Genomic DNA, 121,896 nt, shown 5'->3' on the forward strand with positions numbered 1-121,896 from the left:
CAAGGTTGAATTCGCGGTCGCGGCAAATTGCAAACGAGAAATTGCATGAGCGGAGGGTGCATACGCATGATTGGAAACCAGGCGATAAGGCCTGGCTGCATTGTCCACATGCACCGTTGGCTACGTCCCCCAAGTTGTTGAGACCTTGGAGGGGACCGGTGGAAATTGTGCGGGTTGCACGGCCCCAGAGTATACAGATTAAATGGGGGAAACGCCGTTGGTATGTGCACCCCTCCCGACTGAAGCCCTATGCGGCACCGTGTGACCCCGTTCTGTGCCGTGACGACCGGGCGTGTGATGTGACCGTCGACTCGGGAGGGAGGTGTCGCAGGCTGATCCTCACATGTCTCCACCTGACCCACCCCCAGGTGCCTCGGGCTTGACGGCTGCTGACCGTCGAGAGCCTGAACCCCGGGGCACGCACGAGTCCTCGATGCCTGGCCGATGTCTTCCTGAACCGCCGGCACCACCGGACGTTCAACCGCGTCTGGTGCCGTACGACGGACCGGCAAGGCGGACTCGGGCTAGGTCTCAACAATTTTCATGAGGACGGTTTTTTTTTGTGCTCTACACCGAGCTCGCCCGGTGTTCCCCTCTGCCGGGGTAATGTCCCGTTGTAGGGACGCTCGGAAGAAAAGGGGACACTGCACGAGTCGAAAGAAAAAAAAAAAAATTCCATTTATTTTATTTTTGTATACACATTGCTATTGTCACTCGCCGGTTTGTATATATTGTTCTATTGTCGCGGTGGCATTGGTTGAGGGTTGCGGATGGTGGTGTTCGCGTCGTGTTGTGTTGTTAGCTTAGTTGTTGTTCTTGTTGTTGTGTTGTGTTACGGGGCACACAGGGAGGGTTTGTATATTTTTGTAGCAGCCGGGGCGGCTGCGAGCTATGTGGTAGGGGGTGATGTAGTGGTGGTATTGACGTGCGCCGACTGTGACAGTGATGGATCACGGGGCGGCGCGGGGTGCGGGGTTGGGCACGCGCAGTGGGCGTGGTGTGGACGCGCGCGCCGGGAGTGACAGATGACGAGGCGGCGCGGAGTGAGTGGTGAGGCACGATGAGATGTGGGAAAAGAGGATCGTAGCCAGCGCCCGGCGATTGGTCGAATAAGTGGGTGCTCGCAGCGACGTCCGCAGGTGGGGTATAAAGGGGGACGCGCGAGAGCACTCGGGGAGAGTTACCCAGTTGAAGACCCGAAGACGGAGCTGAAGACCTAGTGAAGCCGAGTAGCTCAGTGGCGTTAGTCGCCGAGTAGCTAAGTGGATGTTGGTCATCCGAGTAGCTCAGTGGCGTTAGTCGCCGAGTAGCTAAGTGGATGTTGGTCATCCGAGTAGCTCAGTGGGCGTTAGTCGCCAAGTAGCTAAGTGGGTGTTTGTCACCCGAGTACTAAGTGGATGTTGGTCATCCGAGTAGCTCAGTGGCGTTAGTCGCCAAGTAGCTAAGAGGATGTTGGTCATCCGAGTAGCTCAGTGGGCGTTAGTCGCCAAGTAGCTAAGTGGGTGTTTGTCACCCGAGTACTAAGTGGATGTTGGTCATCCGAGTAACTCAGTGGGCGTTAGTCGCCAAGTAGCTAAGTGGGTGTTTGTCACCCGAGTACTAAGTGGATGTTGGTCATCCGAGTAGCTCAGTGGGCGTTAGTCGCCAAGTAGCTAAGTGGGTGTTTGTCACCCGAGATACAAAGTAGGTGTTAGTCACCTGTAACCAAGTTTGATAAAATAAAGAGTGTGTTACCCGTGAAGTCGTCTCCCGTGGAGTTACTACATTACACAACCATAAGAAATCATTGAATGTCATAAAATCCATTGAGGGTAGCCAAGTCTTGTTTGCTACCTACTACAAAAGCCTCAATGCCAAACAAGGTAAAATATAATCAATGGGCTTAAGACACACTTTGTTTCAGCATGATCATTTGGTACAACAAAACATTCCCAATATTGGTACGACCAATTCGCTTGATATTGGCATGACTGCTATGCCCGCAGATAGCGAGGTTCACTTTTCATTTGGTGGAATCTCTGAATTGGATATTCGCTAAGAAATCCATAGCCTTAAAGAGCCCTCATCTCCTGGAACTGATAACATTCCCCATTTTTGCTCTCAGTATGGCAGCCCAATTCATCTGCCAAACTTTAACTCACATATTCAACATTTTCAACCTTTTCCTACTAAAAGCAAAGGTTTCTGGAGGTTGAAAAACGGTATCCATCAGGCCCTTTGATAATGGTAGTCCCGTTGATCCAAATAATTATAGACTGATATCCATACTCTCTGTTCTTCCTAAAATTATTTAAAAATGTGTGAACGACCACATTATCAAGTTCATAAATGAAGATAATCTTTTTAATTTCTATAAGTCTGGTTTCTGGTCCAATCACCGAACATCCACGACAGTTATTTATACACTACTAGCGGAAGTACCCGGCTTTGCCCGGGTGAAAAATATATTTCTTAAAAACCTTACATATATATACACAGATACTAAGGTATTGTCAAAGCCCGGTGGGCTGTTTGTACATTTCTCCACCAACAAATATATAAGAGGCTTTCACAAGTCAAAAAAGTTGTAGAAAGTGTGGGGTAAATAGTTGATGTCAAAATGTTTCAGAAAATTGCGGTCTCCCCCCCCCCTCAAAAAATATCTTTACCCCTCGTAGGTATATATACTAACAACACCTTACATACAACAGAGTAAGTGGTATCTATTGGCTCTGTAGTAGTATCTACTGACTTTACCGTAGTATCTACTGAGCCAGTAGTAGCTACTGACTGTGTAGTAGTATTTAGTGACTGTAATAACTACTGACCATAGTAGTATTTACTGGGCCTACAGTAGTATCTACCGACTATATACTCGTAACGACTAACTGTATAGTATCTGCTGACTCTATAGTTGTATTAGTAGTAACTACAAAATCTATAGCAGTATCTACTCACTCTATAATAGTATCTACTGACTCTAGTAGCTACTCACCGTGGTAGTATGTACTGACTGTATAGTAGTATATACTGACTGTAGCAGTATTGACTGACTGTAGCGGTATATACTGACTGTTTTAGTATTTACTATAGCGGTATCTACCAACTCGATAGCAGTATCTACTATCGCTACAGCAGTGTATACCGACTGAGGTCGTACCTGCTATCACTACAGCAGTGTATACTGCTGTGTTGGTACCTGCTATGATTACAGCAGTGCATACTGCTGTGATGGTAACTGCTATGATTACAGCAGTGCATACTGCTGTGGTGGTATCTGCTATGATGAGAGGAGTACAGATTGTGGTGGTGGTACCTGGTATGATAACAGCAGTGCATATTGACTGTACTCATCATTCACCCTCACCACTCACAACTCACCCTTACCACTCATCCTCACCACTCACCACTCCCACTCACTATTCACCATTCACCCTCACAACTCACCACTCACCAAACTCCCTCACCAATCTCCCTCACCACTCACCCTCACCACTCACCCTCACCACTCACCTTCACCACTCACCAATCACCACTCACCCTCACCACTCACTCTCACCACTAACCCTCACCACTAACCCTCACCACTCTCACTCACCACTCTCTCTCACCACTCACCACTCACTCTCACCATTCACCCTCACCATTCAGCCTCACCACTCACCCTCACCACTCACCCTCACCACTCACCGTCACAACCACCACTCACCCTCACCACTCAACTTCACCCTCACACCTCACCATTCATCCTCACCAATCACCACTGACCAATCACCACTCACCACTCTCCACTAACCCTCACCACTCAACCTCACCACTCACCCTCAAAACTAACCACTCTCTCACCACTCACCCTCACCACTCAGCACTCACCCTCACCACTCACCCTCACCACTCACCCTCACCACTCACCCCTCACCGCTCACCACTCACCCATCACCACTCACAACCGCCACTCACTCTCACCACTCATCCTCACCACTCACCCTCACAACAACCACTCACCCTCACCACTCACCCTGACCACTCACCACTCATCCTCACCAATCACACCCTCACCAATCACCACTCACCCGCACTGCTCACCCTCACCACTCACGCTCACCCTCACCACTCACCCCTCACTAATCACCACTCATAACCGCCACTCACCGTCACCACTCACCACTCACCCTCAACACTCACCCTCACCACTCACCGTCACCACTCACACTCACTACTCACCACTCATCCTCACCAATCACACCCTCAACAATCACCACTCACCCTCACAACTCACCCTCACCACTCACTCTCACCACTCACCACTCACCCTCACAACAACCACTCACCCTCACCGCTCAGCACTCACCCTCACTACTCACCCTCACCACTCACCACTAATCCTCACCAATCACACCCTCACCAATCACCACTCACCCTCACCACTTGCCACTCACCCTCACCACTCACCACTCACCCTCACCATTCACCCTCACCACTCTCCCTCACCACTCTCCCTCACCACTCACCAGTCACGCTCACCACTCACCCTCACTACTCACCACTCACCCTCAACACTCACCCTCACCTCTCACCACTCACCCTCACCACTCACCCTCACCACTCACCCTGACCACTCACCACTCATCCTCACCAATCACACCCTCAACAATCACCACTCACCCTCACCACTCACGCTCAACACTCACCCTCACCCATCATGCTCACCACTAACCCTCACCACTCACCCTCACCACTCACTAATCACCTCTCACAACCGTCACTCACCCTCACCACTCACCCTTACCACTCACCCTCATCACTCACCCTCACCACTCACCCTCACAACAACCACTCACCCTCACTACTCATCCTCACCAATCGCACCCTCACCAATCACCACTCACCCTCACTGCTCACCCTCACCGCTCACCACTCAACCTCACCCTCACCACTCACGCTCACCCTCACCACTCACCTCTCACTAATCACCACTCACAACTGCCACTCACCCTCCCCACTCACCTACACCACTCACCCTCATCAATCACCACTCACCCTCACCACTCACCCTCACCATTCACCCTCACCACTCACCCTCACCATTCACCCTCACCACTTTCCCTCACCACTCTCCCTCACCACTCACCCTCACCACTCACCAGTCACGCTCACCACTCACCCTCACTACTCACCACTCACCCTCAACACTCACCCTCACCGCTCACCACTCACCCTCAACACTCACCCTCACCGCTCACCACTCACCCTGACCACTCACCACTCATCCTCACCAATTACATCCTCACCAATCACCACTCACCCTCACTGCTCACCCTCACCGCTCACCCTCACCACTCACCCTCACCACTCACGCTCACCCTCACCACTCACCCCTCACTAATCACCACTCACAACCGCCACTCACCCTCACCACTAACCCTCACCACTCACCCTCACCACTCACTAATCACCTCTCACAACCGTCACTCACCCTCACCACTCACTCTTACCACTCACCCTCACCACGCACCCTCACAACAACCACTCACCCTCACAACAACCACTCACCCTCACTACTCACCCTCACCACTCATCCTCACCAATCACACCCTCACCAATCACCACTCACCCTCACTGCTCACCACTCAACCTCACCACTCACGCTCACCCTCACCACTCACCCCTCACTAATCACCACTAACAACCGCCACTCACCCTCCCCACTCACCCTCACCACTCACCCTCACCAATCACCACTCTCCCTCACCACTCTCCCTCACCACTCTCCCTCACCACTCTCCCTCACCACTCTCCCTCACCAGTCACGCTCACCACTCACCACTCACGCTCACCACTCACCCTCACTACTCACCATAACCACTCACCACTCACCCTCAACACTCACCCTCACCGCTCACCACTCACCCTCACCACTCACCCTGACCACTCACCACTCATCCTCACCAATCACACCCTCACCAATCACCACTCACCCTCACTGCTCACCCTCACTGCTCACCCTCACCACTCACCCTAACCACTCATGCTCACCCTCACCACTCACCCCTCACTAATCACCACTCACAACCGCCACTCACCCTCACCACTCACCACTCACCCTCACCACTCACCCTCACTACTCACCACTCACCCTCACCACTCACCCTCACCACTCAACCTCACCCTCACCACTCAACCTCACCCTCACCACTCAACCTCACCCTCACCACTCAACCTCACCCTCACCACTCAACCTCACCCTCACCACTCAACCTCACCACTCAACCTCACCCTCACCACTCTCACCCTCACCACTCTCCCCCTCACCACTCTCCCCCTCACCACATGTTAAGGGCGATCCTAAAGGAATCTACAACCTTCGATGATTCCTTTGCGCGATTCAAAGAATCGATTCCTGGCGCATAGGAGGTTTCCATTTTTAATTACAGAGTTTTATTTTCATTGTTATGTTATGTTTTAAAGTTTTCAGGAGTTTTTAATTATATTTTAGCCCCGGTCAACGCCGGATATTTCCCATTCGTAGCAGTTTATATCAACTCTATAACCAACTAATATTAAACGGAAATAAGGCGATTCTAAATGAATCTACAACCTTCGATTCGTTTTCGCGATTCAGAGAATCGATTCTTGGCGCGGTCGGGTTTAGAGTTTTAATTACACAGTTGTATTTTCATTGGGATGTTATGTTTTAAAGTTTTCAGAAGATTTTAAATGTATTTTTCCCCCGGGCAACGCTGGGTATATCGAGTTTATACCACAAAGTCGACGCCTGACAGACTTGCGTGTCGAGGCCTAGTACCGTGCAGAGCCTCCGGCCTCGCCTAGATTGCCCACCCGGCTGAGGCTGGGTACTGGGGCCGTTAACCCCCCCCCCCCGCGCTACAATAATACTGTCTAATCGCTATAATTTTATTATCTACCGACCCTATAATAGTAATTGCACACATTGGGGTGGGGGGAGTGAAGAGGACGTGAAACTTTGATGAATTTACCTCAGAGTCGCGTGTTAATGCGTGCGCATATTTTTAACGGGAATTAAAAATGGCGTCCACCCCGCAGCGAAGTTGTTGCTACCCGTTGCCAGGGGCAACCGCCGTGGTCCGCGCCGGTCGGCGATATTAAATAAATAAATAACGCTTTAAATAACTAAATAAAGAAAAATCGCACTAAATCGATAATCGGGCCGATTTAAAGTTTAGAGACGAAAAATCGGAAATGCCTAAGTTTACCGCGGGGCCGGGGGCGTGCCCACCTGCAAAATTTAATCTCGGCGAACCCCACGGTCCGAGAGCTACATCCCCCGCAAGGGAGCGTATGCAGACGGACGGACAGACATATAGACAGACAGAGAGATAGACAGACAGACAAAAAATGAATTATATAGGTTAGATTTCATAACGATGCTCCTGTGACCGTGGTGTCTAAGCTAAGTCCAGTGTTTCATTCTGCATTGAGATTCGTCTTAGATGTACCATTTAGAGCACATCAATGTGTAGTGAGTCCAACTGAGTCGCAGACGTTGTTCCTTTTAGAGGCAACACTTTTATTTGTAACACTGTAACACAAAGGGGTAACTGCCCCTTTACCAGATACAACCTAGGGTGGTGACCACCCAGCTAACTACGCTATACAGAGGAGTTACTGCCACGAAGGGTCGGACCCTCACTCGGGTCTCCGACCACGTGGTCCCTCGTAGGACGAGGCGCTTCCAGCATGAGACGCCGAGCTTCCAGCTTGTAGAACGAAGAGAGACCCCGTCCCTCTCAGGGACCCGCCTTATATCCCTCTACGGTCGGGGCCGCTCCACCCTCGGCCCCGCCCGCCTTCCTGAACATTCTTGTTCCCTCCCGATCCCTCTCAAGAGCTCTCCCCGGACACGTGATCACCCCCTAGTCCCCGAACCTGGAGCCCCCTGTGTGGACACTCGGGATCACGTGTCTACAGGGTCAACCAGAGTGCCACGGCCCGGGGCCGTGGCACTCTGGGAGCCCCCACCACACGCTGTGCGTGGTGCACGCACTATCCCAGTGCTCGCCAATCCCCGCTAGGGCTGGTGTTACACACAGCCACCCACACGGCGCTGTCTACGATGTAGGAACATCGAACAGCACGACCCTTCTGGGCCGGCACTATAGTGACATTCCCGATGTCACTACAAATGTACCACTCAGCTGACCTCCCTCCCCTGACTATCGACAGAGATGATCATTGGGCCATGTTCATATACCTATAAAGCAATCATGAGCATATCTACTTGTGAGTCATAAACTTTGCTGCCAAGCCCCAGGAACCTGCGCTGTGCCTCCAACCTGACTACTACATGTACCCAGATGCAGAACTCAATATGGTTACAAAATCTTTCGCATGCAACACCTGTAAGAGCCATTTTGTGTTCAACACAATGTACAATGCACTATTTAGTAGAATATGTACATTTTATTTTGAACATTACAAGGGTAAAGTTTTAAACAAATGCATAATTGGCTGCCATGACGTAGACTACAAACGTGGATACTGACAAAGGAAATGCAACAAAAGAAGTCTGGAGAGGTGCATGCTTTAAATAACAATGACACATAGGAAGGGAAGCACATGTATCTGAAAACAAATGGAATATAGAGACACCATACTGACTTTTAAGTGCGTAGCCAGCCGATTAACAAGGTTGGCTATGTGCAGTGTGAAAAAAGTTTAACATGTGGGCAAAATCAGAGTAGTGGTGGAACGGCAACCAAAAACGGGCCCCCAAGAGGATGACCGCCACAGATGTGATTGAAAGAGATTATCTCGTGAATTATTATATTGTAAGGCAATGAGAGCTGGCGACAATGTCAAGCAGTGGATTTACTTTGCAGGATGGTGATGATGATGACAGAGGCTGTGTTGGTATAGGCATGGCCATATTGAAAATGTAAATACGGTGAGAACTTTGTGGTGTAATCATGCAAGCTGCAAACATGTATTATTTAAGTTTGTTATAATGGTAATTGGGATTTAATATTATTATGGTAACGTATTTAAAGAGTGGGATTTAATTACCATCAAGAAAGACAACATGCTATTTGTTGAATACAATAAAAATGAATAATTGGTAGCACCTCCAATAAAAGTACATCTCATTATCGAAACGAAATTTCACCACCATGAGCCATGGATGAAGGTCTCCCAAAGTCATTCCTTCCCTCACGTTCTCACAATGCCACAATCCTTCGAGCTCTTGTACTTGGGCCGATCTCATCGCTTCACCTCTGAAAGTGGACGACCCTTTGCACATTTCTTCGCTCCTTTGGCTGCCATTCTGTCACCAGTCACGTCTATTGGCCATTATCCCTTCAAATTATGTATCCTGCCCATGGCCATTTACTTTTATTTACATTCAATATGATGCTTCTAGTTTGTGTTAGTTCTCCGATCCATGTGTGTCACTATTTGTCCCTCGGCGTAATTGCTGTCATACGTGTGTCTGTGGTGTATATTGCGGTCTTTGTTCCATTATCATTGTCAATGTCCAGGTTTACAATCCATGTGTCATAGCAGCCAATTTCCACTGATAATGCACTGTTTGAAAATGTCTCTCTTGTCATTCCCAAGAAGCTATTTTACAGTTTCTGCCAAATATGACACCGACTTTAATTTGTACAAAAGTAAAACGCCTGCACTAAAAATACATTTTATATTAAAATGTTTTTATTACATGTAAAGTTTGTGTCATGAGCAAGTGGAAAAGACTGCATAGAATTTGTTAAGAGCAGATAAAGCCTAGACATAAATCCATACCTCCATATACTAAAACATCCAACCCAATATTGAATTAAATTGGGCTAACATAGTTTAAATGCATTTTTCGTGCAAAAACCCATAATTCACGTCAGTTGTTAGTTTGCACAGATCCAAGTTATTTCGTGTAACCTGAGGCAATCTCTGTCACCCTTAGGGTACATACATCAAATTACCTGTCTATATTGACCAGGCCCCTTTGGCACTATATTGACCAAGTCCATATGTAATCCCTCAACTACTTTAACCTTTGCCACTAATCAATATTGCAAGCTTTTCATATGTAATGTAAGTACTGTAGCAACGTTTAGGGTTCCGATTTTTTTTTTGGTACGGAAAGATAACCGTTACAATATTTGAACAAAACAGTTTTCTCAAATCTAAATACCATATTTGGTTGAATATTCAATTAGCTAAGTCAATATTGAAATTAACAATGCAGTTGTATACTTAGCTGGTTAGTTTCTCAGAAGTATTGTGCTTGCATGATCCATAGCACTCACGTTAATTTTACATTTTATCATGGTGTTACAATAGTTGAGAAAATATGCCTACATGCGTATGGATGCCAGAAACTTTTTCCCACGAAAGTTGATTCTGTTTGACTGATAAATGCCACCAAATCTACGGAATGCAACATTACATTGTTGCCAAGAAAAAAAATCACCATACACATTGCGCAGCACCACAGCTGCCTCGTTTTCTCTTTGAAGAAACAAAAAAATCCTGCGAGAGGAGATGATGCTCGGGGCGCAGAATATGTGCATGACTAATGCTCAAATGGATCGCTGGCTGGCCTCGTTTGTGGGAGCGTTGTCATTACATTGTTAGCGAGCCACGTGTGTATTGGCTTCTACGCACGCCTTGCTTGTGCTGGGCACAAAGTATAGGCAATCGTAGCTGTTGAGATCCTCTTTTATTTGTGTATGTAGATTCTGCTACAAAGCATGCAATTGTCAATCGCTTACACCACCAAACATACATCCAATGAAATGTCAAGTGGTGGTCGTAGTAAATATTAGCTAAATATATTTTACATTGCATCATCATAAGACATGACGTATCCACTGCGGGATGAAGGCCGCCTCCCAGACCATCGCAAACGCAAATGCGCTTGCGATGCATCAAGGGCTCTCTACCTCTTGCAGACAACTCATCTTATCGCTCAATCTCTGCAGTGGACATCGTCTTCGGCGAACCCACTTGCTTTTCTTAATATACAATGTAATGTCTCTAGATTGTGTTCCAAGCATTCTCTTTTCTGTCCATCAGTGCAATAATTGGCAGCATGCATATCTCTATGCTTCCTTTTGGCACTTTGCAGTTTTTATTCCATTCCATGTTAAAGCCACATACCTGTGTTTCTAAAGAAGTAGGTTTCCATTCAGTGCATATTGCCGGCGATGCCCGTGGACACATGGACACTGGACAATTGTAGATTAATTACAAATTATAACACAACCATGAACATAGATGGAGAGATTTTAAAAGATCAAAAGTAGTCTGCTGTATTGATGCTATTCTTCTGAATTAAAAAAAACTAAGACTATACATGTTTGAGCATGAAATCTATTTTACAATTGCATTCTATATTAACACCTAAAAAACTATATAAGCATCTGAAAATGAAATAAAGAATTATGATGTCATTTTCATTTATTCAAATAACAATGCAATTTTAACTTTTTTCTTTAGTCTTCCGCCCCTTTGCTTTGTCCCAGCATGATGCCCCCTGGCTGAAGAGACAAGGCATTAGGTTCATTTCACTGAGCACTGACCCAACTCTTGACAGGGCATGCTCAGACCCTATGGACTGAGTGCAGCCAAGCAAGATTCAGCACATCTGTGAAGCTCAATGCCTCCGAGCTGTTTTTGCTATTGCCATGCACTGGAATGGCTCCACTCCAACTGCTCAACATTATTCACGTGAAAGACTGAAATCAGGTCACGCGAAAAGCAGGTGCTCAGCTTTTCAGCAGATATTTAAAGAGTGCATAATACTTTTGAAGATGTATCGTTATAATTGTCACGCTGCCCTTGAACAGGAATATGAAGGATTGTGCATTTGCGAGCTGCTGTTTTAATTTCCCATTGCATAAAAATTAATGTTCATATGTTATTTTACACTGTAAAATAAGATATTTTTTCCTGTAAAATATTATTTAAAATGCTATTCATTCACAAAATTACAACAGGTTAATGGTCAGGATAATGTACCGCTAAATTGGCTCATTTCATACAAGCCCAGTTAATTTCCTTAACACTCAACATAATCTCTCTAATTTGCACTATGGGTAAAGAGTGGTTCAGTGTTTTGTGTGCCGCACTATGAACCCGATGACCTGGGTTCGATTTCAGGTCACCGTTATAATCAGTGACGGGGGTGATATCTGATCTGGTCATGGCCCCACACAATCAACTCGTATTGACCCAGCAATGGCAGTGGCAACATCTCTGCCTCAGAGCAGGAAGAACCTGCGTTCGACGATATAGAGTTGTATGTTCTCCCCCTGTTCTGATTTGGTTTCCTCCAGCGTGTCCGGTTTCCTCCCATACCTAAACTGGTATTGACCAAACATCCCAATGCTAATATATTGCATGCAAATTGCTAAATTTCAGAATACCCATAGCAATGCTGCAAAAAATCTGGACTCGCCCAAAAAAAGAGTCCAAACTCTGAGGCTTTCTTGCGTAAATAGCCGTAATAATAATTACTATGTATAAGGCTACCTAAAACAATATATCTCAGGGTGCCATTCATACAGAGGAGGAAAATAAGGGAGAAGTAACTGGGGAGAGAAAGACGAAAGAGACCAAATGGAGAAGTAGAGAGAAAAAGAGGCATTTTTAAAAGGTTGGTGGGGTCTTAAGCCGGCTGTGAGTTCCTAATAATAAAATAAAAAGCGTGGTGAAGTATGGTCAGACAACATCCATGACTTACTCGGAATGGCGAGACCTTTGTCCGCAATGGACGCAAATATTAGTATTATTATCGAAAAGTTTTTTGTGTTCAATATGAATTTTCCATAAACAATTCCTCCACTCATTTTATGATTCCATCTCATGCATTCTTATTTTAGCATATATCATAATTCACATCATGGAATTGGTGGTGATATACCAATCACAAACTTTCTTTTTTCTGTTTTCATGCTGCTATTTTCTCGTTAGGATATCCTAAATCATACTCTTTTGTTCTTTCGGTAAGTCACGTAGGTAGAAATAAAACCAAATAAATCACGACGTTTCGATTGCAACACAAGCCATCGTCTTCAGGTGAAAATCGCGACAGCCGCGATGTCTGCTGTGAGCAGCACGATGTCTGCTGCCTTGTGAAGAGAAGCTGTTACCAGCAAAAGTTGATATACGTTTTTGAGAACAAAGGTAGCCGAAGTAGTGTTAACGGGGTATTATAGTGTAAAGGTAATAAATAGCGTGGCATGTTATAGGAAATGAAATATAGTGCAAAGTTAATGACTTTCCGTAACGCATAAGAGCTTAGATTAGCATGTAGGATTAGCATATGTATTTTGATGAGAGAAGCATGTAAAAGTTAATGTTAATATCCTAAATAATTTTAGTTGTCTGGTCACTTATTTACGTCCAGTCTTTTCATGAACATTTCACACTTTCTACGTATGCGATTTTTTTTCAATTTTCATCCCTATTCCTATCTCTCCTTTTATTTAACATGCTTTTTGTTTCATCTTCTTGGTTCTTTCAGTAAAGTCACGTAGAATGGAAATAATAAAATAATACAAATGAAACATAATAAAATAATTCTCACGACGTTTCGGCCACAACGTCTTATCCGTCGATAAGACTCTGTCTTAAGACTCTGTCTTATCGACGGACCTGTTCTTCACCTGAGGACGGCTGCTTGCGTTGTGGCCGAAACGTCGTGAGAATTATTTTATTATGTTTTATTTTTATTATTTTATTATTTACATTCTACGTGACTTTACCGAAAGAACCAAGAAGATGAATCCCTGCAGTCACGAAAGCTTCCAATCGAAAAATGCTTTTTGTTTGTTTCATATAATGGTAATGACTTGTGGATAGAGCATAGCTGATTATGATGATGATGCAACTTTTCACGTCAGCAAACTGTTTTAAGGATAAACTGTATCAAATGGATACATTGCAGCAGTGCTATATTCTCTGTAGAGTAAAATTTCAATTAAATGTAACCATTTTCTCATTATGTATTTCATGAAAGAAAAATTTAAAACCAAATTACCGATATGTTTAAATCATCAGTTTCATATTTTAAAGCTTTGGACCCAAAGAGTTACTTACATTTTTTATTGGCATAGCCGTTAAATATAAAGGTTTCTGAAGATGTTGCTCATCTCATTAAGCTGTCTAAAATCTTAGAATGAGGAGATACATATAAACATAATTACGAGTGTAAATTTAAATGGGTGTCTGGGTGAAATATTTAAATTCCTCGTGGCAACCAGATGCAAATCAGGCCAAATAATGATTTATAATGAACTGCATTAATATGATTACATTACAATATTAAGATTTATAAAATTTTAAAATTTCAGTGACTTTTTACATGTTTCAAAATGACTTTGACATTTGCAAAGTCGCTTAATGATTAATCTGATTATGATTTATTGCACTTTAGATGATAGTAAAATGAAAATATAGCCTATGTAAAGACACACTTATATTTTAAGAGCTTGTGTTTTAGTTCAACACTAACTTTTTTTGCTATCTTAATTTGTAATGCCATCATTTGACGGAATGTCTGCCATACTTTACATGTACACCTCTGTGATTATAGAAACCATTTATCTCAATTTAAATTTGTTTCTTACATGACGATGGTCAAAGTGTGGGAGGTTCAATAGAAGTTAAATTGGAGTATATCTAAATCCGTGTTTTAAATACTTGCATTTATTTTAGCGTATTTAATCATGGACAAAATGTTTCACGTTATTGGTGGTACTCGCTCAGACTTACATGAATATTGTAAAATACCCAATGATTTGTCATCTTACCTGCATGAGTCGAGGCAACTACGGCTTATGATACATCACTGTTATGAACCCACTCTGAAGTCACCTATATTTTTTCAATATCTGGAGAGTTCATCTGGAAAACCTTGCACAGATCGCTGAGTTGGTCAGAAATTACCTCTAAATCGAGCACAGCATGGGGGATGAACACAGTCCACCCAATGCACACCCACTCTTAACTCGTAATCAAAGAGGACCGACCCATTGCTTTTATCTTATAATGGCATCCCTGCTGACTCAAGACTGATAGAAATCTCAGGCAGGTAAAGTACACATCCAACCCATATTTATCCAACTGAGAACACGTGAATTTAACCCGCGCATTGGAATTAAATGGAAAACCATACGGCCAAATAGTAACATAGCCCAGTAAAACTGTCAATGTTCTTCAGACTAGTATTTGTACTAATCTATTCAAAACAATCATACAATGTAATATCGATGCTGTATTTACAGAACACCGATGCACATTTATAAAACAGAAAAAAATCGATAAATTGTTGGTGTTTATGGAATATTTTTCAGGTAGCATTGTGAACAATTTAAAAGCATGTGATATGAGGATATATTTTACTAGTCTCTTCGTGCAATGTCAGTGTTACTGCTCTATTATTTTACATGGATCAAGAAGTATTTGCATCAGTTTGTCTTCCTTTTTTACATAATTATTCAGGCATCATATCATGACTGAAGCACGGTGTTTCATTTACGTGCAAAATTTTTGTGAATAGGTCCACTGATATTGATCCAATGCTTCTTTGATGATTTCCAGTTTATTCATCGAGTCCAGGAGTTTTCTCTTTTTTAATACCATAAAGGGCACTCCTTACCAATTCGGATGTGACATGGAAAATCCTCCTCCTTACCTGAAACATTTCTTTTTACCGAGCATATACCGTTTTTTGGCGAGAAAATCGTCGTATAATTATTCCACTTGTCCATGATTATCTCTATGATGGGTTGGCATAGAGGTAACACGTGTGCCTCACAGCAAGGAGGTATTTAATTCGATTCCTGACTCATACACCTATCTGTGTCGGGTTTGTATTTTCTCCCCCTGCTCCGATGGCTATAGAATATATACAATGGAAGAGGTATTCGCGAAAAACATCGCAATGATGAAAAATCTACATGTAATTTATTTGATCGTGATTACACGTACACGTAGTAGCTGCAACATTTTGGCAAGAACCTCCTGAAATATAGTCTTCAGACTCACCGAGGCTTTCCTGGGTAAACAAGCGAAATACTACAATATTTAATTGTCATCTTGCTATGGTTCCATCTTCCCATCAAAAGGCCATCACGTAAGAGTGTTTCCATTCACTTTATTTTATTTTCTTGTTATTTTTTTCTATCTACCATTACTTTACCGAAAGAACCATGGAATAAGAGTGTTTCCACTTTACCAATACAATATCTTTGCTTATTTTAGGCTCCCCTTTATAACATTTTCGGCCATAATTATTGTGTATTTTCATTATTTTCCAATGATATCATTATTGATTCGAGAACAACATTAAGCCTACTTTGCAATCGCAGTAAGTTGTATTATTAGTGTAATGCAGGTAGGTTGGCCTATAGCGCCATCTGCTGGTGATGTTATTTATTATGTTATACTCTTAGGTTTTTCGGTAAAGTCACGTAGGTAAAAAATAAATAATAATAAATATAATTGAAATAATAATAGAAATAAAATTGAAATAATAATATTTATTTCTTTTATATTTTATTTTATTTCTATTATTATTTCAATTATATTTATCATTATTTATTTATATTTGTAGTAAGTTATGTATTTAACTTTCCTATACTTTGCACGCCTATCATATTTTTGTATTCTTGTTGTTGTCACGTTCTGTCCCGCGCCTCCTGGACATTTTTTTTTAAAAAAGCTTTAAAGCTCATTGGATTCCTCCAACAAAAACATAAATGTTTAGATTCTGTTCCCCCACAATCTGGAGGGAGAAACCTTTAACGAGGGAGAGAGGGAAAACCTCTGCACTAACATCCACGTGATCTAGAGGGAGGGAGAGAGGGAAAACCTCTGCACTGCCACCCACGTGATCTAGAGGGAGAGAGGGAAAACCTCTGCACTGACACCCACGTGGTCTAGAGAGAGGGAGAGAGGGAAAACCTCTGCACTGACACCCACGTGGTGTAGAGGGAGGGAGAGAGGGAAAACCTCTGCACTGACACCCACGCGATCTAGAGGGAGGGAGAGAGGGAAAACCTCTGCACTGACACCCACGTGATCTAGAGGGGGAGAGGGAAAACCTCTGCACTGACATCTACGTGGTCTAGAGGGAGAGAGAGAAGGAAAACCTCTGCACTGACACCAACGCGATCTAGAGGGAGGGAGAGAGAGGGAAAACCTCTGCACTGACACCCACGCGATCTAGAGGGAGGGAGAGAGGGAAAACCTCTGCGCTGACACCCACGTGGTCTAGAGGGAGAGGGAAAACCTCTGCACTGACACCCACGTGATCTAGGAGGGAGAGAGGGAAAACCTCTGCACTGACACCCACGCGATCTAGAGGGATAGAGGGAGAGAGGGAAAACCTCTGCACTGACATCTCACCCCCTTGCCTCATCGTCGTCCCCCTCCCCTCCGCCCCGGAAGCGGCGTGTCGCGGTGTGCTCTGGGTTAGGAGGAGGCGGTCCTTCCCCGGCGTGCACCGCGCGTCCCCCCCCACCCCACCCCCCTCCGCCGCCGCCACCTCGCCCGGCCATGCCGCCCAAGAAGGTGTCCGCGCCGGCGGCTCCGGGGAAGAAGGCGGATCAGAAGAAGAAGGAGAAAGTGATCGAGGTGAGTCTTGGCGGCGACGGCGGCGGCGGCTGCGGAGCCTCAGTGGAGGCCAACCCGTAGGGGGAGCGCGGGAGGAGGGGGAGGAGGACGGACGACCCCCGGAGCGGAGCGGCTCCTCGGGCCTGGCCATTGTGGACGCGTGGCCCAGCGGCGGCGGCGGCGGCGGCGGCCTCGTCCAGAGGAGTTGTCGTCGTGTGTCTGACAGTGCGACCTGTGGGAGTGTAGAGTCTAGAGTCTATGCTGTGTAGAGTGGCGAGTGTAGGCTCTGCTGTGTAGAGTCTCCAGTGTAGAGTCTACTATGTACAGTAGGCTCCTGTGTAGGCTCCTGTATGGAGTATCTTGTGTAGAGTAGTCTCCTATGTAGAGTCTATGTCCTGTGTAGAGTATGTCCTGTGTAGAGTGTGTCCTGTGTAGAGTCTATGTCCTGTGTAGAGTGTGTCCTGTGTAGAGTGTGTCCTGTGTAGAGTATGTCCTGTGTAGAATCTCCTATGTAAAGTATTCTCCTGTATGGAGTCTCCTATGTAAAGTCTATGTCCTGTGTAGAGTATGTCCTGTGTAGAATCTCCTATGTAAAGTAGTCTTCTATGTAATCTTCTATGTAGAGTCTTTGTCCTATGTAGAGTATGTCCTATGTAGAGTATGTCCTATGTAGAGTATGTCCTATGTAGAGTATGTCCTGTGTAGAGTATGTTCTGTGTCGAGTATGTCCTGTGTAGAATCTCCTATGTAAAGTAGTCTCCTATGTAGAGTCTTTGTCATATGTAGAGTATGTTCTGTGTCGAGTATGTCCTGTGTAGAATCTCCTATGTAAAGTAGTCTCCTATGTAGAGTCTCATGTATAGAGTCTCGTGCCGTCCACAATCCTGTTTAGCGGCTCCTTTAGAGTAGCCTGTCCATGGTCTATGCTCTATAGAGGCTTCTGTAAATGTTCTCAGCAGTGTAAAACGTGGAAAGTAGAAAACTTAGTGCAATGTCCCAATTCGTATCTTGTATCGTCTCTTGGCTAGATTCGCATGTCTTTGCTTCTGTGCTTATGTCAGTCTCCAGTCTCGATTCCACTGTCTAAAGGCAGTCCTTAGTCTATAGTGGTTAAGCAGTCTAAATTGTCGTCTCCTGTCAAGAGTTTACCTCCCTTATAGAGTAGCCTGTGTGAGTCTTTTAAAGGGGTCACCAGTCCAGGATCTGGAATGTAGAGGCTGTAGGCTAGGCTCTAGGCCTGCAGTTTAGGATCTTTATTTTGCATTCTAAAGTCTTCCATTATAAGATTTAGATGTATCAACTCAGGAGTGTGCAGGGTGTGATGCTGCTGAGCTCCCCGTATGGCGAGCATGTCTCTGGGTGACGTGATAACCTTGAATGTCATAACCCCGGTTGTGTGATGAGGCTCTCGGGTTAATGTGTTTGTTACTGAGCCAAGTGGAACACCAACACCAGGGAACTCTGGCCATCTTGACATGTTCTGTCACCTGCCTGTCATTTGTTATGAGGTTTGTGTTGTTGAATTGTAGGTTCGTCACGAACCGTGTGCAGTTTTCTGAGAATAGTGGAATTTCACCATCCAATATAATCTCAAATTATAAAGTGATCAAATTAATTATCCTGTTTTTTTTATCAATTGTGGCTTTGACTATGACATATATAACTTATAATCCCTGTATTCTTTTGGTCTTTCGGTAAAGTCACGTAGATAGGTTGAAAGAACATTTTTTTTATTTTCTTTGAACCTTTCTACATGACTTTACCGAAAGACCCAAAGAATATGAATTCCTGAAGTCACGAAAGCTTTAAGTCAAGATTTATAATCCCTGTCTTGGAAATATTGACTGAAATGTGTCTATCCTCTTACCCCCTAGGACAAAACCTTTGGTCTTAAGAATAAAAAAGGAGCCAAACAACAAAAGTTCATCAAGCAAGTTGTTACTCAAGTGAAAAATCCAGGAACCAAAGTGGTATGGTATCTGTTTCTAAATATGTATGTATAACATGTTTCAATTATATGCACTCCGCCAATTACAAATGTTTGCTGTACTGTATTCGATATATTAAAAATAGCCAACCTTGTGCAGTGGAACATTTAAGTAATCTTCCAATTAAAGTAATCTTCCAATTAAATAATGTGAAATTAAAATGAGCGAGGGTAAAATTGTGCAAAACGCGCTCATTGTGTCAGTCGGAAACACATCTGATTATTCCAGGTACCAGCAGCAGATGACAAGAAGGGTAAAAAAGATGACAAGCTGAAAGAAATCGAGGAACTGAATGCACTTTTCAAGCCAGTAGTTGCTGCTCAGAAAGTAAGCAAAGGTAATAACAAGCCTTAAATGTTTCATGCGTTTTTTTATTATGTCTCAATATTCATTTACTAAAAAAATAAATGGAACTTTTCTGTTGTTGATTTGGTCTGATGACATTTTATTCAGCATTCTGGAGAATTGAGACTGAACCTTAACTGTTTCTTTACAGGTGTGGACCCAAAATCAGTTGTCTGTGCCTTCTACAAACAAGGACAGTGTAAAAAGGGAGATAAATGTAAGTTCTCGCACGACCTGTCGTTGGAAAGGAAGGCAGAGAAGCGCAGCATGTATGTGGATGCACGAGATGATGATCTTGAAAAAGGTAAGTGGCCTCCGACTCATTCATCCACTTCAGTGAAAGTTGGATTATACTTTGCATTTTGTGAATGAACACAATTGAAATGCAACGTTGTAATGGCACTTTTATTTAACAGATGACATGGAGAACTGGGATGAGGCAAAGTTGGAAGAGGTCATCAATAAGAAGCATGGTGAAGATGAGCTGCAGAAAACCAAAACAGAAATTGTATGAGCTTCAGTAATTAATAGAAAGCAGTTGAGTTTTACGGTGTTAAAATGTGTGCTATTTGAAGATAGGATTATTCTTATTTCTTACATGACTTACAATGTTTTACTGTAAAAGACAAATAAGTCTGATTAACTCTAATCTGCATGTAATTTTTTTCCTGCAGGTTTGCAAATTCTTCCTGGATGCCATTGAGAGCCAGAAGTATGGCTGGTTCTGGAGTTGCCCCAATGGCCCAAGCTGCATGTACCGACATGCCTTGCCTCCTGGATTTGTTCTCAAGAAAGAAAATAAAAAAGATGAGAAAGAGGAGGAAATCTCACTGGAGGACCTCATAGAAAAAGAGGCAAGGCAGACATGAGTCAGAAGTAGAGATTTGAAAACCTACAATATTCATACTGAACACTTGTAACCTCAAGATGCAAAATTTGCATTGCTGTTACCATTGCCAAGGAGTTTTTTGTTACATTAAACTTAGCTTTACAAACTGTCCAAGTAATCTTTCGTGAGTTGGTCCACTTGGATTTTCTTTTTTACTATTTTTGTGGTGTATATGTATGATATTGTCTACTTGTACCACGTGTTTTGAGTTGTAAAACAAGCTCTACAACCGGAAACCCCACCAGAGAGTGTTGTTTGAACATTTAGAAGCAAGCTCTTAACATTTAAAGACCTTCACATGATTGTATGACTTTGTGATAACAGAACTGCTGTCTTTTATTTTCCATCACATCATTACAAACAAAATGGTATATCTAAAATGGTTTGGATGTTTTTGTGTTTTCTCAGAGAAATGCGCTCGGTCCAAATGTGACAAAGATCACATTGGAAACCTTCTTGGAGTGGAAAATGAAAAAGAGAGAGGAGAAAGTCGTGAAATTTCAAAAAGCTATGGAGAAGAGAAAAGCAGATTACAAAGCTGGAAAAACACTTGGGGTGTGTATAGATAGACATGAGATGGTATTTAAATCTACAATTTGTATTACAGTGATTACGAGTGTTTTAATGCTCTTGTTATGCGTGTGCAGATTAGTGGACGAGAGGTGTTTGAGTTTCATCCAGATCTGGTCAATGCTGATGATGAAGAGGCAGATGAGACAGAATATGCACCACAGTCAGATGAAGAGGTATGTCGAGTTAAATTTTAGTCACAAATACACACTTTAAAAAGCACATGGTGTTATACGTCAACAAAATGTTTCTTTTTTTTCAAACGTTCCATTGAAAGTTATAAGCTTTGCTGATTTTTTGTTTTTTACAGATGGAGGATGAGGGGGATGTGAATGAGATAGACGAGAGCAGGTTTGTGGAGAAGGAGGTGGACATTTCAGGAATATCGGTCTCTCGGAAAGAGGACAGGTTCAACAACGTGCCATCCCGAAATGCAGTATCTGCTGATCAGGGTGCGTTAAGAGTGCAATATACACACACACACATCCACACACATCTATTTTATATGTTTTTGGATTTTGCAAGTGCATAAATTGCAGTAGAGTTTAGCTTTGAAGAGTTATTGGATGGTGAGGTGACTTCCCATATTCCCAAACACTCTATTGGTGCTCTATCTAACAATCTTTCCATGGCAATATAGCACTCAGTCGAGTAGCTCCACATTAAATTTCGATTTAAAGCTTTCGTGACTGCAGGGATTCATCTTCTTGGTTCTTTCGGTAAAGTCACGTAGAAGGGAAGTAATAAAATAATAAAAATAAAACATTATAAAATAATTCTCACGACGTTTCGGCCACAACGCAAGCAGCCGTCCTCAGGTGAAGACCAGGTCTGTCGGGGAGGCAGACCTGGTCTTCACCTGAGGACAGCTGTCGGGGAGACAGACCTGGTCTTCACCTGAGGACGGCTGCTTGCGTTGTGGCCGAAACGTCGTGAGAATTATTTTATTATGTTTTATTATTATTATTTTATTACTTACCTTCTACGTGACTTTACCGAAAGAACCAAGAAGATAGCTCCACATTACCTTTCCAAACTCGCCATTATCTTCCCAATGTAATAGTTATGCAAGTGAATACGATATGTTTTTTGTGTCATTCTGAGTGCCTTTTTCAATATTTACCGATTAGCGGTATTCATTGAGATACTTTTTGACGCAAAACAAATTGAAGTCTTATTCCAGCATTGGCACGTGAAAATGTTCTCATTAAACACAAAAGGGCCACATTGTATCCCGCAGAAAATATTATTTGACACGTCATGTAGGATACAAAATAACTGTCCTCTTAAGTCATTGTATCGTGCTCGGCTTGGGGTTGTCTTATTAACTATTCATGTGTGGTTCCGATACAGAAAGCCACAAACTTGCAGAGGCATGTGGTGGCTCTGAGGATCATGCCAGCAATGGAGAGCACCTGGAGCCATCACTGGACAGCGGTCAGATTGATGGTGTGCCTGTGGACGAGAATCTCTTCACTGGAGATGACCTGGAGGACTTGGATGAGGAACTTGAAGACCTTGATGTTGACGATTAGAAATTAAAGAAGAAGAAGACATTTACCTTTTTGAAAAAGCAAAACAGTGCTAAATTTTCATTTATTTACTGCATTGATAATTAGATTCCGTTGACCACAATTGAAGCCACAGATGCCCAAATGCTACAGCTAGGACTGGATGGTATGAAACCTGTTCATCAATGATGGTATTAAATAGATGTCAATCAAATGTAAATATGGTGGGTAAGAGCCATTGCATTATTTTTCCTTCAGCAATTAGCCAGCATTGACAACGTTTATTTTAATCGGTAAATAATACAGAGCCTTGAGTTTATTTTAAGCTCCTCTTATGCCGTTTTGATTGGATTTAAGCCACTGAATATGTTTTCTTCACGAGTGAAGCATGAGTGTTTTAAATTTGAATAAAGTTCAACCATAAGTGATTCCATATAAACAGACTGGCTATTACATGTACATTCTACCATATGTACACTGGTATGTGATGGATTTAGGTATCACCCATTACAGGTCTGTTAAAGATTCTGAATAAAGCGATGCAACAACATTCATGCTTTTGGTGGTGCACCGTACAATTATCTAAGCCATGTATTTCACAACTTGTTATACATTTAAATGAAGTAGGCTGTCGTGTATATATGTATGTTGAACTTTCGCACCGTACGTGGCCAACCATCTTAATCGAATGTGCGATCAAACTTTTACATTAATAAAATTTGTACTGTACGTAAAATTATGGCCAGTTAATGGAAAGTTGCTGATTCATTATCTATCCATAGTACTAACATGTAAATATTGATCAATTAAGAGTGTGGCTCATGTATATTACATTGAAGCACGCAGTTTTACAGTGCTGATATAACCAAAACTACTTTATGCGCCTTATGACCAAATCATCTGGAATTAACCCGAACTCCATCGCTCCTGGATAGAGCTTTGACCACCATGCATAAAACTACCAAGAAAACCCTCCCCCTTTGTCAATAACACTGCCTTAAAATTATAAATGTACAGGACAATAGATGTTTGGGGCAATGGATTTTCATGGCACATTGGTGATGCGTACACACAAAGGGCCATACAACGTTTCCTATGTTTACATTCAAAGCAGTGCTAACGAATGTGTGGTTTTTAGTGATGTGCTTGAGTACCACTGCCAACACAACATATACATGAAAGTCGAGCTCTTTAACGACCACCGGTAACCGTTTTCAGAATCGATTACGGATTTAAAAATGTATTTTTTAAGTAATTTAACTAATGCCTCTTGGCATGCACGAACATACAAATAGCACGGTGTTACATTAGTCCTGCTTTCTCAGTGATCAAGTTAAAGGTACATTCGCTCATGCTACTGCTGGCGGAGAACCCTCCACTAGATGGAGCTACAGGAGGTAATTATTCTACTTTCCCACTGATTAGACGTGTTGGGAGAGGTGGGTGTACCCACACCACACGCGACCTACCAAACAACTGTTGACCCCAATTATACTGCTAGAGAGACGGCCAGGGGAAGGGATATGGGATTTCGGAACCTTGATTGCTTCAACTAACGCGCTGGAAGATGGAATCGAACCGGTGACGTCTGAATGACAAGTGAAGCGTCTGGAAGCTTCCTTCGTTTCACACACTACAGGCAGACCTCACTGAACGCGGGGGTTACGTTCTTGGAAAATGCCGTGTTGGGGAAAACCGGGTTCGACAAATAATAGACCTTAAGGGAAAACTAGGGTTGTGTTCTTGGGTCCAAAATTATCACCCCATCTCTAACTCATTCTACATGATTGCCACTTTTGTTATTGTCTAAACTCTAAAGGATGCCGAGTCGCTCTGCATTCCTTCTGTGTGTGTACCCTCTGTATTTTTCAAGTTCACAACACAAAACTGCCGTCTCCATCCCTCTTCCCGCACTTGAACGTGTTGATGATTCACCATCGAGGTGTCCGTCTGGCTGACGTCCTCAATGAGTGGACGGCTACATGCATGCTGTAATGTGTGAACATTTGCGTTGTGCGTCTTGGAGCGAATTACATTATCACACAAAACACACGCACATGGTAAATGAATTGTTCTCTCGGTCGATGTAGCACTCACAGGGTACTGCTTTTCGACGACGAAATAAGAATCTGTGCGGGCGCCAAGTCACGTACAGCCGAAACATCAACCCCCGCGTTCGGGGAAAACGGCGTATAAGCGACACGTGTTTGATAACGCCGCGTTGGACAACGTTTTTGTTATTGTTGTTACATAGAGTCCTGTTTAACAAAAAGTTATGTTTGCTGGCGTGCGGGCTGGACAAGTGCACGTTGGTGCCAGCACCGTTTAAAAAAAAGGTTTTAAGGAATGTCATGTTTATTGCTCGACATTTCTAAATGTCCAGCAATAATTCTGTTACCGATAACGAAAACAATAATGATGTCGACGACCCTGCAATAACAGCATAACTCAAAATAAGCAGCGTTCGCGTGGAGACTATCCACAATATAATTAGGCAAAGTCACCTTATTTATTTTGTGATGCATATTTGCTATGAATGTTCTCCAAAAGGACGCCAATGGTTATTTTAAGTTAATATTTTATTGCAAGCTTGTTGACATCGTTTGTGATGGGTCGAAGCGCGCGACCCCCCAAAGCACGGGGCCCGGGGCGATCGCCCTGATCCGCCGTACCCTAGGGACGGCTCTGTTGATACATAAAAACTGGTGTTAAGTGATGACTTCACTTTCAACTAACTCGTTGGTATCATCCCTGTACTAACCAGAGTGGTGAAGTATGAAGACGGAAGCTTGTGTTTCCTCCGAAACGTCGTGATTTTATTTAGTTGTTTTTCATTTATTTATTTTTTACCTACGTGACTTTACCGAAAAAACCAAAGAGTATGGTCAAATAACCATGATTTGTAATAGCATGGGGGGTGAGGCTTTCATCCGTCAGTGGATCGTCAAGCTGACATTTACATGGTGGTCCAGCTGTCTTGTGACCTCAATTAATTGACCCCCAAATGTTATTTCCTTTGCATATTTATTTACGTTTTAAATAAACCTTACTTTAAATATTTCCTGTATTATGTTATAGAGAATACACAATGGGGGGCATAAGACATTGACCACCCTGTAAGATGGGATGTTCTGCAGTTGTCGGGAAATCCTGTTTAGTCTGTGAGAAATATTTACCACCAGAGGTCGCCACCTCCCTTGCGTGTCCTGCATGTGGACCACTGGAGTGTATGTACCGTACTTGAGCCCCCTTTTAGCTAATTACGCATCGGCCCAGGGAACAATTCTTGGCCGGCTCAAAGCTCCATTCTGAACTTAAGCTGGCTTTGAGTTTATGCTTCCAGGATTTTCCATGAGCCCCAGCCATGGCTGAGCCAACTTTTATTTTACCAGGTAAAGCCCACTGAACTGTGTCGCGCTTTTTCAGAAGCGACCTGGCCACAAATGATAATAGCTCAGAGAAATGGCTTATCATGTGGAAATGTATAGCAGCCAAATAATCGAATGTATGCTTCTAAATGTGGAGGGGAAAACCGGAGGACCCGAAGACTCGACCACGGGGAGAGAGACACTGCAAGCTTCAACTAAACATCGAACCCACGACTCTTGCATAGCAGGCGAGGAAGTTAACATCTTGCCACGCTCAAGCCAGAGCCCAGCCGTCACTTAAGAATGAATACGAACCACCCAAGACATGGGAAGAGAGAGACAACTCGTCTGCGTATTTATGTTATACTTCTCCACAACGACGCGGATTATTGTGTTACTTCGTTACGTTGTTACCTTAAAACAAATACCGTATGTACATATTTTATGTATTGGTCCACTGCGTATCTTTACTGTGGAGAGTTTCGCTGGGTCTCATTACTTTTTCTGGAGCGGCCTGACAAACGTTTGCAGTAGGGGGCGATTATTGTTCTGTACGGTACAGAGTATAGCATTACAATTGAGTAATTTGCGGGTAATGTTTACAATTTGAACCATGATGCCGACACACAATGGTGTACTCTTGCGGATGGCACAGGATCTTTAACATCCACAGTGCAGCAGACGGCACGTATCTTGTTGTTTAGTACACTTGCAGTATTAACCAGAGCAGCCGCTGAATTCGAACCGTGAACCTCTGCAACAAGCAGCAATCGCGCTATCACTTGTCCATGTCACCACCGCCTTTATAAATACTGTAGAACACCAATACTGTACCACCCCCATACCCGAAAGCATGTTATTTCAACAATTATAATGGTTTAATCGGGCCTGAAACACGATGCATAGTAGCTTGTATGAATCCGAATTTGTTATGGTTGAGATAGCATTATTTCCCAGCCTTCACATGGGAAGCCTACTGTTTTGGATAATAATGCATCAACAACATTGGCCGAATTTTGATTAACGTGGAATTAAAGGGTAAATAATAACCCCGCACGAAAATGTCACGAGAGAAGCTTTGATCACCTCGATTGATGAGTTTAAACACATGTTGAGAGCGATCACCTTCAGCTCTGATGCTCTAAACTCAAGATGATCAACCCCAGATGTCTCCCGCCTGCAGATATTTGTATTCAAAGTGATACTTTTTTGCCGAACGGAAAGATTAGGGAGGAATGCTCATTCTGCCAAGCCCCACAGCAGCAGCATCACAGATTCAGATGAAAATACTTGGAAATAGTTTTGTAGGTTTGGTTTAACAATACAGATGTCCAAGGGTTGAAGTACCATCCAAGTGGTTGGTTTTCTGGGCGAGCAATCTAAGCACTGAACTGAGATAGCGGAGGTTTGGTTGAGTGTGTTTTGGGGACAAGTTGTTGGGCCAAGCTGTATTGAAATCGAGTGCCCGCCTACCAAGGTTATAAAAGTCCTGGGCTGGGAAACACTGCTTAAAGGATCATAGGTATCAAGGGTTCGTGTATTACGGCCCCCGTGTATCATCCCAAGGCATCTGTACTGTATTTGTTTCTCAGGGTTCGAAGTACTAAAGTAGCAATGTATTTGGTCCTGGTGTATTGGTGTCAAGGTACTGGTGTATCAGGTTCTTGGAGTCCATGATATCGGATATATGGTCCCAGTATCCTATTTTATTAAGGTCCACGTGTCTCCGGCTATGAAGATCTTTGGATCCCAGGTCTCGGGGCCCCACTGTGTCAGTGTTTCTGTTTCCCAGGTCCTAGGTCATGGGGCATAAGTGTGTCAGTTTCTGGGTCCTATTGTCCTTGGGTTCCATGTACTATACCTGGCTTTTCGTTCTCAAAGCATTTCTCTTTGTTCTGTTGTCAGGGTCCCAGGTCCAAGTGCCTAAGTCTCAGGGCCTAGTTCCCAGGATCTCAGGTTTGCTCTCAAGTTCTAGAGTTTGAGCCAAATGGCTGAAATCCCTGGCCCAAGGGTCCAAAGTCCCAATTCCAGTGCTCAACGTGTCAGGATTCCAGCCATGCAGCAATCTCTGGGCCCCGCGGTTACAGTTTCAACGGATTCTAGGGTCCCAGGTTCCTATGTTCCAGGTACAACATTTTCAGTCACCAGGATCCCAGGTCGAAGCGTCTCAAACTCCTGGCCTCAGGTGCCAAAGGTTCCACATTCTAAAGTTCCAGCCATGCAGCAGTCCCTTGAGGTCTGGGGTTCAAATTCCAAGGTTCAGAGACCTGCTGTAGTATCAGAGACCCGCTGTAGTATCAAAGACCCGCTGTAGTATCAGAGAGACCCGCTTTAGTATCAGAGAGACCCGCTGTAGTATCAGAGTCCCGCTGTAGTATCAGAGAGACCCGCTGTAGTATCAGAGAGACCCGCTGTAGTATCAGAGACCCCGCTGTAGTATCAGAGACCCGCTGTAGTATCAGAGAGACCCCGCTGTAGTATCAGAGAGACCCGCTGTAGTATCAGAGACCCGCTGTAGTATCAGAGACCCGCTGTAGTATCAGAGAGACCCGCTGTAGTATCAGAGACCCGCTGTAGTATCAGAGAGACCGCTGTAGTATCAGAGAGACCCGCTGTAGTATCAGAGAGACTCCGCTGTAGTATCAGAGACCCGCTGTAGTATCAGAGAGACCGCTGTAGTATCAGAGAGACCCGCTGTAGTATCAGAGAGACCCGCTGTAGTATCAGAGACCCGCTGTAGTATCAGAGAGACCCCGCTGTAGTATCAGAGAGACCCGCTGTAGTATCAGAGAGACCCGCTGTAGTATCAGAGACCCGCTGTAGTATCAGAGAGACCGCTGTAGTATCAGAGTCCCGCTGTAGTATCAGAGACCCGCTGTAGTATCAGAGACCCCGCTGTAGTATCAGAGAGACCCGCTGTAGTATCAGAGACCCGCTGTAGTATCAGAGAGACCCCGCTGTAGTATTAGAGAGACCCGCTGTAGTATCAGAGAGACCCCGCTGTAGTATCAGAGAGACCGCTGTAGTATCAGAGACCCCGCTGTAGTATCAGAGACCCCACTGTAGTATCAGAGAGACCCGCTGTAGTATCAGAGAGACCGCTGTAGTATCAGAGTCCCGCTGTAGTATCAGAGACCCCGCTGTAGTATCAGACCGCTGTAGTATCAGAGAGACCCGCTGTAGTATCAGAGACATGCTGTAGTATCAGAGAGACCGCTGTAGTATCAGAGACCCCGCTGTAGTATCAGAGACCCTGCTGTAGTATCAGAGAGACCCGCTGTAGTATCAGAGAGACCGCTGTAGTATCAGAGTCCCGCTGTAGTATCAGAGACCCCGCTGTAGTATCAGACCACTGTAGTATCAGAGTGACCCGCTGTAGTATCAGAGACATGCTGTAGTATCAGAGAGACCGCTGTAGTATCAGAGACCCGCTGTAGTATCGGACCCGCTGTAGTATCAGAGAGACCCGCTGTAGTATCAGAGAAACCCGCTGTAGTATCAGAGAGACCCGCTGTAGTATCAGAGAGACCCACTGTAGTATCAAAGACCCGCTGTAGTATCAGAGTCCCGCTGTAGTATCAGAGAGACCGCTGTAGTATCAGAGAGACCGCTGTAGTATCAGAGACCCTCTGTAGTATCAGAGAGACCCGCAGTAGTATCAGAGAGACCCGCTGTAGTATCAGAGACCCCGCTGTAGTATCAGAGAGACCCGCTGTAGTATCGGAGAGACCCGCTGTAGTATCAGAGAGACCCGCTGTAGTATCAGAAAGACCCGCTGTAGTATCAGAGAGACCCGCTGTAGTATCAGAGAGACCCGCTGTAGTATCAGAGACCCGCTGTAGTATCAGAGACCCCGCTGTAGTATCATAGAGACCGCTGTAGTATCAGAGACCCGCTGTAGTATCAGAGAGACCCGCTGTAGTATCAGAGAGACCCGCTGTCGTAACGGGGTCCCTCTAAGACCCCGGGCGGGGCTGCGGGGTGGTGAGGCTGGTGGGGAGGGGGGTGGGGGGGTGAGGGTGAGGGAGGGGAGGAGTGAGGGGGGAGTGAGGGGGTAGGGGAGTGAGGCGGTTGGGGGTAGGGGAGGGGGGTGAGGGGTGAGGGGGGTAGGGGAGGGGGTGAGGGGAGGGGGTGAGGGGGGGTAGGGGAGGGGGATAGGGGAGGGGGGTGCGGGGGATAGGGCAGGGGGGTGAGGGGGATAGGAGAGGGGGGTGAGGGGGATAGGGGAGGGGGGTGAGGGGGATAGGGGAGGGGGGTGAGGGGGATAGGGGAGGGGGGTGAGGGGGATAGGGGAGGGGGGTGAGGGGGATAGGGGAGGGGGGTGAGGGGGATAGGGGAGGGGGGTGAGGGGGATAGGGGAGGGGGGTGAGGGGGGTAGGGGAGGGGGGTGAGGGGGGGTAGGGGAGGGGGATGAGGGGGTGGGGGCTGCTGTCGCCATCTCCCCTCTCGGCTCCGCCATCACCCCACCCACCACCCACCCCGCCGCTGCCTCACAGCGGCGTCTCGCGTCTCGCCGTTCACGCAACCAAAACAACACCCGCCTCGTCATCAACACCACCACCATCACAACAGCAGCAGCATCATCACCAACACGAGCTCAGGCGGACATCTCATCGCTGCTTGGACAGGGGAGCGAGCGAAGAGAAGCAATGGCCGGGGACGCGGCGCGGCTGTGCGCCCCGGGCTGCGGGTCCACCTTGAGCGAGAAGCGCCGCTGTGGCGTCGAGGTGTGACGAGGTGTGAGCTCTCCCACACGAGCTAGTGGAGGAGAAGACGACGACGACGAGGAAGGAGGAGGAGGAGACAAGGCGAGCGGACATGGCCGTGGCCGCGTTGCTGCTGCTGGTGGTGGCGCTCGCCGGCCTCGGGTCGCCTCCACCCGGTGAGGAACACGGCCGACTCGTCTCGTCTATGGGTGTCTGTGTCTGTCTCTCTCTGTGTCTCTCTCTCCGCCTGTGTCTGTCTGTGTCTCTCTGCTTGCTGCGTGTTGCATGGCCGCGGCCATCTGTTCGCCCTTGCGGAGGCGCTTGGGCCAGGAATGCGTTGGATGAGATGAAGCGACGGAGAAGCCCTCCACCATCATCATCACCACCATCATGACCATCACCACCACCATCATCACCACCATCACCTCCATCATCACCATCACCACCATCACCTCCATCATCACCATCACCACCATCACCTCCATCATCACCATTATCACCACCACCTCCATCATCACCATTATCACCACCACCTCCATCATCACCATTATCACCACCACCTCCATCATCACCATCATCACCACCATCATCATCATCACCACCATCACCACCTCCATCATCATCACCACCTCCTCCATCATCATCACCACCTCCATCATCATCACCACCTCCATCATCATCACCACCTCCATCATCATCACCACCTCCATCATCATCACCACCTCCATCATCATCACCACCTCCATCATCATCACCACCTCCATCATCATCACCACCTCCTCCATCATCATCACCATCATCACCATCATCATCACCATCATCATCACCATCATCATCATCATCACCTCCATCATCATCACCTCCATCACCATCACCACCATCATCACCACCATCATCACCATCATCATCACCACCATCATCACCATCACCACCATCTCCATCACCACCACCATCATCACCATCATCACCATCACCACCTCCATCATCATCACCACCTCCTCCATCATCATCACCACCTCCATCATCATCACCACCTCCATCATCATCACCACCTCCTCCATCATCATCACCACCACCACCATCATCACCATCATCACCATCATCATCATCACCTCCATCATCATCACCTCCATCATCATCACCTCCATCACCATCACCACCATCATCACCACCATCATCACCACCATCATCACCATCACCACCATCTCCATCACCACCACCATCATCACCACCATCATCACCACCATCATCATCGTCATCACCACCATCATCGTCATCATCACCGCCATCATCACCACCATCATCATCGCCATCATCACCACCATCATCATCGCCATCATCACCACCATCATCATCATCGTCAACACCATCATCATTACCATCATCACCATCATTACCATCATCACCACCATCATCATCATCACCATCATCACCACCACCATCATCACCACCACCACCACCATCATCACCACCACCATCATCACCATCATCACCACCATCATCATCACCATCATCACCACCACCATCATCATCACCACCACCATCACCACCAGCTCCACCATCATCTTCCTCGCACCAAAACGCAGTCGTGGTGGTCACTCTCAGACGTCGCCTCTCTCGCTCTGCGTTGTGAATTCAGAGTCGTTTGGTAGAAGCTTGCAGCTCGGCAATGCACGCGGTGCATATCCTCGTGGGCACGCGTCCCTCCGAGCCTTGTTGTCCTTGCTTCTCTCTCGAAGACATTGCTGGTGTGCAGACGTGTCCGTGGGGAAGAGTGCTTCAACCCCGGGCAATGGTTGAGTGCACTTGAGCTATGTATGTGTATATATGTCTGTGTGTGTGTACGATGTGACGCACACTGATGCTGGGATTTTTTTTTGCACGTCATGGTCGGCGGCACACTTTTGTGTGTCGGAGCAATTGGGGGGTTTTTAAGAGTTCACGGGAGATAGTGATGATGGTGGACTTCTGTTTGACTTTCAATACTAGCAATAACAAAATGTCCACGATCATAATCGCATGTTTGTACGTTGAACTTCCTTTGCACCGTACGTAGCCGACCGTGGTAATCGGAGGTGCGGGGGAGGGAAGGGGACACTGAACGATTTGAAGCAGCAGTCCAGATGGTTTAAAGTGCAGAGCTCCCAGTTGCTTAACGGGACATCCTGCACCATAGGTAACAATTCTACAATGAAGAACTCAAGCAATATAATATACAAAAACTGTTAGGAGCACACAAAGCCCGTCAATACAGTGGGCTTTGGAATATGCGGAGGTACTTTACATTATAAGACCGATGTGCATTGATTTACTGTGAACGTGTGGTGCATTCAGTGATGTATAGTGTTATTAGTGAAATTCCAAGGTTTTGAGTGGCAGCAGATTTTGCCACGTATAAGCAAAGTACATCGAATGCAAAATATTTACGAAAATTGACACTCATTTTTGCAGTAAGGGGTTGAGGCCAAAACCATTCTTCAAATACAGGAAATACTATACCGAGGGTATGAGTAATTGTAAGAGAAAGTCATGTTTATTAGAATCGTATGAATATTTTCAGTGCAATATTTTCAGGAGTATAAATCACAATTAACATTTAGAACACGATGTAAAACATACAGAAGTATCATCTGTCGGGAAAATCGTACCAGTGATTTTAATAAACCCCTTCAAAAGCACACTAGTGATTTTTAAAGGGGTTTATTTTAAGTCTTTGAATATACAGTGTTGTCCACAACAATTGTTAAAATGAATCTGAAGCTATGACACGTTTGAGATGTTCATTACATGCATGTTAGTCCATTGCGAAAATTGCCAATACCTTTTGAGATCTTGGTTTCTGACAGAGGTGTGGACTCGAGTCATGCGACTTGGACTCGAGTCAGACTCGAGTCATGATTTTGATGACTTCAGACTCGACTTGGACTTGCCTCATCTTTGACTCGACTTGACTCGGGACTCGAGAGCAAAGACTTGAGACTTACTTGTGACTTGCATAACATTGACTTTGTCCCACCTCTGGTTTCTGATATCAAGTTACCAGCGAGAGTGAAAAATGTCTCCCACGTACAGCTAAATGGATATCTTCAATCCTGCCACCGCAGGCTGTAAATATTGCTGCAACTGCATCCAGCTCGACCATCTTTACATTGGGTTAGCTATTGAATAAAACCTACAATCTCCCCCTCAGCATGAGAGCACCTTCTGGAGGTCAGTTAAGAGAAGGCCATTGAGTATGCACCAGATTCCCTGTGGTGTCTCATTATGAAGAGAATTCTCAAAAGAATAAGAAACCAGATTTTTTGAGAATGCTTGTCAGTTTGCCATAATTAGGATTTTTTTTTCGTGATGGAATAAGCTGCATGCGGGACTTGATGACATTCGAACTGGCAAACACTGAACAAGGCAGAAAATGGTGGCTTATAAGAAATCTTTAAATGCAGGTCAAAATGTCTCAACACTCGTACTGTTAGTACTGTCCCACTGTCTGGGGAGATAAACAGCAGCAGCAGCTTCCATATCACGCTGCCTTGCAGCTGTTTGAATTATTGCATTTTGGTATTTTCAAATCATAACGTTTCTACCCATGATCCAAAGACCAGGAGTTTGAGGTTTCATCTTTAGATAATTATTGCACGTCGGAAAACGATACGTTTCAGTGGGTCACATTTGCTCATTATATTTGATTGTGACTTAAGATAAGATGATGACTGCAGTTGTTCAGGGTCTTATGATGATTATTAAGAATATGAATTCCTGCAGTCACGAAAGCTTTAAGTCAAGACTTGTAATGTTTTTTTGCATAATGTACAAATGCAGAGTGATTTTTTTACACATTTAACTATTATCAAGTCCTGAATTTTGGTATTAAGTTTCAGCGAACTAACTATACATAGTTATACTCTTTGGTTCTTTTGGTAAAGTCACGCTGGTAGAAAAAATAATAGATCACGACGTTTCGATCGCAACACAAGCATTCGTCACCAGGTGGGACAACCACAGCAAGAAAAAACTGCTGTGGTTGTCCCACGAAACGTCGTGATCTATTATTTTTCTACCTGCGTGACTTTACCGAAAGAACCAAAGAGTATGGATTCCTGCAGTCACGGAAGCTTCAAATCAAGATTATACGTAGTTATTCCTGTGCAAAATTATATTTTATTAAAGTAATTTCTGTGCTCATTCATAACGTCGTGAACAATATTTACAAATCACTGTTAAATACACTGACCAAAACAATGACATGAATTTGTGTTTATTGATTTACATTTTAAAGCCATTCGGTGATATTTACAACAACAAACATTTTTTCGATGAACATCCATACATTGCATTTCGAAAGTATCAGCAGGAAACAATCGCTTATATTCAATATGTAAATGTCAGACCTTTTTGTGCTTTCTAACGGTGATACAATCTGTACGTGTTTATACATTTATGGACTCAGGAAATTTGCTTCATAGTGGATCTCTTCCATGTCAACATCTGCTGTATAATAATGAGACCACAGTTGTGAAAACCATGGGTTTCCATGGCGTTCTCAAATGAGGTAGAGCATGCTCTCGATTGACTGGTGACAATTTTGCAATCCTGGCCTGGATCATTTGATCCTAACACCACCTGGAGTGCTTTTGCTACCCCATTATGGGCACCTGCTTCACTTTAAATGTATGGTTTATTGAAGCCATTGTCTAGACATCCTGTTTGAGATACATTAACGTTGATTTAAATTGCAAAAGTAATATTGGTTAACAGGTAAAAGGGTGGTTTGTCAGGATATGAGGTCCAAGTGTTTAGCCCTAAGGCATCTTAATCTAACCTATATAATTCATTTTTTGTCTGTCTATCTGTCTATCTGTCTGTCTATCTGTCTGTCCGTCTGTCTGCGTACCCTCCCTTGCGGGGGATGAAGCTCTCGGACCGTGGGGTTAACCGAGATTAAATTTTGCAGGTGGGCACGCCCCCGGCCCCGCGGTAAACTTAGGCATTTCCGATTTTTCGTCTCTAAACCTTAAATCGGCCCGATTATCGATCTAGTGCGATTTCTATTTATTTATTTAAAGCTTTATTTAATTATTTAGTATCGCCGACCGGCGCGGACCACGGCGGTTGCCCCTGGCAACGGGTAGCAACAGCTTCGCTGCGGGGTGGACGCCATTTTTAATTCCCGTAAAAAATATGCGCACGCATTAACACGCGACTCTGAGGTAAATTCATCAAAGTTTCACGTCCTCTTCACTCCCCCCCACCCCAATGTGTGCAATTACTATTATAGGGTCGGTAGATATTATTGTAGCGCGGGGGGGGGGGGTTAACGGCCCCAGTACCCAGCCTCAGCCGGATGGGCAATCTAGGCGAGGCCGGAGGCTCTGCACGGTACTAGGCCTCGACACGCAAGTCTGTCAGGCGTCGACTTTGTGGTATAAACTCGATATACCCAGCGTTGCCCGGGGGAAAAATACATTTAAAATCTTCTGAAAACTTTAAAACATAACATCCCAATGAAAATATAACTGTGTAATTAAAACTCTAAACCCGACCGCGCCAAGAATCGATTCTCTGAATCGCGAAAAGCAATCGAAGGTTGTAGATTCATTTAGAATCGCCTTATTTCCGTTTAATATTAGTTGGTTATAGAGTTGATATAAACTGCTACGAATGGGAAATATCCGGCGTTGACCGGGGCTAAAATATAATTAAAAACTCCTGAAAACTTTAAAACATAACATAACGATGAAAATAAAACTCTGTAATTAAAAATGGAAACCTCCTATGCGCCAAGAATCGATTCTTTGAATCGCGAAAAGGAATCATCGAAGGTTGTAGATTCCTTTAGGATCGCCCTTAACATGTGGTGAGGGGGGAGAGTGGTGAGGGGGAGAGTGGTGAGGGGGAGAGTGGTGAGGGGGAGAGTGGTGAGGGGGAGAGTGGTGAGGGGGAGAGTGGTGAGGGGGAGAGTGGTGAGGGGGAGAGTGGTGAGGGGGGAGAGTGGTGAGGGGGGAGAGAGTGGTGAGGGGGGGAGAGTGGTGAGAGGGGGAGAGTGGTGAGGGGGGGAGAGTGGTGAGGGGGGGAGAGTGGTGAGGGGGGGAGAGTGGTGAGGGGGGGAGAGTGGTGAGGGGGGGAGAGTGGTGAGGGGGGGAGAGTGGTGAGGGGGGGAGAGTGGTGAGGGGGGGAGAGTGGTGAGGGGGGGAGAGTGGTGAGGGGGGGAGAGTGGTGAGGGGGGGAGAGTGGTGAGGGGGGGAGAGTGGTGAGGGGGGGAGAGTGGTGAGGGGGGGAGAGTGGTGAGGGGGGGAGAGTGGTGAGGGGGGGAGAGTGGTGAGGGGGGGAGAGTGGTGAGGGGGGGAGAGTGGTGAGGGGGGGAGAGTGGTGAGGGGGGGAGAGTGGTGAGGGGGGGAGAGTGGTGAGGGGGGGAGAGTGGTGAGGGGGGGAGAGTGGTGAGGGGGGGAGAGTGGTGAGGGGGGGAGAGTGGTGAGGGGGGGAGAGTGGTGAGGGGGGGAGAGTGGTGAGGGGGGGAGAGTGGTGAGGGGGGGAGAGTGGTGAGGGGGGGAGAGTGGTGAGGGGGGGAGAGTGGTGAGGGGGGGGAGAGTGGTGAGGGGGGGAGAGTGGTGAGGGGGGGAGAGTGGTGAGGGGGGGAGAGTGGTGAGGGGGGGAGAGTGGTGAGGGGGGGAGAGTGGTGAGGGGGGGAGAGTGGTGAGGGGGGGAGAGTGGTGAGGGGGGGAGAGTGGTGAGGGGGGGAGAGTGGTGAGGGGGGGAGAGTGGTGAGGGGGGGAGAGTGGTGAGGGGGGGAGAGTGGTGAGGGGGGGAGAGTGGTGAGGGGGGGAGAGTGGTGAGGGGGGGAGAGTGGTGAGGGGGGGAGAGTGGTGAGGGGGGGAGAGTGGTGAGGGGGGGAGAGTGGTGAGGGGGGGAGAGTGGTGAGGGGGGGAGAGTGGTGAGGGGGGGAGAGTGGTGAGGGGGGGAGAGTGGTGAGGGGGGGAGAGTGGTGAGGGGGGGAGAGTGGTGAGGGGGGGAGAGTGGTGAGGGGGGGAGAGTGGTGAGGGGGGGAGAGTGGTGAGGGGGGGAGAGTGGTGAGGGGGGGAGAGTGGTGAGGGGGGGAGAGTGGTGAGGGGGGGAGAGTGGTGAGGGGGGGAGAGTGGTGAGGGGGGGAGAGTGGTGAGGGGGGGAGAGTGGTGAGGGGGGGAGAGTGGTGAGGGGGGGAGAGTGGTGAGGGGGGGAGAGTGGTGAGGGGGGGAGAGTGGTGAGGGGGGGAGAGTGGTGAGGGGGGGAGAGTGGTGAGGGGGGGAGAGTGGTGAGGGGGGGAGAGTGGTGAGGGGGGGAGAGTGGTGAGGGGGGGAGAGTGGTGAGGGGGGGAGAGTGGTGAGGGGGGGAGAGTGGTGAGGGGGGGAGAGTGGTGAGGGGGGGAGAGTGGTGAGGGGGGGAGAGTGGTGAGGGGGGGAGAGTGGTGAGGGGGGGAGAGTGGTGAGGGGGGGAGAGTGGTGAGGGGGGGAGAGTGGTGAGGGGGGGAGAGTGGTGAGGGGGGGAGAGTGGTGAGGGGGGGAGAGTGGTGAGGGGGGGAGAGTGGTGAGGGGGGGAGAGTGGTGAGGGGGGGAGAGTGGTGAGGGGGGGAGAGTGGTGAGGGGGGGAGAGTGGTGAGGGGGGGAGAGTGGTGAGGGGGGGAGAGTGGTGAGGGGGGGAGAGTGGTGAGGGGGGGAGAGTGGTGAGGGGGGGAGAGTGGTGAGGGGGGGAGAGTGGTGAGGGGGGGAGAGTGGTGAGGGGGGGAGAGTGGTGAGGGGGGGAGAGTGGTGAGGGGGGGAGAGTGGTGAGGGGGGGAGAGTGGTGAGGGGGGGAGAGTGGTGAGGGGGGGAGAGTGGTGAGGGGGGGAGAGTGGTGAGGGGGGGAGAGTGGTGAGGGGGGGAGAGTGGTGAGGGGGGGAGAGTGGTGAGGGGGGGAGAGTGGTGAGGGGGGGAGAGTGGTGAGGGGGGGAGAGTGGTGAGGGGGGGAGAGTGGTGAGGGGGGGAGAGTGGTGAGGGGGGGAGAGTGGTGAGGGGGGGAGAGTGGTGAGGGGGGGAGAGTGGTGAGGGGGGGAGAGTGGTGAGGGGGGGAGAGTGGTGAGGGGGGGAGAGTGGTGAGGGGGGGAGAGTGGTGAGGGGGGGAGAGTGGTGAGGGGGGGAGAGTGGTGAGGGGGGGAGAGTGGTGAGGGGGGGAGAGTGGTGAGGGGGGGAGAGTGGTGAGGGGGGGAGAGTGGTGAGGGGGGGAGAGTGGTGAGGGGGGGAGAGTGGTGAGGGGGGGAGAGTGGTGAGGGGGGGAGAGTGGTGAGGGGGGGAGAGTGGTGAGGGGGGGAGAGTGGTGAGGGGGGGAGAGTGGTGAGGGGGGGAGAGTGGTGAGGGGGGGAGAGTGGTGAGGGGGGGAGAGTGGTGAGGGGGGGAGAGTGGTGAGGGGGGGAGAGTGGTGAGGGGGGGAGAGTGGTGAGGGGGGGAGAGTGGTGAGGGGGGGAGAGTGGTGAGGGGGGGAGAGTGGTGAGGGGGGGAGAGTGGTGAGGGGGGGAGAGTGGTGAGGGGGGGAGAGTGGTGAGGGGGGGAGAGTGGTGAGGGGGGGAGAGTGGTGAGGGGGGGAGAGTGGTGAGGGGGGGAGAGTGGTGAGGGGGGGAGAGTGGTGAGGGGGGGAGAGTGGTGAGGGGGGGAGAGTGGTGAGGGGGGGAGAGTGGTGAGGGGGGGAGAGTGGTGAGGGGGGGAGAGTGGTGAGGGGGGGGAGAGTGGTGGTGGTGTGGGTGAGTGGTGGTGGTGTGGGTGAGTGGTGAGGGTGAGTGGTGAGGGTGAGGGTGAGTGGTGAGGGTGAGTGGTGAGGGTGAGTGGTGAGGGTGAGTGGTGAGGGTGAGTGGTGAGGGTGAGTGGTGATTGGTGAGGGTGAGTGGGGAGGGTGAGTGGCGGTTGTTAGTGGTGATTAGTGAGGGGTGAGTGGTGAGGGTTAGTGGTGAGCATGAGTGGTGAGGGTGAGTGTTGAGCGTGAGTGGTGATTGTTGAGGGTGTGATTGGTGAGGATGAGTGGTGAGTAGTGAGGGTGAGTGGTGAGGGTGAGTGGTGAGGGTGAGTGGCGGTTGTGAGTGGTGATTAGTGAGGGGTGAGGGTGAGCGTGAGTGGTTAGGGTGAGTGGTGAGGGTGAGCAGTGAGGGTGAGTGGTGATTGGTGAGGGTGTGATTGGTGAGGATCAGTGGTGAGTGGTTAGGGTGAGTAGTGAGGGTGAGTGGTGAGCGTGAGTGGTGAGCGTGACTGGTGAGGGAGAGTGGTGAGGGAGAGTGGTGAGGGAGAGTGGTGAGGGAGAGTGGTGAGGGAGAGTGGTGAGGGAGAGTGGTGAGGGAGAGTGGTGAGGGAGAGTGGTGAGGGAGAGTGGTGAGGGAGAGTGGTGAGGGTGAGTAGTGAGTGGTGAGTAGTGAGTGGTGAGGGTGAGTGGTGAGGGTGAGTGGTGAGGGTGAGTGGTGATTGGTGAGGGTGAGTGGTGAGGGTGAGTGGGGAGGGTGAGTGGCGGTTGTTAGTGGTGATTAGTGACGGGTGAGTGTGAGTGGTGAGGTTGAGTGGTGAGCAGTAAGGGTGAGTGGTGATTGGTGAGGGTGTGATTGGTGAGGATGAGTGGTGGGGGTGAGTAGTGAGGGTGAGTGGTTGTTGTGAGGGTGAGTGGTTGTTGTGAGGGTGCGTGGTGAGGGTGCGTGGTGAGGGTGAGTGGTAAGAGTGAGTGGTGAGGGTGAGTGACGGTTGTGAGAGGTGATTAGTGAGTTGTGAGGGTGAGTGGTGAGGGCTAGTGGTGAGGGTGAGTGGCGGTTGTGAGTGGTGATTAGTGAGGGGTGAGTGGTGAGGGTGAGCGTGAGTGGTGAGGGTGAGTGGTGAGGGTGAGCAGTGAGGGTGAGTGGTGATTGGTGAGGATGTGATTGGTGAGGATGAGTGGTGAGTGGTCAGGGTGAGTGGTGAGCGGTGAGGGTGAGTTGTGAGGGAGAGTGGTGAAAGAAAGTGGTGAGGGTGAATGGTGAGGGTGAGTGGTGAGGGTGAATGGTGAGGGTGAGTGGGGAGGGTGAGTGGCAGTTGTGAGTGGTGATTAGTGAGTGGTGAGGGTGAGCGTGAGTGGTGAGGGTGAGGTTGAGTGGTGAGGGTGAGGTTGAGTGGTGAGCGGTGAGGGTGAGCAGTGAGGGTGAGTGGTGATTAGTGAGGATGAGTAGTGAGGGTGAGTGGTTGTTGTGAGGGTGAGTGGTGAGGGTGAGTGGTAAGAGTGAGTGGTGAGGGTGAGTGACGGTTGTGAGAGGTGATTAGTGAGTGGTGAGGGTGAGTGGTGAGGGTTAGTGGTGAGCATGAGTGGTGAGGGTGAGTGTTGAGCGTGAGTGGTGAGGGTGAGTGGTGATTGTTGAGGGTGTGATTGGTGAGGATGAGTGGTGAGTGGTGAGGGTGAGTGGCAAGTGGTGAGGGTGAGTGGTGATTGGTGAGGGTGTGATTGGTGAGGATTAGTGGTGAGTGGTGAGGGTGAGTGCTGAGCGGTGAGGGTGAGTGGTTGTTGTGAGGGTGAGTGGTGAGAGTGAGTGGTGAGGGTGAGTTGTGAGGGTGAGTGGTGATTGTTGAGGGTGTGATTGGTGAGGATGAGTGGTGAGTAGTGAGGGTGAGTGTTGAGGGTGAGTGTTGAGGGTGAGTGGTGAGGGTGAGTGGCGGTTATGAGTGGTGATTAGTGAGGGGTGAGTGGTGAGGGTGAGCGTGAGTGGTGAGGGTGAGCAGTGCGGGTGAGTGGTGATTGGTGAGGGTGTGATTGGTGAGGGTGAGTGGTGAGTGGTCAGGGTGAGTGGTTGTTGTGAGGGTGAGTGGTGAGGATGAGTGGTGAGGGTGAGTGGCGGTTGTGAGTGGTGATGGGTGAGTGGTGAGCGGTGAGAGGTGAGTGGTGAGGGTGAGTGGTGAGGGTGAGTGGTGAGGGTGAGTGGTGAGGGTGAGTGGTGAGTGGTGAGTGGTGAGGGTGAGTGGTGAGAGAGTGGTTAGTTTTGAGGGTGAGTGGTGAGGTTGAGTGGTGAGGGTTAGTGGAGAGTGGTGATTGGTCAGTGGTGATTGGTGAGGATGAATGGTGAGTAGTGAGGGTGAAGTTGAGTGGTGAGGGTGAGTGGTGGTTGTGACGGTGAGTGGTGAGGCTGAATGGTGAGGGTGAGTGGTGAGGGAGAGTGGTGAGTGAGAGTGGTGAGGGTTAGTGGTGAGGGTGAGTGGTGAGGGTGAGGGTGAGTGGTGAGGGTGAGTGGTGAGGGTGAGTGGTGAGGGTGAGTGGTGAGGGAGATTGGTGAGGGAGGTTGGTGAGTGGTGAGTTGTGAGGGTGAATGGTGAATAGTGAGTGGGAGTGGTGAGTGGTGAGGATGAGTGGTGAGGATGAGTGGTAAGGGTGAGTTGTGAGTGGTGAATGATGAGTACAGTCAATATGCACTGCTGTTATCATACCAGGTACCACCACCACAATATGTACTCCTCTCATCATAGCAGATACCACCACAGCAGTATGCACTGCTGTAATCATAGCAGGTTCCACCACAATATGCACTGCTGTCATCATAACAGGTACCAACACAGCAGTATGCACTGCTGTAGTGATAGCAGGTACGACCTCAGTCGGTATACACTGCTGTAGCGATAGTAGATACTGCTATCGAGTTGGTAGATACCGCTATAGTAAATACTAAAACAGTCAGTATATACCGCTACAGTCAGTCAATACTGCTACAGTCAGTATATACTACTATACAGTCAGTACATACTACCACGGTGAGTAGCTACTAGAGTCAGTAGATACTATTATAGAGTGAGTAGATACTGCTATAGATTTTGTAGTTACTACTATAGTCAGTGGATACAACTATAGAGTCAGCAGATACTATACAGTTAGTCGTTACAAGTATATAGTCGGTAGATACTACTGTAGTCCCAGTAAATACTACTATGGTCAGTAGTTATTACAGTCACTAAATACTACTACACAGTCAGTAGCTACTACTGGCTCAGTAGATACTACGGTACAGTCAGTAGATACTACTACAGAGTCAATAGATACCACTTCCTCTGTTGTATGTAAGGTGTTGTTAGTATATATACCTACGAGGGGTAAAGATATTTTTTGAGGGGGGGGGGGGGAGACCGCAATTTTCGGAAACCTTTTGACATCAACTATTTACCCCACACTTTCTACAACTTTTTGGACTTGTGAAAGCCTCTTATATATTTGTTGGTGGAGAAATGTACAAACAGCCCACCGGGCTTTGACAATACGTTAGTATCTGTGTATATATATGTAAGGTTTTTAAGAAATATATTTTTCACCCGGGCAAAGCCGGGTACTTCCGCTAGTGTAATATATATGAATTGAGGATGGTAGTATTGCAAAAATCACAGGTTTGGTGGATACTTAAATTAAATGTGCATGCTAGTGTCATGGTCACATGGCGACTCAATTTCTGTTACATTTGGCCATTGATGAAATGTAGGCCACCTATGAAAAATGTTTGATCTGTGTTGTAGATGACTAAAGAAACAGCTTTCATTTAAATATTGTAATATTTTACTATAGGATGGTGACGGTAAAATTCGGCAGTGCCTGATGGTTGCTTGCTGGATTGTATTTTTAATGACTGCTAACGGTGGCTTGGTAAATGGCTGTATAAAAAGTATCTACTTCATTTGGCAGCAATCTTCAGTACAATATCGAATTTTAATGTTGAGTACTTCAGGAGGTTGTTCGTATCTTGTAAAGTTTTGCTTTAATTTAGCCAACAAAAAATCTACAGTTTTGGAGGGCTGCTGGTAATTTCACTGGATTTGCACTTAATCATATACTATACAGTATACACTCGTTTGACCCATAGCTGTTGAATTTCACAGATGTGGTGCTGGAATAGCAGTTGCCATTATTCAGGCCAATTACCTTCCTGGGGATATGTGTTTACTTGCCTAGGATTGGCTATACCATATCCTTACCGCACATTATGCATTTCCGCCCGCATGAAATGACTGTTGATAATAATTGGGTATATTTATGTGTGCATAATTTGTTCGGCACTGAATGAACCTGTTCAACTAAATGTGGATGACCTGCTCTTTTAAATGTGAAAATTGTTTAAAATCTCAATGTGTTGGAATTATTTTGTTCCTGTGTACTGTACTAGATTATGATCAAATAGGAATAGGAAATACACGTTATTTTGTTCGTAAAAGTACTCCAGACTATACCAAACACTGTCTTCTGACGTAGTAAAATCGTGGCTTTGTATTTATAACATTTATTGATTTAATATTATGATTATAATTTGTTTCGTTTCATATCTTTGTAAATAATCACCATGTTATTGTTGTTTTATTTGGAACTTGACCAAGAAGGCATCTTCAAAAAATATATTTCCATTCATGAGAGGCATTGCTTTTCTATGCAAAGTTGCCTCTCCATTAAACCTTTTGATTTAATGATGGTACAAAATGTCATACATTTACAAATTACAATGATATGTGATTCATGATAGGATACCAGTGCAAAGTGGATGCTCACAATACTCAGGCTATGTTTAAATTAAATGTTTTGAGAACTACTGCTCGTATCAATAAAACATAGATCATTATATTCAAGTAAGAAACGCTGATACTTTTGCATTGAAAACCATTAACTTTTGGGGGATTTGATGTTGCTTTGGGTTTTAGCTGCTCTACGTGAATAATGTGACTGCTCAAGACGGAGAAGATTATTGATAATTATTTGTTAGCTTGGTTAAAATGTTTGAGATGGTTTGAAATGAAAGTGATCAAGACACATCGTGTCCCCATAACTGCGGGGGTCTGTAAATAACAAAACGAAACGCACGTTTTAAATACTCATGGCATCGCGGTAAAACATCTCCTGTAGCATTATATTAGCCAATAGATTTAAATTTAAAAGCAACTGACTTGGCTCTGTTTTGCCACACGATCAAATACATGAAAACACAGGCGGGCATGTGCTGAATTCTTGCCGCAAATGCCCAGGTGTTTAGCTTCAGGGTTGATTACTTTCTCTTTGCTGTCGCCAGAAGGGGACATCGCATGAGGAATGCTTGATGATAGATGTTTTTTGACAGCACTCCGCATAATATACATAGATCATACAAGAAAGTCAAACAAGTGAACATTTAAATGCTTCACTTTAGGGACAACCCTTAAATCATGATATATGTACGCTTATAACTTCATAGCTAAGTAATTTTCTTAAAAATATAAAATTTTTCCAACTTAATGAGTTTAAACTTTTTTGATATTGTTCGTACTTTTAGGAAAAATATCGTAATAAGACCATTGATTTATATTGTTCACTGTCTTATTACCTTGGTTATGACTTTATCAAACAAATTTCCAAGTGACACCTACCTCTCTGATGAACACGACTAAGCATTGAACTCTTTACACGTTTTGTACTTAAATGGCTTTGGCAAGGATATGTCTGGTTTCCGCTTTCATGGGGTGCTTCTATGATTTTTCCATCACGTTTGATGGCAGGTTTGTCAATGTAGATTATCTAGTAATAGAATTATAATGGCGGAAAGGGAATCTTGCTGCTGTCAGAATGGAGGACAGAGCGGCTTGATGCGCTCAGCATTAGAATAATTAATCTTTGCGTAGGCATTGGTCCAGAAGAATTGTGGGAAGGGCTTGGGAATAGCCAAAGGAATGCTGCAGTGCTGCAGTTTTCTAAAACCGTTGGCAACCAGTGATTAAAGCAGGCACTAGCCCAGCTTGCTTGTTGGAAGGCGGCCAACATGGGGTTCTTTCAGGGGACGGTTGGTTGCCGATGCTGTTTTGCAGTCTCTCCACACAGTGCCACAAACAAAACCTGATGGCTACGCTTTTGTATTGTTTCAGAGTGTGCTTGTGATAAAAAAAAAGTGTGTGTATACATTTAGAGGTTTATGGAAACAAACATGCAATGTCACTTGTGATTATTTCAATTAAAATATGTTTAGTGTATGTACAACACATTTTTACAAATGCTGAACTATAATGCTCTTGTAACAAGAAAGGGAAATCATTCATGGGTTATATAATGCTTTCCAATATTCGTATTCCTCTGGCTATGTATGAATTTATACTACCTGAAATGACACGACTGATATATGGGCATTATCTGACAACATTGAACACAATCTGGAAAGTGTGCAAATAAACATGCAGAGGAGCACATTTGGAATGACATTGAGAGACGCAGAGAAACAAGAGGATTAGGAACATATGCAGGTTAAATATATAATGACCGTTGAGAAAAGTAAGAGGGCCTTGGGCGTAGGACACGTTGCTCGAAGGCTTGGTTTGTCGGTGGTCAAGAAATACGATGATTGGCAGCCAAGGAAGGGAAACTTGCTCAAAAGTACGTTCATCAACAAAGATGGAGCGATGAAATCATCTCTTGTGCATGTGAACTTTTATATCATGGGATCGTGGGGGGATGGTGACAGCATGGGGTCTTCAACCATCAGTAAATTGATCATGGCTGTTGACAAGATGATGTCACACAGCACATGATCTGACGTCGGGAGCAAAGATGCTCGCTTCTCGATGCTTTTGACAGATAACGACGTGGGGAGGCACGTGCGTGGCAATGTGGCATCATCGCCTTGGCCGAAAAGGCTTTTTTACCTTCAGTGCAGTTTTTCGCTCACTGACTTTTTGGCAACCCTTTGATCAATATAGCTGGTTTTCAATAGCATAAGTCCCCAATAGCAACCCAAAGTTTTACAGAAATGTTGTTATAATGGGATCATTTTTTACGAGAGTTTTTCACTGCCTTGCCAGACAGATGGAATGAGTTAAAATGCATGTTTTATGGCATGGGATAAACAGTATTTAAAAATACATGTTACTGTAATGCATGCATGTATTGTTTAAGATATCAGCTCTAATAACGAATAAGATTTATATATTTGTATTGGTAAAACCAATCATATGGTTGAATGCACATTCAAGGGCAAGTATTGGCCCTTTTTGAAACACACATAGCACAGAAACATAAATATATTGTTGGTGTTGGACAAGTTAATCCAACTGTTATAAATTGAATTTGTTTATTGAATCAGTTCGATGTGGTTGTGCAACAGAAGAGGACAGGCATTTATATGAAAATAAGGTAAGGTTCACAGACTAATGTTATTAGCAGTTAAATGTCAAGGTTATGCATTGATGTCAGACAGTGATAAATGAAGTGTCTGCCGCATGTCCCCTACTGTATGTGAGAATCGCAAGCAGGGATATGTGTATACAAGGTGTTTTAAGTCATTTTAGCTGCATAACATACCCGGTGCTTCACAGGTGAAATTAACTAAACTAAGATATATTAACACTATAAAATAATATTGAAAAAAATATATAGGTTCGATGTGTGAACTCCATTGTTTAAAATTTGTGGTTAAAACAATTGCGTTCAAATGACTGTCCTTTACAATGTAGGACGTGATCCTTAACTACAACTTTGTAGAACACACATTAATTTTTTTTTACCATATGCGGTGTGTCTTCCAAGATGTATACATATTTAAATGCTATCTGTGTATACAGTGAGTGCAAATGTATTTAACAGTGTTAAAATCTTCGCCAAGATGAAAGGGAAATGTAAAATTTGTTAAAAAGATTGCCCTAAGGCTAAATATGCATTCATTAAAAATCATGTAATAACTGGCTCAGGCATATTCTTGGTTCTTTCGGTAAAGTCACGTAGAAGGGAAACAATAACATAATACAAATATAAAACAATAAAATTCTCACGACGTTTCGACTGCAACACAAGCAATCATCATCAGGTGTGAAAAACGCACCGAAAGAACCAAGAATATGAATCCCTGCAGTCACGAAAGCTTTAAATCAAAATTTGGCTTGGGCATGTTTTTTATATTTTCGTGGGGTTCGTTTGACCATACTTTCCCACACTGGTCAGTGCAGGGTCGTTGAAGGGAACACCTCGGTTATGTGCACAATCGGCAATCCACAGTGCCACTGCTTCATTCCCATCCTACCACATCCATTTTTGTATTCTGATTTCCATGATGTTTGCATTTTTTTATTCTGACTGCAAATGTTTATTTTATCCATAACAGAGTTTTTTTTGTTTTGTTTTTTTACTAAAGCAAAACTCCTCTGGTTTAGGCTAGTGGCACATTTATCAGCTGTATAAAATATATAAATGTATCTATCCAACACTGAATATATTATGATGTATTGGCTTGCATATTGTAAAAATAAGAGTGTATTTTGACTCTGCTATGCATCTGTTGTTCTTTCCTCGTGCAGTGCTGTGCGGGGCTTTGGAGACGGTGTGCGCATGGTCCGACTCCATTCCCAGCCAGAACCCTATTAGCCTGGGTAAAGACGATGACCTCATTCTCCCTGAGAACGGCACGGTTCTGTGCAAGGGCACCAGCAACTGCTTTGGGCTGTGGGCCAAGGAAGAGAATGGAGAGAGCAGAGTCCTCAAACAAGGTACAGCTCCTCCTACCTGCGTTGTTGGCGATTGCAAGCCAACTATGTAATCCCATCGTTCAATTTTTTTCTAACGGTAATAGTGTACAGAATTTTGGCTTTGTCAAGCCGCTGCTAGATAGATGATGGTCTTCCCACACCGTTTGGGTGTTGTTTGATTATGGTCAAACCACACTGCTCCGTGTCGGTTGACGAGGATGGCCAGGAGAAGTTCAGATATATCGCACGCCACCGGTATTGTCCATAGCTGGCAATCTTACACAGATCACAGTTCATGAACATTTCTGCCATCTCTGCCCTGGTACTCTTTTATATGGTCTAAAATCCAATTATCATTCGCTCTCAATAGAATTAATTTTGGAAGTGCAGTTTTGAATTTCTATGTTATGTTGATTAGATTTGTTATTTCAGTATTGGAATTGCTCTGTGCTTTACATTAGCTGAAGAGCACGGTGATTTATGTTGCATAAAAGTACATTTAGAAAATGCATGCCATATTTTACAGTCTCCTTCCCAACCATGTGTCTTTTGCCTGTCTGGGAATGGTCGGAATGCTCCAGGCTGCTGGTATCACACGGGCGAGTCAAAAGAGTGCACACAAGATGCGTGCAGGGTCACCTCGCCTCCAGCCTTTGTGCGCAATGGGACCACACGCTTCTGCTGCTGCCATGCACACATGTGTAACACCAACTTCACAGAGGACTTTGCCGACTTGCCATATCTACCCACAGACCCCAGCCAGCTAGGTATCATGCGTTTGTGTGTCTGCGTGTGGGGCTCTTAATGCTTGCAACTCCACACTGGCTCCTTTGAGAATTGATTCTCATTTGCATCTGAATTACTGCGGTGGTCATTTCAATAAAATAGTTAATGTTGATGAAAACATGTGTCTGGGATTTCTTCAGTGACAGGTTGTGAATTTACCTTATTCTCAGGTTTTTTCGGTAAAGTCACGTAGGTAAAACATTAAAAGTAATGAAAGTAAAATAAAACAAAACAAAAAATAAAAATAAAATTCACGACGTTTCGGAGGCAACACAAGTCTCCGTCATCAGGTGGGACCGTCACAGCCAGATCAGCTGCATCAAGTGAAGCAATGATTCAAAATGTAATCCCTTATAAGCAAGTTGAAGGGGGGGAGGAGAGGGGGGGGGGAGTTCATCAGAATGTGGTAGCCAATGAATGGAACGTATCGGGAGGGAGGGGGGTGGGAGGGGGAGGGAGCCAACAAAACATTGTTGGGTGGGAGGGGGAGGGAGCCAACAAAACATTGTTGGCTCCCTCCCCCTCCCACCCCCCTCCCTCCCGATACGTTCCATTCATTGGCTACCACATTCTGATGAACTCCCCCCCCCCTCTCCTCCCCCCCTTCAACTTGCTTATAAGGGATTACATTTTGAATCATTGCTTCACTTGATGCAGCTAATCTGGCTGTGACGGTCCCACCTGATGACGGAGACTTGTGTTGCCTCCGAAACGTCGTGAATTTTATTTTTATTTTTGTTTTGTTTTATTTTACTTTCATTACTTTTAATGTTTTACCTACGTGACTTTACCGAAAAAACCTGAGAATATGAATCATTGCAGTCACGAAAGCTTCAAATCTAGAATTGTGAATTTACCGTTTATTCCATATCCCTGAATAACTGCCCATGTAACTTCACTGACAAAATATATGTGATAAAATTGCGAAGCACATTTTTACAGTTTCTATATAATTTAGTTTTTTTACATCAATGTGGGGGATAAAAACATATCGGATAAAAATACTAACAGGCATGAAGTGTTCCTCTGGAAGTGTGTGTTTCTGTAATGCCTGGGCATGGCTCTCAGTGCATTTAGCGATTGACTACAGGTGGCCACATGCCTGCCCTGCGGCTCACAGAGGCTCAGGTGTTTCCCTCCTGGTATCTCAAAGGAATGCTTATTTGGCTGCTCTTAATCGTGCTCTGTTCAACCACTGTGTGCTCAAGTGAGCTTTCCTGATCTGTAAGCCCAGAGGGGTTTTAATGGCTAGGAGTGGTCATTACTACACCCTGTTATGAACCGTTGCTTTTTAAAAGTTATGCTGCAGTGTTTCTGTATGTACACTGAATTGATAAACAAGCTTTTCATTTCAACTACTGTAGTTATTTAATGTGGTAGTATAAAAGTATAAGTGAAGAGAGGTACACTTTTCAATTATTGGAATATATTTTCTTTAATGTAACTTATGCTTGGGCAATGTGACCACTTATGCTTGGGCAATGTGACCACTTACACTTAAGGAAATGCAATGTGTGTTATTCGAAACATATAGCTTTCCTCCTTATCTCCAGTGATTACTACTGTGTGCATAATGATCATACTTAACTAGAATATCAAAAGTTCCTGTTGTATATATTAAACAGTTGCTTTACCGTTTATCCTGGTAAGTTTTTGTGATCCGCTAAGAACAGCTATTAATTTCATCATCAACAAGCATTATCTATTCACTGGTGGATGAAGGCCTTCGCAAGCCATCACCATTTATCATCATCTTGGAGTGCAACAATCCATCTAGTAACTGCGCAAGAGCTGACTTCATTGCTTAATCTCTATGCACCCGAGTATGATTCCCGGCCATGGAAAACATCTGAATCGATTTTGCCCCCCCATCCCTCTCACAAACCCACATAGAACAGTGTGGTGAAGTGTCGTCAAATTTTACTAGTATCAACAATTCATAACATTTAGTATCAATTAATCCTCAATACACTAACATCTTACACATGAAATTTCAAGTAATTCTAATCGAAACATCTTGCTTTAACCTCTGTTTAAAATAGTATAACTTATAAAGCTTGCTTTATGTGTGACGTTTATTTCATAATGAAGTACTTTCTGGAATTTCCTCCTTTGCTTGGGTAGTGTTGTTTTGCAGTGTGCCTGCACTGTTTCATTGTCTGTGAGAAACGGCACTGTGTAAAGGCCCAAGCTTTCAGCCAGCTTCTGCGTCAGGCACACTAGCCCCAAGGTCATGTTCCTGCACAATGATGTGTGCTGTGTTTGCTTACTAGATTAGCTAAATTGTGGACATTTCATAGATGCCACACAAGGCCACTTCTAATGATTTTGGTTCAAGGGCATTTTAAATTCTGCTACTGCTATTTAGCACAATTTAGGGAATGAAAACATTGTGTTGTATGAGGCAGGCTAAAATGTTTCTACCCTTATACCAAAAAAATGACATGGTAATTTTCCACAACTCGTCAACAAGAATACAATTTGGAATACAGTACTCTTGACTATTTTTTGGGAGGTGGGGTTGGAGTCGTGGCACGGTGATTAGCGCGCTACACCTTGAACCCAGAAAACTAAGTTCAATTCTCAGCCATGGTTAACATAAGGGTTGAGTGATATGTGAACCAGTCCTGCCACCCCCCACCCTCCTTTCTCCAACCTACACTGACGAACATGGTGAAGTATGGCAAAAACAATCCCATGACAACACTGCTTGGAAAGACTTTCATTCAGCAGTGCATTCATAAAAGGTCTAAGATATTATATTATTATTATATAACTTATTATATAACTTAAACCAACTTGCTGTGCTGCAATAAGCCACTGTGATGATATTAGAGAACCATATTTAGTTGCCATGCAAAAAGTAAGTGCAAATGGTTTATATTCCATCTCTGTCTATTCCAATGTGTAACATAGCAACCAGTTATTAGATACATTACAATATAATTATGACATTCTCCATTGAGACGAATTTGTGTGTGTCTTAACAGTGTCTCAAAGCAAGGAAGAGATGGTGATATTTACATTGGCTGCCATCTGTTTTGTGGCCGTCCTTACAGCGGCTGCCTTCCTGTTCTTTAGGTTGTTTACAGGTATGATGCACTATTTATTATATTATTTCAATAACGAATTATTTATTGAGCATCATTCATAAGTAAAGTAACTCTACAGCATTACCTTGCAGTGAAGGCTTTTCTCCCTCTTGTAATTACTCGTGTATGTAATGTAGTTAACAACATTTTAACTCCATACTATAGACCTCGCCATGTAACACCAAAATATGAGTGCAATTGAAAACATTTCAGAGCAAGAATATGAACTGCAGTCCAATGTTATAAAACTGACATTCTGATTTAATGATACCTCTTAACTTAAAGCTTTCGTGACTGCAGGAATTCATATTCTTTGGGTCTTTCGGTAAAGCCACGTAGATAGAAAAATAATAAAAATATCACGACGTTTCGATCACAACACAACCAATCGTCATCGGGTGAAAATATACAGCGGGAGAGCTACTGCCTCATTTACTGCCTCGGTGTATTTTTCACCTGATGACGATTGCTTGTGTTGCGTGATATTTTTATTATTTTTCTATATACGTGGCTTTACTGAAAGACCCAAATAATATTAATGATACCTGTCAAGGTATATTGCCAACTGATATAATAGTGTCCTGCTCACAAACAGTCGATTCTACATTATAATTCCTTTTGTAGCAAGAATCATAACACGTACATAAACATTGAATATCCCAAATATTGGATAAGTATCAAAACGGCAGTATACAGAAGGGTATTTTGACAAACATGTTTTGACAGTTCTCTTTAAATAATGAAAAGAATAATTGTGGTTACTATCAAAAACGTTTTAGAGCAGGAGACTGCAATTGTTTGTCACTCAAATATGGTATTACAGCCGTGTTGTTTCTTCCTCAAACCTCATGAGTTTGGTAGGGCAGACCTCAGAATCCTCGGTATCTAGCCTGCCGCAAGATATGCTACTGTCACGTTGGGACTGCAGTATTCCAGCCAGTGTTTCCTTTCGATTCTCTGTCAATTGGTAAATTAAGGGAGGACAAGAGCTGACATGAGGGCAGGCCAAGTGTTTAGGTTGGTCTGGTGACTCATCTGCCTGTCTAATGAGGTTTGGGGATGAAACATCTCTTGAGTTATGATGCACGCAAATTTAGACTTGTTGTGACATTCTCTGTAATTGTTTATTCAAAATGCTGTATTTGCATAGTTTGGTATTGCAACTGATGTTAATGATTGCATGGTTCATATAGCATTTGTACTGGTTTAGTTGAGTTAACATTTTAGGGTTGATAATTTTTTCGCTTTTGCAATATAATGGCACGAATGTAAATGTACTAAGCCTGTATGATAAACTAATTTTCAACTGAAACAAATGTGATTTGTCTGGAAATGTTCACAGGAAACAGAAAAGGAGGGTTTCATAACATTGGTCTAATCGAGGCCCCACAGCCAGAGTCTACATTTGACTTGGACAGCCTCAAGCTCCTGCAGGTGTGTATTGTCTGTAAAGCAGAGGTCGCAAACGGGTTTTTATTCCTTACCCGTATCCGGCCGCACCAGAGTCACAAACGGGTACGGGTATCGGGTACCTGATTGTGACCTCTGGGATGATGCCATGTTGCAGGCGCGGGTGGGTTGATTCTAGGAACTTGAATTGTGAGAAGAGACAAGACGTTGGGAAATGAGTGACAAACAGTAACTCACCAGTGACTCACGGTCTACCCGTACACCCGTACCCGGCCGGGTACGGGTAGCCGGGTACGGGTAGCCGGGTATCGGGTAGGGTACGGGTATCGGGTACCCGATTGCGACCTCTGCTGTAAAGTTAAACACATTATTGAGAGTGGAGGAATTTTCCACTCAGATCCAGTATCTTAGACCAGAATAAACCCCACAATTTGTTTGTCCCAAATTTTCAGATGTTTTTTTGTCAGAGTTGCAGCGATAGGCTACCAGTGGTGATGGCTGGTACTAATTTAAAAACGCTTTCCTGCTGTAACTTTTACTGACCTTTTTTTCTTTCTGTTACAACATATGTTTTGCAAGCATGCATTAGGAAATGTGTGTGCGTGTGTATATTTTGTGAGATGCAACTTGTATACAGTTAATTCGTTTAACATTTAGGGCAACACCTCCATGACTGCTTGCTGTGAGGGCTGCAAAGTGGCTGATAGAGGCTCTGCCCTCAACAAGCACTCTTTGGAATTGTTTGGTAGTCATAAGATCCTCTTCCAAATGTATGACTAATGTCATGTGTTAACCTTCCAAAAAATGGTGTTTATTCTTCTTAATTTGAATGATTCTATTGGGCGTGCAAATGAAAATTGTTACGTGACAGTACATTGTCATTTGCACATGTCTGAAAAATGAGATGCATTAAGTGTGTGTATTATATTTAATGAATGACATAGACGAATTTTTTTTTTTAGTAAGTCCCTGTTTGTAGTTCATTGTCATTTAATTGTGACTATTGACATTCACAGCATTTTTTATGAAGGGTTAGATTTCAATATAATAAATACAAAACATTGTATTATTAATTTTCTACATAGTTGTATAATTTCGTGGCAATTTAAATTCCCATTTTACTAAATGTACTTTTTTTATGTAATGCTGTTTTTGTCACAGGATTAAAGTAATGAATGTGTATAACATGAACTTCATATTGCTCCTTGAATTCTGGAACAAATATTTTTGCTCCATTGCAGCTATTTATTCAAGTTTTTGTATCGTTTAAGATAACGGAACATTGCGATGCATTTTCTATATATCAATGAAGGTCATTAAGAGTGCCCCTGTTGACATGCTGAGCTCCGTATACTCTGTGCTGTTAATATTTGTGGCCTGTAACAAAATAATAATGAATTTGGAAGGTTTAGATTGTTGCTGTCCTATAAGGGCTGCTGACCTAAAGATTGGGATGAACCGCATTAAATCAACTGGCTGCAGTCGTGTTCTTCCGTTGCACAATAATTCATGGGAGCTGCAAACCAAATTGCCAATCAGTCCCCAAGGGAGAAATGAGGAGCACTTAGAACATGGGGACATACTAGCAGTGTAATGTTCTTCCCTTACCTTTTTTAAATGTAAAGTGGTTATTGTTGCAGATATATACACTGTGAGTTGAAAAATAATTGGCTATTGAACATCAAATGTCTTTCTGACCGGACTGATGTTTACATGCAAAGCATTTTATAGGATCTATATTTTACTGAGAAAAACCTCTGCTTACGCAGCAGATATCGAGCATGAATGTTTAAACATTAGAACATCACACGTTCATGCAGCTGTATTGTTGCAAGTATTCTTGGAATGCTCGTACATGTGCATTTAGAAATGTATTTTCATTCAACTGTGCCAACATTTTTACATGAGAGAGTGCATTGAAAAAAATATGCATTTTATTTAATTAAAATAGTTCACATGTAGAATTCCCATTATCAGCCATTTTTTAGGATGTATTAATATATTTACATATTGTTAATTTATGAAGATATTGTTAATTTATGAAGAAAGCATGAGATAAAATTTTATTAAACATGGGTATTTGAAAAACTTAAATGAGTTCAATCGGTTCACAAAGATATTCCTAAAATCGACCAATTATCCAATTTCTCTTACATATCTTGCAGCATCTCTCTATGTTGTTCAGTTTTTGGTGGTTGGGTTTTGTCTTTTGTAAACTGCTGAGGTTTTATTTTATAAATATTTAAGCATTCATTTTGTATAAAATCACATTTGTGAATAATATAACTTCATAAGCTGTGTTACTTGTATTGCCAGCTATTAGCATAATCACATTTCATACCAATAACTTTTTAGCTGAATGGCATTGTGGCATAGCCCTCGACTCAAATCAAAGATTTGCAAATTCCAGTGTGGTGGTCAGCTTAGCCCATCATCCCTTGAAGGGTTGATAAAATTAGTGGTGATCCTATGGGGAGAATGGGCCTAGCCACAGCAATGTATAATTTCTACCTCTTGTTATGGACCATCATTAAGAGGAGCACCGCTTTTACTCTTGATGATAAACGTTTATTTAAACTTTACGGCAACAACTAGCAATTATGTGTTTAAATTGAACATCTTGAATACATGTTCTGAACTTTAACTGCTTATGGATAAAGGTCTTGCCCATGCAGTGTCGGTCAAGGGGGTTGATTGGCCTTACTTCACCACACTGATCGGTGGCCTTTGGTGAATGTGGGGCCCGGCACCCGTTCTGATATCACTCGCCTCTCGTGTTAGCCCATTGGTGGCTGGGTTTTGGAATGGCTCATGGAAGCACTGCACGTTTTTGCAGGTGGTGGGGCGAGGCAGGTACAGCGTGGTATGGAGAGGATCTCTGGATGAGCTCCCTGTTGCTGTGAAGGCTGTCGCTGTTGCACACCGGCAGTACTTTCACAACGAGAAGGACATATACCGCCTGCCACTCATGGAGCATGACAACATTGCGCGCTTTGTGGCAGCCGAAGAGAGGGTGGCATCCGAGGGCCACCATGAATACTTGCTCATCCTAGAGTATTACTCTCATGTAAGGATCCACTTGCAAATGATATACATTTAAATGTTTGGTGTGTACTCATGCCAGTACACAGTGAGTTTTGTATTGCTGTGACATGACAATTTCCATGGCAGTCATGTTCAAAACGATGGTAGTATACACGTGTTGCAAGGTTAGTGGGAGACTTTGGGGTTTTCAGAAGGAATAATGAGACCATAGGATCAACTGCAGTCTGACACGAAAAAAATGAATTTCGCAATAAAATTTGATAACTAATTTTAGTTCTTTGTGTTTTTAGGTTTTGCAGCATGTTGTTTGGCATAATGTCTGACGTTTTGTTCAATTTGCTGGCAGTTTTTAAGGAAGTGAATATAGAACATGTATGTTGAACGTCTTGCGCACCGTTTATAACCAACTGTACTAATCGGATGTGCGGGGGAAGGACAACAAACTAACGTAAAGCAAAATGTTGGACATAATATCCAACAACACGGTACCGCTCAAAAACACATAAGAGCGCTATGAAGCACAAATACCAATACCTACGTAGTAACGGTCATTCTCTTGCATCTGTTATGAATTTCATTCAAATGTGAGAGACAAAATATGAAATGTTCACAACATCTACATTAAAATTTAAAACAGATGATCTTGTGAATCACATGACATGGGATAGTGTTTACTGTGTATTTTCCAGAAATCGATTTCACAATATGTTTTGTTATTTGTAATTGGCTTCCCTTATTACACTGGGGTAAAAGTGTCGAGAATAATAATTTTGAATGAGGTTTGTTTCATATTTTATTCCTAAAGGGCTCCTTGAGTAATTATCTTACCCACCATACAAGCGACTGGATGTCAGCAAGCAAGCTGGCTTATTCCATCACCAGAGGCCTGGCATACTTGCACACAGAGCTACAGCGGAACGGTGGGTGGCTAGTCACGTATGCACAGTCTTGACAATGAAGGATAAAGTTAATTGCTAATCCATAATTACATGAATCACCAGAAATAAATATTAATGATTAAAACAATAGTAAATACTTAAATACTTTACTCCAGAATATTTACTTTAAAAAAACTATGTATAAAATAAAAAGTTTAAAACAAACGTTTTTTACTGAATGTGTTATGTCTTCTGTTTCTTGTCGACACGAGAAAAATAATGTTCTTTGATCAAAGGACAATATTGGAGACTCCATTGATGTTTTGCGTGCACTTTGATGTACAGACCAGTACAAGCCAGCAATAGCACACCGGGACCTCAACAGTCGCAATGTGATGGTGAAGAGTGATGGGTCGTGCGTGCTGGCCGATTTTGGCTTTGCTATGCGGCTGACGGGCCAGCGGCTCGTCCGCCCAGGGGAGGAAGACACAGCTGCGCTAAATGAGGTACATCCTCCTTCATTAATAAACACAACAAAAATGCATCTAATTAAAGGGGAACTTAATGTACATCTCCATTATTGCCCGATTCTGCATCTGCTTATTGTGAGAATTAAGTGTCATGTAAACATTATTCTCTTATGTACTTTATTATGCTTATGGAAATGTTAAATCTCAGGCTACTGCATGATCATCGTCAACTTAAAATTCTTGGAAATGTGTGAATCTGTAAAGTGTAAAATTCAGGTGTTTTGTCCGCCGCATGAATTGGCTGTAGTTCATAAAACAATATCCGTCCCGCTTTGTCCATAACTTACAAATTATTTTTAGCTCATCTCACTGTGGGATTGATTCTCTGTTGTGGCCGGGTCACTGTGTGTAGGTGGGCACGGTGCGGTACATGGCGCCTGAAGTCCTGGAGGGAGCAGTCAACCTGCACGACTGCGAGTCAGCCCTCAAACAAGTGGACGTCTATTCGCTAGGCCTTATCTACTGGGAGATATACATGAGGTGCTCCGACCTATTCCCAGGTAGGACACTGGTGTTGAATGATTTAAAAACTTCTCAACTGAAAAACATAACATATACAAATGCAAATAAAACTTTGATCATTACAACCTCACTAATTAAAATAAAACCCAACGCGCGGTGGAAAAAAAAACTTATGCTCGCGCGCCAAGATTCGATTCTTTAAATCGAGCAAAGGAAGCGAAGATTGTAGATTTATTTAGAATCCACCTATTCCCGTTTAATCGATACCACAAACGCTCGGCAGATATCAATTCTTGCCAGTCCTGTATGCGGGTTGACGCCATACACTTCATGGTCATTCCCCCCCCCCCAAATACAAAAGTCTATTTTTATACGTTTTACATTGTGTACAGTATGGGAGCTAGCGACATGGCAAATTTTAAGTTTGTAGCCGAGTATATTATATCCATTATTTCCCCCCCCCACCAGCTGCGCATTTGTGCGGGATACACAGAGGGTTTGGGGGGGGATGCGTGACGTCAGCAGGCACACTGCGTAACGCTGCCGCATGCGGGGGTGACATGACAGACATGTGATGTCACCGCTCACTTGCGTGCAAAATATATCCATTATTGCGCTCCCCCCCACCCCCCAAAATACCAAAGTCTATTTTTATACTTTTTGCATTGTGTACAGTCTGGAAGCTACCCACATGCCAAATTTCAACTTTGTTGTATGTCGGGAAGTATGCTAAACATTTTGAACAGACACACATATTCACAAATTTCCCTTTTATATATATAGATTGCTTAAAGTATGTCATAACGTTCTACTCAAAAGATGTGTAGAAATTAAGTCCCGAGTTTTCTTTGAACCTAATATTTAGCCTTGGGAGTGTTTTAATCATATTTAGCCTTGGGAGTGTTTTGGCGTTTTAATCATGACGTGCTGTTGTGTGTGCAGGCGAGAGCATCTCAGATTACCAGGCGGCATTTCAGGCTGAGCTGGGAAACCAACCGACAATCGAGGACATGCAGGTGCTGGTCTCCCGTGAGAAGCAACGTCCAAAATTTCCTGACGCATGGAAGGAAAACAGCCTGGTATGGAATCTCATGTAACGTGCATTGTCGATTACTTCAGTTTTTTTCTTATGGTGTGTTTCTTAGGTTGCAAATGTGTCAAAGCTGTTGCAATACTCGGGCATGACTGTACTTTGCTCTCTAGTTTGTTACAGAAGGGCAAAGGCAATATATACCAAAAGGCAATATATACCAAAAGGCAATATTTACAAAGAGGCAATTAAAGAGAAAATTTGATTGCCCCCGTGTTTGCATTCTCTTTATCACTTGCAATGATTTTGCTTTACAAGAACACAATAAATGTCTATACATGCGTTGCAAACTTGGTTCATTTGTAACAGCACAGAAATATGCCAGGAACATTTGCTGAAATTGGGTGGCGCTCTCGCCTCTTTTCTGGCCTGAGAAACGCTTAGAATGCAAGTATAGCAATAAACAATTCCGTCTGCATAGTTTCATTGACCCGTATCCAGGCATGAGTGGCACACACTGGCCATTCATCGTCTAACAGCCACAGACATGTATGGAGAGAGCGGTACCCAGCCCCATTGTGTGACTCTGCGGGGGATGGGGCTGTTGTGGGTTGTGATGGTCTAGACGTGCCCTGCTGGTTTTCTCACATTAGCAAAAGGGGCTCTGAATAGTGCTCGATGCCATTAGCTGCCTCAAGTGATAGGATTAAATCTTGATACCAAAACTAGTGATTCTAAGACTGTTATTTGTTTTCCAAGTTTCTCTTTTGTGTTTTTTATAACTTGGGGGAAAAATGCTTCAAGTTGAAAGGCTTGCTCTCTTTCCATGTGGTTGTTCCATTAACCAATTGTGGGCCCATTTGCTGAGTACTTTTGGCCATTAAGTTAGGTTTGGTGACTTTATTTGCACAATTTTTTTGCATGATTGTTCATTAAACGGTTAAACCACTTGCCTGGCCGTGTGGTGTTACAACATAAATTCGTAAATTGGACTTGGAAAACTATATTCTCTGATTATCTATGAACTTAGAACATGCCGATAAATATTCCTTGTTATGTTCCATGTTTGTTAGGTTTTATAACCTTGGTTGCAGAACATATGCGATGACGTTTTGCATTTATTTAATAATTGTACATCTCCACGCTTTATTAAGCACGTGTTATTTTTATGAAAGGAAATTATTTAAATGCATTAACCTTGTGTAATAGACATCTGATAAGAGGCCATTACATAAATCCACTGCTTGATAAGGATCCCCAGACGTTGTGCAGGTCATGGGGTTATTTTCTTTTAACACGTAGGCTTTCCCGACCAATATTATCCATAATACAGGTTTTTTAGGTTAGATCGCGTAAATATATAAATGTGTCGTTAAACCCGCCACCACCAGACATAGCCAATTAGTAAGGGTTGTCACGTCAACAGAACATGCCATTTCGTTATTAGTAAAGCACACTGGTGTGTTGGAGAGCAAATCCACAACATTTACAATCTGCTTACGATGTTTCACCACTAATTACAACTAGCATCATCAGGCGGACGGCCAGATTTGTGGAGAAATCCTCCTTTTTCGTTCCTTAAATAGGTTATTCTCCCATACTTCATACTGCTGAATACTGGTCAGTGGTGGTGGGTGAAGGTAGGGAGCATATTTGGTAGCATAGAAGTACGGTGGTAGCATAGAAGTATGGTATAATAATGGAATTTGCTGTACTTCCCTCTGCTGACCACCGCATAGCACAGCCTAGTAGCTGCCGATGACATCCTGGCGTTTCGTGGTGGTCGCCCAACCCAAGCACTATGCACACACCCCTGAGATCTGACGAGATCGGTCACATTCTGTACTTTGTGTATAACATTAACAGTGTTAAACTGGTCTCAAAAAGGCTTCCCATTGCCAAAGCATAGGGCCCATGTGACGCGATGTTCAAAGTGAAATGGGGTGGTAATTCCTTGAGCCTCCCAAATGCCACTTGGCTAGGAATGCGCACCACTCACTGGGCAATGCAGTGTCCCAGAATACACGTGTTTGGCGGTTGGCATGATACAATGTAGTCACTGTATTTAGGAGCTGGGGTGGGGGTGAAAGGCTGCCAGCATTTCCAAAGCACATGAAAAGCTATTGTGTTTAGGGGTGAGGAGGAGGGACAAGGTGGGGAGGGGGTATTAATTTGTATACAAACCAACCCATGCATTCACGCGTTGTGGGGGTTGGGATTTGCGTGGTGGGTGGTGTTGGTGCCCTGTGTGCATTGGATGATGGAGATGGGAACGCCAATGGGAGCCATTCTTTGACTCTTCCTGTGAGGCCAACAGGGAGATATTGCAATAACTGGTCGGTACGTTTGTATTGGGGGTTTTCTCGTAAGTAACATTGCAAGGTTGTAATTATAACACAATACTTAGATCAGTTTCAAGTAAAAATGAATATGGAAGTTCAAGAATGATGTTACACTGTTTTTTTTATACTTCTTAAATATAGTTACGAATGTGCTCATGTTATTCCTCTTGCATACAGAAATTATTGCTGACATTTTTAGCACGACTAGGTGATGACACTTGCCTGTGGTTAGCCACACCTTAACTGGGTTGGGCTTTTCGTCATCAGAAAGCACGCACAGAGAGACCCGTGTTTTTGCTTTTCTGCGGAGTTTTTTTATGAACAGTGATGATATATGTTGTCTTCGTGTTGGTTGAATAATTATAGATGAGAGATTAGGACAAATAAACCAAGCCTCTGATAAAAAAAAGTATTACTGATTTTGGAACAGCAATCTTACATTAGGATTGAAACAAGCGCTGAGGGTCGTAATTTGATGAACTGGGCAGTGCTCGGTAAAATCTTGTTAGACTAGTTTGGGATGCTGTAAGAAACGATGCATTGGAGCGGGCAGCCATTTGTGTTTTTGTTACGCATCGTGCGACTACAACCTGTTAAACGATGTTAGGTTAGCGCATGGTCCCTCTTTTACAAAGAACACAATCCTGCAGACATCTTCACCATAATCAACTGACATGACATCCAAGGGACGACAGTGGTGAGTTGAACCTGGAATATGAGCGAGCGATTGATGACTTAAGATTTCGTTTAGTGTATTACATCTACTGTACATGTACTGTTTAATTTAGTACCGTTTCATTTAGTAGGTGAAGAGCTGAGCTTATTTATATACTGTTCAATAATGTTATTGACCAATAATAATAGCCTTTACTACCATACAAAGTATATAGAAATGTGGATATGGGAATGACCAGTGTTGCTTTTCAGGTTAAGGCAATAATTTTATGCGGTCTTTAAATGTTGGCTTTGGTCATTGGGGGGATTTAGGAAATTTACCCAATTCAACTTTTCTACTGGGAGATCGAACCAACAACGACTTAATAAAACCCAGAGGTCGTTGGTAAATCCGGTGTGCTCATTACACCATGTGGCAACATCTCTCCAACAACCAGGGTAAATCTCCCGATGATGCTGGTTGTAATTACCAGAGAAACGTCGTACTCAAATTGTGAATGTTGTGGATTTACTCTCCAACACACTGGTGGGCTGAAGTAGTAACTCATTGGCATTTTGTTTACGTGACAAATCCCTTACTAATTGGCTGTCAGGTGGTGGAGGGTTACGACACATTTATGCTTACGCGATCTAACCCAAAAATCTTTATGAACTATTAATACTTATTATTTGCTCTACAGGAATTTGTGTGAAATGTGTATTATTTATTCCAAAGCCTTTACAATACAGAACACGGAATGTAAAGTAACATTCAACCTAGCATACCATGCTTTGTTTGATAAGATGCCATAAATTTGTATCCAGTAACTCTGGATCCCATTACGTTCTTTCCAAAAAACATTAAATAAAGAAACAATGTGGGAATGTGCACCATGATAAAACTATTAACCATATTTAATCATGAACATACATGTGTAATGCGGGCGTAAGCGACCTTCCGGATGTGACGTCACGGGGGGTGGAGCCATGTGACGTGGGTGGAAGGTTCGGGTCCTTAAGCGGGTAAACCGGAAGGGGAAGTCAGTCGGGGTGTGAGCGGAAAAGAGTGAGGCCACGCGGGCGAGTGAGAAGAGGGGGGGCACCGACGGCCATCGGGAGCCAACCCCGAAGACAGGAGGAAACTACGGAGTGGTGTGCAGCTGCGGAGAAGACAGCCAGAAGGGCTGCGTGTTAGAGGCAGCGGTGTGGCTGCCAGGTGTGGCGGGAGAGAAGAGGGAGAGACAGCACGAGGCTGTCAGAGCTGCAGAGAGGACGAAGGAGAGAGGAGTTGCAGCGAGTACAGCCAAGGGGGGCTGTGTGAGAGTAACAGCAGCGGGGCTGCTGTTGTGGATCGGGCCGACATCGGAGTCAGCACCGTGGAGAAGCTACAGAGTAGAGACAGCCGTGTGGGAATACAGTACGAACCGAATAAAGGACACTGAGCCAGACATCGTGGTCCAGTCGTTTATTACACTGGTGTCGGAAGTGCAACGGCATGTCGAAACAAGTGAGGAAGAAAGTTAATCCGGCGCCTGCATCGGCTTCTTCGTCCGACGACGACGAACTCCCTCCAACCACGGATTCTGCTGGGGTGGTGGAGGAGAGCCCTGCTGAGGCGAGCACGGGGACGGGAGTGGAGGATGTCGGCGCGGTGGCGGGTCCGTCGACATCATCAGACGCTGATCAACGATGGCAAGAGATGGCGGTACAACTGGAGGCACTTAAGGACGTCCTGACGCATTTATGCCATCTCGTCGCGCCAGGGACGATGGAGGACGCAGTTGGTGCTCCGCGGGCCGCCACGTTGCCTGTCCTGCCGCCGCCATTGGCCACGCGGCAAGAAGCCGCCATCTTGCGCGCTCCGCGGCGCCAAACCGCCATCTTGGCCACGCCGCGAGCCGACGCCATTTTGAATTTGCCACCACAACCACCACCATTGGAAGACGGCGGGAAGAGGAGTCGGAGTCGCCACCTTACCACAGTTAAAGAATTTTCCGTCGGTGGGGACTGGAGCGCGTTCGCCTGCCGCTTCTTGGCGGCGGTACGCACAGCAAGATGGACCGATGCGGAGGCTTTGGAGGTGTTGCCGACTCTCCTGGACGACGAATCTGTCCGATTTTTCCGTTCCATAACGACCGATAAGAAGGCAACTTTATGTGGTGTTTTTCAAGAAATGGCCGACGCTTATGAGCCACCAGATGATGCGCATCGGCGATTCGCTCAACGACAACGAGCACCAGAGGAGTCGCCCGTGGCGTTCAGGGGTGCGGTGCTGGAGCTGGCCATGGCAGCTTATCCTGAGACGCCACAGGACCTGCTCGAGCCTCTCATATTAGGGAAAATGTTGGAGCTGTCTCGGGGTCTAGGGATCCCCATGCCTGTGTGTGGGCATGAGAAGCTAACTTCCCGGACGGCTGCTAAGTGTCTCGATGCGCAATTCAATCTCCGTCGCTGGAAACAAGTGACGGCGTGGACGGGGGGGCCCGTCAAAGAAGGGGATGCGCTGGGGTGGAACCCTGCGCAGGCTGTCTACGTTCCGGATGACCGGGGCCCTCAACAGCTGACGGCCGCCTCCGCTCCATGGACGGGACGCGGCGGGCCGAGGCCGCGCGCGGCGCTACCGGAACGGGGCCGTCAGGAGGCAAGGCCTGCGCTTCGGCGCAACGATGCCGAATGTTTCCGCTGCGGGCGTAGGGGCCACTACGCCAGAGACTGCTGGGCCCGCTTCCCGGCTCCGCCGCAGCAGGAGGCCTCGGTACCGGACAAGTCGACTAAAGATCCTCCGAAACAGGCATGTCGGCACGCACCAGACACCCGGCAAGGCTTTACACCTCACCCATCGCCTTCGTTGCGCGATCCTAATGTTGTTGTTAAAGGAAGCCCTTCGACGGGGCCTTGTCGCTCGGTCACGCAGTGAGTGGCGCAAGTTGGCACGGAGAGTCGTCGCGGCCGCTACGGGTTCGTCCACTGTACCGGGGTCTATACAAGGGGTGGACGTACGCATTTTGGTCGACTCCGGCGCGTCTGCGACTATTATTTCGGATGTCATTTTCCATCTGTTGGGCATCCCGCCGGGGGCTGTGCGTCCGGTTTATGGGTCGTGCGTCGCTGCGAACGGGGGTAGCATGGGTATCGTGGGCCAGGTGGATGCTAAGATATCTATTGGGGATGTGTCGGCCTCGGGCGTTGTGTTAATATCGAGATCTTTGGCGGTTCCTTGTTTGTTAGGCACCGATTTTTTGGCTAAGATGCCCATTTTGATCAAAATCAATGAGAATTGTATTGAACTGCCGGGGGGCCGTCAAATCTCGTTTCTGCCGTCGCCCTGGGGGCGACCTGCTTCGGCCGTACAAGTGCAGGCGCTGTCCGTCACATCTGTGGACATCCCACCTGGTACACAGATGCTTATACCCTTGCGGTATCGGAAGCCCCTGCCTGATCGGCTAGGGGCAGTAGGGGTCTTGTTGTCGCCGTCCGCCACGATAACAACCGGGTTGGCGTTAGTGGGGGCACAGACCATCGTCCGGCCGGATCAATTACCGTTTTTACAGGTGCTTAATGCGGGGGGGGAAAACGTCCGTGTTCCGGCCGGTACGGTTGTGGCACATGCCACTACGGCGTTTGCGATGCATGATTGTCCGCATAGCCGGGGAGTGGTTGCTGGGGTTTCCGAGCCAAGGGGTTCGGATAATCGTTGGGTTGCTGACTTATGTGACGGAAATTCTTCCCTGTCCATGGAGCAACGTGGTGCGCTGCGTAAATTGTTGTTGACATATTCCGATGTGTTCAGCTCCGATGATTTGGATTTGGGCCGCACATCGTTGCTTTACCATCACATTGAGACGGGCGATGCTGCCCCTATTCGATTAAATTCGCATCGGATGAGTCCTGCGGAGCGAGAACACGTGCGGGGGGCAGTGGAAGACATGTTGGCTGCGGACATTATATCGCCATCTAACAGCCCATGGGGCGCTCCGGTCGTCTTGGTTAAGAAAAAGGATGGCAAATTGCGATTTTGTGTTGATTTCCGGAAATTGAATAAGATATCGGTGGCAGATGCGTACCCCCTGCCGCGTATGGATGACTCCCTCGACGCATTGTCGGGGGCTAAGTTTTTTTCCACACTGGACCTCTCTTCGGGATTTTGGCAGCTTCCCCTTGACGAGTCCTCACGGGAGAAAACCGCATTCCGTACGCCGCAGGGGTTATTTCAATTCAACTGTCTCCCGATGGGATTGAATGCGGCCCCTGCTACATTTCAAAGATTGATGGAGCTCGTTTTGTCGGGGTTGCAGTGGGAGACGTGTCTTATATATTTGGATGATATTATTGTCTTCAGCCGCACATTTGATGAACATTTGACGCGGCTGGAGACAGTGTTCATGAGGATGCGTTCTGCCAAATTGAAATTCAAACCAAAGAAATGTCACCTACTGCAACGGTCCGTCCGCTATTTGGGGCACATTGTGAGTGCTGAGGGGGTGTCCACGGATCCGGAAAAGACGGCGTGCGTCCGGGATTGGCCGACTCCGGCCACCGTGGGGGATGTTCGGCGGTTTTTGGGATTTGCCTCGTATTACCGAAGATTTGTGCCGGGTTTTGCGACGATTGCGAGGCCCTTGCATCTCCTTACGGGTAAAGGACGGAAGTTTGGTTGGAGAAAACCGGAGGAGGCGGCCTTTCGGAGTCTGCGTGATCTATTGGCCACGGCCCCAACATTGGATTATCCCGATTTCGATCACCCATTCATTCTTGATACGGACGCGAGTGACACGGGTATTGGGGCGGTATTATCACAGTCTAAAGGGGGTGTAGAGCGTGTCGTGGCGTATGGTAGCCGAGTCTTGTCTCCTGCGGAAACCTGCTACTGTGTCACTCGCAGAGAACTATTGGCGGTTGTTTTTTTCCTACGGCAATTTCGACCATACCTCTACGGTCGTTCTTTTATTGTGCGTACGGATCATGCGGCCTTGCAATATGCCCTTAAAATTGACCAGCCATCCGGACAGTTGGCACGTTGGTTGGACACGCTACAGGAATTTTCCTTCCAAATTCAACATCGGAAGGGAGTGCGCCATGCGAACGCTGACGCACTTTCCAGATTACCGCGGCGCGCCCCTTGTAAATGTGAGTCGGGGACGCATAGGTGTTCGCCGATTCCAAACCCCCCTCAGCCGCTTACGTTGGCCGTCGAGAAGTCGGACACTCCGATGGAACCGGGACCGGCTGACGGGGTTTTGAATCTGCCGCGGTCTGTCTGGATCCGGGAACAGATGATGGATGAGTCGTTGGTGTCCTTGCGGAAGCGGTCTGCTAGGGACAATGGGAGTTCGAGTACGGCTGTGGGGCCGCAAACCGCTCTCCGAGATGGTCTGCTTATGTGGCGGGAGGGGTTCCAGGAACGTTGGCGCCTGGTGGTACCAACGTCCTTGCGATTCGAGTTGATTAGAACTCTCCATTGTGACACTCTCTTACATTTAGGGGTGCAGAAGACCTTGTTGACGTTGCAACGTCATTATTTTTGGCACGGCATGGCGACAGATGTCGTAGGGCACGTGCGCGCGTGCCCTGCGTGTGCACGACGTAAGCCGCCGAAACATCCTTACGTGCCGCCTCTCCAGTCGATTCAGGTGTCTCGAGTCAATGAATTGGTGGCACTGGACATATTGGGACCTTTTCCACCATCGGCGAGGGGTAATAAATATTTGCTGGTAGGGGTTGAGTACCTCTCCCGTTGGCCGATGGCCTGGCCGTTGCCCGATCAGTCGGCCGCGGCCATTACCGACGCCTTTTTGTTTGGGTATATTATGGACAAGGGGGCGCCTGAGAGACTCCTCACGGACCAGGGCAGGAATTTCTCTTCTAAATTATTGGCGGAAGTGTGCACGGGCCTTGGGACTAAGAAAGTACGGACATCCCCATACCATCCGCAGACGGATGGTATGGTTGAACGGCTGAACAGGACATTGTCTGCCATGCTTTGCCATACCGTGAGCGAACAACAATCAGATTGGGATCTGCACATCCCCGGAGTGCTTTCGGCGTACAGGATGACGCCTCATGCGGCTACAGGGTATTCGCCGTTTTACCTTATGTATGGTCGGGAAAACGTGCCGCCGGTGGATGTGCAATTGGGAACTGGGGTGAAGGGACCTCGTAAACCATTTCCTGAATACATTCAGGACACGGTTCGCCGAGTCACGGAGGCGCGGGAGAATGCCCGCGTGGCTACGGCCAAAGCCCAGGCCCGGAACGAGCGATATGCGCGACGGTCCGAGGGGGAGTGCCCCTGGAAGGTTGGGGACCTAGCCTGGCTTCATTGTCCACAGGTACGTCCGGGAACCTCTCCGAAATTGCACAAACCCTGGCATGGTCCCGTACGCCTCATTGCGGTTCCCAACCCACAGTCAGCACGCGTCCAAATTGGGTCTCGTCGCTGGGTTGTGCATACGTCGCGCTTGAAACCATATGTTGCTCCCTTACATGATGCGTCATCCCCCAATGTTGCCTTGCCGGGGTCTGTTGCTGCTGACTCTCCCCTGCCTGCGTCCATTGATCTTGCTAGAGCGCCTGTCGTACCTGTTCCAGACAGGCCGGCCGTGACATTGCGGGGGACGAGGGGCCCTGCTCGGAGGACGCCTGCCAGGTCTGCGGGACCTTCGAGCCCTGCAGCCCTTCCGACCCAGCTGCGGGCACGGTCACAGGACAAGCCCAAGACTAATTCTTTAGGGACACGGGACGTTGGTGGACTTCCAGCTGCGGCAGGGGGATTACCCCCTGTCATTCCTCGACTTTCATCGCGTTCCCGTTCTGCGAGTGGGCCGCCGACCGTCCGGGACGGGCCGGCGACCCGCACACGTTCCAAATCGCTTACGTTTCGTTGATTGTTGCTGTGTTTTTATCTTTTTCTTACAGTTGTATTTATTGCATGCTTTTTGTACGTTCGTTGATGTTAATTGCGTTGTTGTTCTTGCTGTTACATTGTATGCTTAGTGTCCTTTAGGGGGGTAGGTCGATTCGCCGCATTACGATTGCTATTGGTCAGCCGAGGTCGGCTGGGATTTTTCTACGGGGGAGGGTGGTGTAATGCGGGCGTAAGCGACCTTCCGGATGTGACGTCACGGGGGGTGGAGCCATGTGACGTGGGTGGAAGGTTCGGGTCCTTAAGCGGGTAAACCGGAAGGGGAAGTCAGTCGGGGTGTGAGCGGAAAAGAGTGAGGCCACGCGGGCGAGTGAGAAGAGGGGGGGCACCGACGGCCATCGGGAGCCAACCCCGAAGACAGGAGGAAACTACGGAGTGGTGTGCAGCTGCGGAGAAGACAGCCAGAAGGGCTGCGTGTTAGAGGCAGCGGTGTGGCTGCCAGGTGTGGCGGGAGAGAAGAGGGAGAGACAGCACGAGGCTGTCAGAGCTGCAGAGAGGACGAAGGAGAGAGGAGTTGCAGCGAGTACAGCCAAGGGGGGCTGTGTGAGAGTAACAGCAGCGGGGCTGCTGTTGTGGATCGGGCCGACATCGGAGTCAGCACCGTGGAGAAGCTACAGAGTAGAGACAGCCGTGTGGGAATACAGTACGAACCGAATAAAGGACACTGAGCCAGACATCGTGGTCCAGTCGTTTATTACACATGCAAGAAATTGTCATATTTTGTTCCTTTTCTGGGATAAGTATGGCTTGCTAGTTATCTGCTGTTAACTCTCATTTAAGCTGCGTGTATTTTGCTTGGTAGCCTGTCAATACACACCCTTACATCACCTGTAGGACATTCTTAGTCTATCTTGTGCTTATTGCTTCCAATGTTTGCATAATGCACAACCCCATATCCAATCCACGTTTCATTTACATTTAGAAACTTTGTTTATCCAGAACAAAGATGGTGATGCACGGATGCAAAAAAATACCCATAAAAATGTATGTTTAACTTATTTCGCACCGTATGTAGCCAACTGCTAATCGAAGGGACGGAGGAAGGACAATAAACTAAACACAAAAAGCAGTTCCATCAATATTACAAAATTAAATTGCGTTTTTTTGAGCAATGGTAAGAAAAAGTGTTTTTACCTTAACACAGGAATGTGTACTCACTATGACATTGTCCATGTGACTGGCTGTTCCTGCGTCCGCTGTTCAGAACTCTCTTGAGTCTTATCTGTGCATGTTTGCGGGCGGGCTGTGTGGCGTGCAGGCGGTGCGCTCTCTGAAGGAGACGATGGAGGACTGCTGGGACCAGGACGCCGAGGCACGTCTCACGGCCCAGTGCGCAGAGGAGAGAATCACCGAGCTGATGATGCTCTGGGACCGCAACCGCTCGGTCAGCCCCACTGTGAACTCCACAGCCCAGGCCAGCTCGACTGCTGTCCAAAACGAGAGGTATGGCATAAAAATAAATCATCAGCAGCAGCAGCAGCTGTCATGCTTTATCCACTGCTATATGAAGGCCTCGCCAAGTAATTGCCATCCTTTGCAGTCCTGTAATACACTGTTTTAGTGACGACAAAAAAACCTGATTTCATCGCTTCCATCTCTGCAGTGGTTATATTCTCCTGCTCTTGTTACCTCCTTGGCTGCCGCTGCATCAGCAGTCTTGATCATTGGCCATCAAACCTTCTCTTTGAAGTGTTCTGTTCAAGCCGCTTAATCTTCTTAACTGTATTCTTGGTTCTTTTGGTAAAGTCACATAAATAGAAAACCAAAAATCTAAGAAAAAGAAAAATTATACATTTTAAATAATACAATTACAATAAAAAAAAAACTTGACTGTCTATATGTGTCTAGTTTTCATGTGTTCTTGAATATACGTGTTTCTGTTTCTCAGTGTAATTCCAAGAGTGCATCTCTCACCGTGCATCTGTTCACACTTGTGAGCTTCCGTTCCTTTTTATTTGTCAATGTTTCTGATCTATACATCGTAACAGTTCTTATTCACTGATTGAACAGACTATTCATGCACATTGTTACGTAGCTTTCATTATGAAGTTCAGTTCTCCAAAAGCACTTCAACATGTCCCCTCGCTCGCTCCTTGATTTTCAAATTTTTATGCCAGTCCGCCTTCAATAATGCCATAGGTATCCATACTCTGAAGAGTTTTCCAGTTGGGTTCCAGAAACAAATATCTTCATTTGTTAAGGTGTGCTTAACTTTAGTTTTACTCCTATTTATCATGAGCCCAACTTTGTAGCCTTTTTTAATATGTTTAATAATTTCCAGACTTAATATACATTAGTTAGTTATTGGTTGAACTAATGACTATCCGTATCAGAAATGAATATGAATGGTGTTTATAGAGCAAAAAAAACGAAATATCAAGAGATAATCAGAAGAATCATGCATTGGAATATTTGTCCAATTTATTTTTAAGCAGTGTATGTCACATGTGAAGTCTCTGGAGAAACCCACACATGAGAGAATGACACTTAAAAGTTCACACAGATGGGTCATGAATCCCAACCCAGTGGATTTGAGAATCTGATAGCACATGATGAATTCTCTGCGCTTCCCTAATTGTGCTTTGAAAGACGTATGCAAATATATAACAAATATACTCTTTGGTTCTTTCGGTAAAGTCACGTAGGTAGAAATAAAATTAAATAAAACAAATCACGAAGTTTCGATCGCAACACAAGCAATCTTCATCAGGTGGAACAACCACAGCAAGAAAAATTCTGAAGTAGGCGAGAGAGCTGCCGTGGCAAGAGGGTTATAGGTTAAAAAGGGGGGCTGGATTCCTGCAGTCACGAAAGCTTCAAATCAAGATATTTTTAAAAAAAATGCTCTCTTGTGTGTGTCTTATTGTATTTGTAGCAAGTCCAGTCTTGTCACAGATGAGATATTTGTGCTCTAATATTTTCTTAATTGATTATATCAAGGCGTTTTGCAATTAGGAATGTTACCACGTTACAAAACTATGTTATGCCTGTTATTTTATTTATGCCCAATGAGTTGGTTTTGTTTTCCAGGAATCTGGCAAGCATGTGGCGTTTCCCACGACTCGGGCCTTTCCAGGAGTTTTCATCATCTTCGTACATCGAAGATGCAGGGCAGCCCTCGGACGGATTCCAGAAAAACCTACCCTCGGATCATTCCAGCTCAGGCACCCAGCCTGCCATTGATGCCAAGAATCGCAATTCCATAAACTATGAGCGGCAGCAGGCACAGTCACGAGCATTCAGCCCGGACACCAGCCTTACCAGCCTGTCGGCCTCACACACACAAACACCAGGCGTGCCCACCACATGCCTCAATCCCATCCTCGAGGTGGCACCAGGTGCCATTGGTCAGGTCACACGCTCACCCATTGTTGCACATGTGCCGAACCCTGCCTGCCTGCACCTTACTGAAGCAGACCTCAAAGCCATCAAGATTGATCCTAAGGAGGCAGACAAAAACCTGAAGGAAAGCTCAGATGAAAACCTTACAGAGACCTCATCCAAACAGTTTAGTGGGAAAGATCCACTAAGCAGCAGCAACCCGAATTTGCTTTATCCACTTTTTAGGCTTGCATCAGAGTCCAGCACTCCAGCTGAGCTGCAGCCTCAGGTGTGTCAGGTTCCTAATGCAAGTGCAGAACAGGCATCCCAGCCCTTGCCAAAGCAACCCAACCTGCCATGTCGTCCTACTAGTCTACCTTTTACTGGTCTAGTGAAAGCCAGAGCAATGCCACATGGAGACAGAGCTGGTGGCAGAGCCTCAAGCAGTGGGAAATGCAATCTGCTGCAGGTGGAAACGGGTGTGGCCAAGATGGAACTGCAGCAGGTGGCCAAGGCACAAGCAGTGGTCATGATGGTTAATAGTAACGCTCCTCGCGTCAATGGTGTCATCCCTTCTTGCAACAGTATTGCTGTAAATGCACCTGCCATGAATGAAGCAGCACTTGGTGCAGCAACGCAAGCACTTATGGTTGAGATAACTGCAGAGCCCTCCACGAGCACAAAAGTGAGCGGCGCAAAATTTCAACCACAACATGCAGAAGAGAATGGCCTAAGCAGCCAACACTCAAGTCCAGATGAGAGCCAGCCATTACTTGGGCGGCCAGAGAAAGAACAGCAACCTTGCCCTGTAAGGGACTCCTGCTCTGGGAGGGATCAACAGAGCTCTGAGCACTTGGCAGCCGATGAAAGGGTTGCAGCATTGCCATCAGGCCCAAACGTGCACCTTAACAGCAACAATAATAACAGCAACATGGCCGGGGTAGAAAGTGCCTCCACAATGGTAGGCGCTTCCCTGGATGTTGAAGCGACGTCGGAGAGGCCCCACTCTCTCACACTCAACGTCTATGATGCAGATGCTGAAAACTCATCTAGCTCAGGTGACTGACATGTAAGCTTAATGTATTTTTTTCACCATTTAATGTAGCACTGGTTACATTCCCTTTTGTCAAAAAGTATAACTGGCATGTAATTTCATAAATATATCCTTTTTATTTCTATATGTAGGAAAATTTAGTTTTAAGATTTTTTTTACATAAATGCTGCTTTATAAAACAATGTAAGAATACGTTTTTTACTTTTAACTATAGTAAACGGAACATGTGTTCATCACATTGCATTTATGTTTTTGCTATAATCTTGCTAGTATGACACTTGCATTATGTTTTTATAACATGTGCCCAGGTGAAGAAAAGCCTCTGTCCGGTGAAAAGATCAAGAGACGCGTGAAGACGCCTTACTTGATAAAACAGTGGCGTCCCACTACCTGGGTCGTATCTGCAGATGCCAGCGGTCCCGCACGATCGCTGGGCGGCCTAAATGGAGCCAAGGCCCCAGTAGCTGCAATGCTGCTGGCAGAAGATGGGGGCCCAATGGTACCACAGTCATTTGGAGGCAGCATGGTGTAAACCTTGCCTGGTTGTCCCTTGTGACAGGCACGGCCTTTATCTGCAGCACTTAGTGAAATTTTATTTAATATTTAAGAAATAAAACAGTGATGCATTAGCAAAAATCTACTTAGACCTTGGGGGTTTTGGATAATCAAAAGTTCAGGTAATCGTGAATGGAATTGAAAGTTTACTTTATAATGTGATTGCTGTCTGTTTGAGGACATGTAGTGACAGGTTAAGTAACTTGTTTGGTTGTCATTCAGGAAATTGAGGTACCTGTATCCTTAGAGCTCAGCGGGCTCATTAGTGATGTGTCATTTCTTTGGTATGTATGGAAATGTGGAATTCCCTCAACATAGTTAAAATAGTGAATGTAATATCATGTTGCCATAATGGCTTGTCCTCATTTACTGATATCATAAAAAATATCTTTTTAAACATGAATATAATTTTAAAAGCAGCGTCAGTTATTGTTTGTTTAGTAACTGTGAAAAAACTGCTTCGTAGAATGTTATTGCATTGTGTGTATTATTTTCATGGCTCACAAAAATGAGGCATGCATGGAAGTGCTAAAGTATATTATTTAATTCTACGCAGAAGAAAAATCGTGGTTAACTACATGAAAATAAACAGAATAGTTTTCAGAAAAAAGTAACAACATTTTCATGCTAGTGTAGGTATAATAACAAAAAATATTCGGATGAAAATATAGGCGTTAAGATCATTTGCTTGTTGAGCATGTCAACCTATTTCTTCGTTCTGTTCACCTGTCGTTTCGTTCTGTACGTGTTCCATTGGCCAGTGTGCACTTATTGGCTTATTGATGTTGCTCAGTTTAAAAACACACATTAGTTTGATCTGGATGTCTCCTTATGTACAGATTGTGCTTAAGTCTTGCAATGCCATACACCCAAATGTGTAATGTTTGTTGACAATGTGTCATTCATGCAAGGAAAGAGATGTGAACAGGTTGTCATAAAAAATTATACATGCTATAATGAAGCCCTATTTTAACATCAAATTTGCAATACAAGTGCTGGTTGGAATGGAATTAATTATATTTGCACATAGACATATGGTTAAATGTTATTGTAACAAACATTGATTTCGATGCGATTTTATAGTTGCAGAAGCTACACTTGGATTTGTGTTGCGCAAATTGTATCGGTCTGTCTCAATCTACTGTAGTTTTACGTTTGGCTTTGCACTTCTTTTTTACCCATGTATAACCTTTAGTTTTTGCTGAACAGTGATCACTTTATGGGGTCTAAAACTTTTTTAGGCATACCTTAAATTTAAAATTTGTGCTTTTCTGGGTTCTTAACTGCATTCGATGTGCAATAGCGATTCTTCTGCATGCTATGCAAATATTGCCCTGTTTATGATAAATTTTTTTTGGCTACTTGGATACTAGGTACGTACATAACACAGGTTATGTACACATTGTAAATTTCCGTACAACGTATAGAGTAAAATTAGAATTGTAAAATATTTGTATTTTTTTATTTGTATAACACTTATTGAATTTCCCATCACAAGGAGGAAAGGCTTGTGTGATCTGCAGGCACTAAGGATGCAAAACGTAACCCCTCTATATATTGTATATTGCTGTTTATTTGATGATGCTGAAACACAATTGTGACTTGCTATGATACATGGAGGCCTGGGTGTGTTAAAGTTTCGTTATACATTACACTACGTACTGTTCCACCTCTACATCTTGTTGTACAGTGACCATCTTAATTGAATTAACACTGTTGTGCTGCTCTCTTCATTTCGTCAATTCATATTTACTTTCATGCAGTCTTTTTAAGCTAAAAGATTGCACTGGAACCTGCTCTGAAGAATATAGCATATTGGATAAAGTAAACCACTATGCGACCAAATAATGCAATGTGCAGGATGATTTGAAACTGAGTTTATCTCATGAAAAAAAAAATAAGATAAAAATGCAGTCTGCTATATTTTTATATCAACTCCATACAAGCTTATCAGGAAATGTGATGTACATTTTCTGACATCTAAGCCATGTCGAAATATCGTGTACAATGTTTATATCGATCGAGAGGTACCAAAACTTTGGTATGACTTCAGTAGCTCATACATTGGTGTACTATTAGTCAGCTGACTAGCTTTGAACTTTGTGTGTGGGTGTCACCTTGCTTGATAATTATAAAACTGATAGTCCTCGACCAACATGTGAAAACTTGGAGGATTTCACATTTGACTTTACTGTTATATGAATTGAAACAATTGACATGTATGAAGTTGCATAGTTTTGCCTCTGCTTTAACTTGCAAATAAAAAGGTCATGTTAACTACATTGTTTATTTGCATTATTACGAGATTTTTTTTAAATCACCCATTTGGAGTTATAAATTAACACTTGTAAAATGTAATTTTACAAATGCTGCCAATTTTGACTCAAAATATAGCGAGTTTAAATCCTGGTTGGAGGTCAGCTCTGCCTCTTACCCCTCCGGGGTTTATGAATTTGAGATCGACTGTGGGAATTCAATAGTGATCAACCTGCATATAGACTTGGCATAAAAGGTGTATTGTGCACGACTTGCTCAGTCGCCAAATAAGATGAGTGTGGGCCAATGCTTATTTAAGGAGCGTCGCATCGACTTGCTGCATCGAAATGAGATGCAGCAGCAGTTCACAAATGATGTCCACCTGAATTTTATGTTCTTAATCAGTCGGTAAATACTATTGCTGTTAAATTAGGAGAGGCTGCGTGATAATCTTCACGGGATTTGTCCTAATACAGATTAGCAGTATGGAGTTTGAGAAAATGCTCAGCCACACCAAGATGTCTGATAGGGCCCAGTGCCTTTGTAATGACAGCCATAGAGGGTTCACGTGGGGATTGGCTTGTCGGTCCTGCTTGTAGCCAATAAGGGTTGAGATAGGGACCATGGCCCATGCGTCATCACGACAGGTCATCAGGAGTGATTGGCCTAGCCATTCGGGGCCCCAGCTAATGGGGAGTCGGATGAGGGGCGTGGTCCCGGGATTGACAGGGAACCATCGAGAATGGTCGAAGCTGTCCATGAACGATTGGCTGGGGGAACCACGTGACGAAGGTATTAAGAGCGAGTGGAGGAGAAGGATCGGGAGCAGACTGAAACTGACGAGCAGGGTCACGCGCGGACGGGGGCTGCCACGTGCGCGGTGGGAACTTAGTGCGTGGTCTGTCCTCTCTCCGTTGTCTGCCAGCAACGGAGAGTGAGTGAGCAAAGTGTATTGTGGAGTGGAAATAAAAGGACCGATTCCGAAGCCGTCTCCTGAAGGATTATTACACCTTGATGCTTCACAAACTGCAGCATTCAGTGAAAGTATTTGGAAGCAGTTCACTGCTGCTGGTCCAAAGGTTATGTTCAACTTACTTTGTGTGCAATGTGCCAATAAAAAATAACTGGTTAATCATAAAATACAATTAACGAGTGTTACAGTTACATAATAGCTTTGAATTAGTGTTTACAATTATACAAATGATTTGGTGATTCTGCGTTGGCAGCGGTCAACAGGCACAATTAGTGTTATTGATTAATATGTTGGGTTTTGTGTTTCTAATTATAGGATTTACTTTGCAGAGTAAAGTGATAGTCTACATTTAATAATTTTATAGGCTGCATTATAAAGTGATGATAAACTCGTGTATGGTGAACTGAAGCTATTAGTAATCGAGGTTGTCCTCTTCCTCAACATACCTGACCAAATATATTTTAAAAATAACTGAATACATTTTAAAACTTCAGATGCTTTGGGCAATAAATGCATGCCATAGAATTCAACACAATTGGCATGTCGGTCAAATGTCTACTGTTGCAGCTGCCTTAAAGGATCTTAAGTGTTCTACTCTTGCAGTGTTTGAAGTTGAAAAGTCATGCTCTACATTCTTCAATATGGAGGCCAAACCTTTAGAAGGGCATATTACCTTCAGGGTCATGTCCACAAGGATATTGACATCCAACATGCTATGACATGTCGTTGCTTGTGTGCTCAAGTCTTCCACAGGATGATCAAAGAGCAACCATTAAACAGGGAGATTGAGTTGGCTTTCAATCATTTCCCACAGTCGTTGGTCTTTCACTTTCTCCACAATGATGCTACTAGTTATTGTGTTATTTATTGTATCGTTTTTTTGTCGAACTTGGACCCATCGAACAGAGTCCTAATTTGTAAACATGTTAGGTCACTCGCAATAGTTTAAGCACGTTTGGTTACGTACGGTGCGAAAGAAGTTGAACACAAGGCTGATTGCTGATGAGACTCGAAACTGGTCCAATTTGCTTGTATTGAATCAATGCTGCTCAAATTAAGCACTCCCATAAGGTCATGCGGCTGATGTGCTGGGATAGATATGTGGAGGGATATTCTGCTGATTTATGTTATTTAGGAAATGTAAAATCGTTTACTCAAACATTTTACACGTAAAAAATAATTAAAATTCAATGTACTACCGACAGTGTTCGTGTAACTAGCTGAATATTAACGTTTGGGACGCGTGCACATTTAAAACGCATGTTTCGGTAACAAAAATGAGAAGTCTAAAAACTTTCCGTAGACATATCTTGCAAAAAGCGGTGTCACTTTTGGTCCTATGCACTTCACACAAAGGCCCTCTTAGTATTGTGAACACCGCCTGTCACTAGGCAATGGACAGCTCCTCTACTTGACATTGCCACTCTTTCTCTCTGCCCTGCTGAGTGGAGGAGTGTGGTTTTTGTGTGCGGAGTTACTCGTGCAACGCACTACGACGTTCGCCTTATTCAGGTTACCTACAGGGAACTAAAGGTAAATGTGTGTTTATAATGTGTTGAACTTATTTCGCACTGTGCGTAGCCAACCGTGATAATTGGAGGTACACCGATTTTGTTAATCGTGTAAGGAACGTCTTTCTAGGTTATTCAAAACTGTTTGTCTTTATTTGAAATCTTCCTGTAGTAATAACACAACTTGTATGTTGCTTGTAGAACGTTTCGTCTTAATTCCGACATTGTCATGTGTTCTGTATAGTACGTATTGTGCATTCATTCGGAAAAAGGCAAAGTTTGGTGATGCTATTTTGATATTTCCGTGATTGTGAATGTGCTAAAAGTCACTTGACAGCTTCACAACAAACGTTTCTTCACCAAACTTTGTACGTTATGTACATTTAATGCTTGAAAATAATCCACTTTGAAATGTGACCTTCGTGACATGTATTGTGTGCTGCACAATTCTTAGCTAGTGTCTTTAAGAAGGAACATTTATATATATGCATACCCATGTCTTCCATACCTGTCAACCCCTTATCAGTGCCGACCTTATTACAGACCAATTCAGATCTTATTGGTCACCCCATGCCCTTATAAATCTCTACAAAGTCCCATCACAATGGAGAAATACAAACAAATAAACAAAAAATGTTCCCGTATTAAAAATGCTGTACGCCGTATGGACCTGAAAACTCAAGTTCCCTGTACAAGAATACGGGGTAAACCGTATGGGTTGACAGGTATGGTATGCTGAAACACTTTTCACCATCTCTTTCTGCTGATATTTTTTGTTGTTGTTAACCAATGAATGCATATTACCTAATATGCATGCAATGTTGGCTGATGTTGGCAAATGGTTTGAACCGTACGGCCAACGTTGGCTCAACGTTCAAATAATTCCTGAGTACCTGCCGACATGGCTAAGCAATAAGTGTAGGTTTTAACCTTTCTTGCAATAAAACAGGTGTTAAGATGTTCAAACACCAAATTGAAAGCTTTTGCAAGGAATCTGGCAAAAAAGGTCCCATTTATTTGGCTAAACATTGGACAATAGCGAATAAACCACAATGCGAGGTGTGAACTTGGATGTGCAACTGAGATACACATCGAGGGGCTCATGGATTGGAGAAGACAGGCAACTTAACACGCATCGTTTTGATCCATAATAGAGGTTTTTGGGTTAGATCGCGTAAATATATAAATGTGTCGTTAAAACCCGCCGCCACCCGACACAGCCAACTAGTAAGGGTTCATAATCAACGATTTTTGGGTTTAGATCGCGTTATTTATAAATGTGTCGTAACCCTCCACCACCCGACACGGCCAATCAGTAAAAAAGTGTCACGTTGACAAAAGACAAATAGTTCACTGCTTTAGCCCACCGGTGTGTTGAAGCGTGAAACCACAACATTTACAATTTGAGTACGACGTTTCGCTGGTAATTGCATCCAGCATCATCGGGCAATTCGCCAGAATGGTGAGGCTCTGCTGTGTCTCCCGTTCTTATATAGAGCAGCAGCAGGGTGACGTCATCATTAACTCATTAACTCATCAGGTGCAAAGATTTGAGGGGGGGGGGGTTAATGTAATTATATACTTGATTAGTAATAAGGCTATTGTTACGATGCGAGTTGTAGATTAGTAATCATTTGGAATGTGTTCTATTGTGATTATGCTACATTAATAATCAGTTAGTGCTTGTTTCCCTTATAAGGAATTGTAATGCATCTTATTTAATAATACGCTTCCAGGCCGCACTAAGCCTGTAGCTGTCTGAGCGATTAAAGTTATTTCTGCTTCTCTCAATCTCAATGGATTCTCTAATTAGTCTTTGCCAGTAGTAACTAGTTTTACACAACACTTCAACGTTGTCAAAATCAATTGAGTGTCCCTGTTGGCAAGCATGTTCTGCCACTGCCGACAGTTGTGTTTGCGATAGTTTAATATTTCTCTGGTGTTCTTTTAGTCTTACACTAACGTTACGCCCTGTTTGTCCAATATAGCATCTGCCACATACACAATTAATCTGATATACACCTTCTGTTGATAATTTAGGTAATTCGTCTTTAGTGCACGTTACTAGTTGTTGAATTTTGTGTACTGTACCAAATCTTACTGTAATGTTTTGCTTTTGCAAAACACGGGCTAATTTGTCAGTTACTCCTGAGATAAATGGTATTTTTATTGTTTTAATAATCTGATCGCTTTCAGCAGTGTTGCTTTGCGATCGTGATTTGGCTTTTAGTGCTCTGTTAATTTGAGCATTATTGTAGCCATTCTGTCTTAGTGCTTCTTTAACATGTTTAATCTCTCTCACTAGACTTTCATCATCACCATTCTGGCGAATTGCCCGATGATGCTGGATGCAATTACCAGCGAAACGTCGTACTCAAATTGTAAATGTTGTGGTTTCACGCTTCAACACACCGGTGGGCTAAAGCAGTGAACTATTTGTCTTTTGTCAACGTGACACTTTTTTACTGATTGGCCGTGTCGGGTGGTGGAGGGTTACGACACATTTATAAATAACGCGATCTAAACCCAAAAATCGTTCATTATGAACAATATTGGTCGCGAAAGCCTACGTGTTAAACTAGTAAGGGTTGTCACATAAACAGAACGTGGCCAATTCGTCACTAGTACAGCACACCAGTGTGGTGTATAGTGTAGTGTATAATAGTGTAGTGTGTATAGTAGCGTATAGTGTAGTGTGTAGTAGTGTAGTGTATTGTGTATAGTAGTGTAGTGTATAGTAGCGTATAGTGTAGTGTGTAGTAGTGTATTGTGTATAGTCGTGTATAGTGTAGTGTATAGTAGTGTATAGTGTAATGTATAATAGTGTAGTGTGTAGTAGTGTATTGTGTATAGTGTAGTGTAGTGTGTAGTAGTGTAGTGTATTGTGTATAATAGTGTAGTGTATAGTGTATTATACTAGTACAGCACCACACCGGTGTGTTGGAGAGCCAAGCCACAACATTTACAAACTGAGTACAACGTTTCGCCAGTAATTACAACCAGCTTCATCAGGCGACAGTCAGATTTGTGGAGAAGTCCACCTGTTTCGTTCCTTATATAGAGGCATAGATGTGAAGTATTCGGAATGACGGCGGGAAACCACTTGACGGGTAGCACACTTTATTAAATCTTGTCTTTCCACAATAACACGTGTGGTCACTATTTCTCACACTACACACTCCACTTTACACGTGTGGTCACTACAACTCACGCTGCACATTTCACTTGACACGTGTGGTTACTACGGCTCACGCTGCACGCTCACGCTACACGCTCACGGTGCACGCTCACGGGCACTCCAGTCCCGTAGCGTCCGTGGAGCCTACAGACCCACCCCAGCTTGGGCGTGGGTCACGACCTCTGGGTCCCGCGGGCCGGCCCTCACACGGACGTTCGGCCCCGGGTCCCAAGGTCCCGCCTCTGAGCCACACAGGGCCCCGGTCCCCACAAGGACAGCGGGACTAGGTGCCTCAGGGCCCTATCTCTTCCTCCTCCGTCTTCTGTCTTCACTGGTCACCAACTCCCCGTGCGCCTGTGCGCACCGCCTTATATAGCCTCCGCTCCCGGGGGGCGGAGCGTATGCGGACCGCGACGTGAGCACCCCCTTAGTTGACCAATCCCCACGCGCTGCCACACGATCCCCTCGTTGTCAGCGTGCGTCACCGATACCCAGCCAATCACTGCCTCATAACCCATGACCCCGCGCTGACCCATGATCCTTCACCGTCAGCGCGCGTCACCAACACACACAGCCAATCAATACGCGCTGGCACACGATCCTTACCCCAGCGCGTATCACCACTACATCACCCCCTCCCACATAGCTCGCAGCCGGCCCGGCTGCTAAACAACACAACAACAACAACAATAGTAACAACAACAAAATCCCCACCCCCCAGTGTGCCCCGTAACACAACAACAACAACACAACGACACAACACCAGACAATAACCTATGTACAAACCGACGAACAGTACAATAAAAAGTCAACAACAACATACAACACCAGACAACAAGCTATGTACAAACCGACGAACAACACAATAAAAGTAATTCCAAGAAAAAAACGTGTCCAGTGTCTCTGTAACTATCGATCCCCCCCTCCGCTCGCTCCTCAACCGGGGTGATAGAGCGGTCGAGCGGATGAGGAACGCAGTGACGAGACGCTCCGGCCGCATCGGCCCCTCATTCAGTTGGTCAGGAAAAGTTGCGCGACTTAGCGCGAGTCCGCCTGGCCGGTCCATCGTACGGGACGGGACGCTGACGACCGTCTGGTGGCTCCGGCAGCCCCGGAAGGCACGGATCGGGCCTGGAAGGACCGGCCGTGTCGCGGGGATCCGGCCGCCGGTGGTCGGCAGCTGTCAGTTCCGAGCAACCTGGGAGCGGATCAGGCGGAGACATGTGAGGATCAGGCGGAGACATTTCCCTCCTCGGGTCGTCGGTCACGTCACATGCTCGGTCCTCACGACACAAAGGGAGGCCATACGGAGGCGAGAACGGTTTCAGCCGGGAGGGGTGGACGTACCAACGGCGCTTTCCCCATTTTATCTGAACACACTGGGGGCGTGCAACCCGCACGACCTCCACGGGTCCCCGCCATGGCCTCAATAATTTAGGCGACGTAGCCAAAGGTGCCTGAGGGCAGTGCAGCCAGGCCCTATTGCCCGGTTTCCAATCGTGCACGGACACTTTTCGTGCACGCAAGCGCTCGTTGGCGATTTGCCGAGACCTCGAATTAAGCCGTGCGGCCTCCCGTGCCTCGGTCAGCTTAGCAATGTTAAATTTAATATGTTCGGCCAATTTTGAATTCGTTCGTGGCGCGGAAAATCCCAGCTGAGTTTTCATGGGCGGGTCGGCCTCCCGACCATACATCAGATAAAATGGGGAAAATCCCGTTGCTGCATGTGGGGCCATTCTATACGCGGCGAGGACCCCCGGAACCTGCAGGTCCCAGTCAACATGTGCCTCGCACACCTGCTGGCACAGCATAGAAGTCAAAGTCCTGTGGAGTCGCTCCACCATCCCGTCCGTCTGTGGGTGGTACGGGGAGGTACGCACCTTCTTAGTACCCAAAAGGTCGCACACCTCCTGCAGCAATTTACTCGAAAAATTCTTTCCCTGGTCGATCAGCAAGCGTTCGGGAGCCCCCCAGAACGTAGCCCTGGACAAAGGCGTCCGTCACAGCCGCCGCCGACTGGTTGGCGAGTGGCCACGCCATAGGCCACCGGGTAAAGTATTCCACACCAACCAACAGGTACTTGTTACCCCTAGGCGTGACTGGAAAAGGCCCCAAAATATCGAGCGCAACGAGCTCGTTAGTGCGCGAGACCTGAATAGATTGCAGCGGTGGATTTGACGCCACGGGCGGTGGTTTCCGTCTGGCGCAGTCTACACACCCCTTTAGTATATTTACCACATCGCTCCCCATCCCCGGCCAATAATAGTCACGCTGAAGCAGAGCAAGCGTTTTGTTTACCCCCAAATGCAAGAGGCGTTCGTGTGCGGCCAGGACAACTTTTCCCCGCATAGCGGAAGGCACCACGAGTGCGTGCCGCCGGGACAAATTGTCCCATCTCATTAGCAGGCCCTGCTTGAGCAGCCAGGAGCCAGTTCGCTTCCGGCCCTCCTCGGGACCCCCCACCCTGCGACGCAACGCTAGCAGGGAGCTGTCAGCCATTTGGAGACGGCCCCACTCAATCAGAGACAGTGAGAGCAGCGAGTCCCCTCCCTCAGGGGTAGCGGGAACGTCACCAATCGGCGCATTCGCAGTCGCGGCCAACGCACCCACGCTTACAGCACCTGGCGGTTTACAGCGCGCCGACCCCATTAAGCACGCACATTTGGGACAAGGCGACAATCGCGACAGGGCATCCACGTTAGTGTGGCGCAACCCCTTACGGTAAGTGGTCGTAAACTGATAGTCCTGGAGGACTTCCAACCACCGTGACAATTGGCCCGAGGGTTGGGCGACCCTCAATGAATACTGAAGCGCCGCGTGGTCCGTCCGGACCGTAAAATGACGGCCATAGAGGTACGGTCTAAATTGCTGTACAAAAAAAACAATAGCCAGCAACTCACGACGGGTGACGCAGTAGCGCTGTTCCGCCGGCGACAAAACCCTGCTACCATAGGCGACCACCCGTTCGACTCCCCCAACGACCTGTGAGAGCACCCCCCCAATGCCCGTGTTGCTAGCATCCGTATCTAGCAAGAAGGGACTTGTAAAGTCAGGATAACGTAAGGGCGGGGCACCCACCAAGGCGTCCCGGAGGGAGCAGAACGCGGCCTCCTCCTCCGGTCCCCATCGGAACTTGACTCCTTTTGCCGTTAGAGCGTGCAAGGGTTTTGCAATGGTGGCGAAATGCTCAACGAATCGGCGGTAGTAGGAAGCAAACCCAATGAAACTGCGTACGTCAGAAACCGACGTGGGCGTTGGCCATGAACTGACACAATTCGTCTTCGCGGGATCGGTAGAGATCCCCGAAGAATCGACAATGTGGCCCAAGTATCTCATGGACTTCCGAAGAAGGTGGCATTTGGCCGGTTTAAACTTTAATTTAGCCGATCGCATCCGCAAGAACACCCCTCTCAACCGCTGGAGGTGTTCCTCAAACGTTTTACTGAAAACAATGACATCGTCTAGGTAAATCAAGCAAGTTTCCCATTGCAGACCCGACAAAACCAACTCCATAAGGCGCTGAAACGTCGCGGGAGCGGAGTGAAGTCCCATGGGTAACCGGTTAAACTGGAACAGGCCCCCTGGAGTCCGAAATGCTGTCTTAGGTTTAGACTCGTCGTCGAGTGGCAGCTGCCAGAATCCCGATAATAAATCAAGAGTAGAAAAATAACGCGCACCAGACAATGCATCGAGGGACTCGTCCATTCTGGGGAGCGGATACGCGTCAGCCACGGAGATTTTATTCAGGCGACGGAAATCTACACAAAATCGCAAGGACCCGTCTTGCTTTTTAACCGGCACGATAGGTGCTCCCCAAGGACTGGAAGAAGGCGAAATGATGTCGGCCGCCAGCATATCGTTGACGGCCGACTGAACGTGTTCCTTCTCAGCAGGACTCAGCCGGAAGGGATTCTGCCTGACCGGTGCCGCATCGCCTGTTTCAATATGGTGGCGCAACAGGTCCGTGCACCCAATGTCATATTTGTGCTTACTGAACACATCAGAGAATTCTATCAGCAAAGCACGCAGCGCACCCAACTGTACCCTTGACAAATCCTTTGAGTCCGCACACAGCGAATCGACCCATTCAAGGTCCTCCCCCGATCGAATTTTCTGCGCCGGGACCGGATCAACATGCGCAACAAGGCGCTCTTCCGCAGGGACCCGTGCCGCGTGAGCAAGCACAGTGCCCTGCTGAATAACGGCCGGCCGCGAACCAGCGTTTAGAACCATAACGAACGGGTCCTTGTCAGCCCGAACCAACGTGTGAGCCACCGACAAATCCAGACCTCCGACAGCCCTATTTGATGGACCCAAAAGCACGCCCTGTTCCGAGGTCTCCCCATCCAATGGCTTCCTCAACCGGAGGGGAATCAACATCTGCGAACCCGGGGGCACGTGCACGGTCTGTGTCGCCAGCGCTTGTATCGTAGCGCACGCCGTCCGAATTTCCGTAGGATTCGACAAAAAAGAAATACGGCGACCCGATGGTAGCTCAATGCAACGTTGATTGATGAGAATTTTAATGGGCATTTTAGCCAAAAAATCTGTGCCCAACAGACAAGGAACCGCTAAGGAAGAGGAGACGAAAACAGGTCCCGACAATTTAATATCCCCTATGCAAATGGACGCCCGAATCTGCCCGACAATGGCCAACAAGCCCCCATTTGCCGCGTAAATTGGCACGTCCACCGGAAGCAGAGGTCGACATTGGACGGGGAGAATGTTGTTATGAGGTCTGAAATAATAGTCGCCGACGCCCCCGTGTCCACTAACACCCTGACCTCGACCCCGTCTATGAATCCCGTAACGACCGATGAACCCGCCGACGCAGCCACTATTCTGTGACCCAACTCAGACCATTTAATGTCCCCTCGGTCCCGCACGAACTCCCCTCTCCGAACCGAATCCCCGACCCCGAATCGGCCCTCCTCCGCCGCAAAGCGACGGCCCATGTGTGTCGTGCATGTAGGCCGAGCATGTGAAGTGCCGCGACTTGCCGGGGGTAGTAGGGATGACTTGGGGCCTTGGTCGTCGTCCAGCCGAGGTCCCATAGCGCGCTGACGTGGAGCGCGGCAACCGGACGCCACGTGGCCCCGGAGGCCGCAGTTGTAACACGTGATGAGGGACGTCGGAGGTCTCGGTTGCTCCAGCTTGCGGGCCGATCGCAGAGGCGAACGACCCCCCGACCTCCAGTCCCCCGGTCGTCCAGCGGTGAACGCCTCCTCCCGTGGGCAGACGACTTGGGGCTCGGTGACCACCGGGCCCGGAGCTGAGGCCACGGCAGCAGTGCAGACGACCCCCTGTTTACGCTTGAGAACCTCGTACGCCTGTATACTTGTTGCGACCCGCAATGAAGATATGTCGACTTCGTCGGCCGTGTTGATTGGGGACCCCCAGGTCCTGCGCCAACTTGAGCAGTTGCTCCAAGACCATCGCATCCTGGCCCTCCTCGTCCATACGAGGGAACGCGGCGTCGGCGAGAGCCAACAACGCCGTGCGGTAGGCGAGCGCGGTCTCCGTGTCCGCCTTCCGTCGCTCGTAAAACTGATGGCGACAAGCCGAAGGAGGTCCATAGACCTTGGCCATGAGGCCCAACGCAGCCTTAAGCGTGGAGCGGTCCGACCTCTGTGCGGACCTGAAGGCCGCGAGCGCGTCGTCGTCCAACATGGCAGGCAGTGCCCGCAGCGCCGTAGCGTCGGACCAGGCCGACATTTCTTGATGCGCCAGAAACCTGCGTTGGAATGCGCCCCAGTCCCCGCCTTCCGCCTTGAAGGCTGTCAACGTGGGAAGGCGCTGCTGGAAGATGAAGTCGTCCTCTGCCACATGGTTCCTCTCCGCCGCACCGTCGGTCTTCAAGATGGCGGCCCCTATGGCGGGTGGCTGATGGCGGTCCGTAGCGCGCGCTGATGACGTAAGCGGGCGCGCTTGGAGAACTCCCGCCACGTGTTGCTCACCGTTCCCGCCAAAAGATGTCCGCGTGGTTGAAATGGCGGGAACTGCCAAGTCATTTTGGCGGGAATCTGCGAGGCGAGCCTGTTGAATGTCCGCCGACGTCCCCGCTCCTCCCGACGTGGTGATCTCCGCCAGGATGGACGCCGCGGCGAGTAGCAGCTCTGCCAGACGGGAGTGCGCCTCGCGGAGTCCGGCATCAGCCCCCAGCCGCTCGTCCGGCGCCCCCGGTGGGTCCTGCGGCGTCGGCATCTCCTCGTCCTCTCCCCCTGATGCCAGCTGGCCCGAGTCGTCGAGGTTATCCTCGTGGTCAATCCCGTGAGTCCGACGAGTCTTCCTTGTATCCATGCCTGGAAGACTGTTTCACTTCTGACGCCAGATGAAGTATTCAGAATGACGGCGGGTAGCACACTTTATTAAATCTTGTCTTTCCACAATAACACGTGTGGTCACTATTTCTCACACTACACACTCCACTTTACACGTGTGGTCACTACAACTCACGCTGCACATTTCACTTGACACGTGTGGTTACTACGGCTCACGCTGCACGCTCACGCTACACGCTCACGGTGCACGCTCACGGGCACTCCAGCCCCGTAGCGTCCGTGGAGCCTACAGACCCACCCCAGCTTGGGCGTGGGTCACGACCTCTGGGTCCCGCGGGCCGGCCCTCACACGGACGTTTGGCCCCGGGTCCCAAGGTCCCGCCTCTGAGCCACACAGGGCCCTGGTCCCCACAAGGACAGCGGGACTAGGTGCCTCAGGGCCCTATCTCTTCCTCCTCCGTCTTCTGTCTTCACTGGTCACCAACTCCCCGTGCGCCTGTGCGCACCGCCTTATATAGCCTCCGCTCCCGGGGGACGGAGCGTATGCGGACCGCGACGTGAGCACCCCCTTAGTTGACCAATCCCCACGCACTGCCACACGATCCCCTCGTTGTCAGCGTGCGTCACCGATACCCAGCCAATCACTGCCTCATAACCCATAACCCCGCGCTGACCCATGATCCTTCACCGTCAGCGCGCGTCACCAACACACACAGCCAATCAATACGCGCTGGCACACGATCCTTACCCCAGCGCGTATCACCACTACAGATGGGTTGACCACACTTCTGCGCTCTTTCACGATGATGGGGGGCGGAATTACTGAGGCAATATACATTATGCATTATTTTTTATTTAAAGCTTTCGTGACTGCAGGGATTCATATTCTTGGTTCTTTCGGTAAAGTCACGTAGAAGGGAAATAAAAATATTATTTTTTTTCTTTTATTTTATTATTTCCCTTCTACGTGACTTTACCGAAAGCACCACGAATATTATGCATGATGTTCATGCAGCAGTGGATAGAGTACGATGAGGATAAACTATATGATGCATGCTTGGCAGTGTCGGCGACAATTTATAGTGCTTCATCCAGCAGTGGAGATAATAAATGGATTCTAGATTTGAAGCTTTCGTGACTGCAAGGTTTCATACTCTTAGGTTTTTTCGGTAAAGTCACGTAAGTAAAAATAAATAATAGAAATAATAATAGAAATAAAAATATTTTTATTCATTATTAGAAATAATAATTTTATTTCTATTATTTTTATTTTTTATTTAATAGAAATAAAAGTATTATTAATTATTAGAAATAAGAAATGTATTTCTATTATAATTTCTATTATTTTTATTATTTATTTTTACCTCGGTGACTTTACCGAAGAAAACCTAAGAGTATAATGAATGGATGATCGTGGGAGTGACTCCGGCCTACTCCGGCCTCACCCTCGATCCCCTTGCCTGGAGAAGCGCTCGATCCCGGGCAGAGAAACTAGGAAAGGGAGGCACCAACCCATGGGGCACTAGGCCCCAACTGAATTTGTTTTATGCTTACATATAATTCACTACGTACGTACTGCATGTGTTTGTAAGTGTTTATGCCTCTATCACAAGTCGTGGGAGTGTATTCACGAGTGATAAACTGTGTGACCATTGTGGGCACAGCTAACGCATCAAAGTATTGCGATATTTTACGATGCTGGACCATCGATCGCCAAATCGTTTGGATTAACGATTATCGTATAGAATGTATGACACTTACGCGGAATGTAGATGAGAACAAGTTGTAAATGTATGCTAAACTTTAGAAATATTGATTCGCAACAGTGCAGACAATTATACAGGATGGTCCAGATGTCTAGTGACCCCCCCCCCCCTCTTCATGTTTATTCTCCAAAACGTCTCGTTTTTATTCTCCAAAACCTAACATTTTTTAATTAAGACTTATTTAAAACATAAATTTACATGAAAAGGGAAAGCAATTTCGATTTAAAGCTTTCGTGACTGCAGGGATTCATCTTCTTGGTTCTTTCGGTAAAGTCACGTAGAAGGGAAGTAATAAAATAATAAAAATAAAACATAATAAAACAATTCTTGTGGCCGAAACGTCGTGAGAATTGTTTTATTATGTTTTATTTTTATTATTTTATTACTTCCCTTCTACGTGACTTTACCGAAAGAACCAAGAAGAGGGAAAGCAATGTTAGGGGTCAATTAATTGGGGGGGGGGGGGGCGGAGGGGTCACAATACATCTGGACCACCCGTGCACTCAAATGGCCGTGCCATGTTTGCGTTGTGGTTTATTGATCAGCATCAATCCCACGATGGCGTGGAGAGTTGCTGACGACGACGAGGAGGAGGATGCGGCGGCGGCGGTGGCGCCATCATCATCGTCGTGGTGGTGGTCTCGGCTCGGTGATGACCACCACCACCATTTCGTCGAGATGCGCTCCCCTCTCCTCCACCAGGAGCGCCAACAGCGCCCCCCACTCGAGAGATTTGCGAGACGGCCACCGCAGCGACCCACAGCCCTTGCCACCCGTGCCACCCACGGCGACGATGGCCGTGCGATGTTTGCGGTGCCCACCACGTGGGGGGCCACCCCCCACCGCGCGTGCCGCTGCCACCTCGCTCCGGGGGGGGCATCGGCACGATACGAGCCGCTGCTGCCACCTGGCGAGCACCGTGGGTGCCACCGCGTGGGACCAGGAGGGGTCCTCCTACGGATCGAACGCGACACCTCGCGTCGAAGTCTTGCGCGGCTTGCAAATGATGTGGCAGCAGGCACACGTGGCGCACGGCTGCCCGAAACATTTGGCGGATTTCCAGCCGTCGGCGGCGGCGTGGTCGTGGTGAAAGAACCGAGGCGTGCTCGCGTTGGCACCGATGACATGAGAGGTGTCGGCAATGGTGGTCTGTTGGGAACGAAATGTCCCAATGGGTTTTTACCAACTCTTGGGCAGACGAGCGTTGGGCCACAATGTGTGCGGGACAAACGTGCCGAGCCTGTGTCCTGTGAGAAAATAGGCGTTGCAAATGGCTTACGTATGAATGTCAAATTACGTTCAAAGGCATGGGGTCACTCTGGGTGTATGTTTTGTTGTAGAAAACAAACGGATGAATATAATGCTAAGTCATCGAATAACAATTGTTTGATTGAAGTGAGATCTCAACCAAGGCTGGGTCATTGGGATAAAAGTGCTGATCAAGCTCTTGAAGAAAGTCTAGAAGTTATTCGCACAAGTTCAGCATTGAATAAAATTACCAACGTGGAGGAACAAAATAAAAATACATGTGAACATGATTCCCATCTTCCTGAATGCTCTATTTCCAGGCGCAAGATTGTTGTTCAAATGCCACTTGTTCCAACATGGACATCCTTAACCACACACAATCCTCTGGACGAGCCAACAGATCTGGACTGAACTGTAAAGTTGGTGCCGAGAAAGTAAATACCATTGTCACCTGTTCATTTATTTGTGATAGAAATTGCATTTTCATCAGGTCTAGGATGACCTTATGTTAAGTCTTTGACCCAGGATTTCCTGCAAAAGGAGAATTGTGTTGGTATAGTATCGCGGGCTCTTGCCTGGTTATGTCTCTGCCTTTATGACATCAGATTATGAGGCTCAATTTCTCAAGATGTGTCCTGTGAATTGCACAAATTGTAAAACATTGTTATGGATGTTTTATAATTAAATTTCAATTGATGCCACTTTCAAAGTGTAAATGTGTCCTTTATTTAACTTTACTTGACATACAGTACATTGATTTACATTTAAGTCAACAAACATGATTGTTAAGACCATTTTAACAAACTTCATACAAGCAAAAGCACTGTCAAAGCAATATATATTTTACCAAGGCGAAATTATAACAAGGATAAATGAGTCACAAACACAATTACTGTAATACACTTACAATAAAAGGTTAAGATGGGGCAGTTAAGTGTTTGGAGTTTACTCCATAATTAACTTCTTACGTTTCTTGCACTGCAACCAAATACATGTATTAGCTGATATGTAGTCTGCTTTTTCCTAAATAGGGTTAATTTAAACTTCATGTCACATGGTGACGAAGTATTATATTTACAAAGGATGCTCATTAAACTTTGCTCTTTGTAAAAATGTAATATAGTACTATACAGCACTTTGATAATCCGTGAATCAGTATTTTGCGGATTACCCACAGTTCGTGACTACTCCCATAATCATAAGCTGCGGAATCCGCAAATCATTGCATTGCGAAATAAATGAAGTGCACACTCCAGTGTTTGAAAAGCTGAGTTGCAGAAACGCAGAGCTGCATTACTGCAGATAGAAACACGTGGGAACTGCAATTAGACAAAAAGGTGCTGCAGAAATAAACGGAGAGTTGCAGATAGAAATGTTGGCGGAATATAATATTTTTCGCAAAAGATTTCTGGGTTTTGCATCAGCACAGACAAGCTGTCAGTATAGAAAAACTGTTGACATCTGATTTTTACGGAATATCGAAGCCTAAAAAATGCGACAGAGAAAATACGCTTGACCCATATAGCAGATTTGCTTCATTTGGGCGTTGAAAACAATCGTAACCTCATAATCTAGAAATATATCCCGGATTGATGGTGGGGCGAGTCAAGCGACCCGTTTCCTTGTAAGCCACGTGGATTAAGAGCGGCCAATTCCTCAAAAAAATGTTAAGATTATGGGACTAACCTCTGCAGTGTCCCACGCATTACAGGTTAAGTGATATGGTCCCCATATCAAGACGGATTAATAGAGTTCTGCTGTACATGCAAAACCTACCCAAAAAAATCACTAGTTTAACAAAAATATTTGGTCAATATTTCAACTCGGACCTGAGATATTTAACTTTCCACACATGTACACACTCATATATATCTCACATATAATAAAACTATCGACAAACGTTATTGGCAAAGTACAAAATATTCCAAAACTATACTTGTGTATAAATGTGTATGAACTTCTATTGCACCGTACATAGCCAAGCATGCTAATCGTCACGTTATCTTGATTTAATATTACAGCATTGTGTAATTTTGTCAACTGTTTCCAGAAATACATTATTGGTTATCATTTGGTCCAAAAGGAGACATGACTGTGGTCTGCTTTAGGCACATAAGTTACAATAGAAGCCCTTATGTTTACTAAACATTCACTTCTCTCGTTTAGAAATGTCTTGTCAGGCAAAAACAGTGAAGCAGATGAAAAAAGGAAAGACAGCAGGAATTTGGTATTACTCCATAAATGCTGAAAGGGGGTGAAAGCATGTTGAAGTTGCACAAGATAATCAAAGCTTCCTGAAATAGGAAACAGCTGCCACAGGACTGGAAAAGGCAATAATCATAGCACTGCAAAGGGGGATATGGAGTACAGTAACTCTAAGGAATAAGTATATTGAGCATTCCAATTATGGCATTTACCAGAATGTTGCCAAATTGAATAAAGAACCAGAATAATCCTTAAGGGAAAATCAGTGTGGATTTAAATCAGAGGGTTTGTTATTCTCAGTTCTTTAAGGTAAAACAGCTGATGAAGAAGAATTGGGAGTATGGAGGGAATTTTCGATTTTCTTGTAGACCTTAAACAAGCCGATGATTTTGTGAAGCGAGGTGTGAATAAGTTAGCTGATTAAAAACGTGCCTGTGTAGACAAAGTATAGACATCATGATTTCATATCGGGGCAGGTATGTCAGGGTTGTATTGTTTAGCAGTTCATTTAATGTTGTGCTTTAGTATGTATTCATGATCATCCATGGAATCAGCACAGGAGAAACCCCAGGAGTAAATAAAAGGACGAAGATGCATGTACGGGGCTCTTTGTATGCAGATGAAGCAGGTTTGTTGGCTGAAGCCATACGGCTGTTGATGACATTAGCCAGAGGCTGGACATTGGGGTCTGAAGATAAACTTTCCTGAGACAGTTAATGGCAGTAGTAAGAAATGAGGCTCCTGTGGTAGGTTCACAAGTTATGGTAGCAGAAGACTGGGAGATGACTATTTCGGCAGTTATGTCCATAATGCAACGTAGGCATATTGCTTTAGTAGGCCAGGTTTTTTTACGAATATGAAAACCACTTTGGACCAGTATCTATTATCGTACGCTCATTATGCTGAAGCCAGGCGGCGATACCCGCTTCATCAGCAGTGTGGAGGGCTGAGACCACTGTTAAGTCGAGTAAGGAGGTACTCGTCAGTCTGACGCTGACCACATCCAGAGTGGGTTGTCAGGTTGGTTGCACACACACCCTGGTGGTACAGAACCTGTTGAAAAGAGCCCATAATCAACATGCCAGTTTGAAGTCAGGAATACAGTGGAGTTGGCAATTGATGCCACCGCCGAGTCTCGGTGTGGCATTTTGGAGCTTACGGGCACCGCAGTGACAAGCGGCCTCATGGAGGGTCGACTATGGCCAAGTGTATTGTGAGACTTGTGTACAGTATTTTCACAAATCTTGGCCTTTGCCTCATGACAATTGTAATGACAGTCGTAATTGTAATGGGAAGTGATACTGCTCAGCACTTAGCATCCCTGGGAGTGCACACGATTGAATGCAGTTGGGTGTCAACCAGGTTTGTGTCCAATACTTGGCAGTTGACTAGCAAAGGGTGATAACAGTTGTGCGAATCGTCTATAGGTTGAGCCGACTAGTTTCCTGAGGTTGTTCATCATTCCGGTTTTGGCTGCCTTCTTCAGGTGGTTGTGAAATATCAGATCTGCCCAATGTCACACACAGGTAGACTGGGAGGTTGTCTCAATTCAGACACTGACCATTTAGAAGTATATTTAAATAATGGGCTGTGCTGGCATTGTTTACATTAGTCTGAGTGTAAAGGGACATTTGAGGCAGAAATGCTATCTGCATTATTACTATATGGATCAGAGCTTGATGCTAAGCAGCATGGAAATACGTTTCTCATTTATGAGCCCAAGTGTCTGAGATGGGTGCCCGTAATTTCATGGCAAGACAGGATGAGCAATGCAGAAGTCAAGAAGAGAACATGACAGGAAGGTGTTTTGGATATGATTATGCAGAAATGAGAATACTGAGAGGGACACGCGTGTCAAATGCAGGAGGGCCGTTTACCAAGACAGGCAATTAAGAGTGGTCTCTACAAATCTGGCTACGAGTAGGAAGAAACCCTAAAGACCAGATGGTGGTGGAAGTTCTGTGCCTACTCTGTAGCAGCTGTGGGATCTGGCGGAGGGTAGAAAGAGTTGGTGAGCTGTGGTGGCATTACATAGGCATTGGCCATGATGACATCTTGATCTTGATTATATCACAATTTTAAGAATGTGGCCTACACATACAATATACATTTTTCTTGCAGCGTATACAATATTTAAAGATAATCAATGATCTTGGCAGTAATGGTTGTAAACGGATTTAACCTGCATCAATTATCTTCTTGGTTCTTTCGGTAAAGTCACGTAGAAGGGAAATAATAAAAAAATTAAAATAAAACATCAAATAATTCTCACGACGTTTCGGCCACAACGCAAGCAGCCGTCCTCAGGTGAAGAACAGGTCTGTCGGAAAGACAGCGTCTGAATGGGCACCACCAGGCTTGGCAGCGTATATTTCAGCTGGGTTGGAGGGGGGAAGGGGCGCCTTGACAAAGGAATTTGCATATCAAGAGGAATTTAGCATATTTATGGCAAATTCAGATATGGGATTAGTCACTACTTGTGGAATGCGTAGGAGGTGGGGGAGGGGGGTTCAAAGTCATATTATGCCCGTGCATTATGCAGTATGCAGGATTAGCAGCATCAAAGGGAGGGAGTAGGGTTAGCAGTAATAGAGGACGGCTGCTTGCGTTGTGGCCGAAACGTCGTGAGAATTATTTTATTATGTTTTATTTTTATTATTTTATTATTTCCCTTCTACGTGACTTTACCGAAAGAACCAAGAAGATGAATCCCTGCAGTCACGAAAGCTTTAAATCTGCATCAATTACTTTAGGTTATACATCAAATGCAAATGCCCGAATAATGCACTCTGGCATCTTGCTCTCAATCAAGCTGCTTCTTCTTCACATGCATTCACTCCATTTGGTTCTCCTGTACTGGCATCTTGGAAATCGTGTTTCGATGGAGCAAGGATGGTGATGGCAGAGTAAACTTTAAAAAATACACTCTCTTAATAAAAACAAAAATTTTGAGGCTTGGTTAAAGGCACTTTATATGCCGATTCTTGTTTTGAAGCAATTATTTCCACTTACAATGTTATTTCTGGTTTGTATGTCTGAGAGTAGCTTTAAAAGCTGCATCATCTCAGATTATCATCAGGAGGCGTGTATAAAAAATCGCTGCCCATGAGCTGTTGGGAAGGGAAGAAAAACTGTGATCCGTCACTTGATTGGGAATTCAGACACATCTCTTCCAGCTCATTACAATGTAGAACCTGTGCAGAAAGAAATACACACTTTAAAGCATATCCTCCCAGACATTCTATCATGTAACAGCAGTTGTATAAAAACATATTATTTTGAAATCTGAATAGGCATTTCTTATTGTGATCATTGAATGTTTTCATCAAGTGTTGTAATGAACCATATGCTAATATCTGTCAATATAAATAGCAATAAAGAGGACATCCAAGGACATGAAACTTTGGTCTAAACAACATGCCAAAGTCCTGTATTGTTGTTATTACTACATTATCCTACTTCTGTACGCAGCAATTGCAAAATGTGTGTTTCGATTTAAAGCTTTCGTGACTGCAGGGATTCATCTTCTTGGTTCTTTCGGTAAAGTCACGTAGAAGGGAAGTAATAAAATAATAAAAATAAAACATAATAAAACAATTCTCACTAGGTGAGAATTGTTTTATTACTTTCCTTCTACGTGACTTTACCGAAAGAACCAAGAAGAAAAATGTGTGTTGTTATACCTTACGCAGATTATTGTCATCTTTTGGGACATTGCAGCCTGGAAAAGCATTCACAGGAGACGCACCCAAATTGTGTGCTACACCTGGCACTACCCCTGCTGCTGCTGCAGGAGAATCAGTCGGAGGTTCCATGGACGTGATTAAGTGGTGTTCCCCTAAGGCAAAGTTGCCCACCTCATGAGCACGTCCTTCCCCCCGGCGGCCGGTCAGATCATCATCCTCGCTGATGAGGTTCTCTAGGTACTCCATGTCAGCAGGAGGACGTTTGAGTCCAAGCGTTGACAGGGACTCCACAGTCATTAGCAAGCTGTCATCAGCTTGTGGTACTGCAGCAAGCACAGCCAGAGGGGTTCTGCATTCCATGTTAGATTCAGTTGGCACTTGTTCGTGACCTCTGTTGGGCGAAGTACCTTTTCTGCTTCCAAATGATGCAAGTGTTTGTTTACGGTGATCTGTAACATCCTGTGAATTAACAACAGCTGCCAGGCCTTCAGCCATTTGGCGGGGTAGCCTTGTATGGGCAGTGACCTGGATCGAGTCTTCCATGTCCGTGCACTGGATAGGTATAGATTCAGGGTCTGTGAAAAAAGTAGGCAAAATATGAAATGCTTTACTGAATATAAAAAACAAGTGATTGTATGCGTATATAATAAATGTCCAACTGTATTAATGTGTTTAGGTTTTAAAAGGTGAGTGCACGTCATTGAGGCAACACTTACAAGTCAATGGAGATTTTGGCCTCAGAAATGCCCTGAGCAGGTTGGACTGTTTCCGTACCACCATGTGCAGCTTTTTAAACTCCTCCTGCAGATCCTGGTAGGCAACCTCCAGCTCACTCCTACACCCATCATCAATTTGTACACAGGAAATTCACCTGAGTTCAAGTATATAATATACAGTAACTATGGGAAAAACAACAATCTTTTCATATATTTTCATTGCATTTGTTAATTATTTGGAGTTAAAAAGGCATTAACTTGTATTGTGGATTATATGCAGTTGGATATATAGATGTTATTCAATTGAACCACGTACCGTTCACCTGGAGAGGAACATTTCGTCATAAACCTCTCTTGAACTGGCCGAGTCTTTCTTTGTGAGACTTCTGTCGATACGACATCATACACCTGCACAAAATATTAAGAGTGCCTTTAAAGAGAGATCACGACTACGTGAGTTTGGCCATGTTAACTATTATTCAGAATTACAAACTGGAACACTTTCTGCATGATAAGCACGTGGATCTGTAATTCTTCATGTGTGTTTTGTCTCCATTTTGGAATTAAATAATGATTTAGGCATCATTCCAAGATTGAGGTATCCAATTTCTATATAAACATTTAGTAAAAATGTCTGGTCCCTCTTATGTTATCCCATCTGGCTTGGGAGATTGTGCATCTTCATACTAGAGAGGGAAGTGGTTACCTCTTCAGATGTGACATTTGGAACATCCTCCTCACCAAACACATTGTTTGCTGGGTATATCATATTTATTTGATGCTATAATCATCTGCATTACATTCCTCCTAAGTTTTGTCTGTAATATGCATTATAAACTTCCATCTTTCTCTCGAATAATCTTCAATACAATTTTCAATTTACGAATCAATTTAGTTTTTTCTGATTTAATGATCCCACCATTAATACATTTTAGTTTGTGTCGTCTAATTTCTTTCCTCATTAGTTTCCTAATGGTTGTACAGAGTTGTGAACATGTTGTGTTTTAATAATGCATATATGTGTCCATTACAATGTTTTCCCCTGATTAAACAAAATTCAAATTCACGTAAATGTAATATGTTGTATCAAATGAAAGCCCCCATAACAGTCTACATCATAACACCATGTTTCAGTTTATACAAACTATTAAAATGCATGTTTAAGGACATGACAGATCGAGTATATTATTATAGGCAGCTGTGTTATGTACATTACCTGCTCATATGGCCTGTCCTCAGCATAATGGACTTGCAGTAATGTTCCATCGTGTTAAAATATACCATTGAAAAAAACATGACGAAGCATTAATACTTTATCCTATAAGGTAACAATTAAGATTTTAACATAAACACTTCCAATACAAACATCTAATTTGCATGTGTATAGTCATACAGGCTGCACAGTAACTATAGTTTGTCCACGTGTGCAGTCAAGTGTCACATAACAGGCTGCCCACTCATTTCACACTTGTTGCTCATTCACTCCATTCAATTCAATGCTCAAGCAAATATTTTTTTATAAACCGTTTTTTACAAGCCTTTGCTAACCTACCATTGGATGAATGCCTAACCATGCCATGTCAGTCCGGGGTTAATCTGACCATACCCCATCACACTCGTCAGTACAAGTTGGTGAAGCTCATTTTGTATTTTACAGCAACATTAATACTTCTTTTGTTTCTTTGTGGGATAAAGATGTTGCTATTATTTAATTATACTACATGAACTATAGAGTAAACCACTGTAATAAAGGTATTTCTTTTGGGTTAGATCACATGAATGTTTGTAGTTAGACCCGCCACCACCTGACACAGCCAATTAGTAAGGTTTGTCACGTAAACAAAACGCGCCAATTCGTTACTACTTCAGCACACCGGTGTGTTGGAGAGTAAACCCACAACATTTACAAATCGAGTATGACGTTTGGCTGCTGATTACAACCAGCTTCATCAAGCGATAGTCATAATTGTGAAGAAGTCTTCCTGTTTCAGTCTTAAATAGAGGAAGTAGAAAGGTGATGTCATCACTGCAGGCCTATCAAGTGCGAAGACCAGAGGGGGGTTAATGGCGGTGTCGGTAGGTGGCGGGTTTAACAACACATTTATATTTACGCGATCGAACAAAAAAACCCTTTTTTATGGATATTATTGGTCGCGAATGCCTATGTGTTAAACTAAATCACAGTAGTCTGCGCTTCTTCGACAGAGGAAGAGCAAAGCTACCTTAACATTGGCATTTAGAACCTGAACACATTGCTGACATACACAAGAATAGCATAGCCAAGTTGGCTTATTATTTTAAAACTAATTTAACGAACACCAAAACATCAAGCTCATATGACAAATATCACAATATAATTTTACTCATGCATACATACCTGTGTTATTACCCTCTTCAGCACGATGCTTCAATTGTTTACCGAACTCCTGTTTGGCATTCAGCTGTGCCTGTAGCCTCCCAGCTTCTTGCTTGTACAAATGAAAATCATTTTTCTGCAGGTGATATCATGTAAGAGACTAAGGTGCTGCTTTTTTACATTCAGTATCTTAACAAACTTGTCTTTTGATCATTGAACGAAAAACAAAGCAAACTATAATCGGTGCACATTCGAAAATACCTACCGTTTTCTCCAGTTGTTCCTTGTAGCAATCTCTCTCTCTGCAGGCCACGCTGTATGCCTGGTATGCCTTGTTGAGATTGACATCGTTCACCACCTTGTCCATGCTTTCTTTGTGGTTGCAGTGATTCTATTCCACAAAGATACGATTGTCACATGTAGCTGGCAGTCTTGTATTTAAAGTTGTGCTCCAAGACTGCACACAAGCTAACCATAATTTAAGCATGTTCTGTTTAAATGTATATACTGTATAAGGCAAACCACGTATTCCCAGTAAGTGTACTTTCATAAAAGTTCAATAACTAAAATGAAAACCAGCATAGAGAAACAATTTCCAGTTTAATCATCACTGCATCTTGAGAAAGCACATGCATGGCTCAAGAGATCAGCGCAATAAGCCAGTATTGCTTATGACCCTAGGTTAAAATCTTGCCAGCTGTCTGTGATTAAACTGGTTAGTTGATCACCAATAACTGCCAGAAATAGTCATCATATTAAGCATTGTTTTTGCACTCGATTTGGATACATTCCTGCTGTAAGAATTACAAATGTTGGTTGAAATACCACGCAGTCTCCAAGGACTGTTCGTTCACACGTGGTGCACGCTGCCCTGTGATTTTCGTGGATTGTCTCACGGCATGAAGCCCATTGCACAATTGGTATACATTTGTTGGGGGGGGGAAGACACAAAAAAAGAATTAAAAAAAATATTGCCTCCCCTCTCTACCACAGTACATGTTTTAATTCATAATCAGCTGTTGTGTTTAAATAGACTTCTCACACAAGGTTCTGATGCCTTACCACAACATCTCCAAAGGGCTTTCCCTGGACCAGGTGAGAAGCTGCACCTGGCTGCTGAGTGAACATTTCCGTTTCTGAATGTTCCTGTGGTCCACAGTCACCCTCGCCAGACCTGTGTCGTGGCCGGAATTCCATCTCCGTTGTCACTCCAACGTACGCCTCACTGTTGAACTCCGTCATTGCACAGTCCACCTGCAGCGTGTATTGAGAAGTTCTCTCAGCCAACTCAAATCCTCGATAGCATCTTAGGCTACATCACAGAACTCACATAAAACACAGCCATTCAAAAAAATCATCATAAGTCATGATCTAAACACTGCAGGATGATGTCCATTCAGATCAATCACGTTCAATATACATAGCTTACGGTTTTACAATGCAAGTCCATCAAGTGCTTGCACAGGAGCTCTGATGACATCGCCCCATCTCTGCTGTGAACATTCTCCCCGGGCATACTTAATTCCATAATTAGTGGCGACGTGTCCTGCTGAAACTCACTTACAGTACTTTCCTGAACACAACTTCTCTCTCTCTTAACTTGCGTTTATCATATCCGGGGATAGCGTCACTCCCACACACACACAACATGACCCACATCGCAGTGGGAAGAGATAATGAGAGACAAAGACCAAGCGATTGCGAGAAAGACGACTATGAGATAGCGAGAAACAACAGAGAGAAGACATGAAGGGCGATTCCTCCATAATATCCCAATACGGGATTTGGTTGACTGCTTAACCAAAAGGTGCCATTCGTTGTAGAAACGCAGTAGGGACTTTAAAGTCGACACTCCACTGCTACACCGTATTCACTTGAGTAATGTACTTGACCCGGGCCTGCCAAACACTAAGATCCCCCAATCGTATAACCTTGAACAGACTGTAGGGGCAAGTGCTGTTAGCGAGTAGCAAGCGCCTATGAGGGCCGGCAAGGCACACACGAGGGGGGTGGGTGGCCAGTACCACGCCCGGCCGCCTTTGTCTCCCCGGTGGTCAACGATTACACACCGTACTCATTTGAGGCCGAGTCCACCAAGGGGAGGCCCCAGTGCCGGTAGGCCTACACAGCGCCACCACCACTAGCACTCCACGTGTGACCTCACTTCCAAAGCCACCAAACACCACCAAAAAAACCCACCCACACCCCCTGGCTGACACTCACACAGCGACACAATAAATCAAACAAACACCCACAACACAACACGAACAAGTGAGCCGCAGTTCGTTCGCGAGCTCACGTCAACGTCTTGGGTTGTTGTCTGGCTGGATGATTGACCGACAGTCGTCTTAGCCGGGCCGCCGTGGCCCTCTGCGTGGCCCTCCTGGCTGGGCCCTCCTGGCGAGGCCCTCTGCACGCAAGGCCCGGGGTGGTGGCGGTGGTCGCGGAGTCGTCCACCCCGGCAGTCACCTCTCGACGGTGTCGTCCTTGTCCACTCGCTCTCTCTCCCCTTCGCTGTGGGGGCTCAGCTGACGGTAGATCAGTGGTGGTCGTCGTAGTCGTCGCTGCTGCTGCTGTTGTCTGCTGTTGTTGGCAGTCGTGGAGGGAGCTGTGGACGCGAGTGAAGGCGGCGTGAGGCCTCCTCCTCCTGCCCTCCCCTCCTGGCCCGGGGTATTCCCGGCCGTGCGTGGCTGTGGGTGGGTCGGGGTGGTGCTGCCGCTGCCGCCGCCGCCCAGAATAGCACGGGGAAATTCCCCGGCCGAAACTACCACCACCAGCAAACTACCACTACCACCAAACTACCACTACCACCACCAAACTACCACCACCACCAACAAACTACTACCACCACCCGCAAACTACCACCACTACCACCAACAGCAAACTACCACCACCACCACCAAACTACCAATACCACCAAACTACTACCACCACCACCACCACCACCAAACTACCACTACCACCAACAAACTACCACCACCAGCAAACTACCACCACCACCACCAAACTACCACTACCACCAAACTACCACTACCACCACCAAACTACCACCACCACCACCAACAAACCACCACCACCAACAAACTACCACCACCAACAAACTTCCACCACCACCAAACTACCACCACCACCAAACTACCACCACCACCAAACTACCACTACCACCAAACTACCACCACCAACAAACTACCACAACCACCAAAACCACCACCACCAAACTACCACCACCAACAAACTACCACCACCAACAAACTACCACTACCAGCACCAAACTACCACCACCACCAACAAACTACTACCACCACCCGCAAACTACCACCACTACCACCAACAGCAAACTACCACCACCACCAAACTACCACTACCACCAAACTACTACCACCACCACCACCACCAAACTACCACCAACAAACTACCACCACCAGCAAACTACCACCACCACCAAACTACCACTACCACCAAACTACTACCACCACCACCAAACTACCACTACCACCACCAAACTACCACCACCACCAACAAACTACCACCACCAACAAACAACCACCACCACCAAACTACCACTACCACCAAACTACCACCACCAACAAACTACCACAACCACCAAAACCACCACCACCAAACTACCACCACCAACAAACTACCACCACCAACAAACTACCACCACCAACAAACTACCACCACCAACAAACTACCACAACTACCACAACCACCGCCACCAAACTACCACCACCAACAAACTACCACCACCACCAAACTACCACCACCAACAAACTACCACCACCACCAAACTACCACCACCAAACTACCACCACCAACAAACTACCACAACTACCACCACCACCAAACTACCACCACCAAACTACCACTACCACCAAACTACCACCACCAACAAACTACCACAACTACCACCACCACCAAAACCACCACCACCAAACTTCCACCACCACCAAACTACCACCACCAAACTACCACCACCGCCACCAAACTACCACCACCAAACTACCACCACCAAACTACCACCACCACCAAACTACCACCACCACCAAACCACCACCACCAAACTATCACCACCAAACTACCATCACCAAACCACCACCAAACTACCACCACCACCAAACTACCACCACCAGCAGCAGCAGCAAACAGCACGAGTTGTAAAGAGGAAACTGTGTGAAGAAAACACCCCACGTTGCACACAAAGACAAAGATCACCACCACCGCCACCCACGTGTAGCCTGTAACAGACCGTAGTGGGGGGTGGGGGGCAGGTTGATGTTAGTAGCGAGTAGCAAACCGATGAAGGCCGCCGCTACTGTGACACACGAAGGGGTGGACAATACCACGGCCGAACGCCTTTGTCTCCCCCCCCCCCCCCCCCCGAGTGGCGATGTTTACCCACCGCACCAGGTACTAGGGAAAGGACCAGGGACCCGTTCAGATAATCGTCACTGGTGTTGTCTGCGGGGTTACGAGTTGTGAAGAGGAACCGTGTGAAGAAAGCCCCCCACAAAGTTTAGACAAAGACCCCCCCACCCTGTGTTAGCCTCTAACAAGGCCCATCTTCTATGTGCGATACAATGCTACGCTGTCAACTTGCACCGATGCCCGTCATAGGAATGTGGAATTGCCCACCGTTGGTGCGGGGACGACGAGCATAGATGAGCGTAGGTCTCGCTTGAGAGAAATATGCGCGGGATAGGGGGGGGGGCACTAAGGTTAAGTTGCCCCCCCAATCCCAATGTTAACTTGTCCCCCCCCCCCAAATCTTAATGTAAAGTTGCCCCCCCAATCCTAATGTTAAATTGCCCCCCCCCCCAATCCTAATGTTAACGTGCCCCCCCAATCTTCATGTTAAGTTGCCCCCCTCAATCCTAATGTTATGTTGCCCCCCATTCCTCGTGTTAAGTTGCCCCCCCCATCCTCATGTTAAGTTGCCCCCCAATCGTCATGTTAAGTTGCCCCCCCCCCAAATCCCTCCCATCTTGTTCTATTATTGAAATGGTCATCAGATAGAGCAATACAATTACTGTAAGACTTTAGGAGTGCCGACCGTGGTGTAAACATGGTGGTGTCACGCTGCACTCACAAGTGCTTGCCATTTCGATCTCCCGGAGAGGCCTGCGACCCAATGCAGTTGTACTCATGTATTTTTTTAAACGTCATTCATGCAAATTACCCCTCGTTACGGATATAAAACATTAAGAGACGCGTGGACGTTCATTGGGCAGCTTCTCAACATAACCCCGTGCTGTCCTCCACCCGGCAATGTAAATGGGCACACGATCATTGAAGAAAATCGTCAGGTGGTGGGGTAAAGCGTGGGCACTTTCCCACCTCTTTCAAGACGTCCATCCACAGCGTGGCAGGAAGACTCAGGTACTGCACTCTGGACAAGAGGGATATTGGAGAGAGAATTCCAGACAGCGCCCTCCAGCGTTGGGTCTTCCGCCAACAAGGCTGCAAGCTTGACCTGTCACGTTTCGGTTTCAGTTTCATTTATTTGGCATAGCCCTGTGAGCCATTCGGCTTTTGAATCGGGTGCAACCGCAACAAACAAAAACATGAACAAGAAAACATCTTAAAGTGACTACGCGCAAACAGAAAAATGCAGAAAAAAACAGAAAAGTCTTCCAGAAAAAGCACCGAATATCAATGCTGTGTGCCAACAATCCCAGTGGGATGCAAGTCAAACAATAACTATAAGACAATTTAGATTAAAGTTATCAGTCTAACTCTGTACTACAATAAACAAATATGGCTATACCAAAACGTTTTCTAAATCACCAAAATAAAATTATAAAAGCAATGCAACAGTGATCATAGAAACTGATTGAAATTTTACAATAAACTATATACATAACATGTACTACCAACTTTGCAGCCATAGCTGGCAGCATGAGTCACTCTATAACAGCAGGAGTATCAGTAGGAGTATCAACATTTTTCAATGCACCTTTAAGATCAGCACACTGTAATCAAACACAAGATCATACTTTGCAGCGGTCATCCGGAGCGAAACATTTGATTTCAGGCCACTGAATAGCAGTGGCAGCTAAGGGTGTACAACTCCTCTAGAGCATCATAAGGCCTCCTTTGCCAGTAGAAAATATAATAATATAGGTTTTTTTACCCCTTTTTCTGGCAACAAAACTGACACCTTTTTTCAAGGAATCATGTTGGCATTAACCACAATACCTGCGGTCAGTATTGTGGTTAATGCAAACATGATTCCTTGAAAAAAGGTGTCAGTTTTGTTGCCAAAAAAAGGGTAAAAAAACTATTATTATCCTCTAGAGCAGTTTTGAGTGAAGATCTCACAGGTAAATTTTGATTTAAAGCTTTCGTGACTGCAGGGATTCATATTCTTGGTTCTTTCGGTAAAGTCACATAGAAGGGAAATAATAAAATAATATAAATATAAAACAATAAAAATTCTCACGACGTTTCGACTGCAACACAAGCAATCATCATCAGGTGTGAAATAGTGGACTGCAACACAAGCAATCATCATCGTGGATTTCACACCTGATGGTGATTGCTTGTGTTGCAGTCGAAACGTCGTGATAATTTGTATTGTTTTATATTTATATTATTTTATTATTTCCCTTCTACGTGACTTTACCGAAAGTACCAAGAATATATCTCACAGGTAGTGATCCAAGTTGCAGTTTATTGGTGATAGCATTCCAGACCCTGGGGGCATCAATAGCAAAAGCCCTTCCTCCAGTATTTGTACGGCAATAAGGAATGTGAAGCTGGTAAATGAGTGAAGACCTTAGGTCACATTTGCTCTTCGAAACAGAGAGGAGATCCAGCAGGTAGTCTGCGGATTTTTTTGTAAGTACATCGGTACATGACACGAGCAGGCAACTCGCCACCCCACCACTGGTCCGACACAAACACCATTGACCATCGCTTCGCTGGACGGTCCGCTCATGCCCTCGGACCAGCGGAGTTCTTCATTGCAAGGCAGGCCCTGGGGCCCCTAACGCAGCCCGTCAATGATGTCAAACCAAAAAGTGCCCCCCTCTGAAAATGAGTGAAGAACACCGCCCAAGACCACCACCCCCCCCATCCTGGGGGAGGGGGCCGATTGCTCCGCACTCTGAATGCTGGAAGGGGTGGGGGGGTGGACTTGGGGAGATGGCGAGGGGAGCTGGGGGGGGGGGGGCTTGAAGCGAGAACTGGGGAAGAAGAGGGGGGCTGGGGGGGGGGCTTGTGGGGAGAAGGGGGGGGCTTGGGGGAGGGCTTCAGGGGAGAACTCGAGAAGGGGGGGCTTGGGGGGGGGGTTGAGGGGGGAACTGGGGGAGGGCTTCAGGGGAGAACTAGGGGAGAGGGGGGGGGGACTTGGGGGGGGAACTGGGAGAGAAGAGGGGGGGGCTTGGGGGGGAGGCTTGAGGGGAGAAGGGGGGGGCTTGAAGCGAGAACTGGGGAAGAAGAGGGGGGGCTGGGGGGGAGGCTTGAGGGGAGAAGGGGGGGGGGGCTTGGGGGAGGGCTTCAGGGGACAACTCGAGAAGGGGGGGCTTGGGGGGGGGGGTTGAGGGGGGGAACTGGGTGAGGGCTTCAGGGGAGAACTAGGGGAGAGGGGGGGGGGGGGCTTGGGGGGGGGGCTTGGGGGGGGGAACTGGGAGAGAAGGGGGGGGGGGAACTGGGAGAGAAGAGGGGGGGGGGGCTTGGGAGGGACTGGAGAAGAGGGGGGGATGGGGACTCGGGGGGAGAAAATATCTTCAGCCTTCCACCTGGGCCTCATGGTGCCAGTTAAGAGACTTAGACTAAATTGTAATTGTTCCGCTGTATAATTGTTTGCTGTATGTCAGGCATCCCCCACAACCCCGGAGGCTTGCCCCTATTTAGTCCAGCTTACAGATGTCTTAACCACTTAGCTGCGCTTCCAATAACGTTGTGTATTATGCACTGGAACCAATATAAACTTCGGGGCCGTCCATAAATGACGTCACGCGATTTTGGACAATTTTTGACCCCCCCTCGTCACACGGCGTCACAAAGTCAGACCCCCCCTCAAATGACGTCACAAAGCTCTGCCCCCCCCCCCCAAAACCATATTTCCATGCTTCAAATCGCTTTCAACTATTGTCATTGTAGTGCGTATTTAATCTGGCGCTGCACTCGGATGTTGAAGGAGAAAACATTTATTATAAAGTATATTTAATTAAGTAGAACGTGTTGTCTATATTTATTTAAAGTTGCGCATTTTGATGTGACGTCACATTTCTCAACCCCCCCCCCCCCCCCCAGGTGCGTGACGCCATTTATGGACGGCCCCTTACACTCAACCTTGGATTATTTTGTTCATGGTTTCAATGGGATTGATCAACAAATAGTACCAAAAACATCCGTCTGCGTTTAACATTGAGTCACGATAACTTCTGAAAAGGATCCACTATATTTTTTTAGGCGTGGTGTTGGTATTAGACTCACCCTATAAGAAACCTGGCAAATTTCACCAAAACCTGGATAAAAACCAATGATGGAGAAGCCTTTTCCGTCAAGGCAATGACATGACACACACCATGAACCCATGTGTCATCTCATTGTGCGGTTTGAAAGGTCATGTTGCTATTGAAATACTTCCAAGGACACTCGCACGCTGGAAAAAATGCAATCCATGTTTGTATGATTTTTCATGTGTATGCTGACAAACAATGCTTGTTTTAATGAGGTATGTTTTATGTTTTTGTTGTACTATTACTACATTAAACATCGTTTTTGTCAAAACAGGAATCAAAACTCAGATGTTATGCTGTATTTAATTGTATGCCCACATACACTTAACTTATATTCAGTTTATATTTTATTAGATAATTTTGCATTTAATATAATGCATATATTTAGGCATAAAACAAAAGAAACTGGTTTTGCTTAGATTTCAGGCATTTAGCTACAATTTATATGACAGAAATACAATACAGTTTGGGTTCATTAAGCATCTCTAACTGTATCTCAATGCGAAACTTTTAGAAGCAACGGCATTTTTCGGCTATTCTGTTAGCAAAAAAATGCCATACATCACGATACAAAAACTTGAATGTATTATTACTTTTATCACCAGCAGTGTGTAGTTGAAGTCAGCATTACAATAACGACTTCCAAATCGAATTGTAACTTGGCCGAAAGGTTTTTTTACACAAAATATAAACACTTGAATTAAAATTGGTGAAATACGTGGTGCAATTAATACTATAGGATGCCCCAACATGAATGTTGGTGACAACTGTATAAAATAATTTCTACTTATGAAAAAACGAACAACAACAAAAAAGAGAGGCAAAACTAAAACATAAAAAAATCACTATAGTTGTCTGTGCACATTGCAAACAAACTGCTCATGTTCTGCTCGCACAGATAACAACAATGACATTCCATGTACTAGCTTCTGAGCGAGCAGTGAAGCATGTCATTGTCAGTTGTCCAGAAAGTGGTTGTTGACATGATGTGCCCTCTCAATCTCGCTGTTATGTGGAGGGAAGCTCATGTGGCAGACAGGGCAATCGCGCAGCAGGTTTGGCGGGACAAAACCATTGCTGCCTGCCCCTTGTTTCTGTAGAAAAAAAGAGAAATTCAAAATGCATTGACATTTCATCAGGATCATTTTGTCTTCGTTTTTTAATATGCTCATTTTCTATCATCATTAGCCACCGTGGTTAATCGAATGCTGGATGAAGGCTTCTCAAAGCCACTTCATGAAATCTAGGTCTTACATAATTTAGAATGAAGATTGGCCACAGAAAAATGCAAATTACAGTTTAACTGGAATTTTGCAGATTGGATTATTTTTGCTGTATTCCATCCACTTATTTTCCTGTCATAAAACTCAAGCTGCGTTGAACTTACGCTGCTCTTCACATATTTACATTCCAAAATACAATGTACTGAAGTGATGATAATTGTGTATACCGTAGTGTATTCCATTTATCATGACCTTCACCTTTAATCAGAAAGCCGATCAACAATTCAGATTACCAATTCAATGCACAAATCTGGATTTTGTTAGTGCCTTGACAAAATGACAATACCTAACAGGTTATGTTTTACATGAACTTAAGATGCAAACCTTTTTAATTGTACATGTATTAATATGCATACACGTAAAATATGTATCGATTAATCTCAAAATTTGTTGATTTGCCAATATGTGGGATCATGACTTGATTCAAGAATCAATTAAAGTTCGTCTATTTACCATCTCATTTGCGTGTCATTTGTACAAAAACAGCATGTTGTTTTTTACAGAATTCATTGTAAATAGTCTTATACAATGATGCTTAAATGTAAGAAAAGACATTCACCAATTAATTTGTCGTTTTACATGCCTCGTAAAAACCCACTTTCTGCATTAAGTGATTATAAACAGTAGGACACGGTAAAATAAAAATGTGCTGAAAATTAAATATAATGCAGGCAGGTCCTCCACGTGAGGCTGTGAAATGTACCTTGTGACGCAGATTTAAACGAAGGTTCTTGATCGGATTAACGAGCGTGATTTTTTTAACCGGAGGATAATTCGCCAAAGGCTCCCCATTAATGACCTGTCTGCGTGGGGTCATTTCTCCATTGAGTCTGGTCACACTAGCCTCGTCGATGTGTTCAGCTTGAACCATACCGGCCAGCCCAAGGGATGTTGAACGTTCTGGTCGATGGGGTGGCTTCTCTGGATTTTGTTGCATGTGCAGGATCTCAGTTTCAATGGGCTGAACAGAGCCATTCACCTGACCGCGACGAGGTGCAAGTGAATCTGACTGAGAAGACGCCCTTCTAGAGTTGCCATGTATCGAAACATGGTTTGCATGTTCAGTCTCGACCGACTGCATGGAAAAGTCAGACATTGTCGAGCTATTCCGCTTGTGCTCTTTGCTCACAACGCTCTCCAAATCTGTAGCGTAAATGGATTCGCCATGTGCTGCTTCAGCTTCTCGCGAAGCTTCAAGGTGAGAAGCATCATTGTCTTGTGGTGCTTCAATGTACCCGTTTTCATGCTTGCGAATGCATATTGTCTTCACCGAGTTGGAAGACTGAAAAGCAGCAGGTCACACTGGTCAGTCTAACATGTGTCACAAATATACAACTGCAGGTGTGCAAGACACGAACTGAACCTTGTTTTTGTAGCCTGACAATGAATACACATTGTGATAGGTCTGCCTTTAAGTTTAAATCAAGTATGGTGTGCATTTAATTGACCCTTATGTACAGTCCTGGAGAAAAGAGTATTTTTTTCCAAATTAATTGCATCACTTACCAATTGGTCAAAAATGGCCACTTCAATCTATTGTATAAATAATGAAGTAACACATTCCTGCGGAGGGAGCTGGTAGGAACGTTGGGTTGCTTGGTCAATGGCCAGGGTCAACGGCGGCGTGGTGTATTCCGCAAATATGGCCGACTGTGAGGGCGGGCACAAGCCGGCGTGAGTAGGTTAAACGTGGAGTTTTATAAGGGCACCACGGGGTGACCAGCCCCTCCCCACCCAGCCCCTCCCCACCCAGCCCCTCCCCACCCAGCCCCTCCCCACCCAGCCCCTCCCCACCCAGCCCCTCCCCACCCAGCCCCTCCCCACCCAGCCCCTCCCCACCCTCCCCACCCAGCCCCTCCCCACACCTCCCATTTTTGGATGCACGACGGACGGACACAATAATCCCCTGTGGGGATTATAGTTTTTTTTACCTCGACGGCTTGCTCATATATCTCCAAACGCGGCTCTTCATATTTCTCCATTTGGGTATAGCTTTCATTTGTTGTTGTTTTATCACCTACATGACAAATATTGATAAATCATTGCACAGTATTCACAAATCACATTTAGCAAACTTTATATAATTTTAAGCTTTTTCCCAGAATGACATTTTTAGATGTAATGTTGTATTTTCCATATTGAGCATTATGTGCTCGTGCTATTACCATAACCTACAAAATTGCTACGGATAAGACACCATCTACCACTGGCTATTTACAACTGTAATACGAATGGTAAAGTATAATAATGATTGCTCTCCACAGGGATATATAATTTATCTCACTTGTATAGGGCCACCAACAAAGATGACCACCACTGCACGTTTCAGCATGAAGATAGTTTTGATTTTGTTCAACACGTGGATGCTGTTTGTATTTAACGGCTGACTAAAATACTTATAATTTATACAAATGGTTGTAGTTAATAGTAACTGTTGTATTTGAATCATATAGCAAAGTAGCAGGTGGCAGCACCTTGCAGTGTTTTAGTATTCAACATAGGTCATGTTATCTAAACTTTGTGGTCATTGTTCATTTTATTTTATGCAGCATGACACAATACAATGCCTTCCTAAACATTTGTATTCTTCATGCAGTTCACCTTTTAGTTTTAGGATCTCCACCTGCTGCTCACAGACATTCTCCAGCAGCTTGTTGTTAAGGCTCTTCTGCACCTCCAAGTCTCGCTCCAGCAGCTTCACCTGCCTCTCCTGCACGCATTACAATGAAGCAATTGCATGGTTGGTGATTGAGGGGTTTTTCGGTTTCACCCAACTAAGTGTTATATTTCATCTGCTTGGTTCTTTCGGTAAAGTCACGTAGAAGGGAAATAATAAAATAATAAAAATAAAACATAAAATAAAATTCTCACGACGTTTCGGACACAACGCAGGTGAAGAACAGGGCTGTAGGAAAGACAGCGTCCGAATGAACACCACCAAGCTTGGCAGCGTATATTGTTATATTTCATTCACGTTTTACCAATATGTTAGTTAACCAACGAGCTTTATTCGCAAAAAATCCAGACATGCACATAAGAGATAAATTGTAGTTCTACTGGACACTAGCATTATTCAGGCATAATTATAATATTAGAATGGCTAATACACTTAGTGTATATGGCCACAGTGGTGTGGTGGATCGCAGCTGGCCTGGTTTGGAATATTTTGATTAAACCATACAATGTGAAATGCTTTACCATTCCAAGTATATCTCTATCGGTTTGTAAGTGAATGATGGCATTTTATTTGTGCCATAGCCACACCTTGCGCAGAGGTGCAAAAAGACAATGGGAGCTCTATTGTTAATTTGATTAGACAAACCTGACTTTTGTATTATTATTACACGCTTTTATTTAACTCACTGTCTGTTGTTGTTGTCGTCTTATCCTCAAATCTTCTAACTCAATTTTAACCCACTTCCCAATATGGTATCGATTGCAAACTTCGTATACTTATGTCTTACTGATGATAATACTATATAGTATTATAAAAAATAAGTATTTTTAAACATTATTTTTTATATGTTATGTTTCGGCTTGGGTCTAATTATTCACGCTCAACTGACGTTGGCTGTAATGACCACGGTCCCTTACGTTATGGCAAGCTTCGGGGCCACTTCCTGGAGTCGTGGAGTTCTGCCATTGCTAGTACATTTCATTAAAGCGTGTTTGAAAAAAAAGTATTTTTAATATTACTTAATTTACATATATAGCTGTTTAAGTTAGACCCATTATAATTAAGAGATTGTGGTCAAACCATTGACCAAGCCATCTGGGTAAGATAATGTAATAAATACTGTACCTCAGGAGATTTAAATAACCACATGAATAACCATTTGATTATTTTGGTACCTTTTGGAGAATATTGTGAAATTATCTAACGACATGTGCACATATATTACACCATATTTGGAATAAAAGTCATTTTTTTTTATTTCACAGTTTGAGAAGGTCAACAAAAGCAATTGTCAGGTTAATGGTGCGGTTGAGTGGAGTTTAATGGCCATTTCCTGTACTTGAAACGTTCCTAGAAACTGGAATGGCCACCTCTAAGTTTTAAATCCAAAGCCAAGTTAGCTGTGGACGTGTACTAATCTGCACTACAATTACTTTTTTAATCACATACCTCACATGTTTTGGATAATATAGTTTGTGTACAAAAGCTGTCTCGGGTGTGGACCAATCAACTTCAAGGACAGTGCATATCATCATCATCATCAGAGTTGTGTCTTTTTGTTTGCATTTTGACTGCTTGTGTTGTGGTTATTGCAAACATGATGCCTTGTATAAAGGTGTCAGTTTTTGTACCAGTTTGAAGGGTAAAAACCTATCACTATATTTTTGCTACTGGTAAAGGAGATGTCTCATAGTGTAAATGCTTACCCCGAGCTCTCAATACTCTGATAGTGCGCTGTCTTTGAGTTGTGCGCCTTTTGGCGTCATCTGGTCCAACACCAATGGAGACTAGGCTCTAAGGAAAGCTGTCTCCGGTGTGGACCAATCAACTTCAAGGACAGTGCATATCATCATCATCAGAGTTGTGTCTTTTTGTTTGCATTTTGACTGCTTGTGTTGTGGTTATTGCAAACATGATGCCTTGTATAAAGGTGTCAGTTTTTGTACCAGTTTGAAGGGTAAAAACCTATCACTAAACTGCAACTGTCTTTTTAAAAACAAGGACAGTGCAACCTCATCCTTGCCAGATCACATGCGTGTGTTTGTTTTCTATCCCGAGAACATGCTTTGAGTAAGACACAATTTTATTGCCTTTCAGGGTGAAAAGGTAAAGTTAGCAGCCCTACAATAACCTTCTCATGCCGCTGTTCGTGGCAGGGCCTCCACCTGAGGGACTCTAGAGAACACCTCGGCAGGGCCATTTGTGGCCTACTTTTCTACACTGGTTAAACGTCTTTGAAGAGGTGGGCATACCCACATTTTATTCCACCACACGCTACCTGCCGATCAACTAACTGCTGTGTACGCATTCATACAGACGGGGGATTCAAATATATAAAACTAGTCCACTGTTTTAACCGAGGTGCCAGGATATTGAACCAGCTGGCTTCTGGATTACAAGTCCAAGAGCGCTAACCATTACGCCATGACATCATCCCCCATCATCATAGTATCAGTTGACAAATGTCTTTCGATTGTCGCTATTCCTATAACGAGGTACAATTAAAAAGAAACAAGAGAACAATATTGCCATTTCATTAAATGCTTTCACAAGTCTGTGACACAAATATATCAAATGGGTGATTATTTTATTATTACAAACAATCTAATTGTTAGTTTGCTTCACAATTTTTCAGATCAAATCTGAAAGAAAACAACATCGCCTCTCTTAACTCATCATCATCACATATATTTTTTGCTATTAATTATTGTATCTTGTAAATCTCATTATGCCTATTTATGCAGTTTTCATTAAACTTTGGAGTCATGGCATCATACAATCATATCATAGTCTTTGAGCTGTGGGCTAGGCAATTACAGTACTGGCTGCATTATACGGTGACCGACTACCATACATTTATCTTGTCCAATTGAAATTCCAAAAACATACCACTTTGGTGCGACTAAACATACCACTTTGGTGCGACTAAACAACAGATGCCCAATTACTTTAAATGTCTGAACTATGGCTATGTGATTTAAATGTGGATACCCACGATTAAATCATGCCATTTGACCTTCAGGTCAATGAGTTGCCCTCTTGCAAAACTAGTTCATGGCAATAAATGCAACTTGTGATTACATTTTTCTCTTCATATTCATTGGGGATGCAGAATGTTTTTTTGATTTGGAATACAGTCCAGGGATTTCAAAGTTCATAAAGGTTTCCCATTTCTATTTTAAATGTGGGAAATATCTAAATTGGAAGGCACTTTGTGTCAGCGTTTTTTTCAGTTTAACATGAAATATTCATTTTAAATTATGGTTATGTGAAACTCGCATAGAGAAATAGAGGTTACTGATCTTTTGTACTGCCAGTCCATGAAAGTATATACAGTTAATTCTGGAAAATACAGTACAAGGCATTTCTGAATATCGACCCGTTTTAGCTGTTGTGCAGTGAATGCAATGGCAGTTATTTATACCCCAGCCCGACCAGTCAATCGTGGCCATAACATTTATATGCAATTGAGTAATACGTGGCCAACAAGTTTCACTTTTAAATTTCGATTTAAAGCTTTCGTGACTGCAGGGATGTTTTACTTGTATTATTTTATTATTTTATTATTTCCCTTCTACGTGACTTTACCGAAAGAACCAAGAAGAAGTTTCACTTTTGTTTGTGAAAATTCGTTCTACACTGTTGCCGCTTTAATGGTTCCCCAAGACAATTTTTTTCATTAAGATTGTCATTTGTCCGAGATGTCTCATTCTCTTAACACTTTGCTTGAATTACTAAAGTGACAATAGTTGTTTTTAGCGATTGAGTATGTTCGCTCTAAGGTTATTGTCCCGCACCCCACCTACCCTTCCCCAATCACAAGCCGATTGAAGCACCTTTTCTTGAAGGAGCTGATTCAAGCTCTCGCAGACACTTTGAAGGTCGTGACAATTAGGGCAGCTGGAGCCATTTCGCAGCAGTGCCCGAGCAGATCCTCCCCCACGCCCTGTGTCATCGCTCCAGCTTGCTCTGCAACACTCGCACACAATAACCAGCAGCTTGTGTGTCAGCTTCACTCTCGAACGGTCTGTGGAAGTAAAGTTTGATACGGTCTGTGGTGGGGGGGGAAGGCCTCAATGGCTGCTCCCTCATTTTGGAACGCCGTTGCATTAGATTTGGGATTCAAGCATTGCCGACCACGAGAAGCCTTCAACTGCTCTTGAAACTCAAGTTCCTTTTAGATGTAGCTGTAATAAATATTCAGCAGAGAAGCATGAGCCCAAGTCTATGTGGGTCGTACTTAAAGTTCCCGGTTATCAATTCTGTTTGTTTTGTTAAAATGTAATTTTTCCCCCTTCCTTTATTTTTGTTTGTAAAAAGAATGTAGTCATGATTTATTCTTTGGTTCTAATAATTTATTATTTTATCTTTAGACGTGACTTAACCGAAAGAACCAAAGAATAATTCCTGCAGTCACGAAAGCTCCAAAATTAAGATTAGTCATGATTTGTATATTTTTAGCTTTACGTGTGTGACCGGTTCCCTATTTCTGTGAAATGTAAAAGCACGTGCCAATACTTGCTGTTTGTACGGTATTGTAACCATGATGGTTAGTTAATCTTTATTGTACAACACATTTACCCGTCGTAGGATGCCCACGAAATAGAGCCGAACGGCTTATTGGGCCTTTGCTGCTGAAATAAAATATATCAAACAAGGCTCATTTCTCAATTTCCTTGGCTGCAGTGCTCGTCCTGCTTACATCCAAACTGCAAAAACTTGCTATTGGTAACCCAGGTGTAGTTTGTAACTTTTATCAACTGGCAATGGCCATTTTTCTCCAAACATGTTGTGTTGCTCATTTCTAGCTTGCAATGGTGCATTGTTTATCTCAAACGTGCACTATAGGTTTGAGTTTCTAGAGTGATATATTTTATACTGGTAGGAACCTCTGGTTACACCAGCCCACAGGGGATTATTGTGTCCGTCCGTCGTGCAGGAAGGGACTGGGTGGGGAGGGAGGGGCTGGGTGGGAAGGGTGGGGCTGGGTGGGGAGGGGCTGGGTGGAGAGGGTGGGGAGGGGCTGGGTGGGGAGGGGCTGGGTGGGGAAGGTGGGGGTGGGAGGGGTGGGGCTGGGTGGGGAGGGGCTGGTCACCCCGTGGTGCCCTTATAAAACTCAACGTTTAACCTACTCACGCCAGCTTGTGCCCGCCCTTACAGTCGGGCATATTTGCGGAATACACCACGCCGCCGTTGACCCTGGCCATTGACCGAGCAACAATAAAATGTGTTGACGCTTTAATTTTTAAAGGGGAAAAGTGTATTAGTTGGGTTTCAGGGGTTAACTTCAGACTCTGCACTAGTTTTTGGCTGCACAGAAGAATTGCAAACTTGGTTTCAAGTTACGCCATGTGGGTAAAGTTTTGTCATACGGGGAAAAAATCATATGCCAAAGATCGGCACCGTATAACATACTGGATGTATAGCCATAACGACGAGTCGGGTAACTGTTAGAAAGCAGAAATGAATAACAACCCACTTTGCAAACTTCAGCAGGACTCAATCCATAAAAAATGATACCTGCTAGACGCCAAATAAATGGCTCAAAATGTCTCACTGACTGTCAAAATATTGTGAAATCCTTCAATGATTGCACATTTTCTCAGAGTGAAGGCAACAGATGAGTGACCCCTAAGGTGTGAATGATGCCTGAAGTGGGGAGCACAGTGCTTTTGAAAGTTGGGATGTGGTCAGAGAGGTAAGAGTGCAAGGTCTTGAAAGATATGCGAGATAACGAGGTGTATTACACGGAGCCATTGGCGTTAGGTAATATTTTGTGTATTTTTCCCAAGGCATGCAAGTAATGGGTCCCTTTATGATGCAATCACAAAAATCGAAAATTATCTATCGAGACTTAAAGCTAGTGACGTGTCTCCGTGCTCCTATTTCTGTCTCGCAGTGGAAATCTTCTAGCTTGCATACTGCATATCCATGCTGCTTTTCACCTTTTCCATTTCATTTGTTAATTGTAGCATGAGGCTTTGGGAAATGGAGGCGTAAAGTTATTTTAAAGACAAAAAGTAGACAATTCGTGTACAGTACAGTTTTACCAGTTTTATTTACAAATTGACATGCTAAGAATTTAATGTTTTCAATTGTAAATTTTCTTTCAATTGTTATCCGAAACGGAGACAATACTTCATAATAATCATAACTGGCATGCTGATGTAAATCAAATGCAATTAATCATGTGGCCATCACAGTAAAGTCACTTTTGGGCCACCCTCTGCCATGCACTCGCCCTATGAAACATTCGCACAAACTTCTGTGTTGTGAGGCTTGACCCAGTCATGTGCCGTATGGACTACGGGTACGCCATTGTAAAAAAATACACAATTGCTGGTTATTGTCAGAAAATGCTGTTATCGCAGTATGGGTCAAATGATTATTTTCCTATCCACGCCTTTCATTGGATTAAAAATGTAGACAAAACATCACTCCTTAAATATAATCACTCACCGTTTTCTGCCATTCTCAGCCACCCTCCGCATTGCAATAGCACCACTTTAATTCCCAGTTGATTGCAGCGTTTATTTGTTGTACACATTTCTTTGGAACAGCTCAAAATCAGTGAAATCAATGAGCTATGTTACCACCAATAAGAGTGAGTGGGTTTATGGTGCAGCTTGGGCTGGAGAAGCCTCAGCGCTACTCCGTTCTCACCTCGACATATCGACGACGCGCCACGGCGTCCCCCTCTGACTGAAGGAGGAGTTCCGATGTTGTTACTCCGTGTAAGGTGTTTGCAGTACAACTCTGGTGAAAGAAACACACCACGTCTTCACTCGGGCGTGCAGAGTAAGTGAACCAATGGAGCAAACCTTATATCGAGATTACAGTAGTCAAGCAAGCCTGAATCTTCTAGAATATATGTGTGATGTCGCGGTGGAATCACTCCAGGTTTGTTGTGAACAGCTGAATCAAATGATGGTCGTCTATCATAACGCAAAATGCCCGCCCTAAGCTGGCCGGGGCAGTGGCACTTTGCCTTTTAAAGCCCCATTATCTCATAGCATCGCGGTGAGCCGAGTAAGCGATGCGCGGTATGTGCTTGGGGGGGATGGGTGCAGATGGCATTGAGCTGCAGAAGAACCGACCAGACCAGACCAACCACCCCCTGCTAAGAGAGAGAGAGAGCATCAACACCCCAGGACCAACAACCACACCTTGAATTTTGATTTAAAGCTTTTGTGACTGCAGGGATTCATATTCTTGGTTCTTTCGGTAAAGTTACGTAGAAGAAAAATAATATAAATATAAAACAATAAAAATTCTCACGACGTTTCGACTGCAACACAAGCAAACATCATCAGGTGTGAAATCCACAGCAAGAAAATGTTCACACCTGATGATGATTGCTTGTGTTGCAGTCGAAACGTCGTGAGAATTTTTATTGTTTTATATTTATATTATTTTATTATTTCCCTTCTATGTGACTTTACCGAAAGAACCAAGAATATGAATCCCTGCAGTCACGAAAGCTTTAAATCAAAATTTACCTGTGAGATCTTCACTCAAAACTGCTCTAGAGGATAATAATAGTTTTTTTACCCTTTTTTTGGCAACAAAACTGACACCTTTTTTCAAGGAATCATGTTTGCATTAACCACAATACTGACCGCAGGTATTGTGGTTAATGCCAACATGATTCCTTGAAAAAAGGTGTCAGTTTTGTTGCCAGAAAAAGGGGTAAAAAAACCTATATTATTATATTTTCTACTGGCAAAGGAGGCCTTATGATGCTCTAGAGGAGTTGTACACCCTTAGCTGCCACTGCTATTCAGTGGCCTGAAATCAAATGTTTCGCTCCGGATGACCGCTGCAAAGTATGATCTTGTGTTTGATTACAGTGTGCTGATCTTAAAGGTGCATTGAAAAATGTTGATACTCCTACTGATACTCCTGCTGTTATAGAGTGACTCATGCTGCCAGCTATGGCTGCAAAGTTGGTAGTACATGCTATGTATATAGTTTATTGTAAAATTTCAATCAGTTTCTATGATCACTGTTGCATTGCTTTTATAATTTTATTTTGGTGATTTTGGTGATTTCCCTACTACGTGACTTTACCGAAAGAACCAAGAAAATGAACCACACCTTGGCAAATTATTTGGTGAAGTTGATGCTGCTGCGTTGGCGGTGGTGCACAAGCACGAATAACAATGGCAAAAAAAACGTCAACACATTCGTCCACAACACTGTGGTCTTAAAAAAATAAGACGAAGACATTTTGGGCAATAGCCTTTCTTCAAAGTACACCTTTAAAATGACCTTTAGTTTGAGTTATTTTTTGTGTTACTAAGTTTCCACTCACTTGTTTGGTACAAAAGTGGAATAGAACACAAATACGCATGGAGGGATGAAGGAATGCACGCTTGGAATAAGGGGAATTACACAGGGTCAGTAAGAGGAACACATGGATCAAGGAACACATGGGAATTAGAAGTACGTGTTCTGTTCAGGAAAGTAAGTGGGCCTGGGCACGTCGCCAGAGGGGTTTGATGGCCAATACTAATAACTCGTGTTTGTATATCGCCTAATCCATGCCAGCTGCATCTCTTAACGCTACACCATCAATATTTTTGACGCTATAAATCCACAAACACGGAGGTGCATATACAGTAGAGTCACTTAAAATGTTTAAGCAAATGAGTGTTGATGAATTTGGAAGGAAGCTGCAGCACCTGGAGAAAACCAACACGGTCGATACTCATATCTGATGCAGGGCAATCAAGCGTTATTTAATATAGCGCCCCTCACAATAAAATCGTGGCAGAGCGCTTAAAATGTAAATATAGCATTACATCACTAACATA

The 121,896-nt window shown here is 45.2% G+C and overlaps 4 protein-coding genes across 11 annotated transcripts; 2 read left to right on the plus strand and 2 right to left on the minus strand.

The window, feature by feature from the left end:
* Positions 1-17,393: 17,393 nt before the first annotated feature.
* Positions 17,394-23,433, plus strand: LOC144728761 (zinc finger CCCH domain-containing protein 15-like). The gene is made up of 10 exons (XM_078608395.1): positions 17,394-17,601; positions 19,455-19,550; positions 19,797-19,905; positions 20,065-20,217; positions 20,330-20,421; positions 20,588-20,767; positions 21,211-21,357; positions 21,450-21,548; positions 21,683-21,824; positions 22,726-23,433. Exons 1-10 carry the CDS (start codon positions 17,524-17,526, stop codon positions 22,905-22,907), a joined length of 1,278 nt encoding a protein of 425 aa, XP_078464521.1. The 5' UTR covers positions 17,394-17,523; the 3' UTR covers positions 22,908-23,433.
* A 7,252-nt stretch (positions 23,434-30,685) lies between these two features.
* BMPR2 (bone morphogenetic protein receptor type 2) lies at positions 30,686-76,753 on the plus strand. Of its 2 annotated transcripts, none has more exons than XM_078608419.1 (13): positions 30,686-31,133; positions 48,228-48,416; positions 48,977-49,162; positions 52,172-52,273; positions 53,616-53,707; positions 56,520-56,750; positions 57,534-57,648; positions 57,952-58,112; positions 58,489-58,636; positions 59,541-59,677; positions 70,805-70,989; positions 72,577-73,925; positions 74,230-76,753. In XM_078608419.1, the coding sequence occupies exons 1-13, from the start codon at positions 31,070-31,072 to the stop codon at positions 74,451-74,453; spliced, it is 3,183 nt and encodes a 1,060-aa protein (XP_078464545.1). In that variant the 5' UTR covers positions 30,686-31,069; the 3' UTR covers positions 74,454-76,753. The 2 variants fall into 2 exon arrangements, with proteins under 2 accessions (XP_078464545.1, XP_078464552.1); XM_078608426.1 differs by having other exon boundaries at positions 72,577-73,936; positions 74,230-74,353.
* Positions 76,754-92,391: 15,638 nt separating this feature from the next.
* TANK (TRAF family member associated NFKB activator) lies at positions 92,392-103,427 on the minus strand. 6 transcript variants are annotated; one of them, XM_078608440.1, is made up of 9 exons: positions 102,952-103,427; positions 101,715-101,906; positions 100,918-101,043; positions 100,674-100,788; positions 99,513-99,544; positions 98,613-98,704; positions 98,297-98,415; positions 97,578-98,155; positions 92,392-97,088 (listed from the first exon to the last, which is right to left on the minus strand). In XM_078608440.1, the coding sequence occupies exons 2-9, from the start codon at positions 101,892-101,894 to the stop codon at positions 96,954-96,956; spliced, it is 1,377 nt and encodes a 458-aa protein (XP_078464566.1). In that variant the 5' UTR covers positions 101,895-101,906; positions 102,952-103,427; the 3' UTR covers positions 92,392-96,953. The 6 variants fall into 6 exon arrangements, with proteins under 6 accessions (XP_078464566.1, XP_078464591.1, XP_078464609.1 ...); XM_078608465.1 differs by lacking the exon at positions 102,952-103,427 and adding an exon at positions 102,722-102,822 and having other exon boundaries at positions 97,752-98,155; XM_078608483.1 differs by lacking the exon at positions 102,952-103,427 and adding an exon at positions 102,722-102,819.
* Positions 103,428-109,293: 5,866 nt separating this feature from the next.
* On the minus strand, positions 109,294-120,249 carry LOC144728817 (uncharacterized). Of its 2 annotated transcripts, none has more exons than XM_078608505.1 (6): positions 119,744-120,249; positions 116,917-117,049; positions 113,005-113,113; positions 112,335-112,420; positions 111,107-111,685; positions 109,294-110,214 (listed from the first exon to the last, which is right to left on the minus strand). In XM_078608505.1, the coding sequence occupies exons 1-6, from the start codon at positions 119,749-119,751 to the stop codon at positions 110,077-110,079; spliced, it is 1,053 nt and encodes a 350-aa protein (XP_078464631.1). In that variant the 5' UTR covers positions 119,752-120,249; the 3' UTR covers positions 109,294-110,076. The 2 variants fall into 2 exon arrangements, with proteins under 2 accessions (XP_078464631.1, XP_078464621.1); XM_078608495.1 differs by having other exon boundaries at positions 119,540-119,784.
* Between the last annotated feature and the right edge of the window lie 1,647 nt (positions 120,250-121,896).

The sequence above is a fragment of the Lampetra planeri genome, chromosome 2 (assembly GCF_965212315.1).
Source record: "Lampetra planeri chromosome 2, kcLamPlan1.2.h2, whole genome shotgun sequence".
Lineage (NCBI taxonomy): Eukaryota > Metazoa > Chordata > Hyperoartia > Petromyzontiformes > Petromyzontidae > Lampetra > Lampetra planeri.

Bases quoted from the DNA above. Each gene is read 5' to 3' on its own strand.
- LOC144728817 (XM_078608495.1), bottom strand. From the start codon at position 119,571: ATGCGGAGGGTGGCTGAGAATGGCAGAAAACG. The intron at 112,421-113,004 runs GTGAACTGCATG...TTTGTCATGTAG, and splicing joins GGAGATCCTAAAACTAAAAG to GTGATAAAACAACAACAAAT. The intron at 111,686-112,334 runs GTAAAAAAAACT...GCTGCTTTTCAG, and splicing joins TATATGAGCAAGCCGTCGAG to TCTTCCAACTCGGTGAAGAC.
- TANK (XM_078608483.1), bottom strand. The intron at 98,156-98,296 runs GTAAGTGTTGCC...CTTTTTTCACAG, and splicing joins GCCAAAATCTCCATTGACTT to ACCCTGAATCTATACCTATC. The intron at 97,089-97,577 runs GTATAACAACAC...CTTTCTGCACAG, and splicing joins ATGACAATAATCTGCGTAAG to GTTCTACATTGTAATGAGCT.
- BMPR2 (XM_078608419.1), top strand. From the start codon at position 31,070: ATGGCCGTGGCCGCGTTGCTGCTGCTGGTGGTGGCGCTCGCCGGCCTC. The intron at 57,649-57,951 runs GTGGGTGGCTAG...TTTGATGTACAG, and splicing joins CACAGAGCTACAGCGGAACG to ACCAGTACAAGCCAGCAATA. The intron at 58,637-59,540 runs GTAGGACACTGG...TTGTGTGTGCAG, and splicing joins GTGCTCCGACCTATTCCCAG to GCGAGAGCATCTCAGATTAC.
- LOC144728761 (XM_078608395.1), top strand. From the start codon at position 17,524: ATGCCGCCCAAGAAGGTGTCCGCGCCGGCGGCTCCGGGGAAGAAGGCG. The intron at 20,422-20,587 runs GTATGAGCTTCA...TTTTTCCTGCAG, and splicing joins AGAAAACCAAAACAGAAATT to GTTTGCAAATTCTTCCTGGA. The intron at 21,358-21,449 runs GTGTGTATAGAT...ATGCGTGTGCAG, and splicing joins AAGCTGGAAAAACACTTGGG to ATTAGTGGACGAGAGGTGTT.